General features: G+C 31.7%; 10 protein-coding genes and 1 long non-coding RNA gene across 38 annotated transcripts in view; 6 read left to right on the top strand and 5 right to left on the bottom strand.

Annotated features, from left to right (window-relative positions):
- Nucleotides 1-30,705, top strand: part of nab (NGFI-A-binding protein homolog) — a 32,788-nt gene extending 2,083 nt beyond the window's left edge. The window contains exons 2-11 of one of the 4 annotated variants that reach the window (XM_087403495.1): nucleotides 22,838-22,939; nucleotides 24,059-24,196; nucleotides 24,810-25,189; nucleotides 25,866-26,084; nucleotides 26,287-26,537; nucleotides 27,119-27,227; nucleotides 29,061-29,128; nucleotides 29,627-29,738; nucleotides 29,848-29,904; nucleotides 30,170-30,705. In XM_087403495.1, the coding sequence (XP_087259621.1) occupies nucleotides 22,838-22,939; nucleotides 24,059-24,196; nucleotides 24,810-25,189; nucleotides 25,866-26,084; nucleotides 26,287-26,537; nucleotides 27,119-27,227; nucleotides 29,061-29,128; nucleotides 29,627-29,738; nucleotides 29,848-29,904; nucleotides 30,170-30,277 (1,544 nt within the window). In that variant the 3' untranslated portion in view covers nucleotides 30,278-30,705. Of the gene's footprint in view, nucleotides 1-22,837; nucleotides 22,940-24,058; nucleotides 24,197-24,809; nucleotides 25,190-25,865; nucleotides 26,085-26,286; nucleotides 26,538-27,118; nucleotides 27,228-29,057; nucleotides 29,129-29,626; nucleotides 29,739-29,847; nucleotides 29,905-30,169 lie in introns of those variants that run through there. The other 3 variants (XM_087403494.1, XM_087403497.1, XM_087403496.1) reach the window with 3 other exon arrangements.
- Nucleotides 30,706-34,281: 3,576 nt separating this feature from the next.
- Nucleotides 34,282-44,491, top strand: LOC105143450 (uncharacterized). Of its 10 annotated transcripts, none has more exons than XM_087416317.1 (5): nucleotides 34,282-34,768; nucleotides 35,078-35,188; nucleotides 35,248-35,383; nucleotides 36,769-38,350; nucleotides 39,732-44,491. In XM_087416317.1, exons 4-5 carry the CDS (start codon nucleotides 36,769-36,771, stop codon nucleotides 44,309-44,311), a joined length of 6,162 nt encoding a protein of 2,053 aa, XP_087272443.1. In that variant the 5' UTR covers nucleotides 34,282-34,768; nucleotides 35,078-35,188; nucleotides 35,248-35,383; the 3' UTR covers nucleotides 44,312-44,491. The 10 variants fall into 10 exon arrangements, with proteins under 10 accessions (XP_087272443.1, XP_087272445.1, XP_011050101.1 ...); XM_087416319.1 differs by having other exon boundaries at nucleotides 34,284-34,768; nucleotides 35,282-35,383; XM_011051799.2 differs by lacking the exon at nucleotides 35,248-35,383 and adding an exon at nucleotides 34,889-35,006 and having other exon boundaries at nucleotides 34,300-34,768.
- A 6,406-nt stretch (nucleotides 44,492-50,897) lies between these two features.
- LOC105143449 (high-affinity choline transporter 1) lies at nucleotides 50,898-73,156 on the bottom strand. Of its 4 annotated transcripts, none has more exons than XM_011051791.2 (13): nucleotides 72,857-73,156; nucleotides 64,925-65,154; nucleotides 62,727-62,834; nucleotides 62,104-62,332; nucleotides 61,560-61,788; nucleotides 60,465-60,702; nucleotides 60,266-60,372; nucleotides 60,093-60,196; nucleotides 59,649-59,779; nucleotides 59,015-59,283; nucleotides 58,339-58,938; nucleotides 57,072-57,322; nucleotides 50,898-56,493 (listed from the first exon to the last, which is right to left on the bottom strand). In XM_011051791.2, the coding sequence occupies exons 2-13, from the start codon at nucleotides 65,100-65,102 to the stop codon at nucleotides 56,220-56,222; spliced, it is 2,718 nt and encodes a 905-aa protein (XP_011050093.1). In that variant the 5' UTR covers nucleotides 65,103-65,154; nucleotides 72,857-73,156; the 3' UTR covers nucleotides 50,898-56,219. The 4 variants fall into 4 exon arrangements, with proteins under 4 accessions (XP_011050093.1, XP_087272464.1, XP_087272474.1 ...); XM_087416338.1 differs by having other exon boundaries at nucleotides 50,898-56,503; nucleotides 57,073-57,322; XM_087416348.1 differs by having other exon boundaries at nucleotides 50,898-56,503; nucleotides 57,073-57,271.
- A 9,429-nt stretch (nucleotides 73,157-82,585) lies between these two features.
- LOC105143446 (caspase-1) lies at nucleotides 82,586-97,159 on the bottom strand. 7 transcript variants are annotated; one of them, XM_087402568.1, is made up of 9 exons: nucleotides 96,885-97,159; nucleotides 96,617-96,671; nucleotides 90,906-91,175; nucleotides 88,661-88,852; nucleotides 87,863-88,014; nucleotides 87,135-87,406; nucleotides 83,841-84,019; nucleotides 83,589-83,730; nucleotides 82,586-82,886 (listed from the first exon to the last, which is right to left on the bottom strand). In XM_087402568.1, exons 3-9 carry the CDS (start codon nucleotides 91,119-91,121, stop codon nucleotides 82,642-82,644), a joined length of 1,398 nt encoding a protein of 465 aa, XP_087258694.1. In that variant the 5' UTR covers nucleotides 91,122-91,175; nucleotides 96,617-96,671; nucleotides 96,885-97,159; the 3' UTR covers nucleotides 82,586-82,641. The 7 variants fall into 7 exon arrangements, with proteins under 7 accessions (XP_087258694.1, XP_087258699.1, XP_087258695.1 ...); XM_087402573.1 differs by having other exon boundaries at nucleotides 88,661-88,840; nucleotides 96,885-97,157; XM_087402569.1 differs by lacking the exons at nucleotides 96,617-96,671; nucleotides 96,885-97,159 and adding an exon at nucleotides 94,263-94,775.
- A 119-nt stretch (nucleotides 97,160-97,278) lies between these two features.
- Nucleotides 97,279-102,219, top strand: LOC105143444 (heparan-alpha-glucosaminide N-acetyltransferase). 5 transcript variants are annotated; one of them, XM_087402565.1, is made up of 12 exons: nucleotides 97,279-97,623; nucleotides 98,884-99,084; nucleotides 99,178-99,287; nucleotides 99,384-99,490; nucleotides 99,875-99,984; nucleotides 100,090-100,184; nucleotides 100,297-100,404; nucleotides 100,481-100,733; nucleotides 100,820-101,114; nucleotides 101,196-101,320; nucleotides 101,410-101,593; nucleotides 101,740-102,219. In XM_087402565.1, the coding sequence occupies exons 2-12, from the start codon at nucleotides 98,941-98,943 to the stop codon at nucleotides 101,916-101,918; spliced, it is 1,710 nt and encodes a 569-aa protein (XP_087258691.1). In that variant the 5' UTR covers nucleotides 97,279-97,623; nucleotides 98,884-98,940; the 3' UTR covers nucleotides 101,919-102,219. The 5 variants fall into 5 exon arrangements, with proteins under 5 accessions (XP_087258691.1, XP_011050086.1, XP_011050085.1 ...); XM_011051784.2 differs by having other exon boundaries at nucleotides 97,279-97,820; nucleotides 100,835-101,114; XM_011051783.2 differs by having other exon boundaries at nucleotides 97,280-97,820.
- On the bottom strand, nucleotides 102,220-104,120 carry LOC105143443 (DNA polymerase beta). Its single transcript, XM_011051782.2, has 6 exons — nucleotides 103,743-104,120; nucleotides 103,430-103,629; nucleotides 103,173-103,333; nucleotides 102,819-103,113; nucleotides 102,541-102,736; nucleotides 102,220-102,465 (listed from the first exon to the last, which is right to left on the bottom strand). The coding sequence occupies exons 1-6, from the start codon at nucleotides 103,807-103,809 to the stop codon at nucleotides 102,371-102,373; spliced, it is 1,014 nt and encodes a 337-aa protein (XP_011050084.1). The 5' UTR covers nucleotides 103,810-104,120; the 3' UTR covers nucleotides 102,220-102,370.
- A 395-nt stretch (nucleotides 104,121-104,515) lies between these two features.
- On the bottom strand, nucleotides 104,516-108,157 carry Mppe (Metallophosphoesterase). Its single transcript, XM_011051780.2, has 7 exons — nucleotides 107,553-108,157; nucleotides 106,944-107,153; nucleotides 106,700-106,862; nucleotides 106,490-106,621; nucleotides 106,286-106,420; nucleotides 105,982-106,213; nucleotides 104,516-105,901 (listed from the first exon to the last, which is right to left on the bottom strand). Exons 1-7 carry the CDS (start codon nucleotides 107,567-107,569, stop codon nucleotides 105,729-105,731), a joined length of 1,062 nt encoding a protein of 353 aa, XP_011050082.1. The 5' UTR covers nucleotides 107,570-108,157; the 3' UTR covers nucleotides 104,516-105,728.
- Nucleotides 108,158-108,663: 506 nt separating this feature from the next.
- Nucleotides 108,664-114,156, top strand: gcl (germ cell-less). Its single transcript, XM_011051779.2, has 8 exons — nucleotides 108,664-109,047; nucleotides 109,178-109,301; nucleotides 110,043-110,139; nucleotides 110,257-110,626; nucleotides 110,738-111,010; nucleotides 111,090-111,308; nucleotides 111,386-111,476; nucleotides 111,571-114,156. The coding sequence occupies exons 1-8, from the start codon at nucleotides 108,902-108,904 to the stop codon at nucleotides 111,694-111,696; spliced, it is 1,446 nt and encodes a 481-aa protein (XP_011050081.1). The 5' UTR covers nucleotides 108,664-108,901; the 3' UTR covers nucleotides 111,697-114,156.
- A 229-nt stretch (nucleotides 114,157-114,385) lies between these two features.
- On the bottom strand, nucleotides 114,386-130,508 carry LOC105143440 (UPAR/Ly6 domain-containing protein crok). The gene is made up of 3 exons (XM_011051778.2): nucleotides 129,984-130,508; nucleotides 122,044-122,205; nucleotides 114,386-120,918 (listed from the first exon to the last, which is right to left on the bottom strand). The coding sequence occupies exons 1-3, from the start codon at nucleotides 130,057-130,059 to the stop codon at nucleotides 120,653-120,655; spliced, it is 504 nt and encodes a 167-aa protein (XP_011050080.1). The 5' UTR covers nucleotides 130,060-130,508; the 3' UTR covers nucleotides 114,386-120,652.
- Nucleotides 122,862-126,593, top strand: LOC147910559 (uncharacterized). Its single transcript, XR_015544164.1, has 3 exons — nucleotides 122,862-123,397; nucleotides 123,948-124,079; nucleotides 124,549-126,593. It is a non-coding gene; the product is annotated as an uncharacterized LOC147910559 (long non-coding RNA).
- Nucleotides 130,509-133,501: 2,993 nt separating the features above from the next.
- On the top strand, nucleotides 133,502-141,836 carry LOC105143439 (uncharacterized). 3 transcript variants are annotated; one of them, XM_011051777.2, is made up of 7 exons: nucleotides 133,503-133,695; nucleotides 134,305-134,679; nucleotides 134,915-135,294; nucleotides 135,396-135,501; nucleotides 135,683-136,124; nucleotides 136,377-137,531; nucleotides 140,864-141,836. In XM_011051777.2, the coding sequence occupies exons 1-7, from the start codon at nucleotides 133,638-133,640 to the stop codon at nucleotides 140,871-140,873; spliced, it is 2,526 nt and encodes an 841-aa protein (XP_011050079.1). In that variant the 5' UTR covers nucleotides 133,503-133,637; the 3' UTR covers nucleotides 140,874-141,836. The 3 variants fall into 3 exon arrangements, with proteins under 3 accessions (XP_011050078.1, XP_011050079.1, XP_087259722.1); XM_011051776.2 differs by lacking the exon at nucleotides 140,864-141,836 and having other exon boundaries at nucleotides 133,502-133,695; nucleotides 136,377-138,706; XM_087403596.1 differs by lacking the exon at nucleotides 140,864-141,836 and having other exon boundaries at nucleotides 133,512-133,865; nucleotides 136,377-138,706.
- The last annotated feature ends 2,343 nt before the right edge of the window (nucleotides 141,837-144,179 follow it).

The following is a 144,179-nucleotide window of genomic DNA, read 5'->3' as shown; positions in this document are numbered from 1 at the left end:
GAGTAAAATTCATCCATTAAAACCCCCATAAACTTGAACGGTCCACGAGGGAGTATGTATATGATTTACATACGTAGACTAAAATACAGTAAGAAGTGCGTTAATTTTTTGTGCTCCAGATACAAAGAGCAGTGCTCCAAAGAGCACTACTCTTGTCTCGCTTCAATATTTTACCAAAGCTGACGAAGGAGAGCCGGTTATCCTGCTGCGATCAATCTCTACAATCAGCTGATTCATTGACGAAATAAAGCTTGTTTAATATTGATACCATCCGCGAGAAAATAGCAAACACGCGTAACGCATACGTTTGCACGGATTTACGGCCAATTTATGAAATGAATCGGAGTGTCTGATCGATTTCATACAAACCGATAGGTATGAAATCGCTCGTTAATTACATCCAGCTCATAATTTTCGATCGTGCGCATCGCAAATAAACGTTATTCTCGATAATTGTTTTCTTTGCGGCTCAAGTTAGATGATCTAATAATTCGCATCAATTCTTAAGGTAGAAATTCGACACATCTCTGTAATTTATAATTATAATTCTATACATTTTTGATACGTGTTGTATTTTTATATATATTTTATATGTGTGTATATTATTTTTGTTTCTTGAATTGTTTTCCATATTGCGACACGTAAAGTTATAAATAGAATACTAGTTTGAATTCTCACGATTATAGATCATTTTTATTAATATTAGTTTTATTAATATCTGAATAATATAAAAAATGTATCATACTTATTTAAATATCTATATTTATTTAAATCTTTAATCTATTTCAAAATATTTTATATGCTCTCTCTTAGCAAAGTTATATAAAATATGCTAGTGAAGTTATTAATAATGACTTTAAGAATTTGTCGCGTCAATGCAATTAATTTGATTAATGGTTATTCTATCACGACGTGGTTAGACTTATTTGAGTCTAGTTTTATTATAAATTGTGATCATAATCACAATTATTAATTTTATTATCATTGATGCTTACTGAATGCGTCAATTCGATTACATTTTACTTAAATTTATTTGGAGATATTCTGTTCTTTAAGTACTAATTTATTTTATCCTTACGATTCTTTGTGACAATAGCTTCAAGTATTCTGTAATTATCCTAACACTCAAAAAAAAAATTTAAAAAAAAAATAAAGAAGTTTAAATTTCAGTGATCCTTTGTGGTGTAACCTTTGATATAAACGTGTGAAAGCCCGTATTAAAAAAAAAAATAATAATAAATTTAAAGTAATATTGTAATCCAGAAAGTATCGGACTAGGCGCAGGAAGCATTTACCGGTTCATTTATCGAGGAAAGCGAGGAGGCCATTGGATTTTGACGTGAGGGATTCTCGCCAAAGGCCAGTTTATTTTCTCGTTTCTTGCAGATCGATCCGCTATCGCACTCGTATATCCGCGAGCTCGTTTCTAAACCGCGCGCGCGACTCGCATCTCGATAGCGAACGCTGCTCTCTCGCCGGCGAGTTTACGCAAGAAACGTAATCGCCAGCAGTTACCTCCCGGCGAAGCGAAGAAGTTTCGACCGAGGAGCTACCATGGGCCATCTCGCTTTTATGTGTGAGTATATGTATATATGTGTGCGCGTGCGTCTCTTTCTCTCCCTCTTTCGCCGAGAAACTGGATGAGTCATGCCAGCGATAAAAAGCTCCCGTCAGAAAAACAGGATTTTTCTTCTTCTATCTCGACGAACCGCGGCCGAGCTCTCGTCTTCGTCTACTTCGGGTGTTTTACTTGGTGCCCAACTCGGTGCATCGCGACAAAAAGCACTCGACCGAGTTCGATATGTCGCTTGTATCGAAAATTCTTTTCGGTCAGGCGAAGCTTCTTGTCGTCGTTATTTGTTTCTTCGTAATTTTCTGAATTTTCATCTCCGCTCTGTCGGAGATTTACTTCATCGGAATGATCGAGTTGTGATTTTCGGTCACAGAGGAAGCTCCTTAATAAGACACAATTGTACTGTGTCGCGTGACACCATTAAAAACCAATGGAATATAATTTCATATGGAAGCTATGATTAGAAGTAGTATATTACAACATGATGCTGTGTAACGCCCCTGGACGCTTTTTTGCGGGAAATGTTTACCGTTTCTACTAGCAACATTAACGTGACAAAGCGGGAGCAAGTGAAGCAAATAATTAGTAAACAGCAAAAACATACTCATTAAAAACACAATATTTTTATCCCGTGAGATATATTTCAACGAAAGAGAGAGGCATAATATTTTATTTACGGGGGACATATTTTTATTGGTATCATTATTTGATATCATGCGGAATGATTTATTATTGATATCGGAGCATTGAGATTACTCGGAAAGAAAAGTTTTGCTGAAGTCTCTAAAAATTTAGTCAGATATAAATCTGAATATAATTTTGTTAAGCTATTAAAGTAATTGTGTAGGACACTTAAAATAGTTATTTCGAGTATTTTTCCATCGGAATATTAAAATGCTCAAGCATAATGAGCAATGCTTTTTTGCAGTATTATTCATTACACTTGAGTTGTTTACGTAGTTATTTTGATGATATAACAAAATTACTTTTAGATCTATGCCTAGCTAAATTTTTAGATATTTTAGCAAAATTGTTTTTTCCATTGTGTGTTTGATATTTTTTTTATTATTATCTTATGAAGCATGTTGAGTGCTTTTTAATAAAAGACACAGTATAGTATTGAGAAAAAAAAATTGTTCATTTGACTGAACTCAATTATTTTTATTTCTCTTGTTGGAGAACGTGTGTACACTGAGAAAAATGTTCGGTTGAACATTAATCGAAATTCTGATTGAAAATGGACGAAAATCAAAATTTTCTGATTATTAGAATTCTAGTTGAGATAATCAGAATTCCGATTTATATGATATAATCAAAATCATCTAATTCGATCATTTTCAACTAGACATTTTTCTCAGTGTATTTAAGTCAAATATAATAATATTTTTTTACTTGAATACATATACATCGAAAATTCTACATCGAAAGAAATAAAGATGAATTAAATTAATTTTAGTCAAATGAAAAATTTTTTTCCAGCATAGTGAATCATTTCATGCTTGTTGTTTATTAAACAAAAGACAAAATGATTACTTAGAGTTGTCACAAAATTGAAAATCAAGAAAAATTCGAGAAAATAGGGAAAGGTCAGAGATTTTCTAAAAAATTAAAATTCTTGGTCTTAAAGAAGTTTGGTATGTAACCTATGCAGTTGGAGTTACTAATTTTAATTTAACGATCAAATGCAAGCAACATTAATAGTAATTTATACATCACTATGTTAAATTGCTCTCTCAATAAAACATTTAACGGTTTCTTAAATCAAGATGAAAATACAAAAATTTCTAAATATTGTTAAAAGTCAGAGAAAATTATGAAATTTTGTCTGAAAATCAGGAAAAAGTTATAGAATTTTAGGTCCTGTAGGAATTTGTAGTAATCTTGTCACTGCATTATTGTGTCTCTTGCTGAGAAGCACTAATTAATTAACAGCATTTTCGATACATAATTGGGTACTTCGCCCTGAATACTTTTGACATAAATACGAATCTCGTTGATTCACTTTTGATATTTCGGAGTTTCCATATCGAAGAACTCTTTCGGTTCTTTCTGGATATCTCAGCGATATCTCGCGCATTCGCGGCATATCGCCAGGCATTCTCGGGTGCGTTGCCGCGCTTTGTCCGTTCGCGAGATGCGGCATGACTCACGGGGTTAGCAAGAAACGACGCGTCGGGTAAAAACCATGCCGTTTCTTCCGCCGGCTTGGCCGGCGTGCAACTATTGCACGTTGCGTTTTTGCCGACTTCTTACGAGCGGCCGGCGCGGCTCGGCGCGGTCGTGTAAGCGCGTTGACCACCACGACGGCGACGATGTACACGAGCAAAAAGCGCGCGCTTTTGCCCCGCGATATTTCTGCGAAAGGCGAAATTACGACAGAAAGAACCGTTCATTGCGAAAGAGAGCCTATCGTGCCTCTCTCTTACATTCTTTTTAAAATCATTAATTATAGTTTAATTTTATTGCATATAATTTTATATTTTTAATTTTAATTTTATTCTAATTTTATTGTATATAATTTTTTAAAATAATGAACATTTAATTATATATATTGTTGGATTATTGTTATATTTTTCGTTGCAAAGTTTTTTTTTTTTTTTTTTTTTTTTAAGATAAACAAAGTTTTCGAATACAACTGAAGTTACTATAAACGGACCAAAGTTACCGTAACACGCGCGTTATTACCACGCGGCTGTTTGATAGGCGACATTATACGTTTTACACGGGATAAAAAGAGGCTCTGTCTATCTCTCCCTCTGTCTTCCCTTTCTCTCTCTATTGATGACGGCGCTGGCGCTGATGCACGGCGAAAAAGCTCTCGCTTTTTTGCGGTAAGTTTGCCGTGTGCTCGTGCCCTCGCTTAAGAAAACTTGGCGAGCGTAGCTTTTTTGCGTCGGACGCGAGAGAGCTCGGCCAGTCTCGCATGTTCGCTCGCATTCCCTCCCTCTTTCTCTTTCGCGTTACATATTACAACGTCGGAAAATTTGCGCCGTTGATGCACGCGGATTCCTATAAAAAGGGGAAAAAGAACAAAGTCAAACGCGGCGCGGTTAATCGCGTTCAAGAACTCGTCTACATATTCTTAATTACGTTGTATCTTTTGCACCGAAAAATTTTATCTTCGATGCTATATGGCTATATTTGCAAGACGAAATATCAATATTTTTTTATTAATCTCGAAGGAGTTATTATTTATGTCCTTTTGTCATATTTATGTCCTTGTTTGTTTTGTTGAGAAATCATAATAAAAAGTTCTCTCATTATTTTTTCTGAAAATACACGGAAAGAATAATTTTGTTAAAGTATCTCAAAATTTAGCTAGATATATTTTGTTGGAATATCAAAATATTACACAGGAATTTCAAGCATGATGAACAATAATGTAAGACGTTTTGACATTTTAGTAATTAGTTTTTAATTAATGTCTTTATATATGTATAATTAATTTGATAAATCAATAAAATTATTTTGAAATCGGTACGTAGTTAAATTTTTAGATACTGCAGTAAAATTGTCTTTTTGTATACACTTAAAGTAGTTCTTTAATAAAGTGCCGAAAATTTGGGGTGCCTCATCAGGGCCCACCCAAAATTACAAATATCTACATAATTTGGATAAAATATTAAAACTATATGCATATTTTAATAAAATAATATGGAATATACGATAATAAATCAAAAGCTGCATCTTCATCGAACGAAAACAAGATGAGATTATGTTTATTTTTCGAGGTTAAATTTATATGCAAGTTTATGCACGTAAATATCTTTCCAGAATGGCCATTGACCTATTACTTTTTTGTGACCATTAAAATCGTAATTTTTTAAACTATTATAATCTCGTTTTTTTTTTTTTTTTTATAGAAAAGTCTGTAGTAAGATTTGTGTGCAGTTAGTGATAGATAAGACTCGCAGACGCTTCTTTGACTAAGTTATACGTGAAAGATTACATTATAACATTTTTTTTCTTTCTTATTTCATCGTTAATCTACCGTAGAATTTTGCACACGTCAATTTCGATTCAACTTCATTATATAAAAAAATTAAACATTTCTATAGTAACTCGATGGTACTTTGTTAAAGTATCATCTTAAGAATTATCTATACATTATTATCTAAATATGTATAAATCAGGATGTCACACAACTAGAGATTAGGGAAATCAGGTTTTTTGCAAAATTTCCTGAAAAATTAAAATTCTTAGCTTTAAAGTTTAATATATACACGTACATTACACATACAGTTTTGGAATACTATCAATATAACAATTAAATGCAAGCAGTCAGTATCATTGATAGTAATTAACATTGATATGTTAAATTGCTTTCTCAAGAAAATATTTGACAGTTTCCAAATCAGGACAAAAATATAAAAAAATTTCAAAATATTATTGAAAGGAAAATATTGTATTATTAAGAAAAATCAAGAAATTTTGTTTGGAAATCAGAGAAAAGTTATGGAATTAAAAAATGAGGAATTTATGACAATCTTGGCAGACATACTCATAAAGTTTAAATCGGAGAAAAACGTATTATAAATCTACATGGAGATACTTACGACTGTCGTATGCATTAAGTCAGATAATTAAAGTTCGATCAGAAATTTATTATCGGACTTTGCTCAGATATTATAAAACGTTTTTGACGAAGTATAAAATCGTAATTCGCCCTGAAAACATTAATGACTGCTCGGTACAATGTATTTTATTTATGCGGATGGAAAGTCTCCGCCAATTGCTTAGCGTAGCCCGACATCGAACCATGTCGGGCATTATTGCACTTATTATGGACATTCGCTCGACGGTCATTAATATTTTCACCTTGTCGTTTGCCGCTTTACAGCCAGTTTTGTCCACGGGGCTGTCTCGTCTTAATAGTGTCTGTGCACCGGCGATTTTCTAATCATTCCTCGGTATATCTCTTATTATTCTACTCTGTTCGCGCTCGTATTCTTATTAACTATATAGTTATCTAAAAGCAAGTATTATTGTATTAATATATTTATATACAAACTATTAAGTATAGATGCAATTCATGAAAAATCTGAAATAATGTGGTTATCTTCGAAACAATTTTTTTCCAGAAATAAGAAACAATTAATAAGGAAAAAATAAGAAGGGATAATCAAACCATATTCTTTACTACGAGAAGGTATCTTTTTCTCTTTGGAGCTAAAAATCTGTAGACAGTTACTGACGTTGAGATCTATTTAATTTATTCAAAGGCATTAATTAATTTGTAGGAACTAAAATGACATAAATAACGTGTATAAAAAAAGAATGAATATCAAATTAGTTAAGTGAAGAAACCTCTAAATGCTGTCGAGACTAAATCTTGGTGTCTAATAATAGCCGTATTATGAATTAAATATATATTTTTATAAGAATAATCGAAATTTGTATAGCTATATAAAAAAAATTGAATTATTTGACTTTTCTGACAAAGAGATTTATAATTGAACAGGTGCAAAACACACACACACACACACACACACACACACAATAGACTTACCATCAATTCTGAAGTTAAATGATATTTATCGACATGTTTTTCTTATCTACTTTTAACTCTACAGAAAAGAGTAGAGATGCTTAAATAATTGAGGCAAACGCAATTAGACATTTTACTGTATCATTTCAAATGGCAATGAATTTATTCATTATTATGATAACACCATTCCAGGACACGTTATCTGGTTTTAATGATTCTACACGAAGAAGTTGTTTGCGTGACATGCAATAGTGTGCTCTTTACGCAATCGGGGGGAAGGAGGAAAACCGCAGCTGCTTTTATCCTAGGTTTTCCTCCCGATCGAATCACCCTAGGTTTTGTGTACGTTCATGCCTGGTGGACGATCGCTCGCGATCCGGAATCAAAAAGAGTTCTCTGTCGAGCCTAATCTGAATACGATCATCGTGCTCGGGTACGACCGGTGGGTGGCTGCACTCGAATAAACGCCTAATTCGAGCAACGAATATGAATGGGTTCGCGTCAGATGTGTTCTTGGGTACAAAGACGAGAGAACAGTACACCTCCGTTTGTACATCTTGCTGCTGACCGACCGTTGCGAGGTTTGCTCATCCTTTCGGGAAAGGCTTCATCTACTAAGCGAGTATGGAAAGAATGGGCTTTTGTGTGTGTGTGTGTGTGTGTGTGTGTGTGTGTGTGCTGAGACATTTAAAAATTTAGCTGGATAAAAATCTGAAAATAATTTTGTTGAACCAAAATAATTTTGTATATGTTGTTAGAATTATCTAGTATAAGAATATAAGGTTTTTCATTGTGTATAATGGCGGTGAAATATAAATTTAAGGCAAATTTCTTATTAATAATAATTAATAATTCTTATTAATAAATTTCTAACAATGACTTTATGTTGGCTTATAACATTTTGAGCTAATTTTCTGATTGGTCGATAACACATTGGAAACGAATCCTTGTAAGACATTCAGGTTGCTAGAATATCAAAACTTTTTTGTTCATTGCTCGTAATTACGTTATAAATATATTATTAAGATTACCTACATATTATCTTTCGGCGGTAAACAAAATTATATTCTTAGATCTATATTTACCTAAATTTTTAAATAGATACTTCAACAAAATCATGTCTGCTGTGTATTACCTATATCTGAAACTGTACTCTAATCGATAAAACTAAATTTTTCAATCCCCTTGGATTAGACGGAGGATGTAAAAATACCAGACAGAGGGTTAATAATGAAAATAAAATAACACAAGACGATTAAGCTATCTAGTAAATAACTTTCAATTTTAATAAATGTTCCTAATTTTGAAAAAATAGTTTTATGTGCGTGACTTGTATATTTATGAATCGTATATATATATATATTTTTTTTTTATGTGCGAATATCGACAAGAATAATAAAACTGCCGACAGATCATTTAATTGATCCCGACACCTTGAAATTCAATCGATGCAATAACGAGTGTGAAACGTTCATAATCGTCTCGCATATGCTGATGATAGATAACGACCATCCCTTATTCTTACCATCACCTTACTGGTCTTGTTTCTTTTTTCATTTCTTGGATCCGCTTTTGTTCCCACAGGAGTGCGCCGATGCGCGCGAATAAATTAAAAGGATTGCGGGTCTCAGCTCCACACACCCTATCGGCGGACAAAGGGCGACGAGCTTCCCCGTTTGTCTGCATTTTTTTGTTCTAAGCGATAATCCGGTAGCGCGATGCTTGGATGCGCCCGCGCCTGTCCGTATCCGTTTTCGGGGTCCATCCGATGACCCCGCGGCTGTTTCTTTCTCTCTCTCTCTCTCTGTCGTTGTCTTTCCATCCTTGCTCAACACATATGCATATCATCGTCCCTTACTGCGAGATAATACGAAAAGAAAAAAAGGAGAACCGGCTGCGGAAGAAAGAGAGAGAGAGAGAGAGAGAGAGAGAGAGAGAGAGAGAGAGAAAACAGTAGAGATCTCGGGAGGAATTCCGGCGCGCTGGCTACCTCTTCTCCGCTCCATTCCCAGCGAGTTTTTGCCCCCGTGGAGGACGTTCTTTCGGCTTTTTTGCCATCGTGGGGGCCCTCGCGACGGCGACGGCGACGGCGACGACTGCGATGGGGGCAACTTTTTCTCCGTTCTATCTTCGGGGCCGTTCGATCTGCATGAGTCACACGCGAAGACATTACGTTCGCTCGTCGGGATGAAGGACGATATCTTTCTCGAGTATCCCACGATCAGTCACTTCCTCCAGGTGACACCTATCGCTACTATCTCGGTAGCGGTAGGAGGAACCCGCTTGTGCCATTTGTGTAAAAATGTTTGTACAATAAATCTTCATTATAGAAATTATATTTTTATTACCAGACAATTATGTAATGTTCAACGCTTGATTATTATCGAAGATTACGTCATGTTCAATTCGATATTAATTTATATTCATTTCTTAACCGGATTATATCTTATATCTTACTCATTTCATTTAATTTTCTGTTAAAAGTTTTGATATATGTGATTTTAATTTGATTAGTGATCGATTGCCAATCATATATTCTGGCTTAGAAGGAACCGTGATGAATGGCGATGAGGCTTCTGTGCCGCTTACTTGACTACAGGTGTAGATACAGATTAACGATGACAATGGACACGTCGATTAGTTCCCGCAGGTGATGAGCTCGTCCACTGAAAAAAGAACCCCTCAGTTCCGCGACTAACCCTTTCGCTTCTACGCGGTCAAAAAAGGGTCTTCCGTAAAAGAAAAAAATCATTTATTCAAAAGAGGTCTGTGGGAAACCAGTTTTTTACACTCTCTCAATAACATTTTTATCTAAACAAATGCTCATTTGTGCCTATGAAACTGTAGAGTGAAACGTGATATAATTTAAAACAATGTACTATTTCTTTCCAACAGATTAGTTTAATAAAAATTTTAAGCAATTATAAAGTTATAAAAAAAATTTTAAGCAATTAAAATTGATTTTTTTTAATAAAAATGGATAAAAACACAGTAGAAATGTAATTGAATTAATATTGTCAAAAAAATATTATTTAACAAAAATAAGAGATATTACAGTTTTGAAAAATAAATTATGAAGTATCTGTTAATGTATATTTATAAATAATTATAAAATATTTATAAAAGTTGATATTAATAAAGTTACATCACACATTGAAAAAAATTCATGTAATTTTACATGGAAATTACATATTTAGGTAATTTTCCAGTCATAAACATATAATTTTCATGTAAAATTACATGAATTTTTTTCAGTGCGGTTGTTGGCCGATTATAATTAATTAAAAATCGCGTTAAAAATCAGAGAGTAATATTGTATATTTCGAAACATACATAGATTTCGCGACATTTCATAATAATAATTATTGATTGTATTGATTCAGTCTTTTAAGCGCTAAAAAAAATCTAGTTTGTTATCAGATAACACGATGATATTTGTGAGAAACAAAAACTTCAACGCTGACATTTTTACTGAAATATTTTGAAATTTATATTCGTACTATGACGAATTTAATTTATAATTTTTACAGGCTTCTCGCGATATCTTTCAGTTTTCAAATTTCTTTATTCCTTTATCTTATATATATATATATATATATATATATATATATTAGGTGTTGGAATTAATTCGTAGCGTTTTTTAATGAAAGAATGTTATTTATTTCACATGAGCATTAAAAAATACATTAATGAAAGTACTTCCCATCACTTGTAAAACGCTACGAATTAATTCCAACACCTAATATATAGTTATCATTCAGAGAGAGAGAGAGAGAGAGAGAGAGAGAGAGAGAGAGAGAGAGAGAGAGAGAGAGAGAGAGAGAGAGAGAGAGAGAGAGAGAGAGAGAGAGAGAGAGAGAGAGAGAGAGAGAGAGAGAGAGAGAGAGAGAGAGTGAGAGAGTGAGTGAGTGAGTGAGTGAGTGAGTGAGTGTCGTTACATGCGTTAAAGTCGATAAAAATTATACGTGGAAATTTATAGTGTTTCATGACTTACATAGATCAATTGAAAAATAGTATGGATAAAATTATATTTAAGAGGGGGAAGAGAATACGATGTAATTTAAGTAAAAAAAGCTTAAGACACTTATATTTATTTTTAAAAAATTGCAAATATTTTAAATTCTTATATTATAATAGATGGTTTTTTTATCACTAGCAACCTTAAAAATTTTAAATGATGTAACTTTTAATATTTATTATTTTATAAATTTTTTTTATATTTTGCAATACGAACATTGAATTACATAATTAATTGCATTGATATTCGTGAAATTATTATATTTCTTCGGCATTATGTGTTATAAGATACATTTGTAGATCTTTATATATTTTCTTAATTTTATTAAAATAATTAAATTAACATTTTGTGTGTGTGTGTGTGTGTGTGTGTGTGAGAGAGAGATTGAATAAATATAAAAAATTTAAATTAAATTAATTTTAGAATTAATATATATGATCATTATATGTATATTAATACATATGATCACGATATGTCCTTAAAATGGCGCGAATTGTACCCTTATAATAATTCGACTAGTCGCTGAATGGAGAACCGCGACATAAGGAAGGGCTTAAACCCCTCATCGAGGGGTTGGAATATGGGCTGCACCCTTGGGACTTAAGATTACTTACCCGACCAATACCAATGACGATTTTAAACGACCTCCATTCGAAGACCATTTAATACTCCCAACTAGGACAGAAATCTTTCTGAAAAACAGGATGATGAATCTTGTTTGTATATTCAACGGTTGTTGTACGTTTATTTATTTTATTCATCTTTTAGCCCGTTTTTATTTTTCGATTTACCAAAGATAATATTTATTTGGAATTTCCGTATATTTTTGTTGAGAAAATTGAATTCTTTTATTTAAATCGTTTTGCTTTTCAGAAAATACTCATTCAAAGAATATATATATCAGCGTATTCTTTTTATAATATTATGTTTTTTTTAGAATAATTAAAAATTGAAAACTTTTTCAAAAATTCAAAAACATATCTTAATTCTTCTAATTAGTCGATAATTTATAATCTATGGGAATTTTGTGTCTTTTCTCATATCTATGCTTCCTTTATCATTTTAGCATTTCCCCGTTTCTCGCTGATCGAGCAAAAACCCACTTTTTCTCACACGCTCTTTCAAGAGGTGAGATAGTTAGTTTGTAGATAGTCTTGAGGGAATTTTTGGCGCGGCTTAACGAAACGATGAGGAAGCCAAGAGAGAAAGAAAGAAAGAAAGAAGGAGAGAAGAGATTAGAAATCGAACAAAGACACATACTATGAGAAACACAAGAGATAGAAAGAGTGTACAAGAGGAAAAGAAAGACAAGGATGGGAGGGGAGGGGGGCAAACGACAGGCGCGGTGGTGCAAAGTGGCATAAGGTATAAAAAGGAAAGCCAGGCGTGTTTGGGGGCTGCATTGCTGTGGCGAAGCGGGGTAAAAGGACGCGAAGGATAAGGAGAACAAGGCCGAGGAACAGTAGAGAAGCGCGAAGGATATGAGAAGGGAAGGAGGGAAAGATTCGAACGGCGAGTCAGTCCATCTGCCCGGTGTTTTGTCCATGGAGGAGAGAAAGAGGGAAGGGGTGGCGCGCGGCGGGGCGACAAAAACTCACCTAACCCTTCCTTGATTACAATGCCGGCAAAAAGCGAAATACTAACCGCCGTCGCGCCGCGCCGCGCCGCGCCACATCGCGCTAAGGAGAGAAGAGCAGAGTGAGGCAGAGAGAGAGAGAGAGAGAGAGAGGGGGGAGGGAGGGAGCGCGCTCCTAAGAAACTAGACTCGTTTTTGCGCGACCAGAGGCAGCGAAGGAGAGCGTCCGTTCTCCGTGAAGTATCGGACAAAGAACGTGCACCACACTAACTTCCCCCTCCTCCCCCTCGCTCTCCGTCTCTCGCCACTCCGACGAACCTTCTTGGTTCCATCGTCCGTGATCCGGACACCCGTAACCCGCCCCCGTTTACCCTACGTCTCCAGTCTGACCTTTTGCCTCCTTTCTTCCTCCTTTCCACCCACTCCCCGCCCTTTTCTTTCACATATTTCCTTCTTTTCCCCTTTCCGCTCCATTATCTTCGTTTTCCTTGTTCGTGAACTCCGGGTCCATCTCTGTATTCCGCGGTACCCTCAGAATGAAGCAAGTACGCTTGCTTTTCGGAGTCCTCGGTGAGTTACCTGTACCCCGATTCTATAACTTTTGTCGTCAAATTGGTATTATTATATTGCCGTCCGCGCACCTTTTTTTATTATATATAATACCTGTGCAATGATAATATAATAATACTGATATTGTCATTAAAAGTGCGAGGTACTGGAAATTTTTTATAATCAGAATGAAATTTTTTAAGCTTGGTATGTGAGTAAAATTTGATTTGTTACCCATATAAGGTTCTCTGTCACTCTGTCCAGTACTGGGCCAGTTCTGGCTGCCATAGTTCAGATACTGGAGCAATATTGGCTCAATATTCGCTAAATACTTGATGATAATTTGGAGTCGGTGCTAGCAAATGATAGTCCCAGTCATTTTAGCCAGTCATTTACCAGTGATGACCCCAATACTGGCTGATAAAACTTTGACTGTTATTTGTCAGACAGTTCATCTAATGATTTGCTAATGATGGCTTAGATTGACAGAATCTTTGCCGTCAGTTGACAGTCGTAGCGTTGGCTAAGTGTTGGCTAAATGTTTCATTGTAACTACTGATGATCCTATAGTTTGAAATTATTCCTTATGTATCTTCACTATTCATATTCTTATATTCGTGTTCATCGTCATTTTATTTGACAACAAAGATTACATACTGAAAAAAATTTCTAATTGAGAACGGATGAACCAACATATTCTAATCATTAATATCAATCGGAATTCTATTCATCATAATTGGACATCTGATTATCTCAACTAGAATTTTAATAGATTAAAAGAAAAATTTTGATTTGTCCATCTATTAGAATTCCAATCAATGCAACCATGAGACTTTTTCCAATGCAGAAATTCTGTCATCATTACAATAAAAATATATTTATAATTATTCTAAAAATCTGATACGAAGAGGATTTTTTGTGCTTCAATACATTTTCTATAAACTGTTAATAAATTTTCATATGCAGCAGAGAATATCGATGTTAAGCAATATGGAGATTATTCATAATCATTATTCATAATTATTCATATTGATAATCTGAATAAAACGAATAAAACTTTTTCGAATGTAATATATATATATATATATATCATATTCATTTAGTGCACAAATAAGTTTTTATTTAAAATGAACAATGATTACTTTTACCTACGAATAAAACTTTATTCGTACATTTACCCAACTCTCATGTGAGTCAGATTGATGGTCGATTTCGTCGTGAAACGGCGCCATTCTACCCAGGTCGAGGTAATTTCGCGCGGTCATCGACGACGCCGCGAGATTTCCTGACCTTTGGCGCGATGAGATCATTGAAGCAGTTTCCGCAAGTTCCTCGAGTTTTCCAAACCGTAATGCGAAATGTTACAAGAATTTTTGTTCATCGATGTTTGCCAACGTTTGTCGATTTTGCACACGAACAAAATTTTTTCACTTTAAAAAAAAATTTCTTGATAATTTCACAACATTTCATTGACTCTTCTAATCACAGTTAATGATGATTCCTTTGCATAAATATGAACTTTAATCAGAGCTTCTACGAAGATCATATACAAATACAAAGAGCTCGATAATTATATTATTTTATTTTTATTTAAATTTTATTTAGTTTAAGTAAACTCATTATGGCTGTGTTCCAAAATTCATTGCTAGCGTTGAAAATTTACAATTTATGTATATTATACATTTTCAGTACTGGCAGTGAATTTTGGAACACAGTCACTATGATATGTGTGAATACGTATCTATTATATTCAAAAAGATTTGACGTTTGTTATAATTTGATTTTCGTAGTAAGGATTAGAGAGAGGATTTGAATTATTTTTATTACATTGTGAAACAATATTATCGTCGAATGTTGATATTATCTCGATATTATCTCATTCTATCTTCCATCGTCATTAATTAATATCGTCATTAATTAAAGTCGATAGTCCCTAGTGGATCATTAGCCCTTGATAACTTCTCGTATTGGATGCAAAAAAGACACGATTATCTTGTGCCTCTGCCACGAGCATTGCGTCTTCTTGTTGGCGAGAGATGATAATAAAAATGATAGTCGCGCGCTCGTGACGAAATTAACACGGTACAGCGACGTTCTACTTTTCTATCTTTCTCTTTTACAATTGCTGTCATTTATCACGACCTTGATACAGCTATTTATTATCCATACACGAGGCAACTGATAGAAACCAACGGATTTCGGTGAGTTCGATTTTTAAATTGATTCTCGCCGTAAATACTAGAAAAAGACTTCTTATGTCGCACGTTTCTATGATAAATCAACAAGATGACACATTTTTGCGTTACGTTGCCCAAATAACGTAATACAAACACGGAGAAATTATGTCGATCTCGATTAGTCTTCCGATATTAAAATAGCTGAAGCTTCTTACTCGAATTCTAGAATTATTCAATTTTTTGAATTGATGAACCCTGGAATGTTGACTGTAAAATACGAGTTAATTTATACTTTCTAAAACTTTTAAGTGAATATCACTCTGAAAAGTAAAATCTCACTCTTAAAGATTGAAAATTAAGCCACTCTTTATCAAGACATTAACTCAATTTTCACTCTTTAAAGTGAGATTCCACTTCAAAGAATTTAGAAAATAGTTGACAATGCATCGATGGATGCTAATTGTTTAATTCTATTTTTCGAAGGAAAGATAACAATTTTATTATGAGTTTTAAAAATAAGTATATGATAATTAAGTATATAATTAAATAATAAATAATTATATATAATTAATTAAAATATATGTTGATATAAAAATGGCAACGAAATTTCTTAATTATACAGTGACAGTCTTCTTCTTCTCCTGGATGGGGAAGAATTTCCTCTCTAATGAAGATCAAAGTGCCAGAATGTTGTATTGATCCCTAGATCAAGCCGAAGCCTTTTTCAATACATCCAAAGTTTTCTATTTCTTTCCATCTCGATCGCATAGTTTGATTTCATTTGGATCTTTTGTTCGGAACTTAGTCTCCGTCTCGATTCTCCATGGCAATCCGTTGTCATTTGATTTCCCGTAGCGACAATTCGGTCCTTTCTCGCCGCAGGATATCGTCACGACGATTTCCTTATTAGGAATCTTCTCCCTCGCGCGCAATTGCGAGTCGAATTCGCGCGAAAAGAGGATAATCTGTCTGACGACATTCTCTCCCGCGGGAAGTACTTTTCTTTTATTTTATCGGTTAGCTAAACAGATCTTCTCCGGTAATTTTATTGAGGACGATCGCATCGATTTCTGATCGTTTGCAAAATTAACATTTTAAGTTTATTGGCTTATTCGGACATTCTAGCTGATTTAATTTTATTTTATTCATTAAAGTGTGTAATTAATATCGATTTTTCCTCTTATAGTCTTTTTTTCGCCATCTACACTTGTGATTAATCTTTCATCTATCAAACTATCCAGAAGTTTAGAACGATACAAGAATACTCGCGTCGGCATAATTCCGCAAAAGAAATTCTTTGTTTCTTGCAAAATTTCTCTTGTTCTGAGATCGAGGACGAGAGGGGACGGCTTTTCTTTTGCATTTAATCGTGGTTCGAAACTTTGTTTTCTTCTTCCTAAAACAAGCGACATCCACAATGTGGCTTCTCATCTTCTCACTCGTTTCTCAATATTACAATTATATAGGGAAGATATAATTGAAATGATTTTCTTTTTTATGTGTATTATCGCATCACGAGGACTATAAATGCGATTTATTTCATGTAAGGTTCTAATATTGAAAAGAAGTTGCCTCTCTCTCTCTCTCTCTCTCTCTCTCTCTCTCTCTCTCTCTCTCAGCCTTTCTGATTGATCAAGAGATGTAAATGTGAACACAATCTCTAATCGCTAGTGCGATAACCGTCATAGAGTGCTACTACTACGATCTACTGCTGCAAATGTTTTGAAGCTCTTTGATTGGTCAGTTCATAAAATTCTTTTTTCTGATTGATCAATGAAGTATTTACAATGTTAAGTGGATCGCATCCTATGCTATGCCCGTATTATACTAATGATTGCGTTTCTTGATCCATTAAAAAAAAAACTTGCTGTCCAATAGCTTCTTTTTGATTGATCAAGAAACGCAATCTCCAATCGTTAGTATAATACGAGCATAATTTCATAACATGCGAGCTACTTAAATCCAGGTTCTCAATTTTGTTCTAAACCGTAAAGCCATAAAAAATGGACCAATCACAACCAATTATTTTTCTCAATTCAACTATGATTGATTAATTTCTTAAAACTTTACTTGGTCTTTGTAGACCTAGACTACTTTCAGACTGCTTTGTTGACTCAGAAAAAAGAATTTTACAAAATCACTCAAAGAGTGCTTCAAAGCATTTATAGCTTGAATATAGTGTGATATGGGCATTACATGCATCGGAGTTCGAAGATTCGCTTCTGATTTAGCGCGCCGCCGTTTCTTTTTAGGCGGTCGCGTCTAATCTGGTTCTTCGCGAATCGCACCGCGCGCCTTGCCGTTTTTCTCCATTCCCAGTGGCATCAAGTCCCGGGTTAATTCTCGGCACAATGATCGTAAAACATATCCAAGGATAGAAAACAATGGTAATCCCGGAGCTGTCGGCATAATCGGCGATTCCGGTGTTTGGGCCTTGCGGGAATTCTCTGGTTTCGGAATTCGCATCTGATTCGTATCTTTCTTTTTTCATTGTCATGACGAAGACGTCTCGAGTATTTATTTAACGTATGCTATCATAACTAAAATTATTGAAATTCTGACATTTTGACATTGTATTAAAAAAGTAACGAATTATCATTCATCTTATGATTTTTGAGAATATACGACAAATCAAGAAATTATCGCATTATATTTATTAGATCGAGTATTAACCTTTTATCTACAATTTAGATTTTTTTTAGCAAAAATGCAATTTCATTTTTAAATACATCTTTATTTTTGTTCAAATTTCAATTTTTAATAAATAAATTTTTATTAAATAAAAGAATTTTAACATTTAAAAAATTATTTGGTACTGTAACAGAGATATTCAAAAATAACTTTGAATTTTTTTTTAAAGCCTAGAATGATAAAGAAAACTTGGGCTGGACAAAAAAGATTTAGATTGCACGGAGGGAATAGAAATATAATTACAGAAAAAGATGAAGGGTTAACATTATTATGTTATTTATCAAGCATCGAACCGAAATTTCTAAAATAACGTTTAATTTATATGACTATTGTTCGTTCCCATCAATATATTACAGATTAAAAGAGTTAAAAGCAAAAAAACCGGGATTAAAGCCAATCGACATGGACATCCGGTTCTCCGCAGCAGTTGGACGCAAGTCAAAATGATATGACAAGTAAATTTTCTTCGGTTCATTATATTAATTTTTATATTTACACATTATATTTTCTTCTCTATATTAATAGGCCTTATAACAACAGTTCTGCTGACACCTAAATCATTTGCAAGCTACCGCATAAGATTATAGGATTATAATATCACACTCCATAATTTATGTATTTATGTGTTATATTATATTCTTTATCACATACAGTGTGTTACAATAAAATAAAATAAAATAAAATAAAATTTTATTAGATATACGATAATAATACGAACGAAATTTTATTGAATGATAAATGAATGATGGGCAAAAAATTTATTCGAATGAATGCCTATCTCCAAACTCGTACCCACTCATCCCTTTATGATCGCTTTTTTTTTTTTTAAATACTGGACCGGTCGCACATCGTTGTCCATAAAGAACGCGCGGATTGACGACAATGACGACGACGGGAACCCGGGTAGCCGTGCGAGCCTTCGGGGGTACTGCCGCGGTGGGATCAGGTTTTTCTCGCCGTCGCGACGCGCCTCTCCGCCTCCGGGCTGCGTTCGCGTTCCCGGCTGACAAAAACGAGCCACCCCATGCCAAAAAAGTCGTTATGTAAATGCGCCGCGAGAGCCCGGCCTAGAGCCGCGCCACCGTTCTGTCGGTCACAGGTATACTGGGTGAGCCGTGCGACTCGAACGACAATCAATGACGATTTCCAGCTTGAAGGACAAACGTGGCAAAATGAGACTTGAATAATCCTGAAAAATCTAGCGATCAATTTTGCGAACATAAAGCATCCCATACAAAATCATAGGTTTTTGACCCTCCGTGAAATTGACTGAAACTGTAGTATGTTATAGTTTTTGACTACATTTTAAGTCAATTTTAATTTTCATGGCCAAAAACCCGCATAACCCGGTTATGCGAGGTTCTTTCCAAACGAGAAAATATATACTGCTTGAATTGGGGTTAGAGTTTCAGTAAATTTAAACAGATTTGATTAATGAATGAATAATTCATAATATATATTTTTGTAAATAATTAAAATTTATTTACATTGTAATGTTTAAATTTCTCGAGAGACAGGATCGATTGAAATAGTACAAATGCTTGTGCTAGATTAAAAATTGAGATTTAGATTGAATTTAACTAATTAAAGCAAAGTTCATTAAACTTAATATTGGTTTTCTTTCTTTTGATTGGCCAAATTCAATCTCAATTTCAATCTCTAATCTGATACGGGTATAATGTAAATATTTTGAAGATTGTCCCTCGTCCAATTTTCAAATTAGGTCGAGTAAATATATGCAATAAAAATACAGGATGAAAAATTATTAATAAATTCAGTTAATGCGGCGTGAAGTTAATGATGAGCGGACGATTGCGCGTGGTTTTATTTTTTAACAAAAGCTCGATCGAAGTATTATCGCGCGGATGACAAGCTCGGCTAGATGATCAACAACGTGTATATCACATACACGCGGTATTAATAAAGTCGTGAAAACGTGAATAAGATGTCAGCCACGGGGATATAAATAAATGGCGGGCGGCAATAATAATGAGAGCGAAGCGTAAAAGCGGGAATTGATGCAAAAACTATGGGGTGGAGTTCGCGTACTGACGGCCTATACGGGAATTTTGCTGACCGAGTACTCGCGAAAATGCAAGATTCGTGAACTGGTATTTGGCCTTGCCGTGCACGACATACATATTTTTGCTACAATGAGAATTATTCAGGAATATAAAAACAGATGAAAAATATAACAGAATAACGAAAAATATTATTTTGACCCAAAACTGACGAATACTTTTTACAAGATTTACTCCGAGTCCCTTTGATCTATTTTCTTCTCGCAAAAATGTCGGTCTAACAGTTTTCGAGTATTCAGCGATTAAGAATAAAACACTTTTTTGGCAGATTATGCTTCAAATAAATAAATAAATAACAAGATATCCTCTTTCATTTAATTTCAAGTAGATTTTTAATAAAATTTTAATTAAAAAATAGAAGAACATACGATCTATTAAAAAGAGCATAATTATTAATCGAAATATTTAAAATAAATAATTATTTGACAAAAAATAGATTGTAATATAACAGTACAAATTTAAATACGATAATAAATCACGATTCAATCGATATAAGTTTCAATCTCAAAAACAAAACTGCACTAATTTTTTTTATTTCAGTGAGCGCACAATTAGTATACAACTTCGTTAAACAATAGTAAATGAAAATCGATCGAAAAATTCAACAAATAAATAAAGAACGCCGTATTTAATAAAAACAAGTCCTAATAATATTTTTGTGTGAATTTTGACCATTGACACATAGTTCGCTTGAATTGGAAATTGCAAAAATTTACACAAAAAATATGATTAGGCACCCGTTTTGACCAAATCTGGAATTCTTTGCTTATTTATACTCACTTCATTAATTTGCTCTTTTTTTTTATTTTATGGAGTTAAAATCAATTTGATTTCTTAAAGACTTACTATCTTGCATAAGTGTTTTCTCATTCTCTTTGGTGAACACTTCCCTTATGATGTACAAAGTGTTTCATTCCAGAGATGCGCAATTGATGACCAATCACAAAATTAGCCCAAAATCCTCCGCTATTAGAAATGTACTACAAATAAAAAATTTATCCCTCGAAATTATTCGACCGCCATTATAAGCAATGAAACACTTTGTATTCTTACATCATGGCTTTCCCTCTTCATTTGTCCTTCCATCGCTCCGCCGAGGATCCTGCTGACCCAAGGCACGGCCTCTTCCACGTAGATCCTTTTTTCGTAGGTCGCAGTTCGCGCTAGAAAAATCTCGCGGAACGAGTCGCTGTCCCCATCGTGACCGTCGTTGGCAGCGGGGACTTATTCGCGGGCCCGAGAGGCCGCGATATACGAGCGTGAGACCGGGACCCGGGCTCGTAATAAGACCCGCCGGCCAGTTTTTTTTCCGGCTCCTCTCTCTCCCTCTCTCCCTGTGTCTCTTTCTCTCCCTCTTCAGTCTTTCTCTTACCTCCACGACCTCTTTCTTCGGTTGTACCCTGCGCTCTTCTCTCTCTCTCCCTCCCTTCTCTCCAACGGCGGCACCGGTATTAATTTATACGCGGTACGTGTGTGCACGCCGCTTTTTCTCGCAGTTCCTCGAAATTTGCAAGAAACTAGTCGGACACTCTGGCGTCCATTCGCTCGTCATCCGAAGAGACAAAATCGCGCGATCGTGCCGGAACGGCGGCGAAGACAACGAAGATCGCGGGAAATCGTGAAACGAGGGTAGTGCTTGCTAATACTAATAGACTGAATTAATTCCATTCCTAATTTGCCTAAACCTATGGTACCAATAATGATAATCTTATAAAAGTGCAAAAAAAAACATGTATTTTCGATCGCGGATCTTAGTGCCGAATCATTTCACAAAAAGTGAATTTATATATATATATATCCCATTCTGCAAATCGAAATCTTTTTCGATCCTGAAACGCAATCATGAATAGAATTAGAGTAGTAATATCAATGCAAGCAATTCAATAATTTTTTATTATATATACTACTAAGCATCTTAGAAAGATATTATAATTTGTTGTTAATTTAAGCGTCTAAGAATTGTAAATAATATTCACAGACATATTTCCGAACGAATTTATCTTGGAAAAATTAAATAATAGAGAAATCTCTAACATTTTCATCTGTTTATTAAAAAAGTATCCTAGGGATAGTGATTAATAAATATCGGAGATATTGTAACGCGCGATTCTTGGCTTTCTTCTCCGCTGATGTATTGTTTTACTTCATGTTAGACTTCGAGATATCCGTTATCATAAAGAAACCGAATCACATTGCAATGTTATCAAATCCTCACGCGTTTGATGCACATACGAGTAACGAATGATATATTTGCTTGGCCCCTAAGCTGAAATCACACTATAGATTATCAATTACGATTGCCGGTTGTTGGTTCTATCTTAGCCAATTACAATGCAGCGAGTATGGACCATCTGCAATGTGATTGGCTAAGATAAAATTGTCAACCAGCAGTCGTAATCGGAAACTTGTGGTGTGATTGTGGCTTTAAGCTCAATTCAATCGTCCATGGAATATTAACGGTCCTTGCATCTGTCTAATTACGATGTAATTGATTGTCGAGATCGTGGACGGAGTGGATAAGAAAAGGGTAGGAGAGAGACGGCTTGTTCGCCGTGGCTAAATATTACTATTGAAATAAAAAGCCAAAAATCGCTGATCGGTTGGAGGCGATCCTTTATCGCTAATTGCGTCCGCACAACCTCCCTTAATGAATCATTTTAATGAATGCGATGTGCGATTTGCAGTGGTACAGACGTCCGTGCCGCAGAACGAGGCCGAGCTGCAACTGTACAGAGTGATGCAGCGTGCCTCCCTGCTGGGATACTACGACACACTTCTCGAGATGGGTAAGTATACAAATGAAAATATATCTATGTACGTTGATTGAAAGACATTTTAATGTGCACTTTTAGATCCCAGGGAACTATCTCGATCCAATATCTTAATACTCGTATCAGGCTAATATTATATTTGTCGCACGAAAAAATTTTAAAGTATGTTAATTGCTTATAGGAAAGATTCTCAAATTTCTATATAGCCAATCAACAGCCTTGAAAACATTGTTGTACGACAATATATATTTAAAAATATTAGTTTCAGATTAGAAATTGAGATTGAGTTTGAATTGGAATTTCACAATCAAAACAAATTAGTTCATTCAACTTGATATTTATTTTCTTTCTTTTGATTCGTTAAATTCCAATCCAATCTTAATCTCATTGTCAGTTTTTAATTTGATTGTCTGATACAGGTCTGATACAATACGTACTTTTAGATCTCGGGAAAATATTCCAATCATAGGAGATATTTTGATACGCAGATTCTAAATTCCTTATAAATGCACAATTCTAAACCTACAATCTTTTGTGGAGATCGTAAAGAAAAAAGATATTAAATTGTTATTGTAAAATATTATTACAAAAAATAATTGATTTTCAGACAATTAAAAACATTCTCTTATTGATTAGCTCTCTGGTTGGAGTATTTATTTTATTAGATTGCATATTTTTTCTGCTGTACCAATCTAACAGTAGACATAAACTATTGATTGTTTAGAAATTAAGATCGCCGATGCGTTTTTAAAAATTCCTGAAAATATTTTTTGATGTATTTTTTTCCCATGAACTTGTGGATGTTTTGGCTAATTTCGAATCGATTTTTTTTTAACAATAATGAAAATCGTTCTTTATTGCAACTCGTTGAAATTTATTTGAACTGAAGAATATGATTTTATATATATATATAAAATTCATTTTTGTTTTACTGAAATTTAGTACTTTTTCAAGTTCATTTTAAATCGCTTACAATTAAAAAATTGTAAATGAACTCTAATTTGTTCATAAGGAGAAAAACGACTCGAAATTAGAATTTATTCAGTTTAAAGAGAATTCGCTTAGACATTCGAATGACACCTCGTAGTTCTCGCGAGAGTGACTCGCTAATAATCGCATGACATCGCATTACAGGAGGCGATGACGTGCAACAGCTGTGCGACGCGGGCGAAGAGGAGTTCCTGGAGATCATGGCATTGGTGGGCATGGCAAGCAAGCCACTCCACGTCAGGAGGCTTCAGAAAGCTTTGCAGGAGTGGCTCACTAATCCCTGTAAAGTATCATGCTTTAAATACACACTCTCTCTTTCTCTCTTTCGCTCGCTCGCTCTCTCTTTCTCTCTGTCTATCTGTACAATCCCAAGCTCCATCCCTCATTATGTAGTTATGTAGTTTCCCGAAATTTTACATGAATAATATTAACGGAAAATCGACCAATATCAAACATACATGAGTAAAAATGTTGATCAAAGAGGTTCTTCGTGCCTAATAACATTTCTTGTGAATTTATACGGTTTCCAATTCAAACTAACTGTATGCCGATTATTTATTAGTCTTGAAACACAGTCCTACATCGAAACTGGAGTAATATCACAAATTAAATTGCAGCAATAATATTAAATTGCTTGTCAATTTAATTTTATTTGATATTACTCCAGCTTCGATTGTGTTTCAAAACTGATAAATAATCAGCGTACATTTAGCTTGAACTGGAAATTGTATAAATTCAAGAAATATTATTATAGGCATGAAAAAGCACCTTGACGACAACCATATATAATACGGCGTTTTTTACTCGTGTGAATTTTACATAACATTTATGAGTTTTGCGTTGAAACACACAATGAAATCTTGCGTGTGACGCATCGAAATTGTGCATCTCACAGCGTTGTTTCAAACGCCGGTCGTGCCGACGAACGCCGCCGCCGCCGCTGCTGCCGTCGTCGCTGCCGCAGCGGCCGCCAAGAGCCCGGTCGCCGCCGCCGCCGCCGCCACCGCCGTGGGGTTCGCGTGCGCGAGCCCGCGGCCGCAAATGCAGAGCCTACCAACCGGCTTCGCCGCGACCTCCCAGACCTCCCTGACACCGACGTCCTACGTGTCAACAACGCCCCACATGCCGCTGACACCCCTGCCCTGCCGAAGCGCCAGCCCGGTCGTGCCGGTCACCAGTGTGTCGGCATCGGCGTCCTCCACGACCTTCCGCCAGAGTCCGAGCCCGAACACGTCCTTACCTTACACGACTACTCATAGCCCCAATGTGTTACAGGTAAGATTCATCGTTCGATTGAGGCCGATGAAATCGGAGGGAAATCGTCTCCTTGATTAGTGTTGCGAGAAACTATCGAGCGACTGTGCTGAAGTTTCTGATTTTTGCTTCTCCAATTTATGTTCGCGTAAAACTATGTTTTACATCGACATAAAACGGACGGATCGTAATGGTTTTCTCTTTTATGCATACACTTTGTCAGCGACTATTACAGTAGATACTGCAACACTCACCAATATATCTTTGTAAATTGAACAAAACCTTGTTTGAGTTAATAGTTTTCGTTAAGAAAAAATTTGTACAAGGAACCTTCTTGATCTGTTTGGATGTATGTCCTTCCTTAATTTGTGAATAATATTATATCTAAATATTTAAGAAACTAAGTTATGAGTGTTTGAACATTTTTTTAGACTCGGTTCCATAAATGTAAAAGTTAACTTTAATTTCGGTTTGACTTACTATTTATTTTTTTTCTAGAAAAGAAAGAAAAATTCTAGAAAAAGATAAGTAATAAGTTAAATCGAGATTACTCTTACATTTGTAGTACCAGGCCTTAGATATTTTTATTGAATTATATATTACGCAGATAATTGTATGAGCACCTGGGCTTTCTGACGAACGTTCGCTTTCGTGCCATTTTTACGCGCTTCATTGCTCACTTTTATTGGGTATGTAGGTAGGAACTTGCGAGTCTTCGTGCGGCAGCGGAACCACACCAAGCCCAAGCGGTGGTGGCGGCGGTGGTGCACCTGCGAGCCCGACGCAGCCAACGCCGACCCTCCTGCAGTCACAGGTGCAGCGGCTTGCTGAGGCCGCGGAGAGACTCGTCGCTACCATAAGGCCCCTCGATCCTAAACCTCACAACGTGAAGAAAAAACTCTGCAAGAAGCTGGAGGTGATTCGTTAATTTCGACCGACAGGCGCGCTCGTTTTTAATCGCTAGATGCTACATCCGTGGAAAATTTAACATCTGTTTCAAACACGATCGCTTAATGAGATTGTTACGTTCGGCGACGACCCAGCTTTTGATTTAATTCACAAATTCTAGCGCGAACACAATGAAATATTAAAAAAAAAAATGCATTTTCATTTTACAGATGGTAATGACGATGTCCGATAGTGATCCGCGCAAAATGGACGAAATCCGAAAGTACGCGGCGATTTACGGCAGATTCGATTGCAAGAGAAAGCCGGAGAAGCCTTTGACGTTGCATGAGGTGTCGGTGAACGAGGCCGCGGCGCAAATCTGCAGATTCGTGCCTGCCCTTCTCACTAGGAGAGATGAGCTATTCCCTTTAGCGCGTCGTGTCGTTCGCGATTCCGGTTATCATTATTCCAAAAGCCAGTAGTAAGTAAACGTAGGCTTATTCCCACTTTTATAGAATCTGTGAATTCGAGAGCTTAAAATTCAGAATTATTCTGATCCTAATTTCAGATGATCCAAAATTTACCTTAGAGAATATTGATAGATTAAAATATTATTAGTGTTAATTGAATTAGCAAAATCAATCATATCTTTTTGAATGGGCTTGAATAACTCAATAATCAAAATGTTATGATAGCAGAATAAATATCGTGGCGAATTTATATCAATTGTGTTCGCAAGCTAATATTCTGCTAACGAAATCTGCCAATAATTCGGAAGATTATTAGCAGAAACAGACTTTATCATGTTTTAATTGTTTTTATCTAACCATTTAAGTGGTATGTATAATATTATTTCAATAGTGGCGAAGTGGCAGATTCTACTCAATTCTGCAGTCAATTCGCCATCATACACCATTAGTTATTCTGTTACATTCTTATTGATATCCCGCTAAAAATTTCCGACAGATTTGGAAAATCTATTCTCAATCTATTTTCAATTTGACTAATTATGTGATTCAATCTATATAAATGTATTTATTTAGTCATTCAATGTTATTACAGCTTATCAATGTCGAGGCCGCGTGAGAACGGTGAGGAGATCGATGGCGAACGGTCGAAACGCCAAAAACTCGAGTTGGAGGGTGAGGGTGAGGGTGAGGACGCGACGCAGGTTAGATCACCTCATCCACAGAAATAGATCGTTCCCTGTGCACTGTGACCTGCCGCACTCGCATGGCCGCTAATCATTAACAGTACGCTCGTCGCGTAGAGATCGCCACGCATTAACCACCCGCACTAACTTAGATGCGCGAAACAGAATGGATGCGAAAAAGGTCAAGTATAGTTGCAAAAGCACGTGCATGGCTTGCGCTTCTTCCACTTGATTGACTCAAGATCGGGTGACTTGTTCGTTGATTGCAGTAGAGATCTGCTTGAATTTTTCCTTCGTAATTTGCACTATGGCGTGTACTGAGACGCTTTGTCGTGTAATCTTATGTTATAGAGATTTAGCTATATTTACGTTATCTCTAAAGCCAAAATCAATGTATGTGTAAACATATCGACAAATTTGTGTCACTAAATGATAATTATATTCAATATATGAATTACTTGTTCGCGCGTTATGCGTAAGTAATAATCAGATTATTATGAGAACAAAAAAAATTTACTTTCGCTTAATCTTGTCAAAGTTAATAGCAATATATAGATTTGTTTCACAACTAACGTCCCAAACAAGCTGACATTATTTGTTATCATTTTGCCTTTAATATCAAAATGACATCAAAATGATAACAAATAGCATTAGTTTGTTTAAGATATTTCTTTATTTTGAACATTTTTAGCCAATCTGTATTTTTCGTTTTTATCGCAAATGTCATCTTTTGCATAATTTTTTGAATTTTTAATATCAGACATATTATATCAGTTTTAAAACTTAAAATAATTTCCGATCTTTCTAATCACTTCAAGTTTTAATTTTTGATATCTTAGCAAAAGTAAGAGTTTTTAATTAAATTTTTTAATTTTAATCTCTATTTTAAATTGAATCACAAAAAACGTTCTATTCAGTTATTGTTATTTATTTATGCTTTCTAAATTTAATTTGTGAAAATTCGCTTCTATTTAGCAGCATGAGCATGCAAATTATTAATATTTTAAAATCTTTGATTAACTCTTCGTGGTCACATTTAAGAATTTTATATTGGTCATACAGGGGGCAAAATGAGCCCAACATTTCAACTGATTGCCGTATTTGCAGTTTTTGTTCTTTAAAATCATAAAAATTACTGAACATACTTTAAACATTGTAGAATATCGAGAAATGTAGAGGCTTCTTAAAGTTTTTAATTTTAACATATTAAAAAAACTTGCAAATAGTGACGTCCAAGGAATAATGTCCGGCCTCTAGGCGCAAAAAGGATATTTTAAATTTCCTTTTAAATTTAAAATTAAAGATATAAATGAATTTAAGTTTTAAAAAGAGACCTTAGAAATATAAAGGCTCACACCTTTTTGGGATCTTCTAGATCCCCAGTAACCACGAAGGATTAATAATGAGTTTACATATTACAGCTATTTTTTCTTCTTTCATTTCTGAGAGTAACTTGGTAATTCTATAAATGCAAATTATTTTGAATTTTAACTTTGATCATGATTTCTTTTGCTTATATTGCATGAATTTTCACGAAATCTTCAATTTGCATGTTGAATAGATGTTTGAAATTAGAACATATATGGAATGTTTCATGGAAAAATAACGCGGAAATTCTTTTTGTATTATATGCTAAATTTGATTACAAAAATCAGTCGTTTCGAAGATTGAGTCATTCGATACGACTTGCTTGGACTCTATGCTCTGTGCCTGGTATCCCAAGTCGTATTTATTTGTTCGCATTTGATCGTCCCTCTCTCACATGTCCCATTTCACCTCTCTGTTATTTTCCTCTTTTTCTGCATCCAATTTGTTACTTCTACTGTCTGTAGCAGTTCACTGTTCCAGGAGGAGTTAGATCTACGCTGTTCTGGAACGGATATTAATAATTCTATCACGAGAAGACACAGGTCGTCGAGGTGATTATCCTTAGTTTTGAAGTGCAATATTTTTCTCCCAATGTATTAAAGATTTTAATGAAAATTAACAAGAAAAGAAATATAAACAAGTAATATATGTAGACATTATTTTTTTTTAGTCAACAAATTAAAATATATTAAGATCTATATTATTATATAATAAATTAATATAGGTATAAATAATAAATTTTAAAATGGTCGAGAAAAATATGCTTTTCCTTTAAATATTTTCTTTAATTTATTTTAATTCGAAAAATATATATCCTAATTGCTTCATCTATATCACGTTTTTTGTTTATTTTGGAATTTTAAATTCACTTTTTTATGTACAATTAATTAAAAATTACTCTTTAGAATGTAATTTATAATATTCTCAAATTTGGAGAGTTATATCTTTCTTTTCTTATAATCTCAATTTAGATATATTCGCATCGTTCTATTTATAATTACGTAAATAAAATAGCGCACATTGATGTTCAGATATTCGCAATGTTTCAGTCCAGTTTGGAGGAAGAAGAATAATAATGGTATATTCAGCGCTAGCGTGGAAGAAATTAGTGACTCGGATAGCCAATTTTCTTTTTCTAATGAGGAATCTTCGTCTATGCACGTATGTGTGTAATATTAGGAAAACGATCTATATATATCTGTGCGTTTAAATTCTGGCACAGAACTGAAGGCACAAAATTGAACAGCGATGTAATATGCATATTTTTCAGGACACAAACGAGGCGGAGGCTGAGAACACCGACAAAGAAAGCGATTTCAATCTAAAGGTGAGCGAGGAACAGATCCAAGGTCTTCGTTGTATCTTCATCTTTCATCTTTCGTCATCCTTGCTTGAACGCCAGAAGAACTGTTTGCAAAAACTGCTAAATACGACGCATAAGTTTTTTTTTAATCTGTTACGCTGTCCTTTCCTTTTTTGCAGTTCCTGAATAATGCATGCTTCTTTAGAATAGCAGAAAAAAAATGGCGATAGACGTCGCCACGGAATTTTACTGTATGGCTGTTAATGGCTCACACATAAATTATGTGTAGGTGATAGCCTCGCGTGGAGACAACATAATCGCCGTGGCGAATCCTGCGCTAATGGAATGCAGCCATCCCATAAAAGAGGAGCCCGCGGATGAGAAACCCACACTGTGATATTATTACTTAGCGTTTACTGCCGCTACCAACGTCACGGCGATATGAATGACAGCATCCAGCCGATCATCGCCGTTATCGATCATCGTTACGTGAATATCGTCCATATGTGTTGTTGAGCACGATAGCATTCATGACTAGCGATTGTTGGAATAATATAACACTCGCTTGGATTTTACACCGATTGACCGGAGTGACCTGTCTCTTTGTCTGAAAACATTTATGCTGCCCCGTTATTTAGTTCTATCAAAATACAAAGACACGAGAGATACTGTATAACAATTACGATGAACGTTTCTAGAAGGCGATAGATGAATAAAAAGTAAATCGTTTAAATCAAAAAACCGTTGACTGATGTACGTAGCATTATAAAATGTACATTATAAGCAAATGTAAATATAGATAAATATATAAGGGTCCTTTTTTTACATGCGCTGTTGCGAGTAGCTTTATTTAAAAGATTCGGAGTCACCTTCTCGCAGAATGATCAATTAATTTATTTTATCTTCTGTATATCTTTTTATTAGAATATTAACATTTATGTTAATTATTTTGTTAAATAATAATTACTCTGTCATTTTCATAAAAGTTTATAAAGAAGATAAACGATTTTTTTTATATTGATATATTTATTAAAAATTATTTTCTCTATACAATATTATTACACATATGAATAATATGTTTCATGAATCAATTTTTTATAATGTATTAATCTTTTACTTATGGATTAAAAGTCCTAAATAAAAATTTTTTTTTAATTCACAAAATTTTTTTTTCATTTCATATTCAAGACTAAAAATTTTTTTAAATTTAACCTATTAAATACAAAAAAATTTTTTTTAATTCAATATATTCAATATTGTTATCGAATGATATATGAATATAAAACTCGAATCGAAATTTTTTAAATTGACCTTGACTAGTTTTAAACAACTGAGATTCTTTAAATTTAATTTCTTTTATTTTATTGTCACTTTTCATTTTTATCATTAGAACAAAAGTAAAAAAAAACACATAATGACTCAAACTTCATCAATATTTTTTTTTAGAGAAAGTCTTATCCTTCAACCTTTCCTTGAATGTATTTATGTCACAGTCAAAGTGTAAACTTAAGTATACATTTATTTATTATTACTCTATGTATATATATTTACGTAAAATTTATTATAATAAATGTGTACATTTATTATAACTACAATATTTTAACTATAGTAAGTGCATACACTTATTGAGTCAACACTTTGGCTGTGATATAAATAAAATACATATAAATAAAATACATATACGCCAGGTTCATCAAGCCTTAAGGTTATCAATTAATTAATATTCGATATTATTTCTCCAATGATACAGTAAAAAAGAAGTATTCTGTTAGTCAGTAAATTTTTCACCAATCGGAAATTATCGAATATTGAAAGTAGTATAATCGCCGATAAGTGTCAATCAGAAAACATCTATGCATTGTATAACATTTAAACATCGCTCAGATAGTTTTTGATTAATTTTCCATATATATTTCAGGTTAATTACGAAGAAATTTATATTTATATTTAACGTAATATAAAATAATATATAACTTGGAATAATTTTTTTATGTTAACAAATAGCATAGATAGATGCTAAACTGATTTTTGAAAATATTTTGAAAAGCGCATAAAAAAACAAAAAGCCTAAGCCTTGTATTCACGATGCTAGAAATCGATCCCAGATCTCGGACGAAGAGAATTGACCAATTACACTTCAATTCGATCAATCGATTTGTGATTGGTAAACTTTCTTTTCATTCGAGATCTCGTATCGATTTCTGACATTGGACATAAGGGGATTTGCACACACTTTTCACAACAGTGAAAACAGTGAACCTAATTTCCACCGAGGGTTTAAACCGGATCAGAATGTAAGAATCAACCCAACTACAGTTGTTCGATTGTAACAGGAGAATACTCGACTGTAATTGGTTGGTTCTTACATTCTGATTCGATTTAAATCCTCGGTGGAAACTAGGCCATTAATCGTAAAGGTATATTCACACAAAGCATAGCCGCATGAACGTACGCATGAAAAAATCATCCAATTGTATTTTATGTTTTTATAAGCGAAATGCAATTGAATAATTTTCTTTATGCGTACGTTTATGCAGCTATGCAACAAGTTTATGTAAATATAGCTTAAGAGTTAGCAAATCAGGAGATCGATTCTGTATCTTCAAATAAGGTGAAAATTACAAAAGTGCGCAAATTTACTAGATGTTGACCAATGAAATTGTATTCTAGTAAATTCGCTAACTTTTGTAATTTCCATCTCGTTTCAAGATACAGAATCTTCAGAGCTACAAGTTTTTGATTCTTGACTGTGATTGGCTAATTCTTACGGTAGTAAGTTACTGAAAATGTGTGCAACAACCCTAAAGATTCTGTTATCGCAGAAAAATATTGATCATGCGATCATGCGCTTCACAATAATTTATAGGTCAGTTATTTCTGCATTAAACTGCACTAAAATTCTCTTTCTTGTTTTCGCCAAATATTAAAAATATACTTATCTCACTTTAAGTTCCAAAAATGTACATTAGTTTAGCCACAAAAAACTCTATATAACATGCAATATAGTATAGTATAAATAATTAACAGTTTAATACAATTTACATAATAGTTACGTAATTATTTAAAAATAATAATTAATTTTTCTTTTAGGTAATGTCAATGATGCGATATTTAATATGTTATATATTAACATAAATAATATTAATAAATATAAAAGATACATTCTTGGTAAAAATTTTTCTCAGAATTTTTCAGAATTTCTGATTTTATACAGACTGGAACATTTTTCAAAAGTGTCAAAAAAGTTTACACATTTTTCCATAACTCATTTATTTAAGATATTTTAAGGTATTTTAAGATTTTTTTCGTTCTCTAATTTCTATAGAATGAGATCCCATAAAATTTGACAAAATATTAAAAAAATCGATTTTCTTCAAAAGGCACTCTCTAAAAGAGCTCTTCTCGCTAGAGCGATTGGACTCTTATAAAAAAAATACTTATCCTTTATTTTTATATAGAAAACATATTCAGGGAGACACTTACATGGATTTCCTTGTTCAGTTTAATTCATTCTACTTGCATTCGAACGCTTTTCATCAAAATTTATCGAACATCTTGTATATGTATATGTTTATTCAATAGGATCTAAAAAGTGCTCTGCATTGCGTTTCTAAATATACAAGGTGTTCGATAAGTTTTGATGAAAAGCGTTCGAATGCAAGTAGAATGAATTATATATATATATATATATATATATATATATATATATATATATATATATATATAGATAGATAATTGCATAGGAGACGTTATCAGACACTATTAACATTATTTGCATCATTCTACCTTCGTCATGAGTTCTGAAGAACCAATCATCCGCGGCGGACACGTCTCGTCTCGGGTGCTTGTATATTTTGAAGTGTTGCCGACTTATTGTTAGATTGTGCCTTGATAAACTTAAAACATACAACTGTCCCACGGTTTTGAACGATCCGTCCGTTCGTCCGACGTCCTGACGCACGTTCATGCAGCGTGACGACGCGTGACGACGTGTGACGTAGACGCAGGCGCCGCGGTGTCCGGGCGGGCTTCGCCATTTTCGCGGGCATCGTATCATCTTTTAGCTGCGTTCGGTAATGCAAATTTGAGGCAAATCGGAGTGCTCTTATATTATAGCATATGTCACGTGTACTGTAAAAAAAGCACTCCGACACCTCAAATTTACATTGTCGAATGCAGCTTTTATTTTTGTGTACTTTAAATGTGATCTGATCGACATCGTTTATAATTTCGGGAGACGGGAATTCATTAATATAAAAAGACCTTTATCGTCTATTAGTCGTAAAAGGACACAATTAGCGCTAACGATGCCTTTCTAAATGTAACTTATGCGAAGCACTCTACACTGCACTGCATCTTTGAAATATATATAGATATACATATACAGAGTTGGCCATATTCGACGGAAAGATGTTTTTTTTTTTCAATCATGGGAAACGTCGTTACTCGATCTAACATCTCTGTCAAAAGTTACAGTGTTTGCCAGATCTTTCCGTCGAATATGGCCAACCCTGTATATATATATTGTATATATATTTTATATTATATACAATAAAGATCGTAAAAAGAGTTTCAAAGATTCTCGAAAAGTATCGAAATTGATCACGTGATCAATGAATCAGTTCAGTTCGTATACTTTCGTACTGACGCGCATTAATCAGTACTGACCGTACAAAGAGAAATTTATTCATCTTTTTGTGTTTCATTTCTCATACCGAAAGTACAACTGTAAAAATCACATCATTTTTCAACGATATATATTAACAATTTGTCTCACGATTAGCCATAATCGGCATAAGGTGACGAATGTGCGGAAGGCATCATAACAACAAACGAACGAACGGCGAAGCAGATTTGTACGTTTTGGAGAAAACGAGAAACGAGATAGGTAATTCAAATTAAAGTTATAATTGAGCGACGGTGTATGACGATAAATTCGACGCGATTGAAATCCGAAGAGGACAACGTATCCAGACTTTGATAATGCATCATATGTCGTCTTTTCCAGTCGTCGTTCTAACCTAACCTAACCTAATCTCTTCACCCGCGCTAAACATAGTCGGTAACTCATCCAAAAATTGTGCTACGCTTGAGATCTACTCCAATACGAACTTACGAGGCCGGAAGTACGATTTGTCGCAAACGACAAAGGAATTTCGGAAATTCCAGAGCTTATCGTGTTCACCTTATGTCGTAGACGGAACGTGCGAGGAAGCAGGAGAAAACGCCACGGTTGGACGCAGTTACCTGAGTTAACCTTAACTAATCTCAACTAATTACGACTACATACGTCGAGCAGTTTAAACAAGTGAGTGAAGACAGCAGTCATTTTTCTTAACTTTATTATTTCACTTTCGATTTGCGCAGTGTGCTTTTCTACTACGTTCTACTGCCTTTTAAGAATAAAACTCTGGAAATATGTTCGAGTCTGATGTCAATCAATGTCAATATGAGATAATACAGTAATGCATGACTTGTCGTCGGCGAATGGAATCCTTAGCGAGTTAGTTTCAAATTAATTTTTGTCAATTGATAGTGATTAAGTTATTAAACTAAAGTGTATAACTAAAGTGTATGATGTTAGATCCTTGGAAATAACAAATAGAAGCCAATATACACTTTCAGTACTGGAAGTATATAAGTTTGCTTTTTATTCCTGCATTAGAACTTTCTCTTTCATCATATATCAAGTATTTTACTTTGTGTTCCAAAACTATTACATTAGTTCAGCTATAAAAAGTAGACCTTATATTGCAACATAACCTGGATTTTTTCATTTTTTAAACGGAGCATTTTAAATGCATCTCTTTCAATTTAATATACAATTTGCCGACATCTTTTATATGTTATATAAAATTATAATAAAAAGTGTATATTAGTTGCTTCCAATTTACACATTTACATTTACTGATTCTCAGATAATTCTCACTTGTGACATCATAACTTAATTGAATGGACATTCCTTTTGCATCTGAGAAGTGAAATTTAACTGAGTTTTTACCCACAATTTGCATAAGCTCAACACTATATGCTTTACTCTTTAAAAATGAGGTTATGTTATCTGTGTTGTTATATGATAAACTTTTCACCATAGAAAGCAAATAGTGACATCATTAATCTGAGTTTAAAATACTCGGATCACTTTTGACTAGTTTCACTTGTGTATAAATGGAAAGTAACTATTACGGAAGAGAACAATATTGAATATAATTTCTTTTACATATAAGATTCTTATTAAAAATATAGTGTTACTCGTTTTTATGCAAATAGTTTAGTTGTATTTTCATCTATTCCAGTCTAAGGCCTATTTTCACAATATATGGTTACCTAAAGATTAAAGATTACCAACAGAGTCATCAACGAAATTCATTCATGAATTTCTCGGTTATCTTTAATCAAATATTGTGAAATTGAACCTAATTTATAAATATATTGTCAAATATTTTATTCGCAAATTAATCCAGATTGTCAACTTATATCAAATTACTATTAACTATTAAAATGTAATTGAAATCAATATTTGTAATAAGTATAATAATTAGAATAGATTAATCAATGTAAGAGTAACTAAATTCTGTGTAAAAATAATTCTATATAAATACAAAAAAGGTTTTGAATAAATACTATTAAATTACATAAGATTCATTGGAGAATAGTGTATAAAGTTATATAAAAAGTAGATTATTCAATTCAAACTCCATAGAAAATCTTTCTTTGTCTCTTTTAATGTGTTCTAAAACAATATTTTGTCTGTGTATAAAAAATAAAATCTATTTTTGGTAAAAATTACTATATTCAATAATTTTAAATAAAATTTAATAACACACTTCATACAAGTTATTCTGTATATTTTAATGAGCTTCATAATCCACATTAAATAAATTGCAGATGGATATCTCCGATGAAGAACTGTTTGATGTAAGACCAAGTTGTAGTACTACGAACGTGACAGGAACAAGAGATTTAATGCAGGATCCAGTACAAGAGAAAGATTCCAATAGTATCTTAACTAAAAATATTGCAGTAAAACTTACACGTTTACAAAGTGCAAAGGAAAAAAGAGTAAAAAAAATATTAAAATCTAAGAGAAGAAATAGATGGAGACATGGTTTGTTAAATGGGAAGTTTTCTAAAAAGAAGAAAAAAAAAGTTCCTTCTTCGAATTCTCAGCAAGCATTTCGAAATACGAAATCTGTTACAGAAGCTATATCGTCAGAAGACAGAGGAAATGAACAAATAAATACACACTTGCATAACCAATTGTGTCAAGGAGAATTGTATGAAGATGCTCAGCAGAATGAGCAAAGAGTAAGTAATGTTGCACAAAACAAGACTGAAAATTTTAATTTATCAACGTGTGAGACGGAGGAAGAAGATTTGTGTGTCAATGTAACTTATGCATGTGCACGTACTTTACCTTATAAATTTTATCGGAAAAACATCATACCTAGTAGTGTAAGCACAATAGACTATTGTGATTCTTTATCATCAAGTAGCAAGGACACAGAATCGAGTTTGCATAGTAACCAATCCAATCTTACTGACTATTTATCTAAAGACACAAGGATAACGAACACACTGATTCGTTTAAGATTGAAGCTTATGGCTAAAAAAATGAAAAGAAGACTGAATGAATGGAAATTTAAAAGGAAAAGTGCATATAGCAATAAATATTCGTCTGACAGTGAAATAGAAGAGCAACGTGTATCAAGCAAAAAACGTCGAAGAATAGTATTCATGGAAGAATCTGATAGTGAAAATGAAACTGTAAACAATATGATAGCAATTAAGGACAATAATCGGAGTGAATCTCATTTATCTCTTGAAAAGATTGATACTAAAAAAACATGTATACAGTTTAGCTCTCCAGCGAAGGTTATTTTAACAAAATTAGAAAAAATGGAAGATGAAGATGTTATTAAGTGGCGAAAGAGCAAAATAAAGTCTTCAGATATTGCATCTGAATCAGTAGAAGAACAGTTAGAGCGACGAAAGTTGACACGAAATTTGGTAGCTTCAGACTCTCAAAACAAATTAATTTTGCCAACAGCAGATTGGTTTTCGGAAACAGATATTCCTAAGGATTCTGCATTTACCAATAGTTACACTAATAAACGAAGATATGCAGTAAGGTTAAAGTTGAATAAGCTACGGAAGAAATACAAGCTGTTCAAGAAGCCTAGAGTTCTGTTAATAAAATTGGATGCTTTACAATGTTCTTCTAAAGATGGTAGATATTCAACGACCGAGGTCGAACGTTTAACAAAAAAATACCTAAACTTTGTGATAAATTCCGTTTCCAAAAGTAAACCTCATGAACCAACGACGTATAAACATTTGCGCTTACAAAGCATAATGGGCGCAAATACTACTTGCATGGAAGGTCATAGTATAAACTCTAGTTTATCCAGGGAACAAGGTATGAACGAAACCCTTAAATCATGTTTCATCGAAGAAAATTCAATAAAAGGTATGACTCTTTCTTTAAAATAATCTTACTTAATTTTATCTTTTTATAATTATTTTTAAATTAAGAAAAATAATCCTATTTTTGGTCAAAGCGAATGCTTAATAATACTAATATGCAAATTTAATATGCAAATATCTACATTTTTTCTTCAATTTTATAAACTGTATCGATTCGGTTTGTTGCGAGGGGATAATCATTAGCTGAAATATATTACAGATTACATGATTTTATTTGATTTCATATGATTTTATCTGATTACAAATAATTTTCTTCACTACATATGAAATTATTTGGTAAAATAAATGATATACACAATGATTTCTCGTGATTGCATATGTAATTGAGAGAAACGAAATAGGTATGGCAATTATAAAATTGACAATTTTTACAATTTAAGTATTTATAATTAGTTTTACAAAATAATAGCAACTAAAATAGTACTGAATACTATAAAAAATATAGTCACGATAATATTGTAGCTACTATTAGTTGGTAGTGAAATAATGACTCAACTACACTGAATAGTTACTTTTGGCTTTCATGAAAATAGATATAACAATTACATTTTTCTAGTTTTAGACAAAAACTTTTTTTGTATAAAGCACTCTATGTCATAATTATTATTGAAGTAACTTTAAGGAAATACATTTAAAATCTTTTCTCTAAAGTCGCTCAGTACGAGCAGTACGCGACATTGTTATCAGAGGGACATAGTAGAGTTCAGTTTCTTTTAAAAAGAAAACCATTCATAAAAGACGCAGCATTGGGTTCGAATTTGGAAGACAAAAATAAATGAAAAATGTTACAAAAATAAAATTTGTAACTATGTATTATAAAGTTTTAATAAGAACAAGTAAATTAAGTGAATTAAGAAAAATAATAATATTAATCATTTGTAATTGATTAATATTATTATATTTTATTATATTACATTTATCAATGTTACTATATTTTCGTAGTTCATTTAATTTGGTATTCTTATTAGAATTTTATTATATGTACACACATACGCACGCACGCACGCATGCACGCACATATACTTGAGACGTTATTTAACTACAAATTTATAGTTACTGATATGATTTTCTTCTTTAAGTATGGGATTATACATGAGGATTTCATATCATATCATATTTGAATTTTATAATGATTTTGAGGATATCGCTCCATGATTACATTAAGTTACGCCTTTAGTATGTTGGATTTATGTAATCTCAAACTGAAGCTGAAATATTGTCTCAATTTGCATATTAGTATTATTAAACATAAAAATCCCCGCTTTAACTAAAAATAGAATTAATTCTTCTAATTAATTTATTCTCGTTGATCTAAAACTTCATAATAATTATTTAATATTATTTTATTTTAATTTTTATTGCAGACATTCAAACCACAGAAAATAGCGGAAATGCTCCATTTCAGATTCATCAAAAACTCATTCAAAATCATTGTAAAACTTCATCGTCAAGAGCATCCGAAAAGAAGAATAGTACTTTGTCACGGAAGCGTTTAGAACTATGGCGAAGCGCGTTTCGTTCATTAATAACGCCGGAAAAATCACAAAAGACAATCGCTTCTACATCGAAATCAACAATAGAAACACTCCCCATTCCGCGAAGCTCATCGAAGAAATCGGTGATTGCAGTATGCGAAAGTGTTGTCACTTTAGCTTCCGCATCTACGTCTTCCATGAAACATACAATACCGGTCGGATTTTCTTCAAAACTTATTTCGCCGAACAAACAGACAAAAGATTCAACAAAGCCGACAGAGTATAATGATACATTTAAATCCAAGTCATCCATCAGCAGTAAAAATCTTCCAAGTGACGCAAATGTTGATAAAATCATCTCTAGAAGTGATTTAACTCAATCTAAAAACGACACTGTTTCTAAAAGCCCATGTAAAAATGCAAAAGTGACAGACAATGTTATTACATTAGACCCTTTTTTAAATTCGAAGAAGAAGATAGAGATGTCACCGAAATTACATAAGGAAGCAACCAATCTTAAATTGTCAACTAATGATAAATCTGAAAAGTCAAAGATCTTGAAAAACTGTAGCGTTGAACAATTATTTCAAACAATACGACAAGAGAAAAAAGAGGAATTACATAAGTGCATTGCGTGTGGCTCGTCATTTGAGAATTATGATTTGTGGATGAAACATTTGGCTAACAATTTTAATACAACACATATGAATGTGAATTATAAATCTTCCTATGCATCAAAATGCATAAAAGCCTCGCTTTTAAAAATTATGAGCAAGGAGAAAAAATTGGAGAACTCGAAACCATCGACATCGAAATGTTCTTCAATTAATGATGAAAGTAGCTCACATCAATTAGATAAATCCGTTGTTAATTCCGATATGGAAAGTTCATCCTCTTCTTCCTCCTTGTCATCATTGAAAGCCATCAAAATGCGCCATAAACAGTTCAAAGTGTCAAAAAATAAAATGAAAAGTAGATCAGCTATGAAGTCAAAATCTAGTCAAAATTCATCAAATGGAGCGAAAATTCCAAACTCCAATAATGTTGAATGTAGCAATTCAACGAACATTAGAGTAAAACAAAAAATAACATGCAAGATTTGTTCAAAGTCCTTTGATACCAATCAACAACTTTTTGAGGATATGGCAAAGCATATGCATAACGATTTCCAGAATATGCAAACAGCGATCGAAAATTATATTATTTCTACACAAGAGTCTAACAAGACTAACGATCAAATCTCCAATGATATGGTGAAAAATTCGATAGAAGCAGCTGTGGAAGAGGTTGAAGCTAGAAATGATATCGATAAGTCAGAAAAGAATCAGCCAAAAAATATAAACGAATCGAGTGCGGAGAATCTTGTGAGTTCAGAAATATCGCAACAAGATGCAACCAAAGAAAAAAACAAAATTTCGAACTTATCAATGGTAGAATATACTATAGAGCAAGAAGTAAAAGAACAGTCGACACCTGCAACGAATAACGTCGAACAGGAAGTTGGCAAAACGCAGTGCGCGGAGAAAGAAAATATATGTGACGCTGGACCATCTTCAGAACTTCAATCGGAGAGATTCTTTACTATTTGTGAGTGCCATAAACCCAAAAACGAAACAATTGAGGCGTTGGGATCGAACATTTACATCGAAATAGTTTTGTTGTGTACCACTTGCCAGACAATATTTCGAGGCTTGGAATGCTTCGAAGTGCATTGTACGAGTTCTGTGGATGGCACGCTCTGTAATAAAAATCGACTGCAAGGTAGAAAGTCCAAATTACTCTGTGTCAGCTGTCAGCAGATATTGAACTCTCTTCAGGATTTGTTGCAACATCTAACGATGCATTCTCAACTTAATCGCAGAGGCACGGTGACATTTTCTTGTAGTACATGCAAAGTCATCTTCTACAGTTTTGGACCGCTTTTCGAGAGCCATTTCCAAAATCATGAGAAGAACTCATTATTCCTGGCTAGCCGTCTCTCGTTTCCAAGGCCTTCATATATCAGCTCAAAACTTATCAAGTTACCGGCGACAGACATACCGATAGAACAGCTTTATATGCAAATAGCCGATTATGTGTGCCAACATTGTAGAATGCCTTTCATCTATGAACAAGATTTGAAATCACACAAGGTGATTTGCGAAAGCCACAACGTCGAGTCTCGTATCGGATCTTCGGATGGCAAGACCTCGATCACCCCCAGCAAAATACCAATTTTGCTAATATGTGGATTCTGTAACAAGACGTTTTACAGCAGGATGTCTTTTGAGCTGCATTCATTGGAACATACGCAGAAGCGAGAGGTACACTTGCATTATACTTGTGTAGCTGTTACTGCTGTAACGAAAGTATATATCTGCAAGGTATGCACATCTATGTGGCAATGTTTGCAGACCTTCAGAGAACATTGGCGGACTCACAGTGAGCTGCGGGCGGAATATATATGCTCTCTCTGTCGTAATTATTTCCATAGCGTTGAACTGTTCCAGAAGCACGCGCTCGTGCACAGAAACAACGAGAAGAAGCAGATGCCGATCACATGCGAGGTAATCTATCGCGACATCAGTGATCGGAATTCCAACATAAATTCGCAAAGAGACACTATCATAAACGAATTACCTTATATGAATTTAAGTTATTTCGACAATAAGAAAAATTTCGTTGATAAAATTGTGAATAATAAATCATGCGAATCGCAAAAATCGACTCGTTTACTGCTGAAAAATCTCACGAGTGAGAACCGATCTACGCAGTCATCAATACATTCCAATAAAGAAGCACAAGCAACCGGAAATGTCCCGCAAGTTCCGGTACAAGTTCCCTCGTCCAATTTCCTCGTCGCAGTCACGCAATCAGAACCAAATAGCAATTTGGGGAATCTTTGTGATGACTCGGATGAGGACCTAACGATAGTGTTGTCGGAAAGTGAAGAAAGTTCAGCATCGAGTGGAGTCAAAAGAAATGTTGATAGTATGCCTTCCACTACGCCAAAAAATACGAAATCAACGACGTCCGATTCTGCCATTATTAATGGGCAAATGCGATGTTTCAACGATATGACTCCGATCGCAGCATCTTCGAAGACTTCGAGCTACGTAAGAGAAAGTACAAGTTTAAATTCCCGAATTAGTGTCATAACTCCGATAGAATCCGAGAACACGCAGCTGAAGACAAATTCGAGAGATAACAATACCCTCGAAAGTAGTGTAGGTCGCTCGGTGTCGTCAATGGCGAATTCTTCGAGAGAAGACCTCAACGAATTGTTACCGAAAAACGTCATGAGTTCTGTGCCTAAGGCTTTCTTACGTGTGAAATCTTTGGCAGAGCTAACAAATACTCCACCAGAGAAATCCTTATGTCAAATGTGTGGCATGCCATTCGAGTCTCGGCAGAAATTGAGGACACATATGTTAACACACATTCGACCTCTCCAAAACAAGAAAGATGACCAAATAACTTCGCCCGATATACAAATCTGGCCAGCTAAACCGACGTTTAATCCTCAAGTAGCCATGCCCACAACATCAACTCAGGATTCCCTCTCTTCTACAATGACTCCATCCGTTACCGTGCATTCGAATACATCTACAGTTGCCAATTCTCGACAATATCAAGTGATCGGTGTGAAGCCATTGTGTTCGATGAAACATAACGCGAACGTAGAAACATCAAAATTGAAAGAAGCGTTATATCAAGAAAAGTCAACGTGTGTTTCGTTAAACAACGTCGATACTACTTCGCAGCAAATCTCGCAAAAGACAGCCTATCATCAAAACTTGCCGCCTCTTGTCAACTATCCATTAAACAAATCAATCCAATCTGCCCAACAGCATCAGAGTACTGGCACTGTAGCTGTCAGACCATTCTTACAAACTTATCAAACGTCTAAACTACCGCCACCATCATATTTGCAACAACAACATTCGCAGCAATTACATCCACAACTGGTGCATCGACAGAAACAATATCAAATCCAACAGCAACAGCAGCAGCAGCAGCAGCAACAACAACAACAGCAGCATAAATTGCAACAACAGCCACAACTGCAACAACAGCAGCAACAGGTACAACAACTGCATCAGCAATCGCAACACCTGCAACAACAGTTACAACGACATTTACAATTACAGTTACAATTACAACAACAACAACAGTTGCAGCATCAGCAACATCAATCATTACAGCAGCAGCAACAATTGAATATTGACAATAATGTTATGCATTACATAATATCTAAGACAGACATGTCTTATCAATTGCACCCCACTAACCTAATACCAACGAGCACGGATAACGTTATGCTCGTAACTGTAAACACAATGCAACAGGTCTCGCAAAATCCGGATCGTTACATTTGTATATATTGTCCAGGCTTTGAGTGTGGTTCGGTGCAAGAGTTTGCGTTGCACGAGCATTCACCGAAGCATGAAGCTCGTAGCCGTTACAATAACGTTACTTATTTATCTTGAACGTAAACTATAGATGATAATTATATTTCTTGAAAGTTAGAAAATGATTAATGATATTAAGGAACACAGTCACTCTTCGATGAACATATAGATTCTAATTAATTAACATTAGAATCACATGATACTGATGTGACCAAATTTCAATTTGCCGATCTGTAAATAAATGCATTTTCATCTGAACAGAGAGACATTTTTATTATTTATTTGAATTACAACAGAAACTTAACAAATACTCTTATATGATCTATTTTTTCGGTAAGTTCTGTAGATATGTTATTTAATCCTTTTGTTTAATTTAAATAATTTTCTTTTCGATTCAAATTTTTAATAAAATTTTTGCTTTTTTTTTAATATTTAGCATCTTCGGTATTAATATTATTGTCGATAAAGCATTTCAAGTCTATTGATTGGCTCCAAAGAAAAAAAAGTTATCTTATCTCTCTATCTTATAGTCAATTAATAAACTTAAAATTTTTGTCGTACGACAAATATAATACAAGTCTTAAACGTCAAGTAGCACGATATCGTATTGACTTTTTTCCTACTTGTAATAGATGTCATTGTGAAAAGAACTTTTTTCAATATGTGATATTATTTGTTATATGTCATTCCTCGTAGCATTTTCATTAATTTGTTTTATCATGCTCATGCATTCTTTTCATATTTCAATATGTTTATTAATAATTAGCAGTTCGTTAAATTGATGATTGTTCTTGTCGAAATGTAATTTAATTGACTGTAGTATTTTGCAACTTGATACAATTTGATAGATATAAGAATTTCTCGTTATCATTTTCATAATTTTCATCGTTTGTGTAATCTTTATCAGTCCTATATTTTATTTTATCATATTTGTAATTAATTACTATTTCTCATATTAAACTATATTTTTATTCACGCAAACTATATTAAGCATAATTATAACTATATTAAGCAATGACATTTTACACTTGATCTCGTTCAAGATACAGGATAAAACTTTTTTTTTTTTTAACAAAATTGGTGTTTTATATATGTATATACATACATGTAGTTCTTAACAGATGTCAAAATTCCATAAAAAGTCATATAAGGATATATATTTTGCCATATTTTGTGTTATTATTATTATTATTATTAATTATTATTAATTCACTGTTATTAAGACTCCTAATTACTGCAGCTATATTGAATCGTAAAAACAATTTGAAAATAAAATGATAAGATCGCTTTAAAATATTTGTAAAAATGACGAAAGCTGTCCTTATCTCCCCTGCCAGTAAATAAAGTGATAAGAGGCATGTAAAGTACGCGTAACATATTTTCACTTATACGTACCTTTTATCAATTTTTTATCAATTTTTTACTGACTATGATTATTTATTGACTTTCAGGGGGATAAGTACACAGTTTTTATCCATTTTTACAAATGTTTTAAAGCGATCTCATCATTTTGTTTTATCCAAATTATCTTTATTTACAAATGCCACGTAACAAAAATTAATGTCATTTCTCGCTTCCGACGTCATGGTTCAATGTGACTGTTCATCTTTCTGCTTTTTATTTCCACGCGATTAATTAATAATAGGACATAAATATATTTTACGAAAGAAAATATTAGTATGATTGCTATTAACAAGAAATTGAATGGTCTTAAATACATATCCCAAAGCATGTAATTCGGAAACGATTTAGAGATCGTTTATTTATTTAAATTGATAGAATAACAATTTATTATTATAATTAGATGTTACTAATTACAGATGAAGATCTACTATGTACGTTTTCCTATATCCAGTTTCTAATGTCATTAACCTTTAATTGGTGACGTCAAATTAACTCCCTATTACTAGTGGTGATGTCAAATTGAATCCGTGTCATTACTGTGATATTTTTTTCACTATCCGCTGCTGCATTCCTCGTTCTACGCAGTTTATTAGTTCTCAACCGACTGTGAAAGTTGAACATATATTATGTTTTTCCTTCTTTTGTTATCAAATTACGACATTAGAAGTTATTAGTAACTGATATCGCAGAATTTGTGTTTACGCTCAATGTTCCGGTGGTAGAAAACTTATAATTCTCTATTTGTGTCCGCTATATTTTTGCATCCAATAGATATGTATCAATATTTAATTTTGTCATCACTATTTTTTATAATAATCATGATATATTAATATCAGAGAAATATGGTTCTATTTAAGAATACATCAAATTGTCGACACATCACTAGTGATATCAAGAAAAGAAGAAGTTGAAGAAGAAGTCACTACTTGAAGGTTAAAGAAGATAAAATATAATTTAATATATAATTGTTCATAGAAAAAATATAGAAATAGATAATAAATTTTTATTATCAACAATTGTTTAATAAATGATATAATATGTCATAAATATTAAATTTTTAAAAAAGATTAAATTTTTGAATTAACTTTCTGTAACCAGTACTGTATTTTACGATTGTTTATTTAGCAGCAGAGCATATTTTGCAAAATATGTTAATATTATCAGTTAACTAATGTTAAATTTAAAGAATAAAATATTTAAAAATCTACATGTCAAAAAATACATAGTTACGGCACTATATGCAACAATGAAAGAATATTTTTAGAAGTATAAAGATTTGAATTAGGATTTAATTTCAAATTGCTAATATTCTTTTCTTGTGCAATACTGTATATGTGTGTGTGTGTGTGTGTGTGTGTGCGTGCGTGTGTGTGCGTGCACAAGACAAAATGTTAGTAATTTAAAATTAATTTAACATATATATATATATATATATGTGTGTGTGTGTGTATATATATATATATGTATATGTATGTATGTATATATACATATTAAATTTATGTGTTAAATATTATTCTTTATATGTATATGTGTTTGTGTATATATATATATATATATATAAAGAATAATGTTTCAATATAATTATGAATTTATTATTAAACAAAACGAATATTTCGAAAAATGATTTGAATAATGAAGATACATTATCCAAAGTATACAATTATAATTCTGTTGTAAAGGGTGTTTTTTTAAGCCCGATAGAACTTAAAATTGTAAAAATTAACACAAAAATTAAATTATAATCAAAAAATTTTTTTTAGTCGAAAGATCAATGCATGGCATTTGAAAATGATTTCGGGCATATGGCCACCGCGGCTGTTTAATTTAATTTTTTGTTTTATTTTTTACAATTTCAAGTTCTATCGGGCTTAAAAAAACACCCTTTAGTTCCAAGAGTAACCAAATGTTACAACATTTTGCAATCGATTCTAAAGCATAGAATCGATCACCTTACTTTCATTTTTTACTCCTTAATAAAAAAAGCATCTATGTTACTCCAAGATAAGACTTTGCGATATCTATATACTTTTTTAGAAAATACATTGCGGTTAATATCAAAATACATTATCGCGATTTGATAATGCTATTGTTATGCAAGCAAGTTCGATAATGAGATTTTAATGATGTATCATTTTAAATTTCCTCTTTCAACGTAAAAAAATTTTAACAATTTTAGAAAGATATTTCAAAATTCAGCAATGAATTATAAATGAAAGATAAATAGAATAAAATAGAATTTATTACACTTTAGCATTTACATAGCCAAGAAGGCAACTTGATTTATATAAATTCCTTATCCACACTCATCCTTCCACACTGTCAGTACCTAACTCTAAAAATAAAAAAAAGATTTTCTTAATATTTTTATTTTTGTTTCTTTGAATATCATAGTATTGTATATGTTGCAAATGAGAGATAAATATATAAATTGTTTGTCAACACTGTTATTTATTCCTATTGTATCTTTTTCAGTTATTTTCAATATTTTTGTATTTTACAATCATCTAAGTTTGTTAATTTATTATCGATTGAAACATTGCATCAAATGGTAATCTTGTATTAAGTTTTTGCTTTACTTCAAAATTTGTCTTATTAAATTTGTCTATTATTAAGATTTCATTTAATAATGATGATTATAATTGTTTTTTTTTCTATTTTCTAAAATTGAGTACGGAAAAAAGTAATTTTATCTTATCACATTATACTAACAGTATTAGATATAATATCGTTTGTCACTCATATTGATAGATTATAATAGATTAATTTCTAATTAATTTAATTATTAATAATGATATTAACAATTATCATTAATATTTTAATGATACATATTTTTTGCGAATTTTTTTATCAATTCTGATTTTAAAGCGAATAAGAATAAAAATAAGATATATGATAGATTATAAACTAGTTGATTAAATTTTATACAACTATTCTAGTTAGGTCATTACCAAGGTCATTACCTTAGTCCAAAGCATTATTATCATTATCATTATCATAGCATTAAGAAAAAGAATATCTTACAAACTTTTTAGAATAACAACAAACAACTTGCGCTAATTATACTGTTAAATTTTTAACGATATCGTTTGTTACTATTGAGATATTTTCAGTACGTTATTTTAAATTTTTATAATTGTGTAAGAGATATTATGCACTTTTTTTTATGCGAATGAATATTATTACATGTTCTGTATTCATAAAATACAGAAAATGATTGTGAATTGACCAGTGTATTTGTCTATATTTAGTATTTATCCTAAGTATTTATCCTAACTGGAATAATGATTCATAAAAGTATTCATATTTATGTAATTATTCCGAACATGTTTTAAGAGAGATGTTATAGGATTCTTATGTTGAGAGGAATGTATATCACATTCAGTTGATTAGATTTTTACTGAAAAATGATCATGTATAAAGGACTTGCAATGATCATATAATACGTATATCGCATTCATATTTTGAAACTTGAATTAAATTTTTATTTATATTTTTTATGTTAAATTATTGTTTTTATATCAAATTTATTATAATTGAAAATTTATATAATATTCTGTCAGTCAGAATTTCTGTGACATCTCTAATAAAACATATTAAAATTGTAAAGTTAATGTTAAAAAGATCTGAGCCTTTCTTTACAAACATACACATTGCGCATAATATAATATTGTACAATTTTTTAGTACTTGTAAATAGTCGAACATTAAAACAAGATTTTCGAATTAATCTCTATGTTCGAAGAACGGTTCGCGTTGTTATCTTATTAAAGAAATAAAGTTCAACAGATGATTAAATATTTTCGATACCTGAATTGTTATAATACTGTTACATATTTCTCAAAATGAGCTTGATAATATTCGAAATTGTTTATGAAATGATCTTCATTTATTTTTAATGATATACGTTAATCATATTTTTATACGCGTCTCTCCAGTATATTATGATTGAAATCGTCTAAAACTCGCACATTAAAATGTTATATATAAAGTTTTAATCTTAAAATTTTTTAATTTTAAAGAATTTTATGAAATTGTTAGGAAGATATCTTACGCGTCATCTTGAAGACGATGTATATCTTAATTTAGATCTTTGATACTTTGAAATTATTTTTAGATATTTCATATATGAAATGAAAATTAATTATATCGAAACTCAATAGTAAGAAAAAAATAGGAAAAAAGAGCTGATGTTAATAAATATTTGTATACAAATAATAATACTGGTATGCAAATAATATAATATTTACACAACTTTGTTAATTCTGCTCTATATCATTACTGTATCATCATATTATTACTGTATGTATTACATTCTGTTATGTATAGCATGTATCTATATATTCGCATTCTTGTGAGGAAAGTGACACAAATAAAAAATATATAATTGTTTAGAAGAGGAGAAAAAAATTTTTAAATTGATTATTTATTGTAGTAATATTGAACATAATTTAACTTAGAGTTAATTATTAATTGTTTGTTTCAAGTTCTCTCGAAGTAATGTAGATATTAATTTTGTTATTATCTTTAAAAACTATTCTTATTTTGATTTATCATTTTTCCTGATTGAAGACCGATGATTTAGAACACAATTCACACATAACATAAAATTTGAAAAGGTTTATATTGTGTATGGATTTTATACTGTACATATATACTTGCGTCATTTTTCTCTTGCGAAAATGTTGTATAACTATATGTAATAGATATAAATCAATTTTTATTGTTAAAAATTCTAATGTAAGTACAATATTATAATGAAGTAAATGTCGTAGTTCCGGATGAATAAAAATAAATTTCGAATATTTATTAATGAGATATTACCTCTGGCACCGACTTTTAATTTAAAAAAATGAAGTTGTGCAAGTTGTACTCTTATGTAAGTTAAATGTAATATTTATTATTCAACGTTTTCATTCATTGAATTTTATACTAAGAAAACTAATCAAATATTTTATCACCGATATCGGATGATAAACAGGGATTTTTGTGTTATATAGAGAATACAAAAATTAAACATACTTTTAAGAATAAGATTCTAATAAAGTTAAGACACATAGAATTTGATATGTTAAATTCTAACAGTTTCTTATTGCATTCGAGAATATTGTATCAAAGATCGGAGACTGGCGTTAAACGAGATAATTAAAGATATATGAACGAATAAGTTAAACATAAGTTAAAGAACACGATTATAAAAAATAAATAAATAATACTATTGTAAGATGATTGACATACATGTTTTTGAATAAATATTATTACGATTTGCGTTCATCTCCTTTATTCGGCACTTTGAGCGACATCATTCATTACAGCAATTATTATCCTAGTCACTGCGATCATGACAAATACTGTGATAACATTAGAGACTATTATTAATGCGATTGACTTATTTAGTATGATGAAAATATCTAAAACAAATATCAAATAAAATTCCGAAAATTCCGATCTTTATGAAATTTCGTAAAAATATCTTAAATGACAAACAACTATTCATGGAAAAATTTTTAGTGCAAATGTTACTAATCGGATTCAAGTTGATTGAGATAAATGTTTCAATCGGCAGCACTTCACACATCTTTTATCTTTTTACACGAAACGTTTATATTTAGATGTTATATTGACAAATTTTTATTTGAGTTAAAGCTCCTGTCTCACTGGAACTATTTTAGATTACGTTTGAGATACTTTTATCAAATTTCATCGAAATCGGAAAGTTTTTCTGGAATTTTATTGCAAATATCGGACGTTAATGCTTTTTTTTCTCTCTCGATCTTTTTTAATGCTGAACTCTTATATCAAGGCGAGCTTAAGTAACTAACTTGTTATACATTAGCTGACCGTATCCGCCAAAAAGATTCAAGGAGTTGATCATGCAGTGATAAATCTTTGTTAGCTTTTTCAAATCCCACGTCTATTTATTGAATTATACTTTCGTGTCAAAAAAATCTTATAAATTTTTAGCGAGTCTTTTAAAATCTTTATCTTTCAGAAAAAAAATCAGTCTTCGGAAAGAATTAAATTCAATATCAAAACCAATTTCAACAGTTTAAAATTTTGATTAGTTCGAACTGAATCTTAGAAATGAATCGACTGTTGCTATTTTTATTGTCGCGAATGACTTTAAATGTAAATTTTTCTAAACATGAATGTTTATGTACCTTCAAATTAAAGAAATTACACAATTTTTTCGCACTAGATCCTCCCCAAGGCATATCGGCGCGGTCAAGCCAATGGCATTCTCTTTATCTTACGCTTTGGCACATAATTCACGTTGTTCAATATATTGATTACGTAATTTATCCGAAGATTGAATACACTTGTTATATATACTACTTATTAACAACTAGTATATCATGTAATATATATATATATATATATATAGATATAAACGCATACATTACAAGGGATATTTCTTACAAAAGCTCCGATGGTCGCACACGCTCGAGAAAATCCAAATCTTCAGAGAAAATAGATATGTAATATATACAGATGGATATATAAATACCACGCGGGAATAATTACATATACAAACATGAAGAATTACGGAAATGATAAATGGAATCTAAGTAATAAAATGATACCAAAAGATGATATAATAATTTCTAGTGGCGTTTATTATACGTTACCATGTCGTCTTTTAACTTTGCTTGGAAAATTTAAATATTACGCGAATTTTACGATAATAGAAGAACAAATTTAGGAGAACAAATTTTCAATGAAGTGATATAAGATATTTTATGAGGATTTTACTTTGCATTACACTAAAATTAATATTCTATTAATATTCTATTAATATTTATGTTCGGACTAGAGTTAAATGTTCTTGTAAGTGGTAGAATAATAGAAAATAAGAACACGTATCGTGCGATCATCGAATCACAAATTATTCTACCTTAAAAGGTTAAGTACTATGCTATGAAGTACTTTCTTTCAGTTCTTCACGAGTCGATTAAGTCTCGAATACTCGTCTTCTTAAATTTAATAATACTGATGCAGGTATTCGATGTTCGTCTCTCCGCTATTTTTCTCGTGCACGTCTTACAAAAGTGTGTAGAGAGTCTAAAGATGGAATTCGAGTATGAAATCTCACTCATTTCAAGTAGCTACGATTTGTCCCTAAGATTTAATGCTTATTTACAATGGAAAAGTGTGAAATTAACGATTGTACAACATTTGAGAACAACATTTAGAAACGATATTGAAACATGTTATTTTCCACATGTTTTTTGACTTTATGTTAACATTATTTTCATTAATTGAATACCCGGGAAAAAATGTTATATATTTGGATATATTTTATATACATAAAATATATCAATTTTATATATGTATAATTATATATAATTTTATATAATTATATTTAATTATAAATGTGAAACACTTTTTCCCGGGTAAATATTAACTAAACTGCAATTATATGTATAAATAGAGATTTTGCTGATTATTCGACTGTTTCACCTACAATAATCTATCCTTTAAATTAATGGAAATAACATAACGATAAGTAAATCTTCACATCGCGCATAAATTCATATAGTATCATATTTTCCAACGAGCAATGAAAAAGATATTTTTGTTATCTATAAAGTTCCTTTGCGCAATATAAAAGTGTCCCGCTATTTATATCTGATGATTATCTCTATCATTTGTATTCACTCCTTCTACATATATAATTATATATATTATTGAGCTTGAGAAAGACATTCCTCACTAGTAACGTGGATTAATCGCAAGAGAATAATCCACGTTTATAACTATACTTATACAATATTATATAATTGTGTATTGTGCTATATAATTACTACGGAGCTAGGATATATCGCATCGGTGGAAAAATATCGTACTTTCTTGTTGGCATATCATAAATTTGCATGTTACACTCTTTGGACGTTCCGTTGTTAGCAACGATGTAAGCTCTGCCGATTGTGACACAGCTTGCAGCGTCGTTTCTCTCACGACCACATATATTTCATATCTCTTCTTTCTTCCTCTAAAACTAAACTAAAGAGGAATAGTAAATGCATTCATTTGCGGTTATCATTCGGCGTTATCGCATGATCTTTTTAACATGATGCCGAGCTATGTAATGTCAGAGGCAAGAGAAATGGAAAGTATACTTTCTATAGATTCAAAAGACACATGAATACATGTGTTCAATTATGTTAACAGAGAATATAAATGTTTCAATCAATTCACGTCAAAAATAATTTATTAAAGCAATATATATAAAGATTATGTACGGTTATTGTTAGAATTATTTTGCTAATTATTCAGCTGTTGGTTAGACATTCATGCTGTCATTATTTTACAGAATGCTTCAAATTTTATGATTGTTTATGTTTTTACTCAAAGAGATTTTTTGATCAATTTCTATTGATTAAGTTTTGTACGCGGGCTTATATATTGTAAGAGAATCATTCGAGTTTTCAGTTCTCTCGTCTTCGACATTATAAAATTTGTTAAGATATTCTAATACAAGTGTTGTCTATCCTCAAGTTATTATTATTTAATGACTATTAATTAACTGGGTCATATTAAAAATCTAAAATTGTTATAAATGTTGCATCAAAATCCTTCTAAATTGTGTATACCTACATATATACATCAAGTATGTGTATACGCGCGCGCGCGCGCGCGTGTGTGTTTGTGTGTGTATGTATGTGTGTGTTTACAAAAAATTATAATATTTAATACTTATTATACGAATCAGTCAGGCCTCTTGGTTTTTCAACAAAACAAGAGATTGCCTGCTGTTGGTTTCGTCTTATTTTAAATTCAAGTGGAATGTTGCGAAATAGGAGACTTTACAAAAGTTGGTTACGTTACCTACAAATTATTGGTTCCATATATAGTTGTCAGTCTGAAGATTGGTAAGTGGATCTTATGAACTATCCTAAACGCTGTTTCTAATTTCACATTTTATATATAGTATACAAATGTCTAATTATTTAAGCATTTTTAACACGGTTTAAAGTAGCATAACAAGAAATTATCTTGCTCGTGAGAAAGAAACGAGTTTAGTTTAGTACTATGCTTCTGTATACATAAAAAATACAACAAACATCACAAGACACGCTCGACAAGAAATATATATACTGCGGCACACAACATACAGATATAATAGAACCTAAATAAATTAAAACAAATTAAAAAAAAAATTTATTTCCAAAAATATTAAATTGTAATTACACCAATTAAAGTGTTAATAATTCGTTGTGTAATTCTACTCAATTGCGACAAAAAATGTTACATTTATGTTCTTTTTATCCAAAAGTTATTCAGAAGAAACAAATGAATGAAGAATATATAAATATACACGCGTTTATATCAAGAATTACTTTAATACATTTCTACTTCTAAGATCGATTAGCTTCATATCTGGACATTGTCATATTATCCAATTCTGATATTAATTCTAACATCAATTCTAACTTACTTTTATGAAGTACCTTTCATAAAATATTTCCTTCATCCACTTGGTTCTTCATGAGTAATATCTATAAATGTTACTCGAATTATTGAAATAAAAATAGAATGGAATGCGATAACGTAGCAGTAACGGAGATTATAACACGTAAATTATCACAAATATATAAGTGTGTAATTCACGTAGTTTCTAGTCCGTAATACAAAACGCTCAGTATAAATTCTATTAACTAACGAGCCAGCATACATTTCATCGATTGAGAAACTTCAGTCTCTCAATATACACATATATATCTCTCTCTTTTCCGTATATGTAAATTTGTGACAGTTCTAGATAGAATCCATCGTACAACAAACAGAATTACAGAATTGAGTACGCCAAGAGAGTGACGGGGCGGGTCTTATGATTGTCCTTATTGTTTCGTGTTCTCCAAGTATGCCTTAGAACAGGGACGTAACAGTGGAATAGCTGATGCAAGAGATTTGTTTTATACAACAAACACAATGTCGCAAATGAAGTTATACTCAGTATTCTTAATTCAAGAGTCAATCAATTTATTTATTTAATTTTTTTTACGTAAACGGTCACCTGGATGTTTTTACATGCTAATTAAAATTACTATTACAATATATTGCATATTATTAACTATTTATTGATATTTTAGAATATATTTACTCACAATTTTCCGGAAAAAATTAAGTAGATATTTAACAAATGTTAAACATGTTAAGTAGCTTGTTATGTCAGTAAAAAATAAAAATTCTAAAAAATAAAAGTTCTAAAAAGTAAAAGTTGATATAAAGTTTTTTGTATTGCAGATTTTCAATGGAATTTTATATCTAAAAAGATTGTAAAGAATAGAAATATAAAAATACTCCAGGTGACTATTTCTGGATTAATCAAAGCAGCCATCGTTGTTCTTATTCTTCCTATTCAGGAAAAAATTTTTCAATGCCCATTTTATACAAAACCTCATGCTTTTAATTTTATTCTCTATCTCCCATCTAAAAAAAGATATATAAATTGATGAATGGAAAAACTACGAAAACTACGGAACGATATTTTGCACCAGCTGAACGTGTCAATTTTAACTTCATAAAATCCATAAATATCGTTTTCGGTTCTGGAGATTCTATTATAGTTACGAAACCCCATTTTAGAACCTGCTGACGGCTTCGTCATCGGTGACGAAATAATTAGAACTTTTCGCAGCAGAACTGTACATGCTGAAGGTGGGACTGACAATCAGGCTGCTCGTGTTGCTGAGCTCCGTTTCGTTCGTCATCGACGAGTGCCTACCTATTGTTGCTAGGCGCTTGTCCTTTCTTGCTAATGTCATACGGCAATCATCCGGCCTTAGTGGCATCGATGGATAATTCGGCTGTCTGGCGAGCGTTGTCAATGCCACTCGGTCGCCTGTGTCATTGAAGCTGCGCAAACGTTTGAGAAACATAACCAGAGAGAGTGTTCAATAATCGGATCTTTTACAGCGAATATTAAACTCTCTTTTAAGAGAGAGAATTCATTATAAGATATTATTTTCAACAGCACCCCATTATAAAGGATTATAATATTTTCATTTCATCTTATATTGTATATACATAATTTTCATTATACTGTATATATTATTCTTTTTGATTTATTGATATATGTAAAATCGAATTTAGTTGAATTTAAAAGAAATTCACAAATCTTACGAAATAGATCACTAAAGTGAAAAGAAAAAATTTTTCAGAGGATAATATTTATTTTCATTGTCATTTCGTGCATAATTGTTATTCTGTAATTTGTTGTAAGCAAAGTTAAATTCAAAAATATATTTTGTAAAGATGTAAATTTAAGAACGAAAGATTTTGAAATTTCTGTATCTAATTTTTAATAATGTATAGTTTTTTTGTTACTTGTAACATTAAGGTACGTAGATTTTTATAAGATATTATGTGTCAAGAAGAAAAGATTCTGAAATCTTTTTATCTAATTTGTATTCCTCGCGTTTTCTCATAGATACCTGTGATGTCGCACAATGCCCCTCTTTATCTTGCAATGATCAGGCCCGCTCTGTCCTTCAACCGCGGTCCCATGGGTTTTGCATGCCTCTACCCCCATCGACGGCACGGGGGATAGAGAACCTGGTCCGTACGAGCTGCTGCTCTGTCTTCTGTCCAGAATGTTGACTAGTTCCACCGACGGTGTCGGTGAGAATGTGCTCTGAGGACACGCGGCACAAAATGTCGTCTCATGGGAGCTATGTATGGGAAGCTATGGGAAATCTACTTCAATACATACTCCAACAGCCAACGCCAAGATTGCGAGATCGCACAGGATCTCTCTGAGGACCCTCAATTTTTTCAGGGTCCTCATACTGCGAGGATCCTCCGGATCTTCACTATTTTTATTGATGAGCAATTGCGCTACTAACAGGTAACCAAACATATGCATAAAAATAATATATGCGTAAAATTCAATTAAGCAATCCAGACAAGCAAATAATAATTTTTTATATCTTCTGCCAAATGATAATAAAATGTTTCAGAATCATGTAGAGGAAAGGAGACGATTATGGAATAGATGGGGGCTGTGAAATATCATGATATGTTGTATTACAGTTTGCGATGCATTCTAAGGGTGACCGTTAAAATTACTTATTACTGTTAGTCTGTTTAGACGTTATAACATGGCCATTAATGTTTACTGCATGAGTTGCATTTCAGTTTAGCATTTTACTCGAAGAATCTCTACTTATATTTATATCTTATGTTAATATTCTATGATCTCTACTTATATTGATATTCTATGATTAACAAACTTTATAATGAAAGCAGTTATTTCAATAAAATAAAATAGTATTTCAATCCTTTCCTTTCCTCTACATTGCATTTGCTAATAAATTTTTTATTTCAACGAAAACCTGCGATACACGGAGAAAAACGATAAATTAACAAAAACAGAATTCATCAGCGTATTAACATTAAAGAGTCAGCGTATTAAAATCAAAGGAAGAAGCTACGGATAGGAAATACTAGGAGATATTCGAGACTTCGCGAGGCATCCTCTCTAAGGACTTCCCCGGGACCTCGTCATCTTTATTACGAACAATCGTACCGCTGATAAATAAAAAAACATACACATAAGTAAAACCAGTATATAGAATTTAATAAACTAACTCATACAAATAACTGAAGATACAAAATAAAATGCGCGCAAAAATGAAACGATGGCCCGACTTGTCCCGGGCTTTATAAAGACGACGATACGTCGAAGTCGTCATCCCTCACCTGCAGCGACGGTCTCCGTAACGTGCCACCCTCCATACCGACGAGCTTCACGCCCTTCACACTCTTCCTAGGACCTACGCTGGCGGGTGGGTTCTCTTGAGCGTTTAAATTGTACTCCATGTTGCTTCTCTCGACAATGCTCATCCTGTCGTTGTTCCGTGGCTTCTCGTTGCTGGGCCCGAGCTCGCAGCCCACTTTGGCGTAAGAAGGAGCACACGGAGTGATCGGAGTCGCTGGAATACCGATCGACCGGGTGGGCGAGAGTACTCCGCCCTGGGGACCAAGAGGACTCCGCAGATTCCTCACTGCAAGAATCTGTTCTCTGCATGCATCGTTCTGTATCGGCGTGTACACCGGGCTCGCCATGGAGACGTGTCGCGCCGGCGTCGGCATCGCGCTACGCAGATTTTGTAGATTCTGGTTCGCTCGTTGCACAACCGACGTCCCGATGCTCTTTGCCTTCGACAGCTCGGCAAGATCGTTGCTGGTCATCGCGTTATCATCGCCACGATCGACCGCGTCCTCGTGGCCGCAGGTTCTTTCGTCGTCGTAAACGCATGTGCCGACGCCATCGCAGGAATCTATACCCGATGTTGATTTCTGTAAGAGATCGGGTGCGTTATCGATCGACCTAGTACGCCAAACAAACGATACTTAATTTATGATTTATAATTACTGAGGATGAATCCATGAGAGTGGCGCCGGAGCTGCTCTGCATGACGCCCGGCTCCTTGGACTTTTTGGGAGAGTATATGTTCAGTACGTCGCAACATTGTGGAAAGTATCCTTTGCCAAGTAGAGTTCTGGTGAGAAAACTAGTGAAGAGTTGAGTGAAGAGGGCTATCATCATGACGGCAGTGCGAAAGGGAAACTTCTGGGTGCGCGTTTTCTTATCGTAGAACGGATATTCGATCAACGGAAGTATGCCAAGTCCTCTTTCACCACCTGGAAACATTTACGTGTTTGAGCTTAAACTTACTTATAAAATTCTAAATTTTTAGATGATATTTTAAATTGTTATATAAAAAGATTTTATTTTTCAATACTTACAAGATATAAATCATAAAAATTTTTTTAATTTGCAAAAGAAACAATAAGGCTGCTATAAATACTAAAAAGGTTTCCCAGTCTTTTAAACTAATAGAGTAATAAAAATCTGAAATGTAGCTAAAAATATATAAAAGAAATTACCACATTTTGAAATTACCACGTTTGAATAACAGAACATAAAGAAAAGTCTTTAAATATCGTGTGATAATCTTATTTATATTGTTTGAGTAATTATTTAATAATTAGAAGTTGTCACTAACCACCGAGACGCAAGACGATAGCGATAAAATATCCCGCCAAACAGCCGTAAGTATCCACCATAGTAGGCCAATGGATAACGGCTAATAGTTGTGGGAACAGAACAACATAGACAAGATCGGCGCACAAGTACCTTCGAACAAAAATGCGACATATTTTTATACATTGATCGTTGTTACATTAAATCTATTCAATGAATGGCAAGCTAATTAATTTGGCGAAGAAACGTGAAAAAATGTAAAAAGGCTTGAGATAGAAATAGAAAGTCGATGTTAAGAAAAAAGTAAAGTCGTTAACTGAAAAAAAGATACAGCTCATGTTTTCTATCAATTATTATTGTCGGCTTAAAGAGAATTTTTTTTTAAATACATTGTAATAATTGTCAAGACTTATAGGAATGAGCAAATGTCTGTTGTAAAAAAATAAAGAAAAATAGGTTTACTTACGAAAGATAGTAGACACTGCTGACCGTAAGAGCGACGAGAGTAGACAGTATGGAAACCGCGATTACGGCAATTCTTAAGACCCAATTTAGCTCACGTTCGGACGCCTGTAACGAAGGAGAAGCTTCAATGATGTTTATTGGTGCCATTGATTAATCGGCGTAAGTTACGCTTACTTTTGGTCGTATCGTGAGTTTGTAAACATTCCTAGTAAACATAGAGCTACTGGCGAGTATACTGGAGTCTGCCGAGGACATTACTGCCGCTGAGATCGCACCGAGACCTTTAGCGAGATTGATACAATTGTAAAAAATAAAATCGAATAATCCTCTTATAACTGGAGAGAAATAATTTTAGGATATATGGTAAACCTACCAACAAAAGATACCCATTGAGGCGTGAGATATCGCAGGACCATCGGCATTGCGGCGTTTCCATCCTCCGTGGTGAACGTTCTGTTATAACCTGGTACCGAGGACCAATCGGTGGCACGAGCAACTACCCCAATTAAAGCTGATGGTACTGCGAGTATCAAGCAACCGAACATCGAGGCAATTGATAGAGTCGTTGCAACAGAAGTACTCTTAATACTTAGAATTCGTTGAAAATAACCCTGAAGAAAAAGATTGTATAATTCAAAAGGTGTTAATGATATTAAATTTGTGTGTGATACGATACTTTTATTATTATATAAAAAGTAATTCAATGCTCGATTAAATAAATTAAAATAATCAGTTAAAGAGCTCAGAGCACAAGCAAGATTATAATTAAGCGCTAGACTTTTTTAGAATTTTTAGAATTTTCTAGAATTTTCATGTCATTATAATTGTTTTAACTGTATTTGTAACATTGAAAATGACAAGAAGGTCTGTATTTTAATTAAATATAATGTTTAGTAATTTATAATAATAGCAAAGAATATCTTGCTTGTGCTCTGAGCCCTTTAACTGATTATTTTACTAAATTATTACTTCCTAACAAATAAATAAAATAAATAAAATAAATTCTTTAATAACCTTCTTAAAACTTATCTTTCGTAAAGGTATTGTAAGATTCTTAATATTTAGGATTCGTTAAAAATTCCTTGTAAAAATTTAATACTAGTACTAGCCAATTAATCACATATTTTCGGTATTAAAAGTATTAATAATACTTTAAAATAAGTAATTAATTAACCAGTACTAGTATTAAATTTTTATAAGGGGTATAAAGTTTAAAGAAAAAGTAGAATGCCTAAAAACGTGTTAATAATATAAACTTGCTGCGGCATTAAATTATTACGTTCCAACAAATGAGTAAAATAAATAACAAAGAAGATCAATTCGTTAGTAATTTTCTTAAAACGGCACGTTCTTTTTTATAATAGAATTACAAGATTTTAAGGTACAATTCGTTCTATTTCGAATTTATCAAATAAATAATCTTGCAGATGTGATTTAAACTTTACTGTCATCTGAAGAATCAAATTACCTGCCAAGGTATACCACCGAACACCAGCAACAGCATGCCGTCCATCCATTCGCCCATGTCCTCATTCTTCACGTGTCCCAGCCAGTCCCTCGGGGTCAGATGATTCTCAAATGATACCGCAGGATGTACCATGGAGAACGGTGCAGCTATTACTAAACCCAGCAGAATGCACAGCAGTTGGAGGGCGTCGGTGCACGCCACGGAATACAATCCGCCGAAGACTGTATATCTGAAAGTACACTTCGCATTTCTTACCTTGCTCGTGTCTCACAAGATTATGTACAAAGAATATGTGTTTCCAAAGTTCTAAGAATCACGCGAGTCATAAATCGATGGATAAAAGATACTCCTTAAAAATTTTTTGAAGAAGGTCTAGAGAGAAAAATGGTTCCGAGTTGGGATAAAGTGTGTTCAAGTTAAATGGGAACTATATTGAAAAACCACAATGTATGTTTTCAATTTCAATTCGATTGTACAGACAATTCTTTAGAAACTTTAGAAACAGCTCTCGTATATCGAGCGTGACTGCTTCCGTTATCCTTACATGGCCGCCAAGAGTGCGGACGCGCAAACACTGATGTTCGGATCAACGCCTGCGACGACGGCGAGCGAGCTTCCTAGAGCTCTTAGAACGGCGCCGCACCAGAATAGATCACCACACAGCGCCGGAAGGAAGAGCAAGCCCCCGATGCCCGCGCCATATCGTTCTTGAAAGGGATCCAGCATCGTTACATACTCGGCCTTCCTCATCGGACGCACGAAGAGCATGGCACCTACAATATAAATTTATTATTGGATGCGACATTAATTAACAAGAAAATCAATGACATAGAAGATATGAATAATTAAAGACAGTTATTAGTTTCGATTTGTTTGCGATTTCGTTACTCAAGAACTCAAGGAACACATTAAGTCAAAAGAAAGTCAAAATGACTTCATTTTGACGTCATGAAAGTCAAATGATGAATTTTTATTACAAAATTTGACTATTTATTGATGTTAAAAATCAAAATAAAGGCATTTTGATTTTTTATTTGATTTTTATGTGTTCCTTGGATTCATTGTTAAAAATAGAACCAGATCTAATTTTGCAATCATTAATTGCAACATTTTCGAAGTATATTAAATATTTCCATTTTCTAAGTATATTAAATATTTCCGACGTACCGAAAATCAGACTAAGGCTGTATCCGATGGGTACTTGACACCAAGCTAAACCCCTCGTAAACATGGCCTCGGCGGTTCCATTAACGAAGGCTCCTCCAACCCATGTCGCTGCACACACCCACACACACACACACACACACACACACACACATATATATATAAAATGAGTAAAAATAATCGTAAAAGTAATCGCAAAAATATTTGTATCCTTTCAATTAAAACAATACTCTTAAGAAAATTTTTATCGAATTAAAAACAGAGGAAAGGACATCATAATAAAAGAGTTAAAGAGTTGTAAAATATCATATCTTAAGTTTGCTTTGAATTTTGAAGATGATCGCTTCTTCACAGTGTTTAGACGTTATAACATAACTAGTTACTATTGTTAATAGTTTATTGCGTTTTGTTGTAAAATCTGAATTTCAATTTTACAAGTAAATATCTATTAAGTTGCTTCAATAAAACAAAATGATAACCCACTTCTTTCCTTTATATGTTGCATTAAAATTCTTCATTCTCATATATTACAATAACTGTCGAGATTTGTTACGCCAAGATAAAGTACGTCATGTCAGCGAATTTTTTTGCGTCAAGTTACACGCGTATAAATAACGAAACAAATGCATAGTAAATTATTCCTATCTCGTTGTCCAGTTTATATGAAGAAAGAAATGGGAAGGAAATGGGAAAGATAAACGAATCGTTGAGAGAGAGACGGAATAGAGGGAAGGGAATGTACTTGACATCACATTTTTTTTTATACATGCATATCTCGGTGTGGTCATTACGGTAATGAAGAACGCAAAGAGATATTCAGAACATGCAGTATAGGAGAGAAATGAGAAAATTTGACACGATTGAATGAAAGCAAAATAAGCAGGTAGCTTGTAAAAATAAAATGGATTAAAAGAAAAATATAATCCATTTCACAAACACACAAAATCTTCTTTGTCTTGAAAATTGGAGCTGAATTAAAAATAGCAAAGTCAAAAATATATCCGCGAGAAGGTGAGAGGAAATTTTAAATAAGACAACCGACGCCGACGTGAAGATGCAACCTACACTTCCTTTTACGACGTCACTTCTTATACAGTACAAAGCGGTTGACATGTGTCGATATTGGAGAGAAAATAAAGTCGAGGCGTGTGCACCTTTTTACAAGATAATTTTGTAAAGTCTGACGGAGGATATAACAAGTCTAGAAAAGAGGCGTTTTGGGCGCGGCATCTTATAGCAGATTATCAGTTCTATGAGTGAATTCAATGCCTGCAGAGGCTGACATTTGCGATAATTTTTTAAAGTATATAAATTTTCAATTCTCCAAATTAAAAAAATTAATTTGTGTATTTCTATGCCTTTTTTTAACTGCTATAAAGAGATGGCAATGTATTAAATGTCGAGAATGAAGAAAATGTAACAAATAATATCATCCAATCAATTTCCCGAGGAAATATCAATCAATCCTTCGAATCGTGAAAGGACTCATGAATAGTCGAAGGAACACAAAAGTCAACAAAAAATCGAAATGGCATCAAAATAATTTTATTTTGATGCTAAAGTCAATCAAATTTTGTAATAAAAAAACGAGTAAAAAAAATCATCATTTTAACTTTTTCTTAATTTAGTATGTTCCTTGAGAGAGCTTGCAGGCACAATTTTTCTCTAATAATATCCGCATATTCCGATATCACATAATGATCACAAATTGATCCTTGGCTTCATCGACATGTTTCAAAGCAGGAAGTCCGCATAATAGAAATTGATTCTAATCAGGGTCACATGTGACGCGATAAATAGATTTGTTAACTCAAAGTGGTCTTGTCGTAATAAATTTTTGTTTCAATTTTTTTTACTGCCCGAACGAATTAAGGGATCAATTCCAGCAGAACAACAGGTCAGAATAAATATCATAAAATGACATTTAAAAATAAATCACGACTAATCTAAAAGTAATTTATGATAATCATTTTAGAACTATTTTATAATGTCATTATGTGACTTTCAGTTCAGCTCTCAGATAAAGTTAAACTCTTCGATTAAGTTCCTAGGTTTTCCCATGAAAAAGTTAGAAGAATTCTATTGACAAAGTAGGTTTTACGAAGTGAAGTTTACACGTTGAACACGTAACTGTAACAAAACGATCATGCAAAATTCATTTTTTTCCCTTCTACGTGGTTGAGGTATTCGAAGACGATTACCAATAAGGGTGAAGACACCGAGCAACGGGCCGAGGCGTCGGTTTGCCAGCATCATGTCGGCCTGGAAGTGGCCCTGCGCGACTTGCCTCCTCTTGAACGCGGCGGCCCATATGCCAACGGCCAGCACCGCGACATAGAACACGATCACGCCGATTACGCCTGTCACGTACACTCCCATTCTCCTCTTCGCACCGTACTCTCGTCTGCTTCCGGATGTGTAAGCTCTGTAACTGAATGATTGATACTAAAAGTAACGTAATAGCTACCATCGTCTACGGAGAGTCGCAAAGTACTTGTACTGTCTCAATCATTCACAATGAGTGGAACGTCTATTTTTGTTGTTTTCTCTCTATCTTCTTCAATGAAATTCGTTTTCCAAGCAGAACAACAAGTCACAGTAACGTCAAAATGACGTTAAATAAATGATTGAATTATAATAATTGAAAAGTAACTTTTAGTGATCATTTTGGAATCATTTTAACATTACTTTGATGCTATGATGACTTTTGGTTTTACTTGGGTTGACAATAGATTCTTTTATTTCTTTTATAACAGTTTTATGGGAACAATTTCATTAAGAAAGTTTCATTCAAGATATTTCTTGTCGCTGGTCATAACATAAAGCTATATAAAGCCATAACAGCACTGTAATGGTTAACAACCGGATGTACGTTATTATGAATTTGTCATATAAGATGTTTGGTAGTTGGATGATTAATGCAAGAAAAAAATCAAGGTCTTCGAATCAGGTATTAAAGATAATGGTTCATTCTGTAACAGTTTGGAGCGCGTTTTATTACCTCTGTGTCTACAAGTCGACTCTCTGATCTCACATTCTCGCGTTCGGTCGCTCGCATCTATCTCCACATACAAAATATATTTATCTGTGTCCTTATCATTTGAAATTATCGATTAAATTTTTAATAACTTACTGTAACCGTTTTATGGATATTATTGTATATAATTATCGCTTACTTATTAAATTGCAATTCTCTATACACCGATATAAAATGCTTCCACTCTGGTTCCTTTAAATGGTTAAAGAAATATAAATAGATGTAAATAGACGATATGTAAGAAATTAACGCGTTTAAAAGAATTATGCTCATTGCTTATATATACCGTATGAACAGACAAAATCTTCGTATATGTATGTGTATGTATATTCTGTGTACTTGTATGCTATGTATACATTCGACTCTCCGTAGCAATATAATCGCCATTGATGTATGTCTATTGTAATATGTATTATAATATGTATTGTGAAAATCCATACAATTGAATATTTTATTACTGTACATTTCTCTTAATATTGTATATATTTTTAACAAGTCTAATAATAAATATATTTAACAAATCTAATAACATGATCATTACATTTGTGAACGGCCAGACAACGGAGAGACATAGAGGTAGATACGCATGGATTAATCGGATGTAAAGCCATGCTCTCGCGATCAATACTGCGTTAATTATTCCATCTCCTTGATTAACATTACCGTACAAATAAGTCTGTGTAGATATATCTCCACTAGCTAGTCAATATAAGAAGTTCCTGGCCTTTAATATTTAAAAATTGATATCCATCGTGAATTCACGTTGGAAAGGCAATATGTTCCGAAAAAAAAAGAAATTATTATCGGAAATATTAATTTACGAAATATATTAAATTTATTTCATAGATATTATATTGCATTAGCAGATTGTTTTAATTGCATCAAAAGGGTTTTTAAATCGTTAAAAAAAAATACGATTTGACGTTGAAGCATATAAATGAGCAAATATACTCTAATTATTTTTATATATCGCCGCTTTGATAGAAAAGCAATATATCAAAAATAGCAATTTTTAAAACTTTACATTTCTAAAATTCTGAATTAGAATGTGTACTTATATTAATATGTACTGTACAAGTATAGTTTAATTAAAACGTTGTTCAATTTACAATTTTAAAGATTCTCTTTTGAGAAAAGTTGCTAATTTTAAGACGTACATCTTATTGTTATTTTAAGATACGTTTTATATGGATACATGTGTATGTATAAATATATATATATATATATATATATATATATGTGTGTGTGTGTGTGTATGTATATGTATATACATATGCATATATATCTATATAAAATTGATTAAATTTGTTGCATTCTCAAGTAGCAGTAACATTAAAAGACAACATAATAGCATCTAATAGATTAAAATAGATGTCGTTACGTCGTCCCTTGAGATTGCTTTATCTCTGCTAATCTAAGTAGTGGAGCAACATCAAAAGACGACATAACGTTTATTTTAATTTAAACATGACAGGGTGTTCTGTAAGTTTTTGCTAACCAGTTTTGTGTAGATAGAACGGACTAAATTGAGTTGAAAAACCCTCTACCACTTTGCAATTTTTGCAATAATTAACAAAATATTAATTACTAAAAATTGTCGAATATTGGTCTTGAATAATTTTTTACTCAAATACTGTCAACTATAAAAAAAAACTGCAAGAAATAGAAATCATATTTTCTTCTCATAGAACTCTAAACATTTTTTATCAACCTTTTAGTATTGCATTTTCTTATTTTTACTAACATGAGAAAACACGGTATTAAAAAATTCTGAAAAAATTCTGAAAAAATTCTGAAAAAATTCTCAGAACTTTATAAGAAGAAAATAAACAATTTTTGTTTCTCGCTGTTTTCCTGTAAAGTTGATAGTATTTGAGTAAAAAATTATTGAAAATCAATATTCAGCAATTTTTAGTAATTAATATCTCATTAACTACTCACTCAGTTTTAGTCCGCTCTATCTATACAAATATCTATCTACAAAGCGAAAAACTTACGAGACACCCTGAATATATTGTCTTTAATGCCATTCTGCTACTTGGGAATACAGCAGTCCATTCTTTCAGGACAGATGTTATAGAATAATTAATATGAATTTTCTACGAAAGAAAGATTGTATGATGCTGAGCTACTCTTTTCTCCAATATCGAGAGCTCTTTTAGCCGTGCACGATAACTCCGTGACCGATGACATACAGGTTGACATTTACTATTGAACACATTTCGTGGGAGTCTGCGCCGAGGCAGACCGTCGCTCTCTCGTGAAAAAGCTAATCGAGCGCGACGGCAATAGTATAACGCGGTTTAAAATTCAAGTGTGCCCCAGATATCGGACAGGATAGGTCGTGTAGGGTCGTGACCTGAGCGAACGCGGTGCACCGAGTCACGTATAAAGTTCAGTCGAATTCCGTAACGGTTCTGCATTATTAATTTGCGCGAGACGGTGTTCTTAGGACCAAGAAGGACCGAGAAGCCGAACGTGCCGCCGTTGACGAATAGAAACTATCAAGTGCACGCACATATACGTACAAATGCACACAGAAATAAGCCCGCTCAATGAGAAGGAAAGGAAGGAGCAAAGAAGGACCGAGAAAAAGAGATAATATTGTTCACGATATTTACAGATGCTATCTCTAGCGTAAATGTACGAACGAAAGTATAAAATGTCGAGGGATCGATGTCAACCTTTATGTGAGATATTGCTGACGTCTCTCTCGACGCGAAACTTTTGCGCAAAATTCAGACAGTATTGTCGTAAACCGTTTGAACCGAATTAAATAGGAACGCGCACGTCGTCGGATGCTTTTACAATTCTAGTGCATATAAAAACCGTTTGGAGATTAAATTATTAAAGTTCTGCATGGCCGCGTATATGGGAGAATGAGAGGTACGTTCGTTTCTCGCAGTTGGAAAACTATCGGCACGTCTCTTTTAAAACGCGCCTTTAAAGTGCGCTTTTACGTTACGTTTGCACGTGGACAGTTTTAGAATACAACCGCGTCAATTGATGATCTATTTAACATCCATGCTATAAAGAGACACATACCGCGGTTATATACTTAAACTTCAATAATCGATAAACATGCCTGATTGCAGCGACATTTCCATTCCAAAATGATAATCTGACGGGGAAAATTAATTTAATGAACAAAAAATTTTAATGAACAAAAATACTAAAGGAGGTATTGAATTCAAGAAAATATTTTTCTCAATTTAAATTTAATATTTTATCTAACAAAAATAATACCGTTATATATATATATATATATATATATATATATATATACATAATTATGCTTATGCGTTATAAATAATCTAAAATAAAAAGTTATTTGCAAATTAAGCTTTAAAGATAAAAGTGAGTTGCGAAAAAGTTACTTGTTTTTTATTTCCGTATATGTAATAAATTAATGTGAGTTTCAGATTTAACAGTTTGAGTTGCCGAAGAGATCATAAAAATTTATGCGGAAAATACCAATTAGCGTGTTCGTCTTTTTCCTGTTCTTCATGTCGAAAACTTATACTTTTTAATTTGTTTTTTTTTTATTGAAAGAAAACACTTCAATTATCAAGAATTGTGATAGAAGCTAAGCGTATCAGTTACATTTATGCTGCTGAACTCGTTAATATAACGAGCAATGCGAGAAAAATGAGCAATGCGATTGCGCTGCTTATTCAAATAGTTAAGTTATAAAAATATTTAATGTTGAGCATAAAAACTTGTCAAAAATGGCTTTGGATTAAGTGTTTCGATAAGAACGATCAACACCAAATTTAATTTCAGTTTTTTTTAACATCCGACAAATACAGTTATCTCGCTTTAAAAACGCGATGTCGATGGCGAGTAAATTTACTTCTTCGTGGTAGGAAGTAATCTTTTGTCGATAATGTGCTCACGCCTATGATCTCATTATCTCACTGACGCAAAAATAGAAGAATAAGCTAATACATGGTCGTGATGAAGGGTAAGCAGCCTTCAAAAGGGTGAGGGAAAGAGAAGAAAAAGATGTGAGAGGCGACCGATGATAATTTTATGCAAAAGTGTCTTTCAAGGCTGAACAATCGTGGAAGAATTTTTCAACAGAATTTTTCAACAGGATATTCCCAATTGAGAACATCACAGCCGGTTATAAAGGGAAATAAGTAGATAGGGGGAAAGAGAGAGAGAAAGAGAAAGAGAGAGAAAGAGAGAGAGAGAGAGAGAGAGAGAGAGAGAGAGAGAGAGAGAGAGAGAAAGAGAAAGAGAGAGAAAGAGAGAGAGAGAGAGAGAGAGAGAGAGAGAGAGAGAGAGAGAGAGAGAGATTATATTTGCTATATCATGGAAGAGCCTCTCGAAAGGGATATAAAGGTTGAAGTAACGGGGTGGAAATATAAACGAAATTGAAATGAAATACGTGAACTACCATATATTGATTCTGCCACGATAGATGTTTAAAAATAGCGAACAAAAAATTATTGTTTTACATTAAGTATATAAATTTAATCTGCTGTTACATTGGAGATCGAAAAATTTGTAATAATTTACTCAATTATATAAATAATTTTTCAACAAAATTAAAACGTTACTTAAAATCAGCGTAAAAAGGACCAAATTCAAAGAATATATTTTTGCTTGAAAAAAATGATTATAAAGAAATGTTTAGCAAAGCATTTTTAATTTAAAATCTCAGTTTTCGAATATATAATCGAATATTTTATAGCTCATTTCTCTTGAGATCTTTTTCGGAGAAATTTTTTGCGAGAAAATGATGTTACTATTATTGAGGGAATTATTCGCCATTAAATTCAAATTCTTTTGTCACAATTAAAAGAATTTTCCAATTAGCTTTAAAATTTACAGAAATTGGTTATATTGGAATTAATATAGGTCTGAATTTAATAGCGAATAATTTTCTAACATAATAACACGTGACATGCGACTTTGAATCTTTTTTAACGCTGACTTTGATTTTGTTAAATAGACAATTATTAATTATAGATTAATTATTATAGTTATAGATAATCTCTCTGTTCTTTTCCCTTTTTAATAATATACTGTTAATTTTTTATAGAATTTTTATTACTTTAATACTAAAGATTTACTATACATACACAAAACGACATTGCTTCTTAAAACATTAAGATTCGTAAGCTATGACAAATAATATATCGTGCCATAAACGCTTGTCTTTAAGTATTATTTATTTTCGTCTTCAAGTATTATTTCAGTTTTAATATATCCATCAGAGCAAAATATTTCTGCATTCAAATGGCAGCTACGATTTCATCTCTCCAATAATACAAGAGACATAAATATCTTTAATTGTGTTATCTCAATTTAATAAAAGTAGAGATGGTGATTGAAAATCAAATTTTTACAATCACCTAATTTTATCATACTTGTTAATAACTGACATGGCATCGTGTACTTTTCAATATATATTGACAGCTTCAAGTTTCAAATTAATGTTAAAACGCATCTGTTTAGCTTTTGAAATTAGATATACAAAATTTATTTAAGCTCGTTTTCATGAAACGTTAACGGCGTTAATTGTTATTCGACAAATGCAAAAATATTGAATGACAAAAGCATGTAGCGTAATGCGATGACATAATATGATCATTGAACTGAGTAAAAATTCAATATATCACTGCCATTAACAATACGTGCGTTATAAAATTAGAAGCAAAGTTTCGGCAAAAATAAAAAAGAAGTTAAGTGAAAAACAAGCATATTGTACCAGGTTCGAGAGATTGATCGCTCCTAAATTGCTAGCAATATTCCGTGAAGCTTCGTAAAAACTAGCGAAAACCAGAGAGAAACAATGATTCGTCTAAGCCGAAGTGCACTTGGCTCGCTCTTGACGCGAGTAAAATCAGCGCACACGGTTTATCTTTGAACACGAAAACCGGGCCGTTCGTTGCCAACTTTCCGTGCTAGTCAACATCTTACCATCGTGCTTGTCAACATCTTACCATCGCAAACGCCAAGTAGCCGCAAATCGATCCGCGCTTTATTCATCGATTCCATTCTCCGAGATAAACGTAAAAGAGGAAGACACCTAATTGCGATCTTGTACCTTTTTCAAACGATCTCTGAATAATGCAATGTGCAATAACGTGAGAGATAGCGTCGAATTTTCTTCATAATGATGTGTGTTATATCCCTGCAGAAAGAGAGAGAGAGAGAGAGAGAGAGAGAGAGAGAGAGAGAAGAGGAAAGGAGAGAGAAATTTAACAGTAGTAATAGTTTCAGGAAATATTCCTCTAATTTTTTAGCAAATGTCTCTCATTTCGAAGAGTGAAATCTTACTCTCAAAGATTGAAAACTGAGCTACCCTTTTTCAAGACTGACTCGATTTCCACTTTTTAGAGTGAGATTCCGTTCAAAGAATTCAGAGAGTAAGAACAATATAATGGACAAAGTGTCAGATTAAAGAATTTCATTCCTTTTATTTTTAATGCAATGTAAGGAGAAAGCGAATGAATTGGTTTCAATTTGTATAACTATCTGAAACCGTCTACGCCCAATTTTAAGTAATTGAAACAATGTAGAATTACGATAAAAAGGAGTTATTAATATTGCTCGAAAATCATTGGAAAAGATATAAAGCATGTGTTTAGTTTGCTTACAATATTACTTTAATTAACATTTTTATGTGAAACGTTATTACTATTATCCATATCTTTCATAGGAAGAGACATATAAGATTTATTCTTTTTCCAGAATTGAACTTTTTGCGGTTTATCTTTCTTTTTTTCTTTTCACATTGACTAATGTTCAGATTTCCATCAAGTGTCATCCAGATATCATTTTATCCATGTTGTTCACCGAATGTTAAGGATCGAATGATACCTGGGAGACACTTAGATGAAAATCTGAACATAGCCTTAGAGAGAAAAAGACGAAAGCTGAACACTTACGGTTCACAATCTAAATTGTCCCATATGTGTAGCATTCAAAATCGGATTTTCAGGAATTATACAAGTATATACATGCCTGATTGAAGTTTAGACGTAGCATATCGGGCAGGGTAGAATTGAGCAAACGAGAGAAGGAGAAAAAGAGAGAAAGACAGAAAGAGAAGGGAGTGAAAATTCGGAGTCGTACTACTTACCACCGGTTACCCCTGCAAAATCACGTAGCGCATCCCTTTCACGCGGACGTATCCATCCCACCGTGTGCGTCTCGATTTCCTTTTCGCCGCGACGAAGAGCTCTCGCCGAGGAAGGAAATCGGAGCTCCTCTTGCAGCACGCGGATGCAGCCTCGCACGCTCCGTCCGGGCGTTAGCCGTGCGACAGAGAGAACCCAGGCAATACGACTGAATCTCTTCTACGAATTCAGCATCCCGTACGGCTAACACGCTGGACCGCCACCACCTTGCTGGGGGTAGCGCGCGCGTCACGGACAAGGACGGAGCGCCGGTCGCGCGCGCGCGCAACATGTATAGGGTGGTGCAACCGGAAGATCAGTGATCTCCCGATGAGAAGATACATTGGAAATACGAAAAACTTCTTTCACTTCTCATGCTGTCTGAAGAAGCGATTGACCTTCTCTAGACGAAGATTGAAAATTGGAAATCCGAGAAATTTTATCAATCGACTTTAGCATATAGGATACATGGAACAAATTACTTGGATTGACAAAATTTTTGGCAGATTTGATGGAAAAATTAATTTAACATCGAGTATCAAAGAAACGATAGCACGAACATGATGGACGATAAAACTTTCGTCTATTTCAGCTTATTGAAGTGATTGAATGTAATAATGATAATTCTCGAACACCGTGTACATGAATAAAGAGCGAGCGAGCGAAAGAGAGGAAGAACTGATCCAACTAGGAGCTATATAATAGAAGGGAAGAGAGAAATATAAGCTCATAGCAGAGTAGGAGAGAGATCTATGTAAGGAGAGAAGCAATATAAGGACGAGAGGCAATGGAGGAAAAATTGGTAAAAGTAGAGAAAAACAGTCACGCGGAACGGGTCAATGTTTCAATGTGATAAACGATACAGTGTCAATGCTACGAGGCCGCAAAGTATCACAGAGTAGAGCAGCGATTGGATGGATTTTATCCAGACGCTTGAAAAAAAAATTATATCAGTAGGCGATGATAGGAAAAGATATATTCGAGCGCGAGGGATGAATCCAAGGATATCTACTTACGAATAGGATATGTTGAGCTTATGGCAGACAGAGTCTTCAAGGTATTCAATTGAGCGAGAATATTAATAGAAGACACAGAGAATGTGAGTTAGAATAAAAGGCAGTAGCTCTCAGAGAGGAGGATTGTAAAAATCGCAGATTAGGAAGGAGAAAGAGACATGGATGAATCGATGGTCTTAAACATAGAGAACTAAATAAATTTAAATATAAAGAAATTTATTTTAAGAAACTCTAGATTACGTAAGATCCTTCCTATAGTTATTATTACTACGTCAGATATTATTACGTCACAGAAAGAAAGAGAGCTAAAACAAACGTAAAAAGGTATAAAAGAATGGCGAGTACAGCGAATGGAAGTAATCGAGAATTAAAATATAATCTCACATCGGAGACAATTCATGTGAGAGGAAAACAGATAAAATACAAAAGTACACAAAAAGAATAGAAAGAGAGAAAGATAGAGGAAGCGCGAGATGAAAATGGTGAGAGAGAGAGAGAGAGAGAGAGAGAGAGAGAGAGGAAGAGAGAATGAGAAAGAGCGGGTAAGAGACATGTTCATGTGCGGGGGACAGACCCCGTATTGATCTGTTCGCGCAAACTCCTGGTCCTTAGGCACCCTCCGCGGCCGACCCTCACCCCCGCTTGTCGCCACCCTCATCCTGTTTCATTCCTAGTTTCCGAATGCATGGTCCAGAGTCCTCTGGAGGTTCAACTATGATCCCATTGTCTTCGCCGCTTATTTGAAATCTCAATTGACACACAACTTCCTCGCTGTCTCGCTTGATTCCGGAAACATATCCTAAAGTCTTCTGAAGGATCATTATTTTTTCAGCAGCTACTCCAATAATCACCATCTCGAGAAATATATTAATTCAATGCTAATTATCATCTCCTTTTCTTCGTGTAACTATTTACAGCTTCCGGATTGTTATATACTGAATGATCTTTTCAAGGTTTTCATTACAATCTTGATCAATTTCTCCTTCGACTTTCAAAAGGAGAAATAAACGTAGGCAACGATAGCGGTTTTACGTCAATAACGTGCAATTATGCAGACGCTGAAGGAATCATATTGAAAGTCACATTAAAATCAGACGGTTCATCTAACTAGCTGATTAAATCGTATCTGTTATGCACTAATTCTCAATTGCCTACGGTAGAATTAACTCTCATTTCATGCGAAGCTTCGTGATAATATCTGATCGTTCTTAAATGCGCTCTTGCAAAGCTAATTGATGTAATTACCAGGCTACCTTGAAGATCCACCATGACCCTGCTCCTCGGGTCACAGCTTGACAAGGGGTTGTCTCTATAGAGGGTGCGACCGATGCGTTTGTCGCGGCGTCAACGTCGATATATCAACTTCTACGTGCTTTCATCAATAATGCAGCTAGAACTTTCTTAGTCTTAGCTGAAATTCAATTTGCAAAAAACAGGTAGATTGAAAAATATCGACAAAGGACAGAAAATGTTTCTGAACTTGTGCAAACGTGCAGAATGTACGTTTCGAATCTACTCATATTTGTTGACGAGTTAAATTAATCTCAGAAAAAATTAAAATTATCAAATTCAAACATTAGACCAATCTCTTACGATCTTTTCCCAAAGACACTATCCTCCAAGTATTCAACTCGTTGTTGATAGGTGCTCGTACAATACCCAATCCAATTTCGAGAGAATATTGATATTGCTCCCGACATTTTTGATGAGGCTTCTCCTTTAGATTTTTTACGGGATAAATGATTTATCAACCTGAACGACATTGACGTTCCCTTAGAGGTTCGTTACCTTTTGCAACTTGGCGAAAAATTCGGGCTTCCAACCAACAAATACAACAAAGACAGTACCTTAATTGAATTCATTAAACATATAGATAATAATATTACTGGTCCCAATAATATCATTAATTTTGTCAGGAATAATTCCCTTCCAATTCGTAATAGATTCCACAATAATTTTCCTTCTCTTACATCCACTGACAAACTAATTTTGGACTGGTTACGCACTAAGAGGTTTATTAATGACCATCCTAATATACTCATTACAAACGCCGATAAGGGTAACGTCACTGTTGCTCTGGACAAGGACGCCTATGTATCGAGACTGGAGGAGATTCTCTCAGACACGAGTACTTACGCCTTCGTTAATAAAGATCCAAGTAAAAAATTAACTCGAGACTTACGCACTTTTTTGGTGAGATGGAGGCGAGATCAATTTATTGACGAACATACCGTAGACTGCTTACATCTGATGGTGTTATACCTAGAACTTACGGTCTGACTAAAATACATAAGGAGGGTTACCCATTGAGTGATTGTTTCTTGTATCAACAGTCCATTATATAATTTTTCTCTTTTTTTTTACACAATTTAATTAGTGACAGTATTCCAAAAGCTCCCAGTTACATTAAAGACAGTTTCCATTTAAATGGAAGCAGTTGAGCATTTAAATGGTTCTGTTTTTGATCTTAATTATGTTTTGGCTTCGTTGGATGTAATATCCCTTTTTACTAATATTCCTGTTGAGCTAGCATTAAATAGCAGCGACAGGAGATGGATTTACATCTCGGCGAAGACAAGCATATCAAAAAATGAGTTCATTATTGCTGTCAGATTCATTTTAAATTCTATCTTTTTTATTTTTAACAATAGAACTTACAGACAGGTATTTGGCATTCCGATGGGTTCACCGTTATCTTCGATAATCGCTGACATTGTAATGCAAGATCTAGAAGAAACAGCACTAAAAAAACTGTCAGCATAACCATTGTTCTATTTTAGATATGTGAACGATATTTTGCTCGCGCTTCCATCTGATACTGTTAATGAACATTTTTGAACATTTTTAATTCTTTACATACGAGATTGCAGTTTACCTTGGAGGTTGATACAGATTGAGTTTTCTCGATATAATACTGGTTATAGATAACCAGAGAATTATATTTGACATTTATCATAAAAAGACATTTTCTGGAAGATTTCTTCATTTCCATTCGAATCATCCTCTGTGCCATAAAAAAGGTACCATCATCAGTTTTATTGACAAAATTATCCTATTATCACATCCACGATTCCAACAAAAAAATTTGATAGATGCTATTCATATTTTCTTAAATAACTGTTATCCTCTTTCCTTTATTTTCTCTACAATAGAACGCAAATTAAAGTTTCACAAATATAACAAAGATACTACACACTATTCACGTAATAAAGACAAATATTTTACGATTCCTTATGTTAAATCTATTTCCGAAAGTTTCCTTCCAATCTCTAGTATGTTTCATTGTAAATTGGCCTTTTCTATTCCTAACACTTTAAAAAGCTTCATAAAGAGAGGAAAAGACAAGCTTAATTTCCTATCCAATCAGAATGTTGTCTACAAGATCTCATGTGATGATTGTGAAGCGAATTATGTTGGTCAGACAAAGAGAAAATTGAGCACGAGACTACACGAACATATCTCTGACATCAAAAAGAATACAGGTTCTCCTACTGTCATAACTGATCATCGAATCAATTTTGATCATAATTTCAAATGGAATGATGTGAGAATTTTGGACTGCGAATCTTCTTACAATAAGAGGTTGGTGTCTGAAATGATTCATATTAAAAGACAGAAACAAGGCCTTAATAGGCAAAAGATACCGAATCTTTACCTGATACTTATTCACAGATCATTCAATCTCTCTCCTTCTTGACTGCTTTCCCTTTCCTATCCTTCTCTTCTCTCCCTACTTTCTCTCCCTTCCACTTTATTCTTTCCTTCTTATTTTTTCCCCCTTCCCTTTCTAGTTTTCCATTTCAACCTTCTTGTCTTTATATATCGTACTTTATATCTTAGTTTCCTAGAGAGATGATCAATTTCGATTCCAATTGCATTGCCTAATCGATAATATATCATTTCGACACACACATAAGGTACTTATTATAAATTTATTTGTTCTAAACTCATACATATACACGTACAATGAATCTCGGCATTTTACTCTTTTTCTATCATCATTATTATTTCTTATGTGCTTGTCTTATAATATCAAAGATAATTTTTACCTCTTTCTTTTAATTTTGACTTATTATTTACTTGTTTTGTACCTTTCTTTTTATTGTTTGCGACTCGATTTGTACTTTTCTTATTATTTTTATTTACTTCAAAAATATGAAAAGAAAGAGCATAAAGAACCACAGCACAAGATGTAGTTAGTGAATATTTAATTATTCTTGCATTACGAATTACAATAAAAACATTAAACGTTTCGGCCACAATCTGACCATCTTCAGTAAAATTAATAATATTTTTAAGACGCAGAGTTACATCAAGTTGGAATCAAATTCAACCCTCGTGTGTTATAATTGTAAAGATCGTGCATCAAAGCGACGCTGCTTCATATAATAATGTTAGAACGTCAGAAGTCATGTAGTAAAAAGTGTAGAACGAGAATTTCCAGATTCTAATTTACAATAATTTATTTTATTATTAATATCTTTTAAAACGGAGTATAAAACAAAGGAAACATTACCTGTTTTACAGCAAAATAATCAATGAATTACAAGTATACTCATTTCACAGATAGAAATTTGTTGTGACACTATGTGTTGTTATTGATCGTATCACATATTTATTTACTTCCATCGTTAATTTATTATTATTATTTGTACTTGCTAACAGAAACATGTTCGTCCTTATACACAAACACAGTTTGGAGGAGCACATTTGTGTCAACTATAATCGTTTGTTTGATTTCTTCTCAATTTGGAGTGAGTTTTATAGTTAATTTTGCGTCCGAATGCGAATTTTACTTAATTTCTTATGTTTTTATCTACATTATAACTCTATTGTTAATTTATTTGTCACATTAATTTATTTGTCACATTGAAAATGATCCAACAAGGATCGAAACGTTTGTTTTGTTCACCTTCTGATTGTCAAATTATAATTTACGTTTTTAATTTTATGACATAGTTTTATTTTATTTTTTAACTATTTATACAGTTTGTCAATTTATGTTTTAGCCCTTTTTCCTTTTTACTTATTTTGATTTATTGAGCCTTATTACTTTTATAATTAAATTAATCTCTCTAATCTTTCAAAAATTGAAAATTTATAAATTAGAAGTCTATGAAACAACGTTAAATTTCTTTTAACTCGTCCCATCTTTCACGGGGAATGAGAGGTAATTACGTAGATAACGATAGCGATTTTACGCCAATGATGAATGTGTTAACAATGTTGCAATGGCGCGTGATCGATGAATGGGGACCAATGTCGTTTTCGTGCGTTGAACAAGCTGTATCGTTTTCAACCGTAGGCGGTCGACGTTTAATTAAATGACGGAGGGCATCGAACGGCAACCTGACGGGACAGATATTGGGTCAGACGAAGAAAAGGGAAAGACTCGAAAAAGGAAAAAGAAGAAAACCTACAGGTGACAGAAGGGTCGAATAAACATATGTTGCAATAGATCAGTGTAAACGCAAACAATTACGAGAAAGAATGAAAAATGTCGAGTGGGGTTTTCGGAGACAACAAACGAGATTTTTTTAAACTCGCAACCGTTAAAAATTCTCTCAATTAAAAAAAGAATTGTGTAAAGAGATCAGTAGCGTAATTGTGAAAATGCTCTCTTCCGAATTAAAAAAATATATAATTCTAATGTCATTCTTGTATTCAAATCTTATAATCCTTAAGAGTGATCAAAAGGATTCACGTCATAAAATAAGCGATAATTATTACATTCAGAAGACAAAGCTGCTTAATGATTCTTTAATATAATTGATTATTAACACATATAAAAAATAAGAGCATAAAAAACCACAGCACAAGTTATAGTTTGTGATATTTAATTATTATTACATTCATTAAAACATTAAACGTTTCGGCCACAATCTGGCCATCTTCAGTAATTCAATAATATTCTTAAAACGCAGAGTTACATCTAGTTGACATTAAATTCAACAGTCGAGAGTTGTAATTAAATAAACATGTTCTTTTGTATGTGAAGATGCTTCATGCAGTAATGTTACACGGTCAATTGTCATATCAAGAAAAGTGTAGAACAAGAATTTCCTGATTCTAAATGAAATTATATATGTTAAAATCTTCTAGTCAGAATATAAAGAAAAAGAATCATTACCTGTTTTACAGCAAAAAAACCAAACGATGAATCTCGAATATTTCTTTTACACAGTTAGAATTTTGTCGTGACATTATGTGTTGTTATTTGTCCTATCATATATTTTACCACTGTTTATATATCTGAGTCAAAATTTTTAGAAAGTTCTAGAATTGTTTATTAACAGAAAGAGACATCCTTTTTTAGAAGAGGAAAATAAACCTCAGGCAAACCTTCCGTGTCACTTTGCTTATTGATACCACTTGATTGTTTTTTTATATGTATCATTTCCGAAATTCTTCTTTTCGCTAAAGATTGTTCTCTATCTAAAATTCTTATATTATCCCAATCTAATTCATGCATCTCATTCATACGGTGACGTGAGACCACAGAAATTTCGGAAGAAGGTTTTCTTATATCAGCCTTATGTTCTTTAATCCGAGTTTTTAATTTCCTTTTGGTTTGGCCAACATAAGAAGATTCACAGTTTAAGCAATTAATTTTATAAACTACTCCGCATTGGTCATCCTTAGGCAAAGCATCCTTTCCTGTCTTAATAAATGTATTCAATTTATTCATTGGTTTATAAGCTATATTAAAACCGTACATATGAGAAAGTTTTTTAAATTTTTCCGAAACTTTGCCCAAATATGGTAACGTGAAAAATTTTTTAGAAGTAACATTAGAGTCACATTCATTATTAATTTCTTTAAGATTTTTATCTAAATTAGTTCTGTTTTCCAACGTTTTAATTCTATTATTTATTGTAGAAAATATAAACTTTAAAGGATAACCATTACTCAGAAACGTGTGAATTAATTCAGAGATGTTTTTCTTTATATTCTGACTAGAAGATTTTAACATATATAATTTCATTTAGAATCAGGAAATTCTTGTTCTACACTTTTCTTGATATGACAATTGACCGTGTAACATTACTGCATGAAGCATCTTCACATACAAAAGAACATGTTTATTTAATTACAACTCTCGACTGTTGAATTTAATGTCAACTAGATGTAACTCTGCGTTTTAAGAATATTATTGAATTACTGAAGATGGCCAGATTGTGGCCGAAACGTTTAATGTTTTAATGAATGTAATAATAATTAAATATCACAAACTATAACTTGTGCTGTGGTTTTTTATGCTCTTATTTTTTATATGTGTTAATATTAGAACCACGTTAGTTTTAAAATATAATTGATTATTGCTTTTAATTTTTTGTTGGATCTAAAGCTATGAACCAATCGTAATAAAGAAAATTGAATGCTCGCTGATTGACCTTGTTTTTTGACTGTTGTTAATACCGTACAATGATTACATCATTTGCTAAATATAAGTGTCAATGATAGAAACGATAGAAACTAACTCATCATCTATTTATTAAAGTATAAAGACTTATTTGTAAAGTATTGTAAGAAATTAAGTTATAATTTTTATTAAGTTATAATTTTCTTTAATTTTCTAATTCGTAGTAAACTATTATAATATACAAACAACTTATTTTAACTTTATTCTATTATTAGTATATACGTATATTCATACTTATGATATGTATACATATATGTATATACATCACATACAATTATGTATATCCAATATAAAAATAATGCTTTCATATATGTAGAAAACAACATTATGAAGGAATTATAATAATAAGATTATAATATAAAACACATTTTATGTTAATTATTTTGTATTATTAAACGTATATACTAATAAGAAAAATATATACGATTGACTGAAATCGTACGAGAAATCGTACGAGAAATTAAAAATTTTTTGCAATTTCTCTACAAAATTATTAAAAAGCACAAAAAAATAATTGAAAGCCTGAGTAATTGTAGATGAATATAGCATTTCTTAAATTATTTTAATTATTAAATAATTAAGTTAACAGTAATTATTCTATAGATAAAACAAGAGAATAACAAAATCTAGAAACGGTATTTACAAAAAAATGAAAAAAATGAAATATCTTTTGAAAGATTGAAAACAAGAACGCATTTCTATCCTTACTTTAAATATATAATATATTACAATAATATTACAATAATAAGATTGAATTTATATAGAATTAGATTATAATATAAAACACATTGTATTAATTATTTTGTATTATTAAACGTATATACTAGTAAGAAAAAAATATACAAGATCATAAGTTTAACATATATATATAATGAAAATAGAGTATTAAATGCAAAATACACTATGTTCATTTTATATATACATATATGTTAAACTTATGATCTCATATATTTTTTTCTTATTAGTATATACGTTTAATAATACAAAATAATTAATATGTGTTTTATATTATAATCTAATTCTATATAAGTTCAACCTTATTATTGTAATATTATTGTAGTATATTATATTGTATATATAATATATTATAATATATAATATATATATTATATATAATATATATATTATATATATGTATTATATATATATATATATATATATATATATATATCTTTAAAGCAAAAATAGAAATGAAACTTAATTATTTAATAATTAAAATAATTTAAAAAATGCTATATTCATCTACAATTGCTTAGCCTTTCAATTTATTTCTGTCTTTTTGAAAATGTTTTGCAATTTCTCTGCAAAATTATTTCTTCGATTTTGGTGGAAAATAAACAGATCTGATCAGCATCGTCGTCACTGACGGCACCTGCTTCTTGTTGTGTAAAATTCTATGCTCGAGATTGACAGAGGAAAATTCTGTGGCAACCTTTCGCGCAGTTAAAGTCAATATTTTCATCAAATCCATTGTTGTTCCATGTTCATCTAAGATGTCGCACAAGCACTGTATATACCATGTTCCTTCAAAGGGACTCCTCCAGGTATAAAAACCTTGAAATAATAGAGAATTATGTTAACGTATTTATTTATATTAATTCATTGATTTATCAATAATATCTCCTCTTTTGTTATTTTCAGTGACTCTTTTTTTTATACTTTTATTTTTCACAAAAATTGATCAGAATCGCAAATCCGAACTTATCAGATTAAATTATCATAAAAAATTAATATTAAATTTTATGTCTTAAGTAAATGCCATAATCAATATAATACATCATATATATACATCATATATAATACATCATATCAATATAATAAATCATTTTTTTAAAAGAGGGAACTTCACTACGTTTGATTTTAAATCATATAAAATAAAATGTTCAATATGTTTAAAAAGTGACTTACATCACTTTTTATTCCTTTATATGTACATATAATGTGATTAAAATAATGTATTTTAGTTATTAAGAGTGTTCTAAGATTTTTATATCTAGTACAAAGTTAAATTTATTGTACATATTATATGCGTTTTTGCATATCGCATATTTTTTGCATATTTTTAAAATCTTGAAAAAAAGAAATTCAATTTATGCAATATTTTGTTAAAAAAAAGATTAGCTGCGTATTAATTCTTAACCTTTTTTAACAATATAATTATAATATGTTTTTATTAAATAATAGCATTAAAAAATAAGTATTGTAATAGTTTTTTCTTTAATAAAGGAAATATTAAAGTAATTAATTGACATTTACCTTCAATTGAGCTGTGAGCTAACAGAAAATCCGCGTGAATCGGAATAGAATAACTTGTAGTAATGGAATCAGTTTCCGTTCCTCTTAAAGATCGATTGGCTACCAATTGAATACCATCATCGGATTCATCGCCTCTACAAGCCTAAACAAAAAGTTATATATATAATAATGACAAAATGGAAACATATCTGAATATATTATATAATTTAAAAGTAGAACAAGACTCAAAAACATTAGTTTTAACTGGTTTACTTGGATAAAAAACAATTTAGGTTTGCCCGCAAGCGTCAAACATTTGTCGGCAGCAAAAGGCTTCCAAAGCTCGTTGGATGTATACATGACGTCGTTCGCGCATATTATGTCCTTATGCAGACCATGGGTTAATGTAATGACACAGAGGCAGTCATTATCCGTATGATCAAGTTGACTCACTATTACATGTAAATACAATCGCGCGAAAGTTGAATTGAATAAACACACATACATAGAAAGAATAATTTTACTAAAGTATTTTACGAAAATTAAGCTAAATACAAATATGACAATAATTTTATTAAATTATCAAAATAATTATGTAAAACGCTTAACTGTTGATGACAATATTCTACGTAATTGAGTTGGTGAATGCAGAAAGGAGAAGAAACATCAAATTTTTCAGTATTAACAAAAACTATTTAAATTTAATATTAAAAAGCTCTTACAGACTCAAATGAATTAATCTATAAATGTGTATATAAAGCCTATATGAGCCAGCACTGGATGAACAGATGCAAATTATAACATGTGACTTATTCGTATAACTGATAAGGATTCAAATCAAGAATCGAAACGTTTATCTATTTATACTTAAAATAAATTATAATTTATTCAGTCAGTGCTGACTTATATAGGTTTTATATGCACATCTATATTTAACTTTAATTGTAGTAAAAAAACTATCAAAATTATTTTGAGAAATCAGATATAAAATTTAATAATATCTTTGAAACATTTACAGTTTCTGAAATGCTTATCTATTAAATAAAAATCTTAAATTTCAAAACATACAAAAAGAAGAACATAAAATCACCGCACAAGATATTGTTTGTGATATTTAATACGTCATTATAATAAAACATTTTTTAGACGTTCATCTTCGATATTTATAAAAAACCTACTAACTCAGAGAGATATTTGAATTATCATTCGCATCATCCGTTAGTATAAAAGGGGTGTAATCATAGGGCAACTAGATAGAATATTGTTTTTATCCCATCTAAAATTTCCATCCAGGAAAAAAACATTTCTGAGTTAGTTCACACTCTGTCAATAAATGGCTATCCTCTTGAATTCATTTTTTCAACAATAAAAAACAGAATTAAAACTTTAGAAAATAGAACGAATTTAGATAAAAATAGTGAGTGTAATAATAATGAAAGCGATTCTAATTCTAATTTAAAGAAAAAGTTTTTTATAATATAATATTTAAGTAAAGTATCGGAAAAATTTAAAAAAATTATCACATAGTTCGGGGCTTTAATATCGCTTACAAACCTATAAATAAATTGAATAGATTTATTAAAACTGGAAAAGATCGTTTGTGTGTAAAGAAGATTGTGGAGTGGTTTATAAAATAAATTGTTTAAATATTGTGAATCTTCTTATGTTGGCCAAACAAAAAGGAAATTAAAAACTTGAATCAAAGAACATCAGGCTGACATAAGAAGATCCACCTCTGAGATGTCAGTGATTTCACGCCACCAATTGAATGAAATGCACGAATCGGATTGGGATAATATTAGAATTTTAGATACAAAAAATCATTATTGAAAAGAAGAATTTCTGAAATGATATACATAAAAAACCAAATAAGTAGTATCAATAAGCAAAGTGACATGGAAGGTTTGCCCGATGTTTATTTTCTAAAGAAAGATCTTTCTCACACTTAATAAATAATTCTAGAACAATCTAAACTTTTAACATATAAATATTGGTAACATATATGATATGACAAATAATAACACACAATGTCATGCCGAATTTTCATCTGCGTAAAGGAAGTGCTTAAGATTCATCATTTTTTGTAAAACAGGTAACGATTCAATTCTCATACAATCGACTAGAAGATAATGATAGATTAATTTTTTAAATTAGAATCTGGAAATTCTTATTCTACATAATTTGCAATATGACAATTTGCGCTGCAACATTGTTGCACCTTCATAAGATGAAAGAATACGTTTGTACATAGTTATATTACATGATGGCTGAATTTCTTGTCAAATATATGTAATTTTGCGTTTTAAGAATATTTGTGAATTTACTGAAGATGACCAGATTGTGGCCGAAACATCTAAAAAATGTTTTATTGTAATGACATATTAAATATCACAAACAATATCTTGTGATTTTATGTTTTTCTTTTTGTATGTTTTGAAATTTAAGATTTTTATTTAAATAGATAAGCATTTCAGAAACTATAAATGTTTCAAAGATATTATTAAATTTTATTTAATAATACCTAATTTCTTACCTAATTTCTCAAAATAATTTTGTTAGTTTTTGTACTACAATTAAAGTTAAATATAGATGTGCGTATCATAATGACTCCAAAATAATTATTAAAATTTTACAATTATTTCCGATTCGTTTTAATGTCACTTTGATGTTATCATGACTTGTTCTGCTTGGGATTCAACATTGGACTTATATACTCTTTTTGCACTCGAAAAAATTAAAAAATTTGTAATATCCCGGGAAAAAATGTTTTATATATAATTATATAAAATTATATATAATTATATAAAAAATTGACATATTTTATGTACAATTGTATATAATTATATATCAAATATGTCCATATGTACAGGTATATAACATTTTTTCCCGGGATATTACAAATTTTTTAATTTTTTTACTATACTTTATACAATATATTTTTTACTATACTTTATACAATATATTTTAAATATATATTTTAAATATTTTTTTTTTATTAAACAACATGGGACAATTTACGTAAAACTTTTCTAAAACATTAGAATTAAAATAGTGACTATTAAAATATCTCTTATTCTGACTACTTTTCAAGTTCAGTCGCTGACTATTTAAAAAATCTCATTAAAAAGCTATTCTAACAGGATGTATCATGTAGTATTCCATTTTTTCAAATCTCCAAACTTGCAAGTCCTGGATTCATACTCTTTCTACACTTATTATTCATTTTCAATGTCTACTTAAGCTGTTAGAATTAGAATCCTAAAATAAATTCCTTATTTGCACTAAAAGTGTATCAATCCGCCATTTCCAGATCAATCAACAGAAAAACTAATTTTCGAAAAAAATTGGACTTGTTTCCTTCAGTTGACGATTCAATTATTTTGATAATGCAAATAAAATTTCAAATTTCTATCTATAATATTTAGCTAAATTGTTTAATACTTTAGTTAAAATTGTTAATTCATGTCACGCAACACTAGAGTTTTGCGCTAAGTAAAATACACAGTCAAGACTTGAAAGAAAACGAATATATAATAAATTAATGTAAAATGTGATAAATATTTTTACCTCTCTTTAGCACGTCTTGTATTTCGGAGAATGTAAAGTCATTGTGAAGTTCAACGTCAAATCCGAGGTCTCCAAAAGTTTTTTGCAATCTTTCTGCATCCTTTGCGGAACCCACTCGTTTCATTTGTGTAGACATAGAGAAATCTTCGTGATTGAAGATTATGCACTTACCGCGATTTTTGTGATTCATGTTATAGCAGTCTGCATCCTTTTCAACTGGCATTAATGCAATAAGTTTTGGAGGACTGTTTATCAATGATTTTTTTTCGATGCTGAACAAAAAAATTAAACGGAAAAAAAGTGTAATTAAATGCTAACAATTTCCAAATTTTAATATAAAATCTAATCCTTGGTGAAAAAATATATTTTGATGTTAATGAATATAAAACGTAGCTGAAAATATTTGTGATTGGAAAACGATTGTAACTAATAGTATCAGTGAAATTAAACGTATACAGTTGAGTATTTAACGCTTTTTAGTAATAATTTTAAAGAAGTATTTATATACATTCAGTATAACTCGTTTAACTGAGAGTTTATTCAACTTCAAATTAATATTACTTTAATGGTAATATTTTTATTTAGTTTACGCTTTATTTAATTACTTCTCGATCTCTAATATTATTACAAAAATCTATTGAATTGTACTGCTTAGTTTTCAGAATTATGATGTCTCTCTCTAAGTTAATAAGACTTTTCCTTATCATTCATTTCTTTATATAACGTACGTGCCGATAGCGTCGATTGTCGACAGAGATGATTTCACCCTCTCATTGAATTGTTCATCTTCTCGCTTATTGTTCGTCGTTTTTATTGCATGATCATCTCGGGATGTTCCCGGAATACACAAATTATCCGTACAATGGGAAACTGATAGTGTCTAAGAAAACAATCGGTTTACATTGTAAAAGATTTATATCTTGCTTTCATATAATTTTATCATATTAATTATAAAGTAAATTCAAAATCTTCCGTTGAAAAACATTAATTCCAATTTCACGTTCGAAATGTAATAAAAATAACTTAAATGTGAAATAATTCTTTTATCGTATGTTTGTCAATAGACAAATAACAATTAAATAAATTGTTGTTGTATCTAATTTGTTACTCTGATAAAATTTTATCCTTAATAAAAATAGTTTGGTATTATATTAATATTTTAATTGTTATTTATACAAATACTTTTTATTTGGAAAAATAAAAAAGTTAAAAAATAAAGTTATCAAGTAACAAGAATATTTTTCAAATTATTTAAATAAAAAATTATTTAAATTTTATCAAATACAGGGTTGGCCATATTCAACGGAAAGATGTTTTTTTTTTCAATCATGGGAAACGTCGTTACTCGATCTAACATCTCTTTCCCATGATTGAAAAAAAAAAACATCTTTCCGTCGAATATGGCCAACCCTGTACTACTATACTTGTTCTGTGTACTTAGCCCTGATAAAAAGTCTTAATTTGAAACGCTTACGTATAATTTGAATTCGGTCAGTACGAGAGTCTCGTAATCACAGTCTACATACACAGTAATCTGTAGCAGTTAGAGATTTGCTCCGGCGTCGGGCAGTCGAAGGTGCCAAAACCGCTAAGTATCTTTTCAAGCCGATAGAATCAATCACCGCGGAATTGGATCTCTCCCTTAGAATAGTAAGGTTAAAAGGTGAGTTAGGTGATGTATTTCCTATGTTGTTGTTCACTTCCCTCTGAAAATTAATCTAGTTTAAAATTAATTTTAATTTATTTATTAATGAATTATAAAATTAATTTATTAAAATATTACTAATATTCAAACTATATTATACTAATTTAATATTAATAAATTAATAAAATTAATGTATTAATTTAATTTATTTATTAAAAAATTCCTTTATCATACAATAGACGTGCCAAATAAACACTAGCAGACGATTTTCAAAGTAAAATCCAAACATAATGAGAAAAAAGAAAAAAACAAAGAGAAAAAGGAGAGTAAGATTACACGCAAATAATATCAAATACACACACAAATATTCATCAGAGGGAACTCTGAAATCCTTTGCTCAAAATGCTTTATTACTTTTCTGTTTACATGCTTGCGACTATAACAAGTAAATGGCAAAAATTGCGAAATACGAATTAAAATAAGTCATATTCATATTAATTAACAATTTGAGAAATAAGAAATGTATTACAGCAAACTACTTTGGCTGGTTTTGATAATTATTGTTAACAATCTCGTTAGTTAAAAAGTTATGGAAGTTTTTTCATTGTTTTTAAACAAATTAATTTAATAAAGAAAATGAAATATATCTACTGCATTGATAGGTAAATTTTAGTAATGCTTCTAGTTGTTATGAACAATTTATATAATATAATTAAAGAATAATTATGGGAATTTTTCTCCTTCGTAAAAAAGTTCTAGATATAATATGTGAATGACAATGTTTATTAATAAATCAAAGAAATAAAATAAAATACTCTACAACATTTTAGTACACGTTTATAAGTGAAAAAAATCGATTATATTTTAGAATTTAGTCAATGATATTATATAATATACAAAAGCAATTAATAGATTTTCATTCCAGAATTGACGCATAATTTAATTAACGTTTTAATACTCTGAAAAAAAAATTACTCACAACCTTAATACATATTTTTTTTAATAGTACTAATGGTAAATAAACATTTATTTACAGTAAGTAAATATTTACTAAAAAATAATAATTAAATTAAATTAATGATAATTAAATCAAATCAATTTTGTAACAAATAAATATATATACAGGGTGAATCGGAGTAGTTGAATCAGTTTTTTATCCTACGAAAAAATTATCGACCTTACACCTAATTATACCCAATTTCTTCATTTGCAGATAACTTTAGCCAGGAAATAATCTCCATTAATTTGTGAGATATCTTCTGGATTAAGTTATCTAGAGGTGAAGAAATTAGGCATTAACGATACATATCAGATGCGTGGATATGTCGTACGAATTGCTGAGCGCATTGAGAAAAAGGCACATTTTTAATGTCTTGTAACAATTTTCACAATTCAATGTCAAACGTGCCTGTTCCGCGAACCAGCAATTCGCATGATTTTATTTACAAAAATATTTTATAGGTATAATTACCAAAAGCAAATATAATTATATGAAAATAAAAATCGGAGCGTAAATCGGAGCGGATATAATGAAAGAGTAACAGAAGCATAAACGAAACTTCTAAAAAGCCTTCACGCTTCGCAACGTCGAAATCATCAAATCGACATCGATCATTGAATCGATGTCGATTTAATGATTTCGACGTTGAATCGACGTCGATTCAGTATCGATTTCATTATCATTTCTCACTGGGGTATGTTTCCAAACTATCTCTCCGAGGAAGATTTTACTCTGTATGCTATAGCATACGTTACGTGTACTGTTCGAGTAAAATTTTCCTCGGAGAGGAAAGTTTTGGAACGTAGCCCAAGTAACGTTCAGAAATATATCAAGATACACAGAGACAAGACAATAGAAGACAAAAGACTACTTAGTGGATATGGTTTATGCCGTATTATATGGAATACCGACTTGCAACTAATTCTTTCTATAACACTGTGTAAAGAAACATCAAAAAATCTAAAGATACGGACGTGCTTCCTTTATACAAACCAGCATATTATACATAAAAGAGAAAATATAATACAGCTAATAAATTAAGAGATCCAAATATAAAATGAAAAACTACTACGGTTAAATTGTTCATTCCTAGAGTTTCTTTTTCCTGAAACACAAAACTATGTACCTTATCCTTTTTCTTCTTAATTTCTTTCTTTTGATTAGCGGATCCTCTCACGTTTCCATTGATTACATCAAAATATGCATGTATACAGCCACGACTTATACAGCGATTTTTGTACACTTTCTTCAACAAGTTATAGCATTTATCTTCACTTGTTTTTAATTGAACTAAGAACTCGAGATTGATCATTTGCTTCTCTATTTCCTTGCCTATTTCCATGACTCCGGCGTTGTGAACACGTGTCCACAACAATCAAACGGTTATAATTTGTGGCTTAAAAATTAAAAATAAATCGTATTATAACAATTATGTATAAATTAAATTATATATTACAAATCTATAAAATTTATGACCGAGCACTAAATTCTTTCTAGATCAATTTGGCTTCAGTATTAAAACGGCAATAAGACTGCGATATAGTTTCTTGAGACGACACATCGAACACTGATACAGGTTATGCATGTATGAGGAAAGAAGGGGAAAGATTTTCCAACATCCTTTGTCATGGAAAATGACAAAGCCTAGGTTAGCCAATCAGCGCTCAATCCTTCGCAGGTATCTTTCTGTTATTCGAACCAAACGTCGATTTGCCGATTTTCGATCTATCTTTAGCTTGATTTTCGACCATGTTACACTATCCTACTACCCCTGCAATCTAGCCGTCATTTAGGGCTATACCGTAAACAAAATTTTTGTAACAGTAACCATAAGACGTAAACTTAAGATAAGGATATTGCTCTACATCTACGTAATCTAACGGAAATAGAAGAACAATAAACTTATCTCTAAGACAAACGTCAACCGGATGAAATTTGCCTTATGGATAAGTTTACTGCTATTTCTATTTCTATTAGATTACATAAACCTAAAGCAATATCCTAATTGACTCCTCATTTGTAAGCTCATTTTGTTAAAATAATGACAAAATGTCAGCTTGCTACCATTGGCTTAAGTTTAAGCTTAACATTACGAAATTTTTTCTGCGGTAATCCTAATGTCCGTTTCCACCAATGTAGATTAATTTTAATCTCGGTTCAATTTACTCTTCATCTTTTTCTAATTCTAAAGATTAAAAAAAAACGAAGAATAAGTTAAACCGAGATTAAAGTTAATCTACATTTGTAGAAATGAGCATTAGACTGACTGACGGTGTTTTAACTTTATAATCAATGTAATATAATAGATAAAACTTATATTGTAATTGTGTATATATCGGTCATTTAATTTCTCGATGTCTTTCTACTGTCTTGATCTTTCTGCATGTATATGTATAAAATTTTAAAGTAATTATAATTATTTTTATTTTCATTATTATTATTATTATTATTATTTTTATTTTTGCGAAAAAGATAATTTTAAAAAAAATATATAAAAAATTATTCAAATGAAAAAATTAATAGAAACCTCTACTTACTTTTAGAACCGCGTTAGATATTTTGAGAGTTGTCTTTATTGTTTTACATGAAACTATCTAATTTTATATAAATAAATTCTTCTATCATTCTCTCTCTCTCTCTCTCTCTCTCTGCTTATAAAAATATTTAGTTAAATCTAAAATTGATATCATTATTTTAGAGATCAACAAATATATTTATTATTTATATCATTAGTTTTAATGACGATATTACAAAAGTGTATATATACTAGTTTATTAATAACAATATACCTTGAAAATATTAACTGAGAAGATCGCGTGCTTGTTTTATTAGAAAGAAATTTTACAATCGATAGCTATTAATATATATTGATCTTGATAATATCAATATTGATATTAAATCACACATATTTACAAAATCTTTTTTATCTATCATTAGAGCAATCTGTAAATAAAGCAGTGATCGATGATAAAATCAGAATAACGGAAGCTATCGATACAACAAAAGCACAAGTATAGCAGTTGTTTTAATTAGATACTAATTCTAACTTATATCCATTTCCACTAATGTAGATTAATTTTAATCTCGGTTCAACTACCTCTTCGTCTTTTTCTAGTTCTAAAGATCAAAAAAAGACAAAGAGTAAGTTGAACCGAGATTAAAATACGTTAGTGGAAATGGGCATAAGTTAGTTATCCTTTTCTAACAGATTAGAGAATAAAAATTTCGCCAAGTGATAGTGAAACAAGCGACCGTTATCAATGATTCAGATCGTCATTGACACAAGTATTGATACTTATATTCTATGTATTTAAATTTATATAGATTCACTTCTTTTGTCATTTTTTAATAGTGATTTTTTTAAAAATCAGTATGAATTTTCTTTGTACAAAAAACATTAAAAGAGAGTTTACTCATAAATTTTAGCGTAATTATTTTGAAACATATCACAAAAGAAAAAAAAAGAACAAAGGGAAGCGTAGGCCTTTGTTTTAAATCGATAAAATTTAAAAGATGTAAAAAAAAGAAGTTCTTTTGTATTAGAAATTATTAGTAGGCATACAAAAATGATTTTTTACGCATTGTATTACATTGATTTTCAATTGAAATAATGAACATAGGAAGCTCAGCATACCATAAAGGCTAAAGCCTATTCTATAATGTGCTCTTTGTTTTCTGTTTTTCATCTTTTGTTTTTTTTCTTCTTATTTTCTCGACAATTATATTTCTTGCATATTTCTTGTTTCTTTCGAAATTCATTATTTCGGGCGATATAAAATAAAACACCGGACGAAAAGCAAAAAAAAAGTAAATAATAGCAAAAAGCAAAAAACAAAGAACAAAAAACACATTGTAGAACAGACTTAATAGATATGTCACAAAATTGTTTCTTCAACTGCTGATTTTAAATAATTAATATTGAAAAGAAATATTACAAAATATTTGTTAATAGAAATATTTTATTTTGATTCAAGATTTTGAATTATTTAATATAATTGTATTGGAAATTCAGCGCAATTGAAGTAGAATTTAAATATTATTAGCTATATATATATATATTTGACTCATTATTTCAAAATTGATATGTAAGTCTGGTAGTAAAATACTGCATATTAATTTAAAATTATTTCGATTAAAAATAATTATTTTATACATGCTTGCAATTAATAGTATGAGTATATGAAAAATAATTTTATCAATTGTGCAGAACTGCTTTCCTCACGCGCAGTTTTCAGCACTTTAGATTAAAGGTATTCCAATGTACGATAGATTTTTTTGTGTATGTGGTTTTCTACTTCCAGGGCTTTTATAATTCTTAAAAAGAAATGTATAAAATATTAAGAAAATACTAGCATTGCATATACATAGGTTTTTTGAATGTTTCTTTTCAAAGAAAAGAAGTACTGTACTATACTTCTGACTGTACAAAAATAGAAAATCTATTTCCTTTAGTTCCTTTTTTACTCGCATAATTTTTTTTTACCTGCGCCTTAACTTCAGTAGACTCAGCTTCGTCAATTATCGAGGATTCCATAGTGCGTCGAAAGAGAAATTCCTAAAACACCTCGAGATCACTGCGAGCAGCAGCAAGTCCTTGTATGTGTCAAAAATTTTGCGAGTAAGTACGTCCGATCGCGTCAGAGAAACGACTGCGAAAATGGTCAATCTCGACTGATAAATCTCAGATACCATTCGTATATAATTATCGAACTCCTACCAGACGGTCGACTTATCGGACCTTATCACGTTTGATTGTTATCACGTCCGTCGCGAGCGGCTAATAGAAACGTGATGTTTATTCGCGAAACCGCAGGAAGCTTGTATGTCACATCGCAGGATGTTCGTGGTTGCGCAGTATTTGGGAACCTTGGAAAGGTCGTTGTCGTAAACAGTACACAGAGCTGGACAATTTGTAAATTTATCACATTGTCCTAAATGATATGCTCAAATTTTTATATTAATTTAACGAAAGATGAATATGCATGTTAGAAAGTAACACAAATATTATGTAAAAATATTAAATTATTTTTATGTTAACTCATAAAAATTATTCATAAAAATTACTCATAAAAATTGTGTTAATTACTCATAAAAATTGTGTTATTTTGACACTGCGAAATATTGAATATCAATTTAACACAAAATTTGTAAATAACATAATATTTAACATAATAATCATATTTATTATGTTAAATATTATTTAGTTGATATAACATATTATATTTAAATTAACACTCGAAATGTTAAAAATTCTATGTTAAAAATTCAACATAAAATTTTTACAAAAACTTGAGTTTTAGACCGTCTAATACAACATAAAATATTACTTATTATGTAGGATTGTTACATATATAGTTTGTCATTATTTAATTTTAGCCGTGTGCTCCCTAAAACGCACAATATACCTAATATATCATTTTATCCTTATTTACCGAATACTCAATAAAAATAAAAAGTATTTTATGTGGAACACAATCTTTATTTATACTTAATCTTTTTTGCCAACATTTTATAATGTAAATATAGTCTATTTGATATACTTACAAAAATCGTACAGTTTTATATGTTTCTTCATTTTTGAGAACTTTCGTAAAAAAATTTTTTTGTTCAGAAGTTGAAAAATATTTTGATTATTTTTAAAATTCCTATTCTTACAATTCAATTAAATCACTTTTATGATGAAAATTAGCTAATTCTACATTTTACCACTGACGAAATACTATATTAAAGACCATTAATCCTGGGCAAATTTTCGGTGGTAAAAAGGGCCCGGAGGGCTCATAGATAATTGAAAAATGCTAACATCGACAATTGATATAAATTTGTTATTATTAACATAAATATTTGGCTTCATGATTTAATAATGCAGATTCATTTTTTATTATATATAAATGTTCCATAAATAAATAATGTGCATACGTGCAGCGCTACAATATCCTATATATTGCAGAAAAATTACAATTTTTTCTCTGCAGTTATCACCTCTGTTGATAATCAAACTTTGACGATAACACTGAAATCACAATTTTAAAGAAAAATCGAATATTATTGAGTTCTAAATACATAAATACGTCTACTAAACTAATAAATCATAAAATTAATACAATATTATTAGTTTTTAATCACTTCAATATTCTCAAGGACGCGAACTCTCGTAAGGATATCGGTCTTTAATAATATCTCGTTGGTTCTACATATATAAAATATTGTTCCTAATTAATTCAATTTTTCTTTTCAATAGAAAAAAAATTATAATATTTGTATTATTAAAATATTAGATATTATAAATATTTGTTGCTTGAAAAATTATTAATCAGAATTATTTAATCAAAGGGTCCCAGGTAGCAAGCTACGCATTTTGTCGTCATTTTAATGTCAGCTTGCTATCAGGGGGTATAATCCCTTAACGCTGCGAATACTTTATTGACCAATCAGAAGAACAAATTTTACGAATTGACCAATCAAAGAACCCTTCAAATTTGCAGCATGAGGGCCTCAGCATCATAAATTGTCAATGCATGTGTAACGAAATAATGTGTAACAAATTTTGAAATGATTAAAAAACATAATCTTATATATCAAGTCCTTCATTAATTGAATCAGTATATATATATATATATATATATGCAAAAATTTTTATTTATTTACAACGTTGCAAAATTTTTAAAAATTTTTTAAAATTTTTGTATATATATGTATACTGATTCGATTAATGTTCGAAGGACTTGATATATAAGATTATGTTTTTTAATCATTTCGAAATTTGTTACATATGATAATTTATATCTGAAGTATTAAAATATTTGAAAAGTTATATGATATAATTATGTTACTTACCGTTAATGATTTGTAATTTTACCAAAGATGACCGCTGATGTAGACATGTTAGGGTCTGAGAATAAGAATATCATAAGAATTATCATAACACTTACTTAGACTTAAATTGTAACATAAATAATGCACAAGCTTTCACATATGATAACTTATTACCATGTCTCCAAGAGACGGTAATAGATCGTATATCGCCATATCTTGTGCGTTACTTACGTCTACAACTTAAGTCTCTAAGTAAGTGTTACGACAATTCTTGTGCTCAGACCCTTACCATCACAAGAGATCGATACGACACACAGTATGTCAAAAATTGTGCGTTGACTACTTGATTCACGATTCACGACTCGGTTACGACCATTATTGTGCTAAGACTCTGAAGTGGATCGCATCCAAAGTCATTCCTAAAGCCGGTATTCATAGTCTCGATTCTTATTTCAAGATTGTACTTAAATAATGCCTTAAAACGTTAACGCAACCCTCTGATTCGTGACTTCTTAAGATCATATTTAAGATGATCTTGAATGTAAGATCTGGCTATGAATATTATATCGGCCTAAGCAATAAATCGTTGATTCTGCTAAGTTATTTACGCGTTGCATTTCACAAAGTCCCGCGGTCGCATATGTCTAAAAGTCGAACGCAATTGGTTACCGACCATGCCGAACGAATCATGGCCTATGATGTGTTTGAGCGAAGCTACCACGCTATCTACAATATTTTGTACTGAAAGTGACGCAGTGTCAGTGTAATTGTTTTTTTTGGAATTTCCAACCGAAAGATTGTGAATTGCATCTGATCGCGTCTTTAATCAGTTCTGTCCTGTCATGTATTTTTTGTTAGCTGGTCTCTCCACTTCCAACTGAAAGATTTTGAGTGTCTTTCTCCTCCTTTTAGAATAGTTCAACACAGAATCTTGATATAGTTATGTATAATGTATTCTAGCTGACTAGGTTTTTCTCACGTCTTTTACTAGTGATCTGAGTTTTTCGATTTTTCCTCTTTACAAAAAGGTGATAATCCAGGAACTAGCCTTTTTTTAAGTTTAGAATTATGGTCTCTTAACCATAACAAAAGTCCGAAATAGAACCGCGACCAATTGCGATCTCATTCCCATTGTTTTGTTTCGTGGTAGCCAGATATTCTGATCATATCCGTGCATTGTGCATCCAATCGTGCTCCTATTGTATTAGCTGCCATGTATATACAGGTATAGTAATATGACGAAACGCATTTTAAAGCATTCTAAATTGCGCATTATCTTCCTATTTTGCGTCGGAAACATTATATCTGGATAATATTGTAATTAGATATTATATTATGTCAAATTTGTTTTAAGTGCAAAAGGTATCATGTAGCACAGCTACAGAAAACAAATCTTTAATATCATGTCAGTTGCATCTATCTGCTGTTCTTTTTTGTTAAGTTTTATATGGTTATGTTCCAAAATTCACTACCTATGCTGACAATTAGTGCACGTAACGTAAACTATAGATTTTTTGCACTGGCAGTGAATTTTGAAACAACTTAATCTGACAATAAAATTCCCAGAGCAATAAGAAAACAGAGACATTTCATTATTAAAACATTGTAATAAAACATTGTATATTTTATCTTTAAAAGTAAACCCTTATGATATTAATATACTTCACACATTTTTGATATAAAAACACTCAAAGCTGTTTTTAAAGTTTATTGTTAGAATATTGTTCAAAGCGTTTGTTACATTTTTCCAAATGTCCCCAACATCTTAAAAATGTTTACCTTTTGTCATATTTTCTAGCTTTGAAAACTGAAAAATTTGATGAATAAAGTGGTGTGATAATTCTCAACAACTTTTTCTTGGTCAAGAAAATTACATGACAACATTCCTAAGCATAAAGAAATCATAAAACAGTTTGTAGCTAATAAATTATTGAGATGAGCTATCTAACTGTAATGTACGTATGTAATTAATTAGATTTGACTTCTCAGATTTCATGTTCTCATAGTTTAAAAATATGATGAAAGATAAGCATTTTCAAGAAGTCAAAGATAAAGAAATGTGATGAGTGTTCTGAATAACACTCTAATTATATACCTTAAAAAAGATTTTCAGACTTTGTTAGATGTAGGAGATGTATTGTTGTCAATTGGAGATTACTTTGAAAGATGAAATATAAATAAAATATATTTTATTATCTTTTTATTGCTGCAGTCCAAAAACTTAATTGTCAGACTTTATATATATATATATATATATATATATATATATATATTTATTCATTTTTCAGTGGTACTTATACTAGAGAAGATCTTGATTTTAATGAAGCAACTGTGATCACAGCAAAATGTCTGTCATGAACCAAGACATTGCAATGAATCCTTGTCTCGATACTAATGCAACGCTTGGAATAGATAAAGCGTGTTTTAGCATTCTGAACGAATATAATAGATCTGTTACATTGTATTCTCATTTAGCGGATTGCTATTTGGTACGTACTTGATAAAATAAAACTATTAAGTTTTGAACAAAACATTAATTTTTTTATTTAAACTGTTAACAATATTATCCTTTGCTTTTGTAGTGCAAAGATGTTCCACGGGCTATTTTACCAGCAGGAGAAAATACCACGTTAGTCGTACCTACGAAATTTCCCTTGCACATATTTTACAAAGATAAGCTTGAATGGTGTCAGTAAGTAATAGAATATGAGTTCTATGATCTTATATCACATCTTTTACTAATATATAAATATATACAATTATTATATTGTAACTCGTCTGTTTATAGCACAACATATAATTTTAAAGAACATGGAAGTTATGGATGGAATATTTCTGCGGAGCAACTTTGCTCGAACATTTATACCATTCGTGAACCGATCAACAGTTATCTTCGTAAGCCAAAAAAATTTTTATTCAGTTTTTTTTAATAATTAATTTGATTGAATGCACTAAAGATCATTAGTGCATATTAAAACCATTGTATACTAATTTAATCTGAATCTAAAAGTGAAATGCAAATAAAATTTCGAATTATAAAATTCATATTTTACCAAACAGCATAAAACATATTCAGATATAATAAGAATTATGCGGTTTCTATATTTATATTAAATCATCTTCATGTCACATATTCTTCTATCGTATTTCTTTGTCATATTTTTATCTTTATTTCGTTCACGATGACTTTAATGTTTACTAGTGCACAATAATACAATCCAATCGAATTCGCTATTAGTCTTAATTTCTGGTTGATGTCAATGATCATATTTCTTGCAGCAATATTTGCAGCTTTTATGGTGTTTGTTCTGCTAACTATTTTGTTTGCTACTGTTAAAGTTATTATACGTGTGGTAAAAGGAAAATTATCTCCAGATAATGTACACGATGTAAGTGTACAAATATGTGTATATTATGTGTATATTATGTGTGCTATGCTTTATATTAAGATTAAATTTGATATTATTAATTCAAAATTTAATATGTGCTTACAGGATTTGGATGAGCTTCAAGAAGCAGAGACGGCAAATATAATGATTAGGACAAACAGATCTAGTATTAGGATCCGTTCAGTCGATACGTTCCGAGGGTATCTTTCACCTTTACATGTGAAATGATTTAACACACTCTTAATTATATATTACTCTTTATTACACTCTTATTACACTCTTTATTATATATTATAACGAAAATTATTTCAGGATTTCTATATTATTGATGATATTTGTCAATAACGGCGGTGGCCAGTATATGTTTTTCAATCATAGCGCATGGAATGGTCTGACAGTGGCCGACTTAGTGTTACCTTGGTAAATTATCTGTACCCTTTTGCATTTCATGTACATTTCGTTCTACCACTGTTATACTCTTACATTGCAATTTCAGGTTTGCGTGGATCATGGGATTGTCGATCACTATATCAAAGCGATCAGAGCTTCGTGTGTCAAATTCACGCGGGAAGATCATTGTTCGTTGCCTGCAGCGTACAATTATTCTCATACTTCTCGGATTGATGTTAAACTCGATTTATGCAAAGTCGCTAGATGATCTCCGATTTCCTGGTGTTCTTCAATTGCTGGCTGTTTCGTACTTCATATGCGCCACTATTGAGACTATATTCATGAAGACGCATCCTCAGGTTTGAATCATATATTTTTTCTTTATAATAATGTGTTACGTATGTCTACGGTGGATCAATAATAGTGATAATTAATAATCTCTTAGGACGACGTGTTACAGTTCGGTCGATTTACAGTCCTGCGAGATATCTTGAACAATTGGGCGCAGTGGTTGATCATTTTAGCGATTATGACGACGCATATTCTAATCACATTTCTTCTGCCTGTCCCGAATTGTCCAACAGGATACTTGGGACCCGGTGGTTACCATCATTTCGGAGAATTTGCTAACTGTACTGGAGGCGCAGCCGGTTACATAGATAGACTCGTGTTTGGCAGTCATATGTACTCTAAAACACAAAATCCTGTGTATGGTACCATCTTGCCTCATGATCCTGAAGGTATGCATATATTTTATTTTTTCCAATAAAAGTTTTATAAATTTTGCATAATGAAATTTATGATCAACGTGTCACTTACAGGTATAATGAACACTATATCTATAATACTTGTTGTGTACTTGGGTGTCCATGCTGGAAAGATTTTATTGCTCTACTATCAATGCAATGCTAAAGTAATACGCTGGTTGCTATGGTCATTTGTCACCGTAAGTTCCAATTTTTTTTTTATTCTACATAATGGCAACAGAAAGAAAGTACATTTATACGATTAATAATAATCGATATTTATATTCAGGGTCTTATTGCTGGAATATTATGTGACTTTGACAAAGAATTTGGAGTAATACCAGTCAGCAAGAAAATGATGTCGCTTTCATTTGTTTTGACAGTATCTTGTTTTGCATTTTTATTATATGCAATCTTATATGTCTTTGTCGATTATAAACAATATTGGAGCGGTGCACCATTCAACTACGCAGGTATGTATTATCTAATAATACATATATAAATTTCTTTTTCCTGTTGAATTTTTTTTTATCTCTTTTATGCAGTGTCCAAATATGTATTTCATTTTTTATGCAATTAAAATGAGCTTTACATATTTTTAATTTTATATTTGTTTTAGGTTTGAATCCAATTACTCTCTATGTTGGGCATATTGTCACCAAGGGCATATTTCCATGGGCTTGGACACTGTCACATGCTACGCATTGGTCAGTTCTCGCTATGAATTTGTGGACCACAACGTTATGGGGTGTTATTGCATATTGGTTGTATTTGAAAGACATTATTATATCTGTTTAAAATTAATAATGTCAAAGATATTATTAATGATTTTATCGTAAAGCATCATAATCCTGTGTTTAAGGGATTATGATTGAGTATTATTACTAATTACTATACTTACATTATTGTTAATGCAGATATATACTTGCTTATGAGACTGTGTGATTTACAAAAACAAAATTTCTAAAATAATATGTTAAATGATTCGTCTCTTATATAAGTAAATTGTTGATTGACAAATAAATTGTAAAATATAAAAATAACGCAATTTTCATTTTATTATGTATTAACTTTCTAAATAAAATTTTTATAAAATGTATTATGTGTGAATAATTTTTTATTTTTAACATATTAATTTAACAGAATTTTTTTGTATTTTACATTGCAATACTAATTATAAATAAATAATACATAAAACATATTTGTATATAATAATAAATTATGAATATAAAAAGAAAATCTTTTTCCATTTATATATTTCTATCTTTTGGATCTTTATAGGATAAACCTAGAAATTTGAAAACGTCTTCTTCGGATGTAATTTTTTCAGCTTCTCCTGGACGACCTAAAAATAATCTCTTATAACTATGAAATTTTTTTAATTGCTATATTTATGTATTGTTTCTCGATCATATTTTACCTTCGATTGTAAGACGCTTTAATGCATATTCATTCAAAGTATATTTCTTTTCCAATGCATGAGCTCTCATATTCTTGTTGAACAGATCACTCCCAGTGAAATAAAGTATAGCGCAATAATATTGATCGTGAAATGTAAGACGTATGTCTAATCTTCTGAAAGGCTTGCTTTTATCTTCTGGTAACTGACAGATTCCCTGCACAAAGATAATATATAATTAAAAATGTTTTCCTCATTCTTTCAAATGTTTTCCACTTCTTAGTCCTATTTTAATATACCATAAATTTAGTAGAGCCAAGAGATATTGTATCTGTAATCAATTTTTTCTTTTCAAGACACTCAACAATTGTTTTCAATGATATGGCCTTCTTTTTTCCATCTTTTGCTTTTGATATATAATCAGGATGAGTTACAAGAACATCGATATCTCCACTTTCCTCTTTGCCACGTCTGTAACTCCCACAGATAGTTACGAGATAAGCACTGTTTAGTTCTTTGATAGCATTCTTCAATACCTTCTCTATCTGTGCAATTTCTGCTCTTGGTATTTTCTTCTCAAAGTCATCAAAATATCTACAAGAATTTGTTGTATTAGTTGAAATATATGCAATGTCAACAAATCAATTTCATACTTCAATCCCAGTTTCTGATGATGTGTAAGCTTATCTTGATGCTTCTTAAGATCTTCCAAAGTTTTGATACCAGATTCCACTAATTCCTTTGCCTTGGCAGGACCTATGCCAGACACTCGAGCTAATAGACTAATGGCGACATTAGTATCATCTTTCTTGATCTAAAAAAACAAAATATGTATAGAATTATATATAAATTCACTCAATTATATATAAATTCATTCATATATATTGAAATTCTCATTTCAAGATTGTACATCTTCTAGTTTTTGCAGTTTTCCAGTCTGAAGAAATTCATCTATCTTCTTTGCAATTTTTACTCCTATTCCAGGTAACTTTTTCGCCTCTTCTCCACTCTTAACTCTCTCTGTCAGAGCACTTAATGTTCCAGCTGCTTTGCGATATGCATTGTATTTGTAAACGTTTTTGCTGACATTACGTTCATAATCTGCCAGTTCTGCAAAGACATTTTATCATATACTTTCGCGTATTCTTACAATACAAATCTAAACAGAATTATATTCCCTTGCGAAAAAATCATTTTATAACATACAGAAAGAAGTTACTTACCCATCAAAAAATCACATAGGTCATGATTTGGATTGTTCGCATTGCCTGTGGCCTTCCTCTTACCCATTATGCAGAAGAGAACGCGATGTAAGTTTCGTGGAAATAATCGATTCAGTTTGTCACTTCTTAATTTCACATTTGACGAATATTTTTGTTTACTGCGACGGAATAACCTTTCAAGGCGTACCGGCAGACGGGAATGCCTTTGTGCTTAAAGATCAAAAGCGCCGTATCTATAAGATATTCATGCACTATGGCTGTTATTTCAAAATCTTGAATGTCAGAAAATATTGACATCGTTTGGAGCTAATCGAACTGATGATGGATGATTGGACTGACTCAATTGTACAAATCTTTCTGTCAAAAATGTTAAACGGTTCCATTTTTCTGAAATTGAATTTTCTGTAAATTTAGATTTTTATTATTAAAATATATTTAGTATTCATTAATATTCATTCTTTTTTATACCATTAGTTATGCCATTTTGATTCCTTGTAATTAGTGTATTTTATTTATATATATATATATATATATATATATATATATAAAATTATTAGGAGTGTGATTCAGTTTTGAGGGTTTTGCGTGTTTTCGAAGACAATATCAGCTATTATTCTATGATATTTAGTTTACTAATAATAGACGCAGTAAATATCGTATTTGTACCATTTAAAAAATAAAAATTTTATATATATATATATATATATATATATATGTAATAATAAAAAATAAGATATCTTTATGTAAGGCGATGTACAATATAATAGATTAAATTTGTGTCTCAGCATATTTATTTCAAATGTTGCGTGTATACAGATTCACGAAGAAATATAAATCGATCTATCTATAATACATTCTTGCTCAACAATTCTTCCTTATATTTCTATATTTTATAACATGATATATAATAGAATCTTTTATTCATTAACTAAGAGAGTATAACTAAGTCAGCATAATTAATGGATTTTTTTTCTATTATCTCATTGACATTACGTGATGTATTAAGCAGATTTTCTTCTTTTATATATTACGTAGAAGAAATCATTTAAGTAACGGTGACGTTCGAATATCGCCACATTAACGTTTGGCATATTGTATTTATGTTTTGTGTGTGTGTGTATAATTTCTTTAATATAATTAATTTAAATGAATATATAGTTCAACATCTTAACATTCAGACCTTAGTGGTGCTTCGTATTTAAAAGTAATGTATCTAACATAAACGGTCTTATTTCCAATCTTATTATACACACACATACACACATACACATACAAAGATTTCAGAATAAAACATCGAGATTCATCAAGAAATATCGCTATGTACATAATACTCTTATGCCGCGCTGGCTTTAAGGCTGAAGAAAATGATGATTTAGAATGCCGAAAAACAATACAGAATTAAATTCAGATATAATAATTTGAACGCTCTTACAAGACCTCACCATTTACCATTTATCTATTCTTTGACGATAAGTTTTTCTTGAAATTATAAGTCACTCGAATTATAATTCAAGCATTAGTCAAGATGCCTAAAGCCAACGCTATTATTCGATAGAATATTTGGCATGCTTTCAGTCATGTATGACAACGTGTGTGATTAAAAGCAAATAAATATATATTCATCATAAATAATTTTATAGAAAGTCTTAAAAGAAAGAGATTCTTTAAAAGCGTCCTGCTTCGGAGATCTAAGATTTTTGAGATTCAATGAACAAGATAATATCATATCATTTAGTGATACAAATCGACAAAATATCATACTATCTTTCTCGACATTCAATGTATGAATAAAATAGAACATTTGTATCAATTTGTATCATTAAGTACCCTAAGTTTCATTGTAAGTTATTTCAACGTGGCAGCTAATAAACATTATTCTCACGATGGTCGAAGAATCATGTAATCTGGACGGATCTTTGTATCTAATCACAACGCTAAGTTAATTCACTTGAATGCATAAGTACTTTTTTTTTGTTAAACCCTACTTTAAACGGGAGGTAAACGATTATAAGTTGCGTAGCTTTTTACGCAACAGCCTGAAACGAAAAAGCAAATAGCAAGTATAACGACCAATATACCGATAAATATATAAGCACGTAGCAGTGGAAATCTGTCTGGTAACCACAGAATTGTAAATTCAACGGTCTTCTCTTGAGTATCTGCAATTTATATACACACACCGATGTAATTATGACCAATAATAAATCTTGAGAAATTCAACATATTGAAAGATCTATACCTATGTACGCAAGTCCGTAACCCATGTGTGGCGTACCCATTCTGTAAGAACAGGTGGGTATTTGTATTTCGTGAATATCCCCTACGTCCATTCTTAATTGGTACAGAAGCGTTTCATAAGGTGACAAAATCCAAACGTCGCTTAACTGATCTGTCGCTGTGTCCAGACTTATTTGCATCGCTTTGTGTTCGTGCGCGGTAAAAATGACTTGCGGTGATAACTCTTTGATTACCTATAAGATCAGACAGTGGTATAAGATAAATCATCAAATGAGCTTCTCTTATTTGTAATACTTGAAAAGTACATTTTGTACGAAACTTCCGGGCGTAAACAGCAAAGGTATATGGCTAAGAATAACATTAGTTGTATTCCTTTCTGCGTAATCATTAAGAAATGCATCCTTCGGCGCTTCCGGCATCGTGCGTGTCAATCTATTTACCTAAAACAAAATATTTGCCAATTTATCTCATAAACACGCAAAGATTATATCGAGAAGATTTGCGTTTACTTTGAAAAAGGTAACGGTCTTGTACACTAATGTGTCTGGCTGAGTATATGCGAAATTAAATCTCTTGTGGATGTTGGGAGAAACACGATCGTTTTCACCTCCAATATCATTGTCGCCTGGCAAATAAATTTTCTAAAAGACAAGACTAGCAATGAAACATAATTTCCACAAAAAAGGAAAAAAGAAAATTACATAATTAAAGTAAAATACCATTATGTCATCTGGCATCGAAAATATTGAATCTAATCTCCTCTTGTATCTTTCAAAATCTTCTGCATTAGCTATATGACCTTCATCCATGAGATCACCTAAGAAGGCAATAACGTGCGGCTGAGAAAATTTTAATGCTCTCGAGAAAGTCTTCTCTAAATACCTGTGCAATAAAGTACAAATGATCTATAAGGCTTTCGTCTATTAATTACAATAAAATTACTAGATATTTTGTTGGTCATACCTATCACTATCCCATCTTGCTATCCATGAACCAAAGTAATTCTCATATTTTTCCCCGAGTATTTGAGGATCTGCGACAAGAAGAATCTTGACGCACTCGGAACATTCGCGCATGGTCCACTTGAGCTTTTGTACTTCATATACGAGAAATTCATTGTAAAATATTGTCACAAGAACAATGATACCAATTGATATTACTCTGTGCTTCAACCTGTTTAATATAAATTATTAATCATTTATAATTTTATTTTTTTATACATTATATTGAAAAGTAACTCTTAGATTTTGTAACTGTTGCAAAACAAAAACAAGTCATTGCTAGTCATTTTATATAATCACGATCCATTTTATATCAATTAATAAAAATGTTTAAATAATATAAATAAAACAGTGTCTGTTTTGTTTAATTTAATATATTTCTTTATTAATTAATAGCTTATCATTTTGCTATCAAGTTTTGCATCAAATCAAGTATTTATTTGAAATAATTCACAGAGCAGATTTTAATTTTCTATTTTGTAAAAAATAATCATTATTTGAACTCGAATGTAATGTGTTTTTGAACGACCTATTACATACACTTGTTAAAACAATTGCATAAAAAAATTACCTATTACGTCGTAACATCTCTCCGCAACTTACAGCATTCTACAACGCTGATTGAAAAAACTCAATGACGCAGTCTTGAGTTCGTTCATCGGTATATTACGATTGATATCATCAGTTTTAATAGCAACTAGATCGTTGGCACGTTTGTGATGACGAGAGGTTAAATGGTCATGTACACACACAAGACGAGTTTAACTTTTTATTCACCATCTTATCGCTATTATGATCCCTGAAATCCTCGAACACAAACTTGCATTCTTATGCCATTAATGTAATTATCGTGCGATGATCGGTACGCACCGTAATCACGTAAAAAAAATAGAGAATTGTTTACTACACGCTACATATTCAGTTCAGGTTATGTTCCATTGTTCACTGCCACTAGTTGTCAGTGTAAATACTTGGACACCTTTTCAGCAGCTTGTTCAATGCTCAGTGTTGGTGACTGTCAATGCGTGAATTGTTATGGATATAAGAATAATATTAAATATACACAAAATAAAAATTATCAACATTATAACTTTATCACTTAAATTTTGACTAATTAACTATTTACTATCCAACGTTGAAAAAATATATCAAAAATATCTGACAAAATTTTTTCAACAAAACTTTATTTTCGAGAAAATCAAATTTGTAATTAAAAGAAATAAAAGAGACTTTTTTAAAACTTCATATATGTGTGTAATAAAAAATGTTAAAAAATGATAATTTCAATATAAATGACAAAATTTAATTTTCAATCATCCGTTTGTATAATATCTATAAGAAAACTAAAGCCTATTGTATGAAATGATCTTATTTGGATATTTCAATCCTTTTCTTTTTTATATAAAATTATTCCTTTCTCGATGCCACCAATAATTAGTACGTATATCTTTTAAGCTTGTGAAATTAAATTAAAGCGGAATATACCAGCAATATATCAATTAATATAGTATATCTTACAATTAAAATTGATTCACTTTTTATTAATTAGCGCCATCGTTAATACCATTATTATTGGGGTATACTGAATTAATTATTTTACTAAAACTACAACTGGAGGGCTCCCCTCGTCAGTAGTCGGCCCTGGCCACAACATATGCGAGTGTTTACATGCGCTGTCCGCGACTCGCTTCCGCCCATCCACGGCATCCACCGACCACCAGTACACCTCAGTACACCTACGCGTTTGTGTAAGTTTCATTTTTTCATGCTCCTATTGGAGAGCAAGAACGACGGCAACGACGACAACGACGTGCATCAAGTGAGAAACGCGTGATCTCTATGAGAGGACGCGCAGTTTAGTGAAACGAGAAAGAGAAAGAAATACAAAATCCACCGCAGCGTCGTGCGATCGCCGTAACGATGGGTGGCTACGCGAGCAAGATCGCGTCAATGTCGAACCTGGCTGTGCACAACGTCTACCGGGGTTGCAAGCGAAAATACATCGAGGAGTACGACTGTGACTCTGAGTCCGATTACATCGAGCGGACGTTGCACACGCCGAAAAAGTAAGATCGCTCGGCCGGTTTGCATTTATCTCGGGCATTTTATCTCCCTTTACTTCCTTGCTATTCGACGACAACTGTCATATTATATCGTGTAGAGCTTTTGCATTTAAATCTCGTATTCTGTTTATAGGAGAAAATTGTTGACAACGGCGCAGTACATATACAAGACCCTATTCCAAGAGGAGAAAGGCAGTGACATAACTGTTCTCATACTTGGACGTGCATGGAGATTGCATAAAGTTTATATTAGTCAGGTATGAGTCATTCCTACGTGAACTCCCTCTCTCGATGTCTTCCTGTAGGTCATGAAATTTCAATAACAGATTCTCTGATATGAATTTAACTCTTGATAACTGATAGTGAGTCTATCGAATCTACTTAATTGTAAATCTCTTTGTAAAAAATGTTAAACAATTTAATTTTTTTTATTACATTTTCAAATTTCAGATTATTAAGATATAAACTTAATATTGATTTTTTTAAATACGAATTGTATTATTTTGATTCCTTAAAATTAATTAGTGCCTTTTAATTAATATTTAAATTAAATGGATCTTACAGATCCAGTATTAGTAATTGTGTTTTGGCGTCAACACTTGAGATATTAAATATTCAATTAAAATTTGACATTATTCCATTGTCTGCTATTGTTTGTGTTTTAACGTTAAATATCTTTGAAAACAAGTCTTGTAGAAATTTAAATTTTATTAAAATAAAATTTATTTGGAATTACAAAAGAAATAAAGTTTTTTTTATTGTATTTTTCAGTTATTGTTTGTTAAAAGTTATACATTTTAATATAGCTTATAATATTAAATTCTTTGTTGCTGATATTAATATAGTTCTAATATTTTTATTAAGATAAAATATATATATAGATTTTAAATTAGTCGAAGAATCTGTTTTTAAATTTATATCATAATTTTAATTATATTTTTGTAATGTCATGATATGTAAATTTAGGACAATGTATACAAAAAATTAATTTTTTTTAGAGTCCATATTTTGCTAGCATGTTTTCTGGTTCTTGGAAGGAGGCTAACGAAAAAGTCATCAGTGTTGAAATCACAGATCCTAATATTACAATAAATTGTAAGAGCATCATATAATTAAATATTGAAATTAATCTTATGCTGTATAAAAATTAAAAATAATAGATAAGAAGATATATACTACATTATCGAGAAATAATATCTAAAATTATTCCAGCATTGTCTGTGGTATTGGGCTCATTATATCAAGATGAAGTCAGTTTGGAGCCAAAGGAAGTGGTTTCTATCCTGGCAACTTCTACCCTGTTTCAATTACAAGGCTTAATAGACGAGTGTGTAGACATAATGATAGAAACTACAAATAGCGAGACTGTTGTGTCATATTATAATGCAGCTGTGTCGTATGGTGTGCCTACTGTGAAAGCAGCTGCGAAACGTTGGCTGGAGGTCAATCTATTGGGTTATGGATGGCGACATCCGTCCTTTCTGAAAGAAATTTCACCAGATCTGATGACAGAATTAGTGACCAGTCCTGATTTAGTTGTTTTGCAAACAGAATTTTGCATATACATGATGTTACGCTTATGGTATGTTTAATGTGCATGCAGACATCTATATTTTGCTTCTAAAACAAACGATAAAATTATCGTGTTTCTTCTATATATAATCATACATGATTGCTGTATATTATTATGCAGGTTATTTGCACATATACATGATTACGAACATGAAACACTAAAGATTGACGAATTTTTCAAAAATCACAAGTGGACTGAACCGTTTTTAACAACTGAAGAAGGCAAGGAATACGCAGCACCTTTCAAAGCATTAAGAATGAAATATTTATTGTTACATGAACAAGATGATAAAATTTTATACAGTGATAATTTAATACCACCAGACTGGCTACATAGTGCTTACAGAGAACAATGGCTTCACTTATTAAGAGTGGATGGAAATAAAGATAGAGGGTAGGCACAAATACAGTTGAATTTTTTTTAGTAGAAATGATATAAATAGGACTATATATATTTTTTTCTCTATGTACAGTCCAGTACAAATGACGGAAGAGGAATTTTCCAAGGAGTGCTATCGGTGTGGTAGATGTGTCGAGAAACCAGGTGAACACATTTGGAGGTGGAAAGCATTTCACTATGGGCTAGATTTACTAATGACTTTAGATACAACTAGCCTGCGGATTGAAAGAAATCACAGAATAGACTGTGAGCATATCAAGGCAAATCACAAAGAGCATAAAATACTGATAAAGTAAGCTGTAGATTATTGGCTAATTTAACAGTTTACATTAAAAAATGATAACAATATAAATTTTTTTTTTATTTTAGAGTTTGTTTATTTTCACTGAATGAACAACGCCAAGTGAAACATGTCCAAGACTCGCGTATACTGAGATTACGTTTGAGAAGGAACACAGAAGTAAGTTTGCGTCGACATTTAAGAGCCACGAATCCCGTTTTTAATTTAATATACAATACGCAATAAATCACATGTTAATGCATCTTTTTCTCAGCACGAAATAATGGCCCTGGACAAACAGCTATGTTATCCTTTGTACATATCGGTCAACATGCAACTAGTCACTCCACTCACATTAGGACAAGAAGACACATCAACTGACATACTTTCGGATACTTAGCATTTCGAGAATGTAATGCTTTATGAACATGTAAAGATAAAGGATGTGGGATCCAATTGACGCTTTGTAATATATTTTGTTTAATTATTACGAATTTTAGACGAAATTCGTAGACACACGTTACTATTTGGCACAACACTTAAATAAGAAAGAAATATGGATTTCTAGAAACCAAACTTTTTTTTTTACAGAAGATACAGAATTTATAAGAATCCATTCTTATCGTACTCTCTCATTTCTAACAAATTCTTTAGTTAATTTGGAATCAATTTTTTCAATGAAAATGTTTTATGCAGGATCTATAATAGAAGTTGTACAGTTGTGGAGTCTTAAATAGGAAAATATAATCGATTATTTTTCTTATATTAGATTGGTAAATTTCCTACGATTTAAGACCCCACGATCGTCTATAATTCCTATTGTAGATCTTGCATTGTAGTTTTTAAATTAGTAGTAAATAATAGACATTTAAATTTATATTTAAATAGGATAATAATAAAATTTATATTTAAATTGGATCGCGAAGAAAAAATTCTGCGGTATTTTTTAGTTCGAAATTGTATATACAATATCTTCGTTAAAAATGATCAAAATTTAAATTTAAAAGAAAGATTTTAGATCCGGTTGCACCAACGTTACTTTGACTTTAAGCGAGACTTAAAACTCTGTATCTCGTTTTACAATCGAAAAGAGATAGGAAAGAGAGTTTTAAGCCTCGCTTAAAATTAAAGTAACGTTGGTGCAATTGGGCTTTAGACCTTGAAATTTCTACTTTCGAATAATTACTATATTTTTTAAATTTATGTGACTTTTGTAATTTTTACATATAGAAAATTACGAGCTGAAACAAATTAAAAATTTTCTTTCCACTTTGTAGATCTGTAGTGTGTCTCAAAAAAATTTGAGCAAATTTTCGATTAGCTATCGTGAAAGTTTGAAGTTTTCTCTACAAAATGTTTAAATTGACAATTATATCACTCGATAGAGCAACGTTTCAGCTTTAAAAAATCTGATTTTTTAACTGCGATGTGATGATTTTTAACGGAGCAATTAAAATCAAAATGCCCTTTTATTTAATCCGCATGTAATTTGGTAACAAAAAGTCGTAGGAATTTCTTTTTAATGAACTTTTAGGAAAAACTTTAAGCTTTTACGTCATATAGTCGAAACAAATATTTTCGCAACAAATATATTCTGTATATAATTTTGAGCTAACAAAATACCGCAGAACTTTTCCTCCGATCTAATAAATAATAAAATTTTACTTTTACAATAATTTCAAGTAGACTTTAGCAAAATTTCTATATTAAATGTCACATAAAGATATAGATAATAATATTTAAAATTGTGGAAAGTTTTAAATATGCAATTCAATATATTTTAGAAAATAATCATCTTTCAAATTGCTAAAGAATCAGTCATTAAAAAATAACACGATAGAAATGGAATTTTGACATACATTTGTATATCTATGTACAGTAATGCATTTGATACGGTTAACGCATTTAATGTGGTTCACATTAATTATAGTGGTCATTCCAACAAGCTTTAATCTCATTAGATAGATTTTAATCTTTTTTCATATATATATATATATACGTACTGAGAGACATATTGTGATGCATAACAATGCTATTAAATGCTATTTTAAAGCGGTTCATTGACACATTTTGACTGATTAAATTGCATCAGTAATAATCTGATAAGGCAATGCATAATCAAAATTTCTGTCTGACAATGCATAATCAAAATTTCGTTTAATATCGAACTTGATCCACTTTTTGTAATTAATTTGTACACAATTTCTTAATGCCAAATAGTTCTATTAGAATACCATTATAAGATTTTTTTTCGATGTCCATTGACTTTGGTTATATGATGTCCCTATATTTTTTCCGTATTCGAATATAACAAGAAATGAAGAAATTAAAGTTAATTGATATCGAAGGAAAAAAATTTTGAGCGTTTATCGAGATCGGCAAATTAGCAAATGAAAAGTTAGTTAGTTAACACACATTTTTAGTTTGCAATAATTTACGCTTCATTAACGATCTAATTTATTTGCAAGATTTCCCATCTCGTATACCTAGCATTATTAGCAGTATTAAATTTTTGATTACGTATTCAAAGTTTTATAAAAAACTATAAACTTGAAAGATTTCTGTTTTTACATCCTTTATTTGTAAGAAAACAGTTAAAAAAGAAAAGTTTAATATTTAATTTGAACATATTGTTTAGGAAAACGATCAAACGCTCTTCTGTCTTCCTATCAATAAAGAGTTATCTTCGATTCTGGTGCCTTTTTAATATTTACAAAAATGGACGAAACTAATGCGTATGTGTGAACCAACTTTTATAATGTGCATAAGATAATTTTGTAACATTTTCTTTTTGTAAAAGGTTTTCTTACTATGACAACTGTTCGGTGAAGTTAATAAAAATATAACACACTTTACACAATTTCTCATACCTATCTTTATAAAATGATCCTTACAGCATTTGTACGGAAGGTATAAAATATCATAAACATAATCAATTTATCAGTAATACTTTTTTACACATAAATTTTGGAATAGAATATCGTTTCGTAGCCTAAATCACTACTTTTTACGAAAAGTAACGATTATGATACTACGACAAAACGTATGTAACTAAAGGAAGATGGTTATTGCGTGAAGAAACACATTACTTTTATTAATCATTCAACACTTTATTATTGGCAGAATACTTTTTTCTCTTTCTTTCTGTACATGATATATGATATTGTAATGTCATTTGATAATGATCATTACGAACATTTCAATGAGGCTTGAGATTCACGCATTCTTTCGATACGTGTCGCAGCAACGATAGTTATATGGAAAAAATGTTGGAATTTTCTAAATTTTTTTTTAAAAGATAATGCATTATTGAAGCCGATCTCAATATAATAATCATTAATTTCGCACGTAATTCAAAGTGCAACATTTTGATGAAGAGGTGTTACTTCAGCTTGAAAACAGCGACCTATAATTAAAAAATTCTCTTATAACAATATTTTTACACATAATATATTTTATGTTATAATATTATATAATAGCAGAGAGAATCTTGAGAGCAGCTATCTCCTCGGCCTTTTTTGTAGGATCATCGAAACCTTATATTACCGCAACCTCCATTTTATGCCATTAGAAATCCATATGCCATTAGAAATCCATTGAAGGGTACTACTAAGTATTCACGTCATAAGGTCACTGAATACCCTTTCCCTCAATGAAAGAACGATTTTATAAAAGTATCTAAAAATTTAGATAGATACAAATGTGAATATATATATATAATTTTGTTGGACTATTAAAATAATTATATAGAAAACTCAAACATGATTTAGCAATTAATTTAAGTGTTCTACGTAATTATTTTGATATTTTTAAATAATTCGAAGTAAATTTTTAGATATTTTAACAAAAGCATTTTTTCTTTGGATATCTAATGCCATGTTAAAATGGATGATGACAGTAGTGTGAATTTCGATGGTCCTACGAAAAAGGCCAAGATAACCACATTTAGACTTCTCTTTCTGATAAAAACTATGTGTCGCTACTTTCAAGATACAACAGCTATTTTTTTTATATTAATTGTAGACTCATGTTTTCTGTTCTATAATGCAACAATAACTTTTACTTTTTTTTCCTTTTTAATCGATAAAGTGCGGTAGAGCATTATCTGATCATTCGGCAACTGCAATATTTTTTTCACTTGAACAAGATCGCGAAATTAATGTTCTCGCTCATGCAAGAAATATATGTCACGCGAACAATTCCACGTAATAATTGTGACGACCGTTTATATACAGTTTTCAATACAATGTATGCAATTGCAGAATATTTATACGATACGATATACTACCTTTGAAATATAATGAATTCCAATCATACGGCGATGTTTTCAATCGTTTACAACGCGGCTATTATTGCGACATGTATCAAAAAAATACAAGCGAATTGTCTCAACAACAAGAACTCCGCATTTCTGTCAATTGTCTGAGCTCGTCCCGAATGAGAGATTGAATAAAATCAATCTCGAAACGACAAAGAAGATAAAAGAGAGCTCTTTTTGGAAGAAAATTTCTTACTGTCAGATTTGCGTATAAAATCAAATTGCAAAAGTATATGTATAAATAAATATATCTATTATTAAAATGATAGGAAACGTAAAACAGTATTCAATAACATTGACGCAGAAAGAAATTTCGTCGCATTCATATTTTAATACTGTCTTTTTTATACACAAATATTATATTTATTTAAGAAAATATAAAATCTTGAAGAAAAGATACTATCAAATCTACGAAACTCGATGTTAATATCATAACTGATTTTTTATGCAAACCTAACAACAAAAAGTTTATCTCGTTCTAATTATTTTATAACAGTAACGAAGGAGAGGAATGAACAATCCGTTTGGTATCAAATTTAAGAATTAACGCAGTTCATAATTTTAGTGTTAATTATATCACAGAATAGTCTCTGGAAAAACATAATTTATATTAATTTATAATTTATGACAATGCCAGAATGGAAATCGTTTGTTACATCCCATGTGCTGTATCCTCTTTTTCTTATTTTTTTCCTTTTCATTTTCTTATCGATATCATATCACGTTCGTCACGGTTGTTGCCACATTTGCACTCTAATGATAATTATTAGCAGTATTATTTGTAACAATGGGTCGGTAATGTACGTACTAACAATAACTATAATAATAATAGTAATAGTAGTGATGATAATAGTACCTAGTAAACAAACTGTCCGCAGTATAGTAGCAGATTGGTAGCAAATTCAATTGGAAATTATTAGCGAATTGGCATTACCTATGTTCGCATTAGGCTTATATTTTGTCAACTAAACCTGCTGACGTAACTAGATAAATCGGTGGCAGAAATCAAGTAGAATCTGTTAAACACTTTAATTCTGTTTTCAATATGCAATAAATTATAATAAAGTAAATCAACGTCTGCTTGATTTCAGCTGTCAATCTGGTATATATTATTATTGCTATAATGTTGCCTTTCCATCATCATTTTGCCAGCAGTATTGAGTATGCCAGATCCGTAACTTTTTTGCCAACAAAATTTGCAAAAATTTGGCAGAATTTGTTTTCGCGACAGACTGTTTGGTAACGACCCATATCAATGGTGATAATGGCAACGACAGGATGTAACAGCGGTATTATAAAGATAAAGATGATCGTTTTGTAGAACTACTATAATGCGTAGTTTATATTGATCAAACGTCTACTTCATCTAATTTCTCTTCATATTTTTGTCAATAATCCATCTACTTTTCATATGTCATATGTTATTGCTCATTCGTTATGTTTGCCGACATGCTGCTGTATATATGTTGCCATTATTATTACTATTATTATTAGCATCAGTATTATAGAGGATGTTCGATTGTTATAAATTTAAGCGCATAATAGTTGTAAAATGTTCTATTCTCTTAAAAAATATGAATAATTTCTAAGTTATAAAAAGAAATTTAATGAATTTTCCAAATGAAATATTCCTTATTTTTAAGAATTTTTTTCATATTTTAAAATTTTCGAACTTCTCCAGATTTTCTAAGTTTTCTTCGAATAGTTTTACAGAATAAGAAAAATCTTAGAATATTTCACGTTTTAAAAAAATTATAGCGTGAAACTTTTCTGAGACAACATTTCTGAGAAACGTAAAAAAACCTGAGAAATCTTCTAAAAAAATTGTAAAATTTATGTGAAAGTTCTGTAAAATTATGCGAAGAATTTTAAGAAAATTTTTGATCAAGATTATCTCAATTTGAAGTATGGTGGTACTTAACATAACTTTTCAAAATTATGAAAAGAACGTAATATCTCGTTAAATTTCGCCAATTTTGTCAATGAAAGTTTCAGTTTCCGACTGAGAACTATTGTCCACTATAAATGTCCACTATAATTGTGCGCTCTCATTATCGAACATCCTGTATTTACCGAAGACTTATTTATTACCGAACACCTCTCCTTTCTATCAATCGCGAGCAAAAGAGCAACAATTAAGGACCGATTTTCCCAACGTCGGTCAACTGATCCCTTTGTCTATATATCAACATGCGCGTTCTAAAACGAGATAGAGAGATACTTATCTGATTTAATAAATTATATTATTAAACGCTTTACATGAAAGTGCAACAACCGACCCTAATTGAGCTATCGAATTTAGCATTATGCTCAATTATTATTGCACAAACACGCACAAACATACAAAGCATTCACACAGCATACAAACAGCGATTATTGTACGCTCAGGTGACTCAGGCTTAAACTGCACTTATTGCAAAGTTCTACGAAACACGCGAATAATTCGTGGACACGACGGCGAATCTTCAATTCTCATTAGAGCTAAATGCGAGGTCTCTCTCTTTTCCTTTCGATATATCGTCGATATGTTATATCTGTTTTACATTATCCTGTCTTTTACAGTTCATTATAGAATCGTTTAAAGTTTAAAGAAATGATATATCGTATCCATTCAAATTATATTTCAATTTAATCGGAAAACTTGGTATCAAGTAGTATTAATTAAGTGGAGATATCGAATGAATGGTGAGAGCTTTAGATAAACGTAATTTTTCAAAGATTAAGTTAATAAACTTTCAATAAAACAAATGTTTGTCTATTACATCTTCATTATTTCTCTGTTTTTTTTTACTAAATTTAAAATAATTGTTAATTGTTAATTGAAAAAAATTATATGTAGTTATATTAAAAACTATAGTTAAATTTTTATAGATATGTCTAATTATATTATTATGTGCAGTTAAATTAAAATTCCATGTTATAAATCGATAATAATTTACTCAAAAGTTTTCCATATATTAAATATAATTTAATCGGAAAAACTTATGTTATATAAATTATATCACGATTAAATTATGATACGTGATAAATAATACTGAACGGATGCGACGCGGACGCGTCCCGTATTATATCCCGTTTCGTTTCGCAAATACGCTACGTATCATTGCACCTCTAAAAATAAGCATGCCCGTCAATCTCGCGTGCAATTCCATTTGGCTTATTATTTCAACGACAAAATATATTTTTATATACTTTTTTTACTTCGCGTGCATATACATCGTAATTAATGCGTACACACATACAGGCAGGCACACTCATGCACAGACACGCGAATGTGTGTTCAGCGGTAGCAGGCGAGGTGCGAAATGTGTTATCGCGATGCCGCTACTTTGTTACCGTGTATTTTACTCTTTATTGTTATACTAATCGTAAATTTTCATAAGATATTCACCTCTCCTACTAGCGTTCTTTTTTTATCCCGATATTGCACTTGTCGCACGTTAAAATTCGATCGTTCCTGTACAAAAATAGACAAATCGATAGGAATTGATAGGAATGCGTTCTGCAAAAAACTTACTATTTCTTTTGAACCACGAAACTTTGCAGATTTAAGAGATCGCGTAAGGTTGTTGGGAAAAACTGTGATAAGAGACATTTTTAAATATTTAAAAATAATTTGAGAAATTTCAATAATAAATAAACTAATCGTAGAAGGGATTCCTTAATCGATTCCTCTTAATCTGTCTATGCAAAAAAATATCCGGAAATTCTTTATCTGAACAGCCGAGTCAACACAGCCGATGAAATCCGAATGAGAATCGCGCGATAAGCGCGATATCAGCGCAACACGAGAGGCATCGGTGATCAATTCTTTTTTTTTTTTTTATACGCAGAGGCCGTGGTATCTTTTTTTACGTTTTCTCCTGGTTTTTTTTCTTCGCAGAGATATGTATACTACTGAAATGTCGCCCTCGCGCATCTGGCAGTTATCACCGTTACGCTACGTTAATTAATCTGGCTACATTACGGACCGTTCGCAGCCGAAGACACCATTCGAGGGGTCGATTAAAATCTAAAATCTCTTCGTTAGCGGCAAAAATTTTAAATTATCTACGAGAAGTTAGCTGAACGTCGTCCTTCGTCCTTCAGAACAATTATCAAAAAGGCCCTCGTGAATGCAAGTGCGCGAGAAATCGGGATTTTTTTAATCTCGCGTTGAGAAGCCGATCTCGAAATCCTGAGAAGTACAGGGGGGCGACGCATCGGATTCGTTGTATAATTCGAGCTAGCTAGCTGCTTTGGAACGAGTGAAGGAAAAATTCAATATTGCTTGGGTGCGAAGTTTCCTTCGTTGGCGGCGTGAAGATTGACGTGCCTCAATTGTCTGACGCTATTTAATTAGGCCGAAAGCCGGTATAATTGTTGATAGGCTTAGATCCGTATTCATATGCCGTAGATCGATCCACGATTAATCCTCATTTCAGGCGAGAGCTAGATTTGTACTAAAGATTGAACCAATCAGATTTATTAAATCGTGGTTTGAGAAGCGTATTTCAAATGAAAGACTGATTCAAACTCAGCTCAAATTGGATCTCAAATTGAATCGCGACGAACTATGAATACGACCTTTAAAATCGGAACAACGACTTTTCCCCAGCAGCGTACGATACAGCCATTCTTTCGCAATCCATTATTTTATACTTATCCATCACAATCCATCATACTTATTACTCTAACTCATTTTGAAATCACTACGTTACTAAGTCTAAGGCTACTTATCGCTTTTAATTGAAGTATCTCTAATTATTCCAAAGTCATCAATCCAAATCTTAAGTATTTTGGCTGTATCGAACCCTTATCTGAAGATCAGGTGATCCATCCAACAAAGAAGATTTTTTTCGTCATCTCGCAATCTTCTTATCGGGAAAATTGTAGCTAGTAGGGAAATTGACAACAACGATCGACTGGCGTTCGATCGATCAATATAACGGAGTGAGGAGTAAATCCAAGGTATACGAACGGTCCGTGCGGCGCGACGACGGGCCGGGGATGGAATCTCAGATTTTCAGGGTACGACTTGAAGAACAACTAGGCAGAATTAGGCTGCTGAGAGGGAGATACGAGATGGCACGATCGGGCACGATAGGAGCAGACTCGGTGTCGCCAATATGGCAGTCAGAAGGGATGCCAGTGGCAGTAGGGACGGCGTGCGGAGACTCTCGACGGAGTTGCACAGATCACTGGTACACGAGCAATATATAGCGCGCACATCGTGGGTGCCGGTCCTCATAAGGCACTCGCCGTTGTCCTTCTCGGCGTCCGTGATGTAGCCGCAGCTGCGGACGACCCTCTCCTTCCCGTACACTGCAACAGTTACGGGAAACGACATTGAAATCTCTGTTTTTAAATTACCTTCGCTGCTTAGAATCTAGAATTATTTAAATGAGATTTAAATCTATGATAGGTATGATCTTTGAACCGGGAATAATCACCTGTGGAATGATTTTTATTTCCAACAGCGAACGAACGCTCAGTCACGGTAATTTCTTTTATTGATTCGAAAATCTATATGTATTTTTTTTAACTTCATCTACAGAATTCTATAAAAGCTTCTTTCACCAACTTCTAGTTAAATTAATCGACGATCAACTCGCAGAAGTGCCAAGAGCAGTTTAATGTAACACAATGTCTCCTCTCTCTTCCTCTTCTGAGACAAATTATGTTTAATTCTCACGTTGGCAATCGTGATAACTGAGCTAGCCATCGATTAGCGTTAATCGGTGAAAGAGATCCTAAAATCTCACCTTACTTGTGATTTCACCTTACTTTTTAAGAAAATAAATACTGAATTTATTCAAATAACACTCAATTGTCGCGAGGTAGAGATACACACAAACGTCACTTTGATTGAAACTTGACGAAAGTTTGAATTACAATATGTAATTAATAATTATGACTTTTAAGTGAAGTTGTAAAAATATGTCAGATAATTGTTTACGTTGAAAAATTAGAAGACCATTCTTGAGTTAAATGCGCGGTTATTTATGTTTCGAACTTGTCATTGATGGTTCAATGGACTCTTTGATTAATTCAGAATCGATAGCTTTCGAACGAAAATGCTTATAAATAATTCAATTCCTCATAATTAATCCAATCGCATTAATGCCTTTGTCATAACGTTGCCCATTGAAGTGACATTATTGCAATGCTATCGCAATACTCATAAAATGTAATATAAATGTAGAATGATATTTGTGAGTTGCGGATCAAAGCATGCCTAACTTGTAATTGATATAAACAATGTTTAATAAATAACAATTTTTTAATATGCAGTAAATCATTACAGTTGCGAGCTGTTATTTGAAAAATTATTATAATAATAAATGTAGAGTTAAATTAAAGTGAAAAGTGATAAACAATGGTTATTTTAAATAAATATAAGACTTTCAGAATTTCTGTTAGGTGAAATTTAGCAAAGAGAGACTTCACCTTTTTGACTGATTTTTCGGCAAAGGGTAGGCTCCAAGTGACTGAGGTGCTCCAGACGAGGTTGAAAGCTGCAGTTTACAGTCCCCAAAGTGTACGAATCGAATGGGTCGCCACATCTGGGGTCATACTCGCTGTTGCATTGGTAACATATTATCGCTTCACCTGAAATAACAAAAAAAAAAATCGATCATCATGCAATTGCATTTGCAGTCGGATTTGCGAAGAATTATTATAAGATCGAATAAAATTGTTTCTTCTGAATCTCGAAATAGCTATTTCTAAGAAATAGATATTTCTAAGATTTTTTCTGTATATTTTTATTTAAACAGTGGCAACTGATCTTATACATTTATACGAGAGATTACGATGAACATTTCGTGCAACTGGTTAAAATTTTCTCTTTCCCTTTGTATTTTATGAATATTTTAGTGGCTCGTATTTTAGAGACCAGAAACTTGGCCGTGATTTCTCGACAAATTCAACTAACGTCAGCCGCGATGAGGATTAATCGGGAAAAGGTCTGATTCACGTTTTGCCTTTCTGTGACGTAATAATGCGCGCTCGGTCGCATCCCACGGAAACCAGGCTGATACGGCGCCAGCTGATATCGAACAGTCAGCCGAGACACGCGAAGACCTTCACTCAGCTGTCTCGTAGTTCGATACGAAGAAACCGAATTTTTTTCTGCCGGATATAAAATTAGACGATTGCACTCCCATAAAAAAGATTTCTAGATCCTATGCTATATTATTCTTCAATCTATCATCGAATACAAAATGAGTATATATATATATATATATATATATATATACGTGTATATGTATATATATATGTATATATATATTAGGTGTTGGAATTAATTCGTAGCGTTTTTTAATGAAAGAATGTTATTTATTTCACATGAGCATTAAAAAATACATTAATGAAAGTACTTCCCATCACTTGTAAAACGAATTAATTCCAACACCTAATATATATATATAAACAATCATACTTGTAATTAACAGAAGAATATTTTACTCTTAAAAGGAAAATTCTTATAAAATAAAATAATCTTGAAGATCAGTTTTGTACCAAATATTTGGAGCCAACATAAAAAAAATCTTGCTTACATTTTGAATATTCTTTTAAATAAGATTGAATACGTGCGTGTCTCAAACTTAAATATATCAACAGTGTTTCGTCAACAACTGAATTTTATTCAAACCGATTTACAATGAATTATCGTACAGTTTCATTGAAGTCGGATAATTTGCAAGTGCATGAATCTAAGGGATTTATTTCGTTTGCATTATGCATAAATTGCATTTGTCGATGAAGCAAGGATAAAATTTGAATGAATGGTGATTATTTGGTGAGCAAAGGTTTATTCGTTATTGACAAAATTAAATATAGAGGAGCTTAAGCTTCTTATTATGAGATAGGTGCCTAATATGAGATAGTAGCATTTCTTAAACTGATGAATGCTATCTATTGGTTCCACTATGAATTTATTCTTGGATTGAAAACTATTTAAAGGGAAATTCATTATTAGATTATGCCTATAGTCATTGTAAAAAAAAAATTTTAGATGTCTTCATTGAGATGAGTCTTTAAATCTTGTTTATTATTTAATAAATAAATATTTGGCAATAAATTCTTTATATAGTAAAATTGTACTAATAGAAAAAATACGGGTTGAATTGCTTAATTACAGAAATTAGATTTGATGATCCTAAAGCCGTAAAGCGTGGAAATAATATATATCCATACATATGATCCACATATAACTTATATATAATTATAATGGATCATATACGATTCAGACAAAATCCATATATAATTATATATGAGCGATTTTTTCCCGGGTTATATAAATGTTAGGGTATTTCTAATATGAAATAATCTATGTTTCTATGTTATAGAAAATCGTAAAGTATAAATGTTATTGTACAATAATAAAAAGGATAACCGGAATGAACATCAAGTGCCTATTTCTGCGATATTTGGTTGCAACTGAAGACAAGTTCTGGATATAATCCATCGCATATTTTCACGTATGCTGACTGTGTTTATTTGTATTTTAGAAACATTAAATAAAGTTTTTTTTTTAATTGCAGTACTGATGTACTTTGCATTTTATTATCGATTTCTCGAGGCATCCCTCATTAAAAGCACAATTTTTTTACTTTGCGATTTGCTCACTTTTTACATTTCTTTAATTTAAAAAAAAATAGAATTTTAATTAAATTTACATAACTGTACATATTAGTTTTTTAATTCTGCTCATAGATTTCTAGCACTTATCCAAAATGAACTCGGTATCTGATAGGAATCTTCCTTTTACGTATACGCTATACATGCACAATTAAAATACAGAAACGCACGCATTGAAAAAGAATAAGAGAAATAAAAATCAAAGAGAATACAAAAAAAAACACTGCACAATAAATAAATAATAAAAATCTACGTTGCTAATTAAAATTTTGCTTTTATTTTCTCTAGATAAACAAATTATTTTTTCAGAGAAAACAAAACAAAGATTTCAAATTTCGAGAATTTAAAGTTCTCCCAGAATACACACTACAGGAACACACAGATAATGGTGTAATTAGAGAAATGAAATATTTTTAGAAAAAAAAAAGAAAGAAAGGAAGATGGAGGAGTAGAATCATTACGAAGAAAAATAGAGCAGAAATGATAAAAGAGGGTACAGTGCTATCATTACAAGAAAAGCGAGATATAAACAAAAACTATATTAAGAGTACGCAGTGCAAAGCAGAGGGGTGGGGGACGGGGGGTGAGTGAGAGGAAAGGGGTCGGAGAAGGAGAAAGTGGGTCGCTCGATAGCCCTCACGACGTTGGCACTTTCGTAGGCGCTACCCTAAATTTCAACAAATTGTCGGATATAGCACATTCATCCGTGATATCCCGAAAGCGGATTGCCGATGCCAGTTAACATCATATCGGCAATTACTTCGATCGGTGAAGGGAAAACTGGATGATTCTCACCGAACGAGCGTCCAATGATCGATCCTCGCTTCGCGAACGTGTCTATTGTAAGATCTATCATAGTATGATTGTGATTACACGTTATAAAAGCGATACAATTCGATCAGAAACGAATGGTCGACTGACCGCACGAAATCCGCCAGATTCGAAATAATTACGTCATCATGACCAAGTTACGCCATTTCGTCCGGATACTTTCACCTTTCACCTTTGCGCCGCTAAAGTTACGTCATCGACCCACAGACAATCCCGGGCTGGAGAAGATAACGACATCGCAACTTCTAATCGTACCCGGGAAAACGAATATCTATTGTGTATTCGTGGCTTGGTTTCTCGGATTCAACTTTTCCGCTGTCGCCGTCACCGGATACATATATCGACAACGTCGGTGCAGGAAAATGTGTTTAAAGTACGTCGATTCATTCGATCGAGGACGATCGAATTTAACGCGACGAAACCAGGCCGCGCTCCTGATGAGATTTAATTCTGAAAAAAAACTTGCCTGATTCTCTTAATTAAACGAACTGTCATGTTGTGAATAATTGAAATAAAATGAAATACGTGTGAAATAAGCAAAATTTAGAAATACTTAATACAACATAATACAACATAAATTTTTGTTATTTCTGTTATAGTTTTCTTTATAATAATTTTGCTTTTTCACCCTCCTCCCTTTTTCTTTCTCTTTTCTATTTAAAAAAAAAATTCCATTTCTTTAACTATAATAGCATTATCTGTTCCTATTATGTATTCTGAGAGAACTTTAGATCCAGAAATTGAAATGTTTATTCTGTTTCTCTCTGAAAAATTAATTTGTTTACCGTAGTAATTTTTCTATAAATGCAAAAGTTCTATCGTTCCAAAGTAATTTGCGATTAAATAAGTTAGAATTAAATATCAAATAAGATTTAATGAGATTATTTTATAAATTTGCTTATAAATAAATCTCGACAGAGAGAATTGTAATTTCTTTCTTTGTTCTTAAACGATTACTTTCGGAAGATTATTTCAGTGATTCGAAATACTTTTTTTTGTTGAAGTATCAAAAAATAGTAAATATCCAAGTAAAACAACAAATCACGATATAATGTCAAAATAACATTAAAATGCATCAGAAATGATTGAAAAATTTACTTTTAATGATCATTTTGGAGTTATTTTAACATCATAATGACTTGCTCTTCCGCTTGGATACAAATCTGAGAATAATTTTGTTGATCATCAAAATAATTACATGGGAAACTCAAGTAACAATGCTGCAAAAAATTTTGACTTTCTAACAACCAGCTTGAGTGTCTCATACAATTATTTTGATAGTTTAACAAAATTATACATTTTCACAAATCTGTTTCTAAATTTTTAAAGCAGCAAAACCATTTTTTTCGTGTAGCTATTGCGATATTTTTCTAGCACGATAATAGGATTCGATTTGACAATCGCATATAGTTATCTTCATGATCCGCTGTTCCGAAGAACCATAAGTGCTACCGTTGTAGGAATTCACCGACTAGTATCTTGCAAACCGTAATACCGCATATGGTACCAATATTACTAAACATTGTTTGCGACACAAAAAATGCGAAATCCATAGAATAATAATCTATAGAAGAAAAATAGAGAAATAAGCGGAAGAATGAATTATTTTCCCTCCATTCACCCCGAAAAATAGATGAATTAAAATAAATCGAGTATCATTTCTGTAAAATTAAGAAACGAAAATACCTCGAAGTATCTAAATTTTAAAGGATTTATCAATGATGTAAAACATTCATATTATATCTTTTCTTGATTTTCAATCGATCCTTGTACAATTAAAAATAAACGGCTATAAAAATATGAAAAGGAATTAAAAGTATTAAAACCAATCTCTAATTTCAAACATTAAGAATTTAGAACTTAGCGACAAATTCATTTTAAGTGACCCAATTTTCTGACTTGTGTATTGTCAGCATTTGTGTATTGTTAGTATTTAAATATTATAAAAAAACTAGTCACATAAAAGTATATTTCACAATTTCATTCATATAATCAATTCGATAACGCTTTTCATTATTCGTTGTCCACAAGTTGCAACAACTAATCTATCTATATACACAGTCATAAATAATTCAACATACAAGATATAAAAAAAAGCTACAACTTTCATTTGCTCGAGACAAATGCGATAAAATTTAGATAAAATATTGTAAATATGGCAAATACAAAAAATTTAAAGAGAAGCTAGTTTAACTGACGATTAAAAAACTAAACCTTTATTTATTTGCTCGAAACAAATACGATAAAATTTGGATAAACTATCACACGTATAAATCGCAAATCGTTACATCGATAATGCGCATTGCAAAGAGAATTTCTCGAAAATAAAAAGGATAAAGAAACCCTGCCAAAGTTGCAATCGGAAGAGTAGAATCTTTGAAGACTGAATCTCCATTTTCATCAAAACTTCCTTTTCATACAATGTTGAAACTTTTTAAAATGTGTAACAATTTTTTACTTTCACGTGATCCTTAAAATATTAAAATAGACCTGATGATTTCGAGATTACATATTTTGAATGACATAAAACTTGAGGGAAACAAAGGATTTAATTTTGCCTCGAGATTAATTCGCAAAAAGTTAAACGTCTTCTAAGCTTTTGTGTTGTCTGGACTTTTATAACCCCGTGACAACTAATTTACGACGATAACTTTCCCTGCCATCACCTCTACGCCGCATTGCGCCCGTGATGTATACAACTCCTTTCCTCACTCCAATTCTGAATAAAGTGCACGAGGTCATATTATCGATCGTTCCTATGCTTTCGGACGAAGCAATGTTCAAAAGTGGCAATTTAGTTCGATTTATATCAAATATATGGAGTTCTCTTGTCCGTTAAGTTCGAGCGCGCAAGGGCACTACTTCTCGCCTGAATTTCCTGTTAAAAGTACGAAGTGCCTGTTGAAACCGTGAACATTTTCCTGGGAAGTGTTGCCGTCAGTGAAACTTCTCTCTAAATGTTCGTCGAAACAATCTCCTATATTTCCCCAGGAAATGCCGCATTGATGGAAACTATCGCGAGTTAGACAATGTAAAACTGACGTAAGGACTCATTCTATTGTACAGGCATCTTGAATCTTTCAACATCTTTCAGCGTTATTCAAGAAAGTTAAGTCCATGATCGAAATTTTTCTGAAAAAAAAAAAGAGTGCAAATGAGATGACTATAATTAAGAGAAACAAATGGCCTTTAAAGGAACGTTTGAAGTATTTCATGAAGATTTTACCAAATATTCGACAGGGTTAAAGTTGCTAATGTAATTATAATAGTTTTCAAATATATAATATATTATATATTTATAAAATTTATATTAAATAATTATTATATAATAAAATTATAAATAAGCTAGAATTCTATAGATATAATTGATAAACTAAATATTAAAGTTTGATTGAGATAAATCAATACAATCAAATAATAGCTAACACTGGATGACAATGTGAAGTTTGTTTTATTTAAATTAACAAATGAAATTAATAATGAAAATCGCAGACGTTTCGATCCTGTTTTGACTCCTTATCAACGCTCCATGTAAATTGTTAACAAAAATTTAATCATCTTAGAGTAATAATGTAACAATGATATCATCGTACTTGCTGGTACGCTATAAATTTATCGAACGTTATCTAATAGAATATAAAACTAATTATCTAACTTACATAATCATCGAAACATTATCAATTCATGCATTGAACATCGAGTCTCATCTGAGACAACAATACGAGACGCACAGTACAAACATATAAAATATAAAATATAGAATAGAATGTGCACATCATTTAAACATAATTATGTTATCATAAGCTTTGTCCAATAATTCCGTATCATTCTGTAAACCATTAATTTTGTCGTTTGATAAAAGTAGTTTCTGAGTTCTCTTATTCAGAATTTTTTCCTTATCTAAGATGTGTATATTGTCCCATAGATCCAATAGAATTCATGAGAATATTACAATCGATGTTCCATAATAACTTACGTGGTATTCCAATTCATGAGACTCGACGTTCGACGCATAATAATGGTTCAATGATCATGTAAGTTACATATAATTATTTTTACGTTTATATTCTATTATGTAACGATTCAATAAATTTATTATATAGTATACCAGACTGTACGGTGACATCACTGTTACATTACTCTAAGATGATTGAATTTTTGTTAACGATTTACATGGAGCATTGATAAGGATTCAAAATAGGATCGAAACGTCTGCGATTTTCATTATGTTAATTTAAATTAAGCAAACATTACATTGTCATCCAGTGTTGGCTCGTCTAGAATTCTATAAATATTAAATATAACAGTAGAAAAGTAGATTTCTAAAATTCTAGTAAAATAGAAGTAGTAAGTTCTATTCTCGACTAGTTCTATTCTCTTTATAATAATATGCTATTAGGTGTTGGAATTAATTCGTAGCGTTTTACAAGTGATGGGAAGTACTTTCATTAATGTATTTTTTAATGCTCATGTGAAATAAATAACATTCTTTCATTAAAAACGCTACGAATTAATTCCAACACCTAATATTATAATAATATACTATTATATAATAGCTCGATATTTTTAAAAACAAAGTAAAAATTAATGCGTTGCTCAAAGAGTTTTTGTCTGTCCAAGATTGTTTTCTTTCCAGCTACAAATAAAAATCGTTAGTTGCGTTATTTTATCCCCTATCGATACTTTACATTCATCATAAGATATAAAAGAAATCGAGTGCGGAAAATGATAAAATGGGGAAGATCTTCCTTAAAAGGAATCGCGCAAATTTCGATCGAGATCCAAGATCCCTCGTTACTTCAATTGCTATTATACCGTACTTCACGAACAGGATGATCCGTTCCGGGAAGACTTTCCACAAAAAAAACAAGCCCGTCGCGATTGTCGAATGCTGAGTACGATCGGCAACTTACCACGATCGAAAGTGGCCGCCAGGACGACGAAGACGAGGCCGATGATCAACGCAGCTTGGTTCGCGATCATGGTCATCGCGATCGCCGGACCATGTGCTCGTGGATCTAATCGTGCCGCGGCGCCCGCGACCGTCGCATGAAGGGTGTCCCAGTCGTCGTCGTCGCCGTCGTCGTCGGGGAAAAGATCGGACAGTGCGTGAATATACGCGTTCGCCTCTCCTCCTCGTCCTCCTCGTCGTCGTCGTCGTCGTCGTAATAGCAGTCGTTGTTATTGCCGTCGTCGCCGCTTCCCGGTCGGGATGAGAGCGCGAGACTCGATCTCCGTTCCCTTCAGGGACGGTGATCCGTTCTCGGGTCGCGCGCCGCGTTCACCACCTCACCCGGACGCATAGCAACTGACTGACGCGCGTTACGCGACCGAGTTACCGAGTTTCTCCGGAGCACTCTATATCCGCACGCTATGCGGCAGATCCACCCCCTCGAACACCCGCGATGCGCTCGCCGCCGCCACCGCCACCGCCGCGTCGCGCCGGTGCATTCGTCGATGGTGCACCGATGCCGTGCACGCGCCGTTTTCCTTTCCTCGCTGCCCTCCTCCCGCTTGAGTACCCTGAGGGTGTGCACCCTCGCATATACGATCGCGCTGGCGAACCTCCTTCTCCTGCATCGACGTTATTAAGAATGCTATGGATTCGCCGTGATACACTTTCGTTCGATCATTTTTAGGTCTCGCGTCGAGGATGTATAGATTCAGGAGATACAACGATATTATATTTTCTGTGATATACGCAAATATTATGTATAAGATATATTATAATAAATATCAAAGGTTGAAATGACAAAATAAAAATCAAATTGGAATATCTGGCAAATAATAAATTAGTACAATTATAAATTCCAGAATTTCCATAGTTAATTGATAACATTAAGTAATGTAAAGGATTAGACAAAAATTTTGAAATTTTAAGACTTTAAAGAGAATATGACGCTCCCGAGTTGAAAAAAATACAACAAATATATATTGTTTTTAATGTATCTTTCTTTTGAAAAATATTCTGTGTACGTTCTTTCACGATTGATGGTTTAAAACGCTTGAATTTTGTTAATTTTCTATATCTTATACATACCGCCTACACATCCTTTACAATGTTCTACGATATCTCGCGGCGGTGTTTCCGCTTAGAATTGTTGACTTCTCGGTATTTTATTGTTTGCCACGTTCAAGCACGTAGTGTCCTATTTCCTCGCTTTACATTCGTGTCTCTTATCTGAGCAATATCGTTTTTTATCAAAAAAATTATAGACTTTGCAAAAGAAGAAAAAAACAATCTGCTTTACTGTACATGCATGAGAAAAAGAAAATTGTTCCGCCAACCGATGTATAATGATTCTACAATTTAAATATTAATTTTATGAAATTATATTGTAAATGAAAGAATATAGTTTCAAGAACTATTAAGATATAATCAATCGCAGCAACAAATACGATATTAATATTATTTATTAGTTTATTATATTTAATTCATTCATTAATTATATAATTTGAGACTTTTCTATTAATTACAATACATTAATTATAGTTTTGTCTGCCCATAAAATGTGGTAATTACCAGGACATATAATTGGTTCTTACTTTTAGATCCAGCTATAATAAATAAATTACTGACATGTTTACATCTTTCTACATTCAAAAACACATTATTAATTAATATATTTTGTTGTAAATAGATTTATTCGTGTTGCTTGAAAAATTTTAAAAATGTTGCACTTAAAACAAGATAAAATTTATTCAAACATCGCAAAGAAAATAGAAAGAAAAAAAGAGAGCAATATTTATTTTTTATTACGGAGATTATAATTATAAAACATTACAATTAAAATTACAAACAAATTGTAATTTTAATTGTAATGTTTTATAATTGTAATCTCCGTAATAAAAAATAAATATTGCTCTCTTTCTTTCTTTCTATTTTCTTACAGCGATTACAATTAAAATAATACAAACAAAAATGAAGAAAAAAAATTAATCAAATATATAATTATAGTCATTACAGATAAATAAAGAAAATATAATAGATAAATAAAAAAATATAACATTGGGAATACAAATAAGTTTCCGCCGTTTTTTATCAAAAATTAAGCATTTATTGTGAAAGAACGGTACATAATGTTTTATTCCAAGTATTGTCCATCACTAGCCACTACTTTTTCCCATCTTTCTGGTAGCATACGGATACCGCGTTGGAAGAACGCTTCATCTTTTAAGGCTATCCAATTATCGATCCAATTTTTGATATCTTCATATGATGTGAAGTGCTGCTCAGACAGGTCATGCGTCATCAATCGAAATAGATGGTAATTGGAAGGGGCAATATCTGGTGAATACGGCGGATGGGGTAAAATTTTCCAATTGAGTGTTTCTATGTAGTGAGTGTTTCTTTTGACCGGCGCCGCAACATGTGATCGAGCATTATCATGCAGGAGAATAATTTTGTCATGCCTGGAGTAGTGGGCGCGTTTTTCCTTGAGTGCTCGGCTCAATCTCATCAATTGTGTTCGGTAGAGAGCCCCAGTAACGATTTCGTTCGGTTTGAACTCATAATACACGACACCAAACTGATCCCATCAAATACACAACATGAGTTTTTTTCCATGAATATTCGACTTGGCTGTCGATGTTGAAGCATGGCCAGGTGATCTTCTCCATGATTTCCTCTTCTTTCGTTATCGTAGTGGATTCATTTTTCATCATCAGTGACCATATGATGTAAAAAACCCTTTCGTTTATGCCTGACAAGCAGCATTTCACATATGAAAAATCGGTGTTCAACATTTCTCGGCTTCAGTTCATATGGAACCCAATTCCCTCGCTTTTGAATCATTCCTAATGATTTCAAACGAAATTGCTTGTTGAGTCGCTCCTAATATAAGTGCAAGTTCTTTTTGCGTTTGGCACGAATCTTCATCCAATAATGCTTCCAATTCCGCGTCTTCGTACACTTTCGGCCTTCCGTTACGTTCTTTGTCTTCGATGTCAAATTCACCGTTTTTAAACTTTTGAAACCACTCACGACAACTTCTCTCACTTAAGGCAGCCTCATCATTGCTTCTACAAGCAATCGATGAGCCGCAGATTTCTTCAAATTAAAGAAGTAAATCAAAAGTTCGCGCAAATGACGCTTATTCGGCTTAAAACTCGGCATTTTCGCACAAAAAAAAAAATATATGATGCTGATACAAAATCGCTATATAAATAAAAATATTGGGTCATCTAAAAAGTATCCGCGCACATCTAGTGACAAAAAACCGCGGATACTTTTTAGATGACCCAATAGTAAAATTGAAAGCGAAAAAATGAAAAAAGACAAAGAAAGAGAAAATAAGAAAAAGAGCGCAATTTTAAAAGTTTGTTCGTTTTTCTTGTCTAAAGTTCAAGTAACACGAACAGACTTTTTTTATCGATTGGACTAGGGAATTGAGCCTTAAACAGTCTAGTGTATTTACCTGTAGTCCGTGTTCTAGATAGTTTTCGATTTCACTCGTTGGCAGCAGTGTCGACGATTGACATAAGGGGGAGGGCCAACAAACGGAAAACCTGTTGTTCGCGAACGAGGAATTGGGGAATGTAGATACGCCGTGAACGTAAATGCCATCATGAACACCAAAAGAAATCCGCAACATGTGTCAAATTTGTACAACGGAGGTAATCCCGGTACGTTTGTGCTTCGTCTCCGCAATATCTCACCGAATTACATCCGCGCGCGCGTGTGCTAATCGGAAAAAACGCGCATACGCGATTCATCCACAGACAGTAAACTGAAAAACCGTCTGCTGGGCGTCTTTATGGCGTCTGCTATTACACGAAAACAATTTTTCCTCGACGTATGTAAATGCCAGCGATGTTGCTTCATTCCAGATAAATGTTATCCGCAGACGCGAATATTGCACGGATTTTAGTGTTTTATAATTGAAATATACATTTCTTTAGGTGTGATTTTTATAACTATTTTGATTACTCTGATGATGCAAAGAACTTCATGTTGATAGTAGCGTGTTGTATCGAGTGGAAAATTTATGTACTTATTTTACATTTTTTTTTTGGTACATAATATGTGAAATAAAATCTGTTATTGCAAAAAAATATTGTAATTTTATTTATTTATCATGAACGTTTTATAATTTATAAAAGTTTTCTGAAGATTTGTCTTTTATTTTTTTTTTTTTTAAGGAAATTTAACTTTTTTAGTAAAAAGATAATATTATATGTTTAATGAGATAAATATATAGATATATTTGAGAATAATTGTAAAAATTGTTATAGATACTGTAGGAAGGGACAGTCCATCGGCATTGTTGGAAGTACTTGCAGAAGTTGCATCTCAAACGCTGCATTCAGAAAAAAAACATATTAACTCAATGCTGACATTACAATTCAAACCTAAAACTGCGAGTATGAAACGGAAAGAATCGTGTTTTACTGTTTCTCAACTCGTATCTATGCCTGTTTCACATCTTGTTAAGCAATTTGCCGTTTTTACAAGCGATGAGCTCAAAAGACAATATTCTTATACTTGTGCATTAGTGCCTGGTTGCCATGAGAAATATACTAGTTTTGCTAGTGAAGAAAAAGCGAGAGCATGCATAAAAATTCATCTAGAGAAGCATTTAGAACAGCTAAAAGCTGATAAAGAGACTTGTATGTACTAATCAACTACTATTATCTCTTTATATCATCAACTTGTCATTAGTATTACATAAAAGAAATCTCTTATGAAATTGTTTACAATTGTTTAATATTTATTTTAAATTTTAAATTTACCATAAAATATATAAATGACAAAATGCTCCTGGAAAAAACCTTGGAAAGACTTACATACAACAAATTTATATTGTAATTACATATTAAAAGACTTGTTTTTATGTTATTATAGATGATACATTTACAGCAAAAAGTATAAATCATAAGAATCTCAAAACTAATTTACAAAATAAAAAAAGTCGGATGCAACAGATAAAGAAACCACAAGAAATGTTAAATAAGGAAAATAAAGACGTGATATTGGAAAAGCCCACCAATTGTTTACGTAAAATATTTTTGAACGATATTAATATTAAAGAAAATGAGAAGCAGAAATATTTCCAGAAATCGGAAAATAAGGAAGTGTGTGACACTGAATTAAAAAATATTTCGCAAATAGATAGTAAGGTTCTTGGCGATCATAGTTATTCCGAACGATTAGGTGATGCGACGTCTAATAGAAAAGAAACATCTCTTGGTTATGTTCCTGATAATGCATCAGGAGAAGAAAATGTTAGTAATAAACAATTTATAAAACTATACAATTGTGAAAAATATTTAAATATTACATTTGATATATGCACTAAATTTCACAAATATTTATATTTTTTCAGATTGTATTGATGGTTGTTGGTACTGATAGTGTACATATGAAACAGTATTCTCACGTCCAGAAATTAGCAGAAAATTCTCAAGATTCTAATATTGTTTGTTTACCAGGTATGTTCATAATTTCATCCATAATTTATAAAATAAAAAGTATAAGTAATACAATATTATAAGTAATATTATAGAGATGAATATATATTGTGTGTGTGTGTTGTGTGTGTGTTAAAATTGTATAACATATGTATAAATTTCTAAGTATTATATTTATGTATATGTACAAAATCATGATCAGATAAAACTCAAATCAGCACGGAAGCAAACACAGAGATTTGTACAACTACCAAGCCTAAAGGAAAAGCAAAGTTTATTGGCACTAGCAAAGAAGAAAGGGAAATGGCACTAGCATACATAGAACGTATTAAGAAGAAGGGTAATCCTACAGGGAACAATCTTCAATGTCGCATTTGTGACCCCCCTCGTAGTTTTACAGCGCCTACAACTTTAGTGTCTCATTATCGAAGTCACGCTGGAATAAAACCGTACGAGTGTCGGATATGTAAAGCTGTTTTTACGAGAAGGCACAGTTTGAAATATCATACATTGATTCATCAAAATCAGACTCGTTTTACATGTACGGATTGCGGAAAAAAGTTTAGGCATCCATCTCATTTTAGAGAACATCAACGTAGGCATACTGGAGAAGCACCGTTCGGATGTGATGATTGTGGACAACGGTTAGTAAAATTATTGTTCAAAAATATATTTATAATATATAAATATATAGATAATATTATATTAATACATTTTATACAAATATTTACATTTCATTTTTATAAATAAGTTCAAATAAAATTAAATTACATATAGATACACATAAATTAGTAAATTTAAATTCAACAAAATTCTTTGTCTTTCTGATCTCTTAAAAAAAAGACAATATTAATAATTTTGATCGTATAATATTAATATTCTGCTTTTTATGTTAGATTTAAAACCAGAAATACTTATAAACGTCATTTAAAAACACGACACAATAAAATCCTTACTACATTTGGTGAAGTTTTACATCCTCCGGAAGAAGAATATCAAAACGTTCGAATTAATCGAAAAAGGAAAGATGATTTTCCAAAAACTACAATAAATATCGATAACATCGCATCCAATGCAACCGTAAGGTTTGAAAACCATGACGAAATGCAAGTTACTACAAATACAACAGAAGAATATGTTCTAAAAGATGATATTGATAATAACAGAAACTGGGAAACAAACGATATAATACAAATTGATAAATTTGAGAATTTTGAGATTTGTTCGGAATCTCAATTGAATAAGACTGATGGTATAGAGACTGAAATAGCTATAGATTGTAAATACCCCGATAGGGAGAACAGCAATGTCAATGTGGAATGTATCGATAGTATAGAAGATGGCCTGCTGCAATTAAAAAATCCTTTTTACGATAATTTAAGAGTAACTGATAATGAAGAGAATCATGTTGTTTGTCAACATAATATCGAGGATCAAGATTATAAGTGTAGCAATGAAATAAAATGTAAAGTCAATTCTAAAAGTAAAACATCAAAAGAAAAAATACAAAAAGATGAAGAAGTAATAGAGCATGAAATAAATACAGATTTTCCAGAAAAACAAGGTAAAAGCAACTTACAAGTGTTGCAAGAAACGCATGATTATCATAAGAAGATATTCAATAGTGATGTACAAGACAAAAACACAACATATTTAAAAATAGCACAAACAGAAGCTACAATTTCCAATGAAAATGATCAAAAATATGATGAAAAATATAATGTCATTATACAGAATGATGTCACGAATGAAAATCCTACTAAATATGCAAATAATATTGATATTGAAAATAAAGAATATCCGGGAAATAATATCTTCTGTGCACAGGTTGTGTATGAAAATATTAATATTTTGCAAGCATTCAATGAAGCTAATGAAGAGATTATTCTAGAAAATCAAAATAACGTATTGCAAGAAAGCGAATGTATAACTCAATCTGTTGCAACTGATGTGGTAGAAATATTAAATGTTTCTTCAAAAGAGAGTAGTGAAGCAAATCAAGAAACCAATCAACGACAAAGTCATCAGTATTTATACGTCCGTTCCGAACAGTTAAGTACATTAATTGCTCAGAATAAATACGTAACCATACCGCTACATCAAATCAAGTTGTGTCGCAATCATGGATTGCAAGCGAAAGTGGACAATCACCGATCGATATATATCATAAATGAGGATATACAAACAATTATAAAGCAATCTGAGAAACAAAATACGATTTTAATTTTATCTAGTGATATCTGCAAGAATAGCATTTTTCAAATTGACAAAAATAGTATTATTGTCAAAGCTCTAAAGAGATAGATTATCGTGTATGCAAAGTAAAAATAATATTTGTATAAATAAGATACGTAAAGTTTAACGTTGATCACATTCAAAATATATTTTGTAACATAGCAATGCGCTAATAGATACAGTCGATCGTACATATGCAATAATTGTAACATAAAGTAATCTTAGAAAGAAGGAATAACACAATATAACGCTACATATTCTTGCTTAAATATCTAGAGAACAAAACCAAATAGATGTAATCGTGTGTCATTTTTATTACGATATAATTAACTAAAAGGTATATACTTTATATCTTTATTATATATATAAACTTAAGGAAAAGATGTTAACGGACTAACGAAACTATCCTTGTCAATTTGATAATAATTAATGCATGGTATTATTATTGTAAGCATTGGACATTAATATCGTTGGCATTTATTTATCATACAATGTAAGAAATTATTTTTATAACTTTTTTTAAACATGTTAAGGTAAACGTTCCAGACTCCAGATATATATTATGTAGCTATGTCTGAACATTTATGTAAAACTTTATATATTTCTTTATATTATTAATCTCAAGTGTTTTTTTTAAATATAGTACTATAATTATATATAATTATATATAATCATTAAATACAGTTAAATTATGTTGTAATAAAAAAAATCATTTGAGATTAATAATAATAAATTTGGTGTGTGTTCAAACGTAGGTACATGCCCGCGCAATCATTAGGACGTTTACCTCATTATCAGCTTATGTTGATTGCAATAATTACCTGCATTTATTAATTTTCAAGTTTAATACCAAATTAGTATTCAAAATTAAATATTGCATTCTTTAATTTCACTCTTGACATATACGAAAAATAAATCTAGTTTCACATGATTACTTTTACTAGATACGGTTCTATTAATTATATTTATTAGCATGAAAAAAAAATGAAAATATGGTAAAGTGCCAAATACGTTACAATATTACAGTTATTTAATCACAATATAATTTCATATAAAATTTTCCATTTTTTAAAAATTGTCATAAATGTACTACTACATAATTTATTTTTATAATAATGCTATTGAAGCTTTTTATTAATGTTTATCTCTGCTGTTTTGGATTATTTTAGAGAATATCTTTATATGCAGATTGCTTAGACGCTCTGCGCACAATGGAGGAAATATTAGAAATAAGAATAAATATTAATATTTCAATCTATCAAAATTGTAAAGTATACTTTAGCGCAACTGATATTTGATAAATTGAAATTTTATTCCTGTTCCTAATATTTGTTTTATTATGCACAGGACCTCAAAATAATAATACATTTATAATTTTTTGAATAATTATATATTATATTAGTTGAATGAACAAATTATAGATATTTATAAAATGTATGATGTGATTTAAGAACAAAGTTCAGTTGTTTACATTGAATCATTCATTCACTTTCAATTTGGATGACATCTTTTTTTATTCCTACATTATCTGAACTGATGCACACGATGCAATAAGTTGAAGTGAAACAAATATACATTTATTTCATTTCAACATATTGCACTGTGTGCATCAGTTTAGAGAGTGCAAGAATAAAAAACAGATCTATAAATTGCTTCGTATGAATTATGTGTAACATACTTTGAATGTCATAGCTTCACGTATTTCTTTTTGACAACATTTTTCAGCAATACATATTTTTTACAATATTTTTTTTTTTAAAGAATCAAGATATTGCAATAAATTATTAAATTAGGTATTCGAAAATTCACATATTAATTGTTAATTAATTGATAATCTATATATTAAGTTCAAATAAGTTACAAACCATGTTTTCTATCTAATTTATGAGTTTCTACATGTTTTTTATGTTGAATAATATATAATTTTTATGCTAAATAGTGTATAAATTTATTTGTATAAAATCTATATCCGAGAAGTTCCGAGATTCAATTGCAATCCAATTAAAAGTACATATTCGATGTTCTCAGAAAAATAAAACGTAGTTAACCAGATACTGTGCTGCAGTATACATGCTTAGCTAAGACAACGTGAATAAAGCAGATATAGTTAAAGAATTTACAATAGTAGTATTTTAACTTTATTAATAAAAAAACATTTTTTTAAATTCATATTGTTAATTAATTAAAAGAGAAGTGCATACTTTCACACAACACACAGCTTAAAATCTAACAGTATTTATGGTCTCTCGGCTCAGCTTCAGTTTTTGTTTTTTTTCCGAACATTACACCATTGTGAATTACAAGTTTTAGGATTCTTACAATAAGCCATAGCTTGCGCCATTGCATTTGTCCATTCCCATTCTTCTTTTGTCATCTTCTTAAAAAAATCAGGATCAAAGAGCTTATCTATTTCAGCCTTATCTTCAGGTGATAGATCAGTTATCACTGATTCTCTTGTATCAGTTATCATTGATCCGCTTGTATTTGCAAACTCTGATGAGGCTTCAACTGTCTCCTATCTCTTTTTGCGACATCTTTAACTCAAGTTAGTACCTATTAGTAAGTACCTATTAGTTTTCCTTGGTGAACAGAATATCTTCTAATATGAGTTCGTTTTAAAAAAGATGCTTTAGCCTAGAAATTTTATTCACTCAGATCTATAAATTTGAGACTTTTTAGTTCTTATATTAAAGTTTATTATGAATAAATTTGTGAAAACTCTCATACTTATAAAGACTCGATCTCTGCAGTTTTAGGTACAGGTATTACTAATTTTTAAGTTTCAAATAATTAGCCAAGAAATTTAGGTAGTTTTCTCTCTCAGACCTCTGATCCGTAGACTTTAGTCTGTAACCACAATATTTGGAATTAATAAATAATATTTGGAATTGTAATACATACATAGCGCCATGTATACTAACTTATCTATCGTAATTAATAACAAAATTCTCAAAATCAAAAGTTGGCAAAATTTAATTAAATATTGCTAATTTATGTGCAATATATTCAAACTCGGAACTTTCTCGATATAGATAATACAAGTGATCGATTCAAATTAATTTAAAATACCTTTTTTACACAAAAAAATAAAAATCATTAATGTACCAATATATTAATGTATAATTAATGTATATACATTATATTACAGAATGTGGTAAGAACAATGAATATAACTGAAGTGACTTTTTGTGTAAAAAAAAATCGAAATTATGGAAGCTATGAGAAAATTGATTTAAAGTCTGTAACATCAGAAGACACAGTACTGTTTCGACGCTAAGACAAGTTACTAGTTACGTCATATTACATGCCCTTATCCTATGCTATTTCATAATTTCTCACACCGTCAATAATTCACAAGTTCAATTGTTTAACGAACATATCAATGACATTAACATATAATGCATTTATATATATTGTATAACCCGTAATTTTTAATACCGTCTACAAGATAATGAATTTTACGAATGTATTACAATAGTTAAGATACTAATTAACAAGGTAGATCATATTCATATAAATTATATTAGGTGTTGGAATTAATTCGTAGCGTTTTTTAATGAAAGAATGTTATTTATTTCACATGAGCATTAAAAAATACATTAATGAAAGTACTTCCCATCACTTGTAAAACGCTACGAATTAATTCCAACACCTAATATATGAAATATTATTATATTATATAAAGGGTGCCTTTTTGATAGGAATAAGATAAATATATAAAATAGCGAGAAATATATAAAATATAAAAATATGATAGCTAATATCATTAAAATATTTATCAGTTACGATTTCATATTGATAAAAAATATAATCTTTATATAATCTATAAAATTATGTACATTAATTATAATTAGATTTGATTACAAAAATATAATATTGTAGAAATTTAAACAGGGAAAAGGAACACGTAAGACAAATTACTCAAGAATGTTCGTTCTCGCAGAGGTTTCGTGTTGTACAGTTTCGTATCAGGATTAATATAATATAGTAATAGCACTTTGAAACCGCGAGCCTATAATATTCGCGTCGTAAGTTATCGACTATGTAAAGAACAATAACTTTGCTTACATAATGTATTTTTCTACATATATTTTGTACTTGCGAATAAATTTCTAAAAATATTCCGCATGAATCATTCTGATTACCCGCTATATAATTTAAATAAAATCAAGAGTTACCGTGCAAGTAACATATATTAAAGCTTCTTACCAATACAAATTCTTTTTATGAACGCGAGATTCTTAATTGCTTTATAGAAATCAAATGACACAATATTGAAAAGATAAAGTAAACAATATATTAATGGACATAATCCCATTATTGAAAGTTATACGAAATTTTAAATATTAAATATTAAGTTTTTAATAATATGCCTCTAAATAATAATATCGTTGTTTATAAAAATTAATAACGAATTTATTTAAAATTATATCATTAAAAGCTTAATATTTAATATTTTTGTTATTTCGTCCAAAAATTGGATTATGTCCATTGACTGGTATATTTACCTTAATATAATATATTTTTAAAATACGTATCCTCTCGATATGTCGTCTCGATCCAGATTACGGTACTTAATATCGTTTTGGAGAATTGTAGCTTTCTCTTGTGAAACTTTTCAGAATCTTTCGCTTGGAACAAGTCGACAACGCAAGCAACGGCAAACCCAAAAAACGATTGAAGGCGAGTGAAAGAATAAAAACGAATCAGATAAAAGAATTTAATAAAAGAAGAACAAAATCTTATAACGCCATCTAACTGTTATCTGCTGCTATCCTATTCATTGATCATTGATATTCATATTAATAATATTTCATATCAATACAATATTTTTCTAATAGAAATAATCTGTGAAAAGAAAAATACTTTGAAAATGTTACATTCTATTATGCGCTACGACTTTAATTAAATGTCTAATGTTTTTTGATTCCCTAACATTAATATAATATTCCATTGAATCTTTGGAATTTGTGCTACAATTTTTACGTTTTAAAAAGAAAAAAAAGGGATTTTCTCTGAACATCTCCCTGAAACACTTCCGACATAACAATAAAAAATAAAATTAATTCTACATATATTATATACATTTTTCGCATTAATCCTTACTCTGTTTTATTTCTTCTAATAATTAAATTTTTCCTTATAAGAAATTTCATCAATGCATTACTTGGATAAATCGCGCTATTATTATTTTCACAAAATTTCGCCCTTCTCAATGAACAAAAATTTTGAAAATCAGCAAAAATAATCTCAAAGTTACATTCCACACAACATGAAATATTTCCGAAATATTTTCAAAATATTGCAAGATTTTAAATACTTTCGAAATGTTTCATGGAATATTTCTAAAATATAAATATGTCCAGGAAATTAGAGTTTTTGAAATATTTTTGTTTTCACAATATTTGTACAAAATATTTTAGAGAAATCTATTTTATATTCTTGAACAATACTGCAAAACGTTTTACAAATGTTTACGAAATATTTCTGAAATATTTTTTATTGAAATATTTAAAAAAAATAATAATTCACATAAATATATTTCATGTGCTGTATGACAAGTGCAATACATTTCGTTCTTAATATAACACGGCGAAAGATTCATAATTAATCGCTTCATTAAACTATACCTATAAAATGGGAACAACACAAATATTTACAACATCCCAGATTCATCGCCACGCGAATGCCAAACATTCGCTGACATTCGCGACCGGTTCGTATCCGCCGGTGACAACACGCGCGCGCAACCGGCGACAATTAAACGGGCGCGGCATGTCGTCCTGTTGCTTTTCTTATTTGGAGAACGGTTCGCGTTCCGCCGGGGAACAAGGTTTGCGAGGCGGTTAAAATGGCGAGCCGAATCAGGCTCGCGGATCAGGATATAATGAAGTATGCGTGTCGCACATCGGCGACGATCGCCCGGCCCGGGCGCGATTCGCTCGGCGTATATATTTACTGTTACAGGACGTTCGCCATGGTTCGCCGCGCGCTCGGCGACCTGCGTTGTACCTGCAGCCGACCAGTTCACCAGTATGGCAGTATCGCGAACCATCGCGAACGGCGAGGACTTGATCGCAGGTGCCGCCCGCGCCGGTGTAATCTCCCGTCGATCTAATTCACGCGAGAGAACCTGCGTTCGCCGGGAAACGGAATTGGCGACGCTCTCGCAAGAACAGTCTTGCAGAATCATCGGCGATAGTCTCGTCGAATGAATTATTAGACACAACTGTCTCGTTAAGTCTGGTCTCACGAAAAACAGAACGGAACAGGAGAGACCGTACTTCGCGATACTTCGGCGAGATCGTATTATACTTGCACAACAACGCGGCCCCGCTGTGCGTCCCATTATTCGCGAGTTATCGAGGTCTTCGCGTTCGCCGCGGATGATACCAGGTACGATTACGCGTGTACAGCCTTCAACGAAAGATATTCTCAGGTATTCTGATGTAATCCATCCCAAG

Source organism: Acromyrmex echinatior, chromosome 2 (genome assembly GCF_024713525.1).
Source record: "Acromyrmex echinatior isolate Ae372 chromosome 2, ASM2471352v2, whole genome shotgun sequence".
Classification (NCBI taxonomy): Eukaryota; Metazoa; Arthropoda; class Insecta; order Hymenoptera; family Formicidae; genus Acromyrmex; species Acromyrmex echinatior.
This window is presented reverse-complemented; position numbering and strand designations above follow the sequence as displayed.

Bases quoted from the DNA above. Each gene is read 5' to 3' on its own strand.
- LOC105143450 (XM_087416317.1), top strand. From the start codon at position 36,769: ATGGATATCTCCGATGAAGAACTGTTTGATGTAAGACCAAGTTGTAGT. The intron at 38,351-39,731 runs GTATGACTCTTT...TTTTTATTGCAG, and splicing joins CGAAGAAAATTCAATAAAAG to ACATTCAAACCACAGAAAAT.
- LOC105143449 (XM_087416338.1), bottom strand. From the start codon at position 65,102: ATGGGAGTGTACGTGACAGGCGTAATCGGCGTGATCGTGTTCTATGTC. The intron at 61,789-62,103 runs GTAAGGATAACG...GTGTACTTTCAG, and splicing joins TCCGCACTCTTGGCGGCCAT to ATATACAGTCTTCGGCGGAT. The intron at 57,323-58,338 runs GTGAGGGATGAC...GATTTCCCATAG, and splicing joins TACGGAGACCGTCGCTGCAG to CTTCCCATACATAGCTCCCA.
- LOC105143446 (XM_087402568.1), bottom strand. From the start codon at position 91,121: ATGGAAATAGGCAAGGAAATAGAGAAGCAAATGATCAATCTCGAGTTC. The intron at 87,407-87,862 runs GTACGTTATATA...TTTTTTGTTCAG, and splicing joins ACAATCGACGCTATCGGCAC to CATCGAAAAAAAATCATTGA. The intron at 82,887-83,588 runs GTAAATGTCAAT...TATTATTTCAAG, and splicing joins AGCTCACAGCTCAATTGAAG to GTTTTTATACCTGGAGGAGT.
- LOC105143444 (XM_087402565.1), top strand. From the start codon at position 98,941: ATGTCTGTCATGAACCAAGACATTGCAATGAATCCTTGTCTCGATACT. The intron at 99,985-100,089 runs GTAAGTGTACAA...ATGTGCTTACAG, and splicing joins CTCCAGATAATGTACACGAT to GATTTGGATGAGCTTCAAGA. The intron at 100,185-100,296 runs GTATCTTTCACC...AAATTATTTCAG, and splicing joins TCAGTCGATACGTTCCGAGG to GATTTCTATATTATTGATGA.
- LOC105143443 (XM_011051782.2), bottom strand. From the start codon at position 103,809: ATGGGTAAGAGGAAGGCCACAGGCAATGCGAACAATCCAAATCATGAC. The intron at 103,630-103,742 runs GTAAGTAACTTC...ATGTCTTTGCAG, and splicing joins CCTATGTGATTTTTTGATGG to AACTGGCAGATTATGAACGT. The intron at 102,737-102,818 runs GTATATTAAAAT...ATCTTTGTGCAG, and splicing joins TTGGCTCTACTAAATTTATG to GGAATCTGTCAGTTACCAGA.
- Mppe (XM_011051780.2), bottom strand. The intron at 106,421-106,489 runs GTAAACGCAAAT...ATTTTGTTTTAG, and splicing joins AGACCGTTACCTTTTTCAAA to GTAAATAGATTGACACGCAC. The intron at 106,214-106,285 runs GTACTTTTCAAG...CTGATCTTATAG, and splicing joins CCGGAAGTTTCGTACAAAAT to GTAATCAAAGAGTTATCACC.
- gcl (XM_011051779.2), top strand. From the start codon at position 108,902: ATGGGTGGCTACGCGAGCAAGATCGCGTCAATGTCGAACCTGGCTGTG. The intron at 109,048-109,177 runs GTAAGATCGCTC...TTCTGTTTATAG, and splicing joins ACGTTGCACACGCCGAAAAA to GAGAAAATTGTTGACAACGG. The intron at 109,302-110,042 runs GTATGAGTCATT...AATTTTTTTTAG, and splicing joins ATAAAGTTTATATTAGTCAG to AGTCCATATTTTGCTAGCAT.
- LOC105143440 (XM_011051778.2), bottom strand. From the start codon at position 130,059: ATGACCATGATCGCGAACCAAGCTGCGTTGATCATCGGCCTCGTCTTC. The intron at 122,206-129,983 runs GTAAGTTGCCGA...TTGTTATTTCAG, and splicing joins GGCGGCCACTTTCGATCGTG to GTGAAGCGATAATATGTTAC. The intron at 120,919-122,043 runs GTGAAGTCTCTC...TAACTGTTGCAG, and splicing joins CCGAAAAATCAGTCAAAAAG to TGTACGGGAAGGAGAGGGTC.
- LOC105143439 (XM_011051776.2), top strand. From the start codon at position 133,638: ATGAACACCAAAAGAAATCCGCAACATGTGTCAAATTTGTACAACGGA. The intron at 133,696-134,304 runs GTACGTTTGTGC...AAATTGTTATAG, and splicing joins GTACAACGGAGGTAATCCCG to ATACTGTAGGAAGGGACAGT. The intron at 134,680-134,914 runs GTATGTACTAAT...ATGTTATTATAG, and splicing joins AAAAGCTGATAAAGAGACTT to ATGATACATTTACAGCAAAA.